Genomic DNA, 144,179 nt, shown 5'->3' with positions numbered 1-144,179 from the left:
GGCTGGAGTGCAGTGGTACGATCCTGCCTCACTATAGCCTCGACCTCCTTGGGCTCAGGTGATCTTACCACCTCACCATCCTGAGTAGCTGGTACTACAGGTTTATACCACCATGCCTGGATAATTTTTAAATTTTTCTGTAGAGATGGGTTTTACCATGTTGCCCAGCCTGGTCTCGAACTCCTGGGCTCAATCGATCCACCCCCACCTCCTGCCTCTCTAAGTGCTGAGATTACAGGTGTGAGCCACTAAGCCCAGCTGCAATTTATATTTTAAAAGGTCATCTGGTCCCTGAAGGGAGGTAAGGATAGAATTGGGAAGCTCAATGAGGGGGTCAGGGCAATGTGAAGAGTGATGATGTCTTGGGCTGACACCGCAAAAAGAAGTGAATGGAGTTAGGACATGTTCTGGAGGTTAAGACTGGCAGAACGTGGTGATAGAGTGGATATTGGAGGTGCTAGAGATGAGAGACCCAAAACAACTCCTAGATTTCCAACTTGAGCCCAGGGCATGTGATGATGCTGTTAATTAAAATGGGAAAGATGGGGAGAAGAGCAATTTGGGGAGAAAATAGCAAGAGTATGGGTTTAGGTGTGATATGGTTTGGCTGTGTCCCCACCCAAATCTCATCTTGAATTCCCATGCGTTGAGGCAAGGATCTGGTGGGAGGTAATTGAATCATGGGGACAGGTGTTTCCCATGGGAAATATCTTTCCCATGCTGTTCTTGTGATAGTAAGTCTCACGAGAGCTGATGGTTATCATAAGGGGGAGTTTTTCTGCACAAGCTCTCTCTCTCTGCCTGCTGCCATCCATGTAAGACGTGACTTGGTCTTCCTTGCCTTCTGCCACGATTGTGAGGCTTCCCCAGCCACGTGGAACTGTAAGTCCAATTAAACCTCTTTCTTTTGTAAATTGCCCAGTCTCAGGTAGGTCTTCATCAGCACTGTGAAAACGGACTAATACAAGGTGCATTAGGCCTCCAATGCTTGTGAGGTGTATAAGAGTGAGGAGGTCGAAAAAGTCCTAGATCTATAAATCTGGATGAAGCTCAGAAGATAGGTCAGAACAGGAGAGACACATTGGACAGTCGCCCACTATTACAGATAGTGCTTCTTTATTTTGGTTTTATGTACTTTTTCCTTATGGAAATAGTCAAACAAACACAAAAGTAAAATAATATAATGATTCTCCATACACCCATCATGGTACAAGCAATATTTTCCCATGAGAATGGTAAAGTCTCCTAAAGAGAAGGAGCCAACTCCCACTTACTATTCCAGCCTGAGTTTCCTCATCTGCAAAAGGAATATTCCCATCTACCTCGTGGAGTTCTGGTGAGGATGAAGTGAAATTAACCATGTCAATGATGTACAGTAACCAATGTTAGCCGGTAATATTTTGTTATTGTTGGGGGGGGCAATATTGATCCAATATGGGAGAAAGAAAATATATCAAGGTTTGTGGGTACAAACAAAATGAGTTAACTTTTTAAACTTGGAGGAAAGTATTCGAATCAGTGACTCTTAAAGATAGAACAACAAAACAGAAGCTGCTAACACAACTATGTCATGTCTTGGCATTCTCGCAAGGGAGAGGCAAGCCAAAGGACCCAGTAACAGAGACCAAGTAGAATTAAGGTTTCAGTGAAGTCTGAATTGTGCATACATGACTACTAGGTGCCCTGGCAACGAAGCCCCCGCTTCATGGTAATAACATTAGAGTAAGGGAAAATATCACATGAAAATGAAGTAAATGTCAAAGTGCCCTGGCAACAGAGCTCTCACTTTTTGGTGATAACATTATATTGTTCTTAAGAATTTCTGAGTTTTGGCCAGGCGCGGTGGCTCACGCCTGTAATCCCAGCACTTTGGGAGGCCAAGGTGGGGGTATCACGAGGTCAGGAGAGCGAGACCATCCTGGCTAACACAGTGAAACCCCGTCTCTACTAAAAACACAAAAAAATTTAGCCAGGCGTGGTGGTGGGCACCTGTAGTCCCAGCTACTCGGGAGGCTGAGGCAGGAGAATTGGGTGAACCTGGGAGGCAGAGCTTGCAGTGAGCCAAGATCGCGCCACTGCACTCCAGCCTCGGCAACAGAGCGAGACTGTTTCAAAAAAAATAAAAATAAAAACATTATATGGAGGGAAAATATCACATGAAAATAAAATAGGTATTAATAGTAAAGACAGTATTATGTGATCTGGTCTGGTGAGGAGTTGGGGGTTTTCACTGTGAAGAATGACTTTGAGAGGCTGGGTGCAGTGGCTCACGCATGTAATCCCAGCTCTTTGGGAGGCCAAGGCAGGCAGATCACCTGAGGTAAGGAGTTCAAGACCAGCCTGGCCAACATGGTAAAACCCTGTCTCTACTAAAAATACAAAAACTAGCCGGGCATGGTGGCGGGGGCCTGTAATCCCAGCTACTTAGGAGGCTGAGGCAGAACAATCGCTTGAACCTGGGAGGCGGAGGTTGCAGTGAGCTGAGATCGCACCACTGCACTCCAGTCTGGGTGACAGAGCGAGACTCCGTCTCAAAAAAAAAAACTTCGTAGGTAGACAAAAAATGGTTTATGAAAAAGGTTAAACTGAGCCTGCACCCTGGAGCAGAGCTTCGCAAACTTTAATGTGCACACGAATCACCCACGGATGTTGTGGAAATGCTCGTTCTGATTCAGGGGTCCAGGATAAGGCACGAGAGTCTGCGTTTCCAACAGGCTCTCAGGTGCGGCCTTTGGAGCTGCTGGGCTGCACATCAGGGGTCTCTGGGATCCTGCAGAGCTGCTGCATTTCCCACTGGCTTTGCAGAAAGTCTGTGTCACCAAGTCCTATATCACCCACACCTGCCAGCACCACTGCTAGAAAGACAATGGGGGACCCAGACGAGGCAGAAACTCATTCCCCCTGGTGGCCTGTGGGAAGGAGCTGGGCTCGAGGCAGGAGGTGGCTTAAGATTCCTCCTCTGTCCCTTGGACGGCCCTTGGATGGAAGGTTGGGGTGGAACAAGGAGTCAACTGCTCTCATAATTAATACTTTCACCAAGGCCAAGCCCTGAGGAATTCCCACATTTGGAGGTGGAGGAGAGAGAAAATGATGAGAGAGATGACAGATACGGAGAACAGAGAATGCGGCACCAACACACAGATAGTTACCGTTCCTGGCCAAGAGATGCAATCATGAAAGAGCTTTGGAAACAATTTTCCTAAGCTTAAGAAAGATCAGTATCTGCAGACTGAAGGAATTTACCACATTTCAGGAGAATCAGCTACCTACACGTACACACATTTGGCAACAATTTTATTTTTTCTTTTTTTATTTTTGAGCAGAGTCTTGCTCTGTGGCCCAGGCTGGAGTGCATTGGCGCCACCTCGGCTCCCTGCAACCTCCGCCTCCCGGGTTCAAGCAATTCTCCTGCCTCAGCCTCCCAAGTAGCTGGGACTACAGGCACGTGCCACCACGGCTGGCTCATTTTTATACTTTTAGTAAGAGACAGGGTTTCACCATATTGGCCAGTCTGGGTTCGTACTCCTGGCCTCAAGTGATCCTCCCACCTTGGCCTCCCAAAGTGCTGGGATTACAAGCATGAGCCACTGCTCCAGGCCCAACAATTTTTAACTACAAGGAAAAAAACTCCTACAGTCATTATGACAGGAGGAGACAGATCATCTTTTCTTGAGGACTTGCCTTGTGTCTGACACATACTTGGCGCTTTACACGAATTCTCTTATTTAAACCACACAGCATCCCAATAAAGTGGCGGCGCCAGCCTGGAAGTTGGCTGGATGCAGGAACTCAACCCATGTTGTCGGGGTGCCTCTGCACTCTCCAGCTGCTCAGCTCCGGTTGGTTCTTGTGGTAGCCTGAGCCTCTCCTACTGCAGACAGGCTTCCAGGTGAGGCCCAGGCAGCTCCAGGTTCATGTAATCCTAGCTCAGGAACCCCAGAAGGAAGAAAGAGTCTCCCTCCTGGTTTGCCCATAGAAGGACTCCTGTTGTCTTCAGGGTACATGCTCAACACTTAGATCCAGCACAGTGGCCAACAGAATTCAGTGAGATATTGGTAAGGGGGTGAAGCTGCTATGAATGCAAGTCCCACCTGAATCAAAAGGTTGGAGTGAAAAAAACCCAAACAACTCAAAGGGAGGAAGGATGGTTTGGCCAACAAATGCAAAAGGTCCACGAAAGGGAGGGTCTATGAGTTGCCCCACATTACAGGAGAGATCAACTTGTCCAAGGTCACACATCCAGTAAATGGGAGAGCCAGGACTCATACCAAGGCAGTCCAACCCCAGACTCTTAACCACCCTGCTCTAAGGAAACAAAGCCTCTTTGGTTTCAGAATTCTCTGCAACATTAGCTTTCAGAAGAAAATGGAGCAACAGCTGGACTTTCTGGAGAAATAGATTGTAACTGAAGATTCATACACTCTGCCAAATTGTCTTTCACAATTTCAGGATAGCTAAAAAGCATTTAAACACACACCATGTGACAGGCACTGTTCTAAGTGCTTTATTTATTTATTTATTTATTATTTTTGAGACGGAGTCTCGCTCTTTCGCCCAGGCCGGACTGCAGTGGCGCGATCTTGGCTCACTGCAAGCTCCGCCTCCCAGGTTCACGCCATTCTCCTGCCTCAGGCTCCTGAGTAGCTGGGACTACAGGCGCCCGCCACCGCGCCCTGCTAATTTATTTATTTTTTTATTTTTTGTATTTTTAGTAGAGACGGGGTTTCACCGTGTTAGCCAGGATGGTCTCGATCTCCTGACCTCGTGATCCGCCCGCCTCGGCCTCCCAAAGTGCTAGAATTACAGGCGTGAGCCACCGCGCCCGGCCTCTAAGTGCTTTATATGTATATTGAGCCATTCACTCCTTGAACAACTCTATAAGACAGGAATTATCCTCATTTTATAGATGAGAAAACCAAAACCCAGGGAAGGAGATAACTTAGCTAAGAGTCAGGATTGAGCCCAGGCAGTCTAATCTTCTGAGCCTTCCTGTGAATTGCTATGATGCTAGAATTTAAAAACATATAATCGGCCAGGGGCGGTGTCTCACGCCTGTAATCCCAGCACTTTGGGAGGTCGAAGTGGGCGCATCACGAGGTGAGGAGATCGAGACCATTCTGGCTAACACGGTGAAACCCCGTCTCTACTAAAAATACAAAAACAAAATTAGCCGGGTGTGGTGGCGGGCACCTGTAGTCCCGGCTACTCGGGAGGCTGAGGCAGGAGAATGGCGTGAACCCAGAAGGCGGAGCTTGCAGTGAGCCGAGATCGCGCCACTGCACTCCAGCCTGGGCGATAGAGCCAGACTCTGCCTCAAAAAAAAAAAAAAAAAAAAAAAAAAAAATATATATATATATATATATACACACACACACACACACATATATATATACACACATATATATACACACACGTATATATATGTATATATATACACGTGTATATATATACACGTGTATATATACACACGTATATATACACACGTATATATACACACGTATATATACACACGTATATATACACACGTATATATACACACGTATATATATACACGTATATATACACACGTATATATATATACACGTATATATATACACACACGTATATATATATAAAATCAATGCCCACTTCGTGAAAAAATCTAGTAAAAACATACACCACAATAACAAGAAATCAAGAAAACTAAGCCGGGTGTGGTGGCGTGCTCCTGTAATCCCAGCTACTCGAAGGGCTGTGGGCTGCAGAATCACTTGAGCCCAGCAGTTCGAGACCAGCCTGGGCAACATGGCAAGACCACGTCTCTACAAAAAATACAAAAATTAGCTGGGCGAAATTAGCTGGGCGTAGTGGTGCACGCCTATAGTCCTAGCTACTCTGGAGGCTGAGATGGCAGTCTGGGCAATAGAATGAGACCTTGTCTCAAGAAAAAAAAAAAAAAAGGAGAGAAACGTGCAAACTTCAAAGGCAAATTTAAAAGTCTAAAAATAATCTGTGTCTAAATCTAAGATTTTATTAACAAAGAATGAGGAAAGTAAAAAGTGAGCTCAACACAGCCAAATGAGAAGGAACTAAAAGGTTACCATTTCATTTTTTAAATTCTGACAATTTAAGAAATATAGGCCACAGAATGCTCTTTAAAAATTATTGTTGTTCTTGTGGAACTGGAGGTTATTATGTTAAGTGAAATAAGCCAGGCACAGAAAGACAAATGTTGCATGTTCTCACTCATATGTGGGAACTAAGAACGTGAATCTCATGGAGGTTGAGAGTAGAATGGTAGACACTAGAGGATGGGAGGGGTAGTTGTCGGGGGATGAAGAGAGGTTGGTTATTGGGCACAAACATACAATTAGATAGGAGGAATAAGTTCTACTGTTTGATAGCAGAGTAGGCTGACTATAGTTAAACAGTATATTGTATATTTCAAAATAGCTACAAGAGGGGACTTGAAATGTTCCCAACACACAGAATGATAAATACTTCAGGTGATGGATACCCCAAATACCCTGAGTTGATTATTACATATTCTATGCCTGTAACAAAAGATCACATCTACCCCATAAATATGTACAAATATGTCACAATAAAAATTATTGTTTTTCTGCTTGAATATTTTATTCAGCAGTTTTCCAAATAGAGTTAGTGACATAAACTTATCTAAAGGAAACAATATGTTGTTTTACAAAAGGTAAACAATAAGTGTTTCTTTTCTGGTAATATTATGAACTCACAGACTCACACTTACTTGATGTGATTCAATCGACTGCAATTATCTCTTTTTTTGTTTATTTATTTATTTTTTTTGAGCCAGAGTCTCACTCTGTTGCCCAGGCTGGAGTGCAATGGTGCAATCTTGGCTAACTGCAACCTCCACCTCCTGGGTTCAAGCGATCCTCCCGCCTCAGCCTCTGTAGTAGCTGGGACTACAGGCATGGCGCCACCAAGCCCAGCTAAATTTTGTATTTTTAGTAGAGACGGGGTTTCACCATGTTGGCCCGGCTGGTCTCAAACTCCTGACCTCAGGTGATCCGTCCTCCTTGGCCTCTCAAAGTGCTGGGATTACAGGTGTGAGCCACTGCGCCTGGCTCCCACTGCAATTATCTCTATTGATGCTCAAATTATCCCAAGTGTGGTTAGTGGGAACTTGTGTAAGTTGGCTCTTGAGTCATTTTGCCATGACCTAGTAGTCTTTGATAACTTTCTTGCTCTCAAAACGTCTCGTACGTGTTCTTCCCCAGACTCATAGAACACTTAAAATCACACTTATGGCTGGGCGCGGTGGCTCACGCCTGTAATCCCAGCACTTTGGGAGGCCGAGGCGAGTGGATCATGAGGTCGGGAGATCGAGACCATCCCGGCTAACATGGTGAAACCCCGTCTCTACTAAAAATACAAAAAAATTAGCCGGGCATGGTGGTGGGCACCTGTAGTCCCAGCTACTCGGGAGGCTGAGGCAGGAGAATGGCATGAACCTGGAAGGCGGAGTTTGCAGTGAGCCGAGATCGCACCACTGCACTCCAGCCTGGGCGACAGGGAGACTCTGTCTCAAAAAGAAAAAAAAAATCATTCTTACTAGTCCTAAAAGGAATATATATGTTCTCTGTAGTAATGAAGAAGATAAAAGCAACGAAAATACTCATAAGAGAAAAAAAGTATAAAACAAAAGAAATGGCAAAGAAGCATTAAAAATACTATTCAAAAGATGAAACATAATAAACTAAATGTAGTAGTTATAATGATAAATATAAATGGAACCTACTCCCGTATTTAAAAATAAACATTTCTAGATTGCATTTTTAAAAATCAATTATATGTTATTTAAAAGAATTGAACAGTGGCAAAAAAAGATCAATCTTAGAGAATAGGAAAAACGTTATATACAAAACAGATCCAAATTAAGAGAAACGAAAGACTAAAACACTTAAATTGGTACAATCTGAGATCAAAAAAACCCTGAATAAAATGGCATTGAAATTTATAAAGCCAAAATATGAAGGATAGAGACTCACTTAGCAGTAAGATTAAAAAGGCTTACTTAATAGCTTCCTGGACAGAAGCATGTACAGCAGACAATATAACCTTTTTTTGTCTAGTGCCCTTGCAACAATTATAAAAATAGACTATATAGCTGCACTAATAGTGGCACTTAAAAACAGGGTTCGATTGCTAAAGAAGACTCACAGGACCCGAAATGATAAAGCTTACAAGTCTACGCTTTGTTACAAGGAAAGGACCCACTATAGCAAGAGCATGAAAGTCAAGCTATACACCAAGCAGACGACTCCAAAAGGGGCCTGGAGAAGCCAGGTGCAGGCTCCCATTGTCCTCTCCATAGGGCCAGGCCAGATGTCTCCTGGATCCGGGGCCACTAATGTGTGCACAGAACATTTCAGAACCAGGGAGACTAAAATGATGTCTTTGCGGAGGTGGTTTGTATTTTGCAGGTCTGCCGTATAACCAACAGAACCCTGGGGAGGAGAAGGAGGTTGCGGGGGGAAGGTATCACATCAAGACCAGGTGCTACTCTTCCATCTCATTGTTATCAATAAACAATGCTGACAAGCTCGATCAAACTGCCCTGAAAACTCTTCGGGCTCATGGCTACATAGAGACAATATTAATATGTTTCGACCAGACATGGAAGCTCATGCCTGTAATTCCAGCACTTTGGGAGGCCGAGGAGGGTGGATCACAAGGTCAGGAGTTCAAGACCAGCCTGGCCAATATGGTGAAACCTCGTTTCTACTAAAAATACAAAAGTTAGCTGGGTATGGTGCCAGGCGCCTGTAGTCCCAACTACTTGGGAGGCTAAGGCAGGAGAATCACTTGAACTTGGGAGGCAGAGGTTGCAGTGAGCCGATATCACGCCACTGCACTCCAGCCTGGGCGACAGGCTGAAAAAAAAAAAATCAATATGTTTCATGCTTTGACCAGGAGTCAGTGTCAAGCAGGAGCTTTATCCAAATAGCTCACGCTAATTACAGACCTGCTGTGATTAACCCTTACAGCACAAGAGCAAGACACTAAGACTCTCAATAATTTCCAAAAAGCTCAAACTGTATAAACTCCATTTTTGGACTATAATTCAAAATTGAATGAGTATGACGAATAAAAAGTAATCAAAATTGCAAATTAAAACAAGGTACTTTTTTTAGAATCTAAGTCTGATTAAAATAAATGTTAATATCCAGTGTCAGCAAGGATCTAAGGGAAAATAGGCCCCTTTATTTACTGCTCTTGGAAACAAATTTGTAGACTTCTCAAGTACATCTCAGTAATCAGTATCAAAATCCTTAAAAAGGTACATTCTCTCTGCACAGAAATTACATATGTGGCATTTTATCCTGAGGAAATAATTGCAGATATAGGCTGACAAGGATGTTTATTGCAGCATAGTGGATAATAGCGAATGTTGGAAACAAAAATGTCCAGTTACATGGTTTAGCTGTCTCCCCATCCAAATCTCATCTTGAATTGTAGCTCCCATAATTCCCACGTGTTGTGGGAAGGACCAGGTGGGAGATAACTGAATCATGAGGGTGGTTTCCTTCATACTGTTCTCCTGGTAGTAAATAAGTCTTATGAGATATGACAGTTCTTTCGCTTGGTTCTCATTCTTTCTCGTCTGCCACCATGGAAGATGTGCCTTTCACCTTCCACTATGATTGTGCGGCCTCCCCAGCCACATGGAATTTGTGAGTCCATTAAACCTCTTTTTCTTTATAAATTACATAGTCTTCGAATGTCTTTAGCAGCAGCATGAGAACAGACTAATACAGTAAATTGGTACCAGTAGAGTGGGGCGCTGCCGTAAAGATACCTGTAAATGTGGAAGCGACTTTGGAACTGGGTAACAGGCAGAGGTTGGAGCAGTTTGAAGGGCTCAGAAGAACACAGGAAAATGTGGGAAAGTTTGGACCTTTCTAGAGACTTGTTGAATGGCTTTGACCAAAATGCTGACAATGAAATTCAGGCTGAAGTGGTCTCAGATGGAGATGAGAAACTTGTTGGGAACTGGAGTAAAGGTAAGTCTTGCTATGTTTTAGCAAAGAGAATGGCAGCATTTTGCCCCTGCCCTAGAGATCTGTGGAACTTTGAACTTGAGGGAGATGATTTAGTGTATCTGGCAGAGGAAATTTCTAAGCAGCAAAGCATTCAAGAGGTGACTTGGGTGGTGTTAAAAGCATTCAGTTTTAAAGGGAAACAAAGCATAAAAGTTTGAAAAATTTGCAGCCTGAAGATGCGATAGAAAAGAAAAACTCATTTTCTGAGGAGAAATTGAAGCTGGCTGCAGAAATGTGCATAATTAACAAGGAGCCAAAAAATCCCAAAAAAACGATGGGTAAAATGTCTCCAGGACATGTCAGAGACCTTTGTGGCAGCCCCTCCCGTCACAGGCCCAGAGGCTTAGGAGGAAAAAAATGGTTTCGTGAGACCAGGGTCCCCTGCTGTGTGCAGCCTAGGGACTTGGTGTCCTGCATCCTAGCTGCTCCAGCTCTGGCTAAAAGGGGCCAAGGTACAGCTCGGGCCATGACTTCAGGGTGCAAGCCCCAAGCCTTGGCAGCTTCCACGTAGTGTTGAGCCGGCAGGTGCACAGAAGTCAAGAACTGAGGTTTGGGAACCTCTGCCTAGACTTCAGAGGATGTATGGAAATGCCTGGCTGTTCAGGCAGAAGTTTGCTGCAGGGGCAGGGACCTCATGGAGAGCCTCTGCTAAGGCAGTGTGGAAGGAAAATGAGGGGTCGAAGCCCCCACACAGAGTCCCCAGTGGGGCACTGCCCAGTGGAGCTGTGAGAAGAGGGCCACCCTCCTCCAGACCCCAGAATGGCAGATCCACTGTCAGCTTGCACCATGCACCTGGAAAAGCCGCAGACACTCAACACCAGCCCATGAAGGCAGCCAGGAGGGGGGGCTGTACCCTGCAAAGTCACAGGGGCGGGAGCTGCCCAAGACCATGGGAACTTACCTCTTGCATCAGTGTGACTTGGATGTGAGACATGGAGTCAAAGGAGATCATTTTGGAGCTTTAAGATTTGACTGTAGGCCGGGAGCAGTGGCTCACGCCTGTAACCCCAGCACTTTGGGAGGCCGAGGCAGGTGGATCACAAGGTCAGGAGTTGGAGACCATCTTGGCCAACATGGCGAAACCCAGTCTCTACTAAAATACAAAAAATTAGCCGGGCGTGGTGGCATGTGCCTGTGATCCCAGCTACTTGGGAGGCTGAGGCAGGGGGAATTGCTTGAACCCGGCAGGCGAAGGTTGCGGTAAGCTGAGATCGCGCCACTGCACTCCAGCCTGGCGACAGAGCAAGACTCCGTCTCAAAAAAAAAAAAAAAAAAAAGATTTGACTGCTGTGCTAGATTTTGGACTTGTATGGAGCCCGTCGCCCCTTTGTTTTGGCCAATTTGTCCCATTTGGAATGGCTGTGTTTACCCAATGCCTGTACCCCCATTGTATCCAGGAAGTAATTAACTTGCTTTTGATTTTAAAGGCTCATAGGCGGGAGGGACTTGCCTTGTCTCAGATGAAACTTTGGAACTGTGGACTTTTGAGTTAATGCTGAAATGAGTTAAGACTTTGGGGGACTGTTGGAAAGGCATGATTGGTTTTGAAATGTGAGGACATGAGATTTGGGAGGGGCCAGGGGTGGAATTTTATGGTTTGACTATTTCCCCACTCAAATCTCATCTTGAATTGTAGCTCCCATAATTCCCACATGTTGTGGGAGGGACCTGGTGGGAGATAATTGAATCATGGGGGCAGTTTCCCTCATACTGTTCTCGTGGTAGTGAGTAAGTCTCACAAATCTGATAATTTGTTTGTTTGTTTTTGAGACGGAGTCTCGCTCTGTCGCCAGCCTGGAGTGCAGTGGTGCAATCTCGGCTCACTGCAACCTCCGCCTCTCAGGTTCAAGTGATTCTCCTGCTTCAGCCTCCTGTAGATCTGATGATTTTATAAGAGGTTTCCCCTTTCGCTTGGTTCTCATTCTCTCTCGTCTCGTAAGACACGCCTTTCGCCTTCCACCATGATTGTGCGGCCTCCCCAGCCATGTAGAACTGTGAGTCCATTAAACCTCTTTTTCTTTATAAATTACCCAGTCTTCGATGTGTCTCTATCAGCAGCATGAGAACAGACTAATACATCCAGCAATATGGGGACTGTTTTAGTAACTTATATCTGTATTCAATTATTCAAAAACATTTGGTAGAGGTCTGTCTTATGGCAGACTCTGTTCATTGCAGGTCTATTATCCTTTCCTCTTTTTTTTTTTTTTTTTTTTTGAGATGGAGTTCACTCTTGTTGCCCAGGCTAGAGTGCAATGGCACGATCTCAGCTCACCGCAACTTCTACCTCCCGGGTTCAAGAGCTTCTCCTGCCTCAGCCTCCCAAGTAGCTGGGATTACAGGCATGCACCACCATGCCTGGCTAATTTTGTATTTTTAGTAGAGACGGGGTTTCTCCATGTTGGTCAGGCTGGTCTCGAACTCCCGACCTCAGGTGATCTGCCTGCCTCAGCCTCCCAAAGTGCTGGGATTACAGGCGTGAGCCGCCGCACCCGGCCCCTTTCCTCTCTTCTTCTATGCTAATAGCACCCAGATATTGCTCAGGGCAGCAATGTTCACTGCTCCAGGCACAAAATTAGGACAATCCTGATCCCACTTTCCCAGCTTCTCTTACAGCTAGGAGTGGCCATGTGGTCCAGTTCTAGTTATTGAGATGTATAGAGAAGTCTACTGGGGGCTTTTGAGAAGGATTTTTACTTTCCTAATAAAAGGGACAGATGTTGTTGATGCCAGCAATCATCTACCGCACACTTTATGTTAAATGAGAAAAGTTAAGTATTTGTTAGGAAAGGGGGTCAGTCGTATTTTCTGTTGTTTGGAGCCAAAAGTGTCCCTAACCGTGGTGGATTCTGTGACGTGCTGCCCAGGTCTCCCTTCAAGGCTGCCAGACACTTGGAGTGCTGTGGGCTATTTTCTTCCGTGAGCTACCTCTAGGAATTGCACTCAGCTGTAGTCCGCTGCCTTGCCCAATGTAACCCCGAATCCCTTCCCGGGAGCATCCCAGCAGGAGTATAAAGGCCGGGCCTTCTTTCTTCAATTCCAGACAACTCTGCAGGGCCCTCCCAGCTCCAGAGCTGGAGACCTTGTGGCTACTGCACCGATTGTCTAACTTCCCCTCTGCCTAATCCTACTTTATTCCCTTCCCCGGTAGGTGTTGACCTCAAGAGCACACCCTAATAAATTTTGTGTACACAAATCTCTGTCTCAGAGTCTGTTTCCTGGGCAACCCCACCCACAACAGCAGTGACATGTTTATTAATGTAAAAAGATGTTCAAAATATATTGCTAAAGGACACAACAATAGGTTACAAAGTAGTATGCATGGTGTTTTCTTAGTATACAGATTGTATATCTGCACAGAAAAAATTTCTGAAAAAGAATGCACTAATACCTTAACAGCAGGACTTCTGTTTCCAACAAATTGTTGGACTAGATGTTCAGAGAAACTCCTTCTGGTTCAGAACATTAAATACCAAAAAAAAAAAATTTTCTGTTTTGTTTTGTTTTGTTTTGTTTTTGAGACAGAGTCTCACTCTGTTGCCTAGGCTGGAGCACAGTGGCACAATCTTGGCTCACTGCAACCTCCAGTTCTGGGGTTCAAGTGATTCTCCGGCCTTACCCTCCTGAGTAGCTGGGATTACAGGCACGCACCATCACACCTGGCTAATTTTTGTATTTTTAGTAGAGACGAGGTTTCACCATGTTGGCCAGGCTGGTCTCAAACTCCTGACCTCAAGTGATCCATCTGCTTCGGCCAACCAAAGTGCTGGGATTACAGGCATGAGCCACTGCGCCCAGACAGAAAAAGTTTTAATATTTTAATATGTAAGGTAGTGGCAAGAAACTATGGACATTCCTGGGAGGCCAGAAATGATAGGAAAGCACAAATCCATGAGAGATGCAGACCATATTTACTCGGGAGCTATCTGCTGATTCCTATGGTTCTAGCCCCAGGTTTTAATGAGTCATTCCTATGGGGGACAGGAGATAAAGCCTAGAGTCCAAGCACTGTACGAGGTCAGACTGGAGATCCTTGCAGGAAGGCAGGAGAGCCAAAGAGCAACACCCTCAAGAAGTTCAACTGGGGCCGGGCACGGTGGCTCACGCCTGTAATCCCAGCACTTTGGGAGGGCAAGGCGGGCGGATCACTTGAGATCTGGAGTCCAAGACCAGCCTGGCTAACGTGAGGAAATCCTGTCTCTACTAAAAATACAAAAATTAGGCCAGCTACTTGGCAGGCTGAGGCAAGAGAATGGCTTGAAGCTGGGAGGCGGAGGTTGCAGTCAGCCGAGCTCACGCCACTGCACTCCAGCCTGGGCGACAGATTGCGACTCTGCCTCAAAAAAAAAAAAAAAAAAAAAGAAGTTCAACTGGAAAGAGCCCATCCTGCTGATGGAAGTGGTGGAAATAAACTCCCCGAGAATAGCCAAGCACAAGCAAACTCACACCAGCATCGGACAGACCTCAACCTGAATTTCTGTGGCCCCAAATAAACACTATGCCAAACATAGGGTTCAAAGTGGTCCTTGGTAGAGAAAACCACCAGAAGAAAACAAACAAATTCTTTGGAGGAATGCACTTTACAGACTTAAAAGAACTGCTGTAAAGTTACAAATTCAGGATTAAAAAAAAATCACTAAACCCATGGGGAAACAAGCCATCATTAGTAAGAATAAGCCGAAATATCAATTTCAGAAAAAAGCACACACAAAAACCTATAGTGAGACTTTCAGATATAGAGTATAAAATAATATTTATAGTGTATAAAGAATTAAAGGGGCCAGGTGCAGTAACTCACGCCTGTAATCTCAGAACTTTGGGAGTCCAAGGTGGGTGGATCACAGGAGGCCAGGAGTTCGAGACCAGCTTGGCCAACATGGTAAAACCCTGTCTCTATTAAAAAGTCCAAAAATTTAGCTGGGCATGGTGGCACATGCCTGTAATCCCAGCTACTTAGGAGGCTGAGGCAGGAGAATCGCTTGAGCCTGGGAGACAGAGGTTGCAGTGAGACGAGAGTGCATCACTGCACTGCAGACTGGGTGACACAGCAAGACTCTGTCCCTAAAAAAAAAAATTTAAATTAGAAATTCAAAAGATGATATAAACAGCAGATAGAACTGAAGAGAAAATAAGAGAATTAGAAGATAGATGTAAATAAATTATCAATATAGGACAAAAAAGACAGAATTATTAAAAATATTAATTAGGGGTTAAGAGAAATGGAGCATAGTGTGAGAAGGTCCAATATATGTAACAACTAGAGTTCCAGAAGGAAGGAAGAAAGATAATAGAGGACAAGGTAATATTAAAAAGATAATGTTTCAGAAATTATGGGCCAGGCACGGTGGCTCACACCTGTAATCCCAGCACTTTGGGAGGCCAAGGCAGGAAGAGTCCAGGAGCTCAAGACCAGCTGGGCAACATGGCAAAACCCTGTCTCTACAAAAATAGAAAAATTAGCAGGGCATGGTGGCACCTGCCTGTAGTCCCAGCTACTCCAGAGGCTGAGGTGGGAGGATCACCTGAACCCAGGGAGGTTGAGGCTGCAGTGAGCTATGATTGTGCTACCGCACTCCAACCTGGGTGACAGACTGAGACCCTGTCTCAAAAAAAAAAACAGAAAAAAGAAATTGTGAAAGACACCCATTTTCAGATGCAGAAACCCAAGAAATTCCAAGCAGGATAATTAAAAATAAATTTACACTTAGACACATAGTAATAAAATGTCAGAATATCAAAGACAAGAAGACATTCCAATAATGGTAGCTGTAAGACAATGAAATAGGTCCTTTGAAGTGGCAAGAGAAATAACTGTCAACCTGGAATTTTACACCCAGCAAATAAACTTTTATGAATGAGGGTATAATAAAGATATTTTCAACCATAAACAGACATCATTAAAATAACTTTTAAAGAATATATCCAGGCCAGGCGTGGTGGCTCACGCCCGTAATCCCAAGACTTTGGGAGGCCAAGGCAGGCAGATCACCTGAGGTAAGGAGTTCAAGACCAGCCTGGCCAACATGGCAAAACCCCGTCTCTACTAAAAATACAAAAATTAGCCAGCTGTGTTGGTGGGTGCTTGTAATCCTAGCGACTCAGGAGGCTGAGGCAGGAGAATCACTTGAACCTGGGAGGCAGAGGTTGCAGTGAGCTGAGATCGCGCCACTGCACTCCAGCCTGGGTGACAGTGAGACTCCATCTCAAAAAAAAAAAAAAAAAAAACAAGTGATCAATATTCAACATTGTATTGGAAGTCCTAGCCAGTAAAATAGGCAAGAAAATGAAACAAAGGGCATACAAATCAGAAAAGAAGAAACAAAACCATTTCTATTAACAACCAGTCTATGTAGAAAAACCCAAAGAGTCTACAAAAAAAGCTACTCAAACCAGTAAGTGGGCTAATCAAGGTCACAGGATATAAAGCCAATATACAAATCAATTGTATTTTTGTATACTCACAATAAACAATTAGAAATTGAAATTTTAAAGCAGTGCCATTTACAGTAGCACCAGAAACATGAAATCTTTAGGCATAATTCCTATAAAATATGTGCAAGGTGTGTGCACGGAAAACTACAAAACATCAATGAAAAAATCAAAGAAGACCTAAATAAATGATATATTGTGCTCCTAAAGTGGAAGACTCACTGTTAAGATGTCTGCGGCAGGCAGCCTTTAAAATGGTCCCCAGTGATCCCTGCCTTCTGATATTCATGCCCTTGTGTAATCCTCTCCCCATAAGGGTGGGCTGGACCTAGTCATGCACTTGTAACGAACGGAATAGGCAAAAATGATGAAATGTCACTTCCTCGATTAGGTTGCAAAGAGTCTATGGCTTTTGCCTTGAGCACTCTTTCACTCTCTTGTTCTGAGGAAAGCTAGCTGCCATGTAGTGAGGTGCTTTACAGAGAGGCCCACAAGTCAAGGAACTGAGGGAGGCCTTCAGCCAATAGTCAGCAAGGAACTGAATCTTGCCAACAACCACACGAGTGAGTTTGGAAGCAGAACCTCCCCCAGTTGAGCCTTCATCTCAGCCCTGGCTGGCAACTTGATTGCTTGCAACCTTGTGAGAAACCTTGAGACAGAGGCACTGAGCTAAGCTGCACCCAGATTCCTGACGCACAGGATCTGTGAGATAATAAATATTTGATGTTGTAGGCTGCTAAATTTTGGGCTAATTGGTAATGCAGTGATAGATAATACAATGTTGATTCATCCCAAATTGATTAATAGATTCAATGCAACCCTAACCAAAATCCCAGAGAGATTTTTTTGTAGAACTTGTCAAGCTGGCTTTAAAATTTACATGATAAAGCAAAGGAACTAGAATAGTCAAAACAATTTTGAAAAAGAAGAGCAAAGTTAGAGAACTCACAGTACGTGATTTCAAGATGTACTATAAAACTAGAGTAATTAAGACAGTGTGGTACTGGCAAAAGGACAGACCCATAGATCTGGAACAGAGTCCAGACATAGACCCACACATATATGGTCAATTGATTTTTTGGCAAGAATGCAAAGGCAATTTTTTTTTTTTTTTTTGAGACGGAGTTTCTTGCTGCCCAGGCTGGAGTGCAGTGGCGCAATCTTGGCTCACCGCAACCTCTGCCTCCTGGGTTCAAGTGATTCTCCTGCCTCAGCTTCCCGAGTAGCTGGGATTACAGGCATGTGCTACCATGCTCGGCTAATTTTGTATTTTTAGTAGAGATGGGGTTTCTCTATGTTGGTCAGGCTGGTCTCGAACCCCCAACCTCAGGTGATCCGCCTGCCTCTGCCTCCCAAAGTGCTGGGATTACAGGCATGAGCCACCGTGCCAGGCCCAAGAAGCCAATTTTTAAAAAGATAATCTCTTCAACAAATGTTTCTGGAGCCACTGAACATCACAGGCAAGCCAAAGGACCTTCTTGCATACCTCACATTATGTACAAAACTGAACTAAAAATGGATTATGAACCTAAATATAAAATTTAAAACAATAAAACTTTTAGAAGAAGACACAGAAGAAAATCTTTTTGATCTGGTTAGACAAAGACTTCTTATTTCTGACACTGAAAGGACAATTTGTAAAAAACTGATAAGTTGGACTTCACCAAAACTAAGAACTGCTGCTTTTTGAAAGAACATTATTGAGAAAAGGAAGAAAAAAAAACACATTGGGAGAAAAATATTTGCAAAACGTATCTCTGATAAAGGAATTGTAAGCAGAATACATATAGAATTCTCAAAAGTCATTAATAACACAAACAACTCAGCCAAAAAAACGTGCAAAATATTTAAAGACACTTCACCAAATAAAATATACAAATGGGAAATAAGCGTATGAAAAGATGCTTATCATCCTTAGTCATTAAGGAAATGAATATTAAACCACACTGAGATACTACTTCATACCTACTAGAATGGCTAAAATATAAAAGATTGACAATATCAAGAGAAATGAAAGTCTACATCCACACAAAGACTGCTCATAAATGCTCAAAATAGTTTTATTTGCAATAGCCAAAAACTGGAAATAACCCAAATGTCCATTGACAGGTGAATGGATAAACAAATTGTGGTATATTGAAACAATGGAATGCAACCTAGATGAACTTTTGATACATGCAACGATATAGATGGGTCTCAGAATAATTATATTGAATGAAAGAAGCCAGGCCCCCCTGCCAAAAAAGCATATGCTAGTTGATTCCACTTATATAGAACTCTCGAAAATGCAAGCTATACTGACAGAAAGATGAGTGGTCACTTGGAGATGGGGGCTGGGAAAGACAGAAGGGAGGGACTAAAGAGGCATGAGAAAACGTATGGGGATCATCATCTTGACTGTGGTGATGGTTTCATATGTCAAAACTTATCAAATTGTCCTCATGCAATATGCATAATATACTGTATGTCAATTCTACCTTAACATAGCAGTTAACTTTGAAAAATTATTTTATAATTTTCACATTGCATTGAGAATATTTTTCCCTGGCCCAATTTTCCAAGGGAAGATGATATCCATAGTCGCGCTTGACTAGGCACTCACCATTTATCAATTATCAGAAACAGAAAAACAGGGATTAAAGGATTAAATTATTTTTTCCTCTTTGAAAATTATTATTCTTTTTACTTGCATAATTCAGCTTCTTCAATCAATACACTTCAACATTTGGCTGAAATGTGGAGTGTTTTAGTAAAGGCAGGAAGGAAATAAATGAAAGATAAGAAAACATTACATTTAAAATAACTACCATACTGCTTTGTTCATTATCATTGTTGATCTCTTACCTCAGTCTGACCAAAATACTATTAAATATTATTAATTTCGCTAGTGTGGAACTTCAAGTCTGGAGCCAAATGATAGAAAAAATGGAGTTCTGTCAGAAAAGAAATGTGACTCTGTAATTTAGCCCCTGATCCAGCTTTTTTTTTTTTTTTAAGACGGAGTCTTGCTCTGTTGCCCAGGCTGGAGTGCAGTGGTGTGATCTTGGCTCACTGCAACCTCTGCCCCTGTGTTCAAGCAATTCTTCTGCCTCAGCCTCCCGAGTAGCTGGGACTACAGGCGTGTGCCACCCATGCCCGCCTAATTTTTTGTAGTTTTAGTAGAGACAGGGTTTCACTGTGTTAGCCAGGATGGTCTTGATCTCCTGAACTCGTGATCTGCCCGCCTCGGCCTCCCAAAGTGCTGGGATTTCAGGCATGAGCCACTGCGCCTGGCCTTTTTTTTTTTTTTTTTTTTTTGAGACCAAGGCTCACTCTCTTGCCCTAGGCTGGAATGCAGTGGCACAATCTCGGCTCACTGCAACCTCTGCCTCCCGGGTTCAAGCGATTCTCCTGTTTCAGCCTCCAGAGTAGCTGGGATTACAGGCTCCTGCCATCACAGCCGGCTAATTTTTGTATTTTTAGTAGAGACGGGGTTTCATCATGTTGGCCAGGCTGGTCTCGAACTCCTGAGCTCAAGTGATCCGCCCACCTCGGCCTCCCAAAGTGCTGGGATTACAGGCGTGAGTCACCACGCCCCGCCCTGATCCAGCTATTTTTCATGTGTAAAGGCAAACATTTTCAGACATTTCAGGAGTCATGTCCCTTTCTAAAAAGATAATTGGAAGCAATAATATAATGCCATAAGAAATAATCAGAATGAAGCTCTAGATATGAGAAACATTGGCAAGCAATGAATCCAACAAAAGCAATAAATATACATACCATTTAATATGATTGTGATAAAAAGCAATTTTGGAAAAAAAGTAAGATATAAAAATTAAAACTCGCTGGGCACGGTGGCTCAAGCCTGGAATCCTAGGACTTTGGGAGGCCGAGGCGGGCGTATCACGAGGTCAGGAGATCGAGACCATCCTTGCTAACATGGTGAAACCCCGTCTCTACTAAAATATATGAAAAATTAGCTGGGCGTGGTGGCGGGCGCCTGTAGTCCCAGCTACTTGGGAGGCTGAGGCAGAATAATGGTGTGAACCTGGGAGGTGGAGCTTGCAGTGATCCAAGATCGCGCCACTGCACTCCAGCCTGGGCGAAAGAGCGAGACTCCGTCTCAAAAAAAAAAAAAAAAAAATTAAAACCCAGATATTTCAACAACATATTTGATATATGGGTAGGGTTAAAGTGTGTTAAATTTCTTATGGGCATTGGGGGGGTGGATGTAGATAATTTTTACTTCTCGTGATTAATTTAAATAGTAAATAGTTTCAAATATGGAATTAAAATTAGAAATTAAGGAAAATAACAGGAGAATACAAATAATATACAAGTCTTACAAATCCTAGAGGAAAAATAGAGATCAATGAAAACTGAATAATCCTAGCAAAAGTCAGAAAAGGAAAAAAGTGAAACACCAAGAACACATAGGGGCCAGGTGCAATGGCTCACGCCTGTAATCCCAGCACTTTGGGAGGCCGAGGCAGAAGGATAGCTTGAGCTCAGGAGTTCAAGACCAGCCTGGGCAACATAGCAAGACCTTGGCTTTACAAAATATCAAAAAAATTAGCTGGGCATGGTGGTGTTACTTTGGAGGCTGAGGTGGGAGGATCACTGGAGCCCGGGAGATCAGGGCTTCATTGAGCTGTGATTGCGCCACTGCACTCCAGCCTGGGCAACAGAACAAGACCCTGTCTCAAAAAACAACCCCCGCCCATCACCCACAAAAAAAAAAGAACACACAGGAAGCAGCAAGCACAAAATAATATAAATAAGACCAAAAGTAAGTTGTCACAGTAAGCATAATAGGTTAAATTTCTTCTTTAAAAGACAAAAGACTTTCATATTGAGGAAATAAAAACACAGCTATATGCTGTTTATCAAAGACACAAATGACAAGCACATGTTAAAAATAAAATTTGGGGCTGGGCACGGTGGCTCACGCCTGTAATCTCAGCACTTTGGAAGGCCAAGGCAGGTGGATCACCTGAGGTCAGGAGTTTGAGACCAGGCTGGCCAACATGGTGAAACTCCGTCTCTACTAAAAATACAAAAATTAGCCGGGCATCGTGGCAGGAGCCTGTAATCCTAGCTACTTGGGAGGCTGAGGCAGGAGAATCGCTTGAACCTGGGAGGCAGAGGTTGCAGTGAGCCGAGATCGCACCATTGCACTTCAGCCTGGGCGACGGAGCAAGACTCCGTCTAAAAATAAAAAAAATTGGGCAAAGTTATACCAAACAAATTCTGATGAAAAAGAAAGAGTTGTGCAAATTTTAATAATAGGCAAAGCAGAATTCATGGCAGCAAACATTTGATAAGACAAAGATGGATATTTTATAATTATGTAATACATAGTTGATGAACCTTTATGTACCCCCAATAGTGGCAAAATACAGACAGAAGAGCAGGTAGAAACACAAAGAACAGTAGAAAAGGCAGAAAAGGTTGTGCCCTGTGAGAGTATTTCCACCCCAATAGGAAGAACAAAATATTCTCCTTTAAGCTTCAAGAATACTGTTTTATAATGATGTGTAATTCACATTTTAACTCACACTAACGTGCTTACTGTCCTAGGACATTATATTTTAAAGAACACCATCTCTAATTTTGAGTTAAATATATTTTTCTCTAATTAGAGAGCTTTGCCCACGTTAGTGAGTTGGGGAAAGGCTCACTGGGCAAGAATACAGTTTGTCCTGTAAGTATACCTGCTTCAGTCTTTTTAGTGTGCCAAGTGAGGCGAGATCAAAAAGGATAGCAAAGTACGTGGGCCAGGCCTCTTTTCCTCCCCATCCCACTCCCATTCCTTTGCAGGAATGATAATGAGGCACTGTGATGTGGTGAAAAAAACCAGTAGACTAGAAGTAACTATTCTAGCCCCAGGCAGGCCTTAATAATTTTATCGCCCTTGGGCACCTCTTATCAGTCTATATACTTTTATCACCTGCAAAGTGACAGCAGCCAAGAATCTAAAACCAATACCTATCGTGCCTTTTCCCTCTCCTGTTATGATCACATAAACTCAGAATTTTTAAAAAATTTACTTTGAGGCCCGGTGCGGTGGCTCACGCCTGTAATCCTAGTACTTTGGGAGGCTGAGGCAGGCGGATTGCCTGAGCTCAGGAGTTTGAGACCAGCCTGGGCAACACGGTGAAACCCCATCTCTACTAAAATACAAAAAATTAGCCGGGCGTGGCGGCATGTCCCAGCTACTCAGGAGGCTGAGGCAGGAGAAGTGCTTGAACCTGGGAGGTGGAGGTTGCAGTGAGCCGAGATCGTGCCACTGCAGCCGAGATCGTGCCACTGCACTCCAGCCTGGGTGAAGCTCCGTCTCCAAAAAAAAAAAAAAAAAAAATTTACTTTGAAATAACTATAGACTTACAGGAAGTTGCAAAAATAGTCCAAAGTGCCCCATGTGCCCTTCCCGCAGTTTTCCCCAGTGGTGAGATCTTATATAGCCATAGTATATCAAAACCAGGAAACTGATATTGGTAAATTACTGTTAACTATACTATAGACATTCAGTCTTCACCATTCTTAACCTTCTCATAATACAAGTTGGGAAATATTCCCTCCTCTTCAATTTTCTGGAATAGTTTCTGTAAAATTGGTGCTAAAACTCATAGAATTTTAAAACTGAAAGACACCCTCGAAATCACCCAGTACTGACTGGAACCTGGATTTGACTATAAAGAGAACAGAGACCCCATTTTTTCTCTCCAGGTAGCCAAAATCAATGGTAGATTTCTATACGTTGGAGGATTAAAAAAGGAATAAAATGACTATTCTTAACACAGTGTACAAAGAAGACAGTCTGTTCAGAAATAGCTGAAAAGCCATTTCCTAACAAAGTTGACATTTTCTGTCTTCACTGCACTATAAAAACAAGAAACGACAAATGAATTCAAATGTTGAGGAAAGAATGAACCAGAAACAGGGTCTTCTGGTTCTCCCCAGAAGCCTATCCTGAGGCAAGCATTCCACTGTAAGTACAATAATTATTTAGAAGGTGCAAAACCAAAACAAACCAAAAAGAAACCGCCACAGTAGAATGGGGAAGTTACCGGGGAAGTAAGAAAGGCAAGGCAGCCAATAAAGGATGTATTACTAAGTCAGTTACCGCTGTGGGTTCCTGGAACTTACTGGTGCTGGGGACATTCTGAGAACCAGTACAAAACACACACATACACCTCGGTTATTCCACCCAGGGCAGAAAGAGCTGAGATATTTATACATCAACTTCTCTCAGGCACTGAGTGAGAGCAACCAGAGGGGCATTCATTCCCTGGCACTTCCGGCCTGCTTGCATAAGCACCAGTGGCAGTGGGCTCCAGCAACAGGAGAATGCCCTAAACAAAGAAGTCCATGAGCTGGTAAGTTAGAAGTCAAGCTGTGTGCTCGGAAGTGGTAAAGGTGAGAGGATAAAGGCAGCCCACTTACACACAGTATGTGTCACAGCAGGGTAGGAGAATTACGTTAACACATGAGAGAAATTATCTTCCGAAGGAGGATTTGTATGATTTTAGCAGGAAAATGTGAATGTTGTGATTTATTTCAAGATTACTTAAATTATAGAATATTTCTGGGGATGTGTTTCTCAAAAATATTCCTTTGAGGTTGTGCCTTCAGAAATAATCTGTGAAGACAAAAGGAGAGTGGCAAGGTACAGTCTTTGCATAGAGTATTTCTATCCACTTTAAATTCATGCAAACTTAAATATCGTCATTTTATTCTATTTATTTTAGCATGTTAAAAGAATTACATTAATTTATTTGTGCTAAATGAGAAGGTACCCTCAATGAGAAAAAAAGGTAATGGGTTGCATGCTGAGAATAACCTATGGATTAATATTTAAAGTTTCTCAAGAGATGATGTAATAATAAAATCCCTGGGACAGACAGTATAATGGCATTAGTCATAGATTTCCGGAAATGCTAATCCAACGTCTTTTAATACTGGAGGTTTTTTATTCATAGAAATCTGTAATAATTATTGATCCAAAATATGCCTAGGTTGTATTTGATTCTTTCTTAATAGCCTATGATGGAACTGTATAATTTTTGGTATTTATTTTTTTCACTCTGGTCCATAACCACCATATCTTGATATTTTTCCCTTTTAGAAGTTTCTCATAGCTCTGCAAATGTTGGAGAATTTTGAAGAATATAATTTGACAGGTTAATTTGAATGCTAAAGATTGTCATAATTTAATATTACCAGGGAGAAATGAATATTCACTTTTCCAAAAATATAGAAGGAAATGACTTACTCTTGGAGAACTTAAAAAATAATATGCATGAATATTTTAAACTTAATGTGATTTCTATGAATCATAGCCAATATAATACTGTAAATTTGTAGATCAGGGTTGAAAATTTTTGGACTTTGGATGATCTTCGCTCTTTCACATCTTCCTGGTCCAGAAATCTGAGCAACTCACCTTACTTACAAACAAAGATTTAATAGAGGTGTAGTAAGTTTTCATGTTTCTAAAACTTCATTAATTGTATAAATAGTATATACATTCACCAGTACATTATGAAAATAAGCTACAAAACAATTGTAACTTAAGCCACACTTAAAATACTTTAGCCAAATACTGTTTATGAAAAGGAAGCCTTGATGTTTGCTTTCAAGCAAATCAACATTTCTTCAAGTTGTCAATATTATTCTACAAATAATTAGCATTGGTTAGGGAGACTGTGTTATTGGTCCACCATAGGAAAAAGTGATAGAGAGTATCAGGTTATAGAATCTTATTATTCTGTGTCCTTTTCATTTTATTTTATTTTTATTTTTTTTTGAGAGAGTCTCACTCCTGTCACCCAGGCTGGAGTGCAGTGGCACTATCTTGGCTCACTGCAACTTCTGCTTCCTGGGTTCAACCAATTTTCCTGCCTCAGCCTCCCAAGTAGCTGGGATTACAAGCACCTGCCACCATGCCTGGCTAATTTTTTTTTTTTTTTGTATTTTTAGTAGAGACAAGGTTTCACCATGTTGGCGAGGCTGGTCTCGATCCGCTGACCTCAGGTGATCCATCCGCCTCGGCCTCCCAAAGTGTTGGGATTACAGGCTTGAGACACTGCACCCAGCCTTCTGTGTCCTTTTTAAACTTAAGGTTCTGATAATTTAGAAATACGTAGTAAAATTTATTCCTCTTCTTTTTAAAAATCCTTGATTGCTGAATTCCTGCAAATTGTTCTACAAAATTTGTAATCATTGTCAGTGGTGTTTGGTCAATGCACCATTGTTAAAACCAGCCTTGAAAAATAGACAACCTTTTGTATACAAGTGGTTATGCAGTTAATAATTTCTTCAGAAAGGCACTGCTACACTATTTCTGTGCTATTATGAGGAGTCTCTTTGTCAGTTAATATGTATTTCACCCACACATTTTTTGAGCTGTCTCCTGAGTTGAGGACCAAGCTAATGGCATAGAGTAAACCATAACAATTTGTCCCCCGAGAAGATCCTGTCAAGTTGCCTAAAATGATAAATGTCCTTAATAATTACTTCATATTTTTATCCTATTCAGGCATGTAGTAGATATTCAACATATATTTACTGAATTGGTATTTTTGTTGTTGTCACTGTTTTTAATAATAAAGAATTAGTCTCTTAAGGCCAGGCACGGTGGCTCACACCTATAATCCCAATACCTTGGGAGGCTAAGGTGGCCCGATCACTTGGGCTCAGGAGTTCAAGACCAGCCTGGGCAACATGGTGAAACCCTGCCTCTACAAAAAATACAAACATTAGCCGGGCATGGTGGCACAGCCTGTAGTTCCAGCTACTCGGGAGGCTGAGGTGGGAGGATTGCTTGAGCCTGAGAGGTGGAGGTTGCAGTGAGCCGAGATCATGCCACTGCACTCCAGCCTGGGCGACAGAGTGAGAACTTGTCTCAAAAAAAAAAAAAAAAGGAAGAAGAAGAAGAAAAAGAATGATTCTCTAGATCCAATTTACAGGAAATACAGAGGACAGAGTTACGTGTTAGCTACACCAAGGAATTCAATCAGCAAAGTCTAGATCATGGGAAATGTTACAGAATGAATGATCCAGTTTAATTAACAAATTGTAATGGGGGAGAAAAAAAGAGGTGGATAGGGAACCTACAGATTAAAAAGAAATAAAAACCATATAAAAAAAGAGGCAAAATTAAACTACATTGTGTATGGGTGCATGCTTAGGTGAGGAAACTATAAAAGAATGAGGTGATTACCATAAAAGCCAGGAGAATGGTTACTCTTAAGAGACGAGGTGCAGGGCCAGGTAGAGGGTTTCTGGGGTGGTCAGGTATGACTCTTTCTTCTGACGTGGATGGTAGTTACAAAGGTGTCTTGCCTTACAATAATGCATTCAACTGTAAAATCATTTTATATGATTTTCTATAGATGTGTTATACTTTTAAAAGTTTAATACACAACAAGAAATATATACATATATATGTTTTCAAATTACCAACATGACGTCACAACAGTTGGCAAGAGATGTCTAGTAGCACATCACTCTACAGCATTTCCACCATACAGATACAATAGATATAAATAGAATCGGCCGGGCACAGTGGCTCACACCTGTAATTCCAGCACTTTGGGAGGCCGAGGCAGGCAGATCACAAGGTCAGGAGTTCGAGGCCAGCCTGGCCGATATAGTGAAACTCCGTCTCTGCTAAAAATACAAAAATTAGCCGGGCGTGGTGGTGGGTGCCTGTAGTCCTAGCTTTTCAGGAGGCTGAGGCAGGAGAATCGCTTGAACCCGAGAAGGGGAGGTTGCAGTGAGCCGAGATCACGCCATTGCACTCCAGCCTGGGCAACAAGAGTGAAACTCCATCTCAAAAAAAAATAGAATCAAGAACTCATATCATAGAATGTAAAATGTAGAATCATTAGAATGATTCTCCTTAAATAATAATTAAAATACTTAGAAGCGATACTTTTTGAGAAGTTTTACCTGTGATTTTAATACAGGTTACCTAAGTAAACTATACAATTACAAGTTTATACAATTCATTTTTTTTTCTTTTTGAGACAGTGTCTGGCTCTGTCACTCAAGCTGGAGTGCAGTGGCACGATCTCAGCTTACTGCAGCCTCTGCCTCCCAGGCTCAAACGATCCTCCCACTTCAGCCTCCCAAGTAGCTGGGACTACAGGCATGTGCCACCATGCCCAGCTAATTTTTAAAAAAATTTTTGTAGAGATGGAGTTTTGCCATGTTGCCCAGGCTGGTCTCAAACTCCTGTGCTCAAGTGATCCACCTGTCTCGGCCTCCCAAAGCACTGGGATTACAGGCATGAGCCACTGTGCCTGACTACAATTTAATTTTTAATAATGGCTATACTTACCAACCAGCTCACAAAATTCCTGAAAATTTAACAATGAGTGTTAAAAATTTAACAACAGCAAGCTAAGTATGAGCCACTTTAGCACACTCTTGTATTCATCCTAACAATTCCCCAACTTTCTTGTGTTTTTTAAATTTAGTTTTTAAAATCAAATGCATACTTACAGTTTTAAAAATCAAATAGTTCTCCATTTTCTGATCCTCAGAGGCAACAGTTTCAAATATTTTATCTGATTCTTTTGGTATTGACCTCCATCTCTCAAAATTAGATACTTCTTGATTTTTCAGTTTTGGACATGGCTATAGACTGAATGATTGTGTTCCCACCCCCACCCCAATTCATATGTTGAAATTGTAACCTCCAGTGTGATGGTAGAGATGGGACCTTTGGGAGGTGATTTAGGTCACTAGGGTAGCGCTCTCATGAATGGGATTAGTGCCCTCATAAGAGACCCCAGAGAGCTCACTTGCCCTTTTCTGTCATGGGAAAAGACAGCCACCTATGAGCCAGGAAGCAAGCCCTCACCAGACTCTGAATCTGCCAGTGCCTTGATTTTGGACTTCTCAGCCTCCAGAACTGTGAGAAGTTTCTGTTGTTTATAAACTGCCCTGTTTATGGTAGTCTGTTATAGCAGCCTAAACAGACTAAGACAGACATCATTTACTGACTTTACATTATGAGACGTAAGGATTAAATTCCCTCTCATTCCCTACCCAGCTACACACATACACATTTCCTATCCCTCCAGGTTTCACATGTGGTTATATTCTAATTTTAGTTAGATCAGTAAAGGAAAATGCTATTTACTGTTCAAATGTGTAATATACTATGATTATTCTTCCTTTCCAACTTTTTGGTTTTTTCCTGAAGCTAATAACTGTTCTGGGTTTTTTTTTTTTTTCTCATTTTTTCCCATTTGTTTGGTTTCCTAAGTCCATATCCTCAGACTTTCTCTCACTTGGGTAAATCTTTCATATTCAAACATACTAGGTTTATGAGTTCATCTACCTAAAAAGTCTCTTCTGGAACCATCTGGTCTGCTCCACTCTGGATTTGTTTCTCTAAGTCTGCTCAATGGCTGCTGTTTGGAGACTTTCTCATCAGGGATTCCCTTTACCTCTCTTACGCTGCATCCCCTGTTTCTTGGATCCCATATTCACCTTCTTTCCTTGCTTATACTTTTGTATTGGTGAAATAACATCCTCTAAAGTTTCTTTTTTTTTTTTTTGAGATGGAGTCTTGCTCTGTTGCCCAGGCTGGAGTGCAGTGGCTCGATCTCGGCTCGCTGCATGCTCTGCCTCCCAGGCTCACGCCATTCTCCTGCCTCAGCCTCCGGAGTAGCTGGGACTACAGGCGCCCGCTACCACACCCAGAGAATTTTTTGTATATTTAGTGGAGACGGGGTTTCACCGTGTTAGCTAGGATGGTCTCAATCTCCTGACCTCGTGATCCACCCGCCTCGGCCTCCCAAAGTGCTGGGATTACAGGCGTGAGCCACCGCGCCCGGCCTTAAAGTTTCTTGAGAAATGCATATGGGAGGTAAAAATTCCTGTAATCTTGAATGTCTGAAAATGTCCTTATTCTGCCCTCAAACTCAGTTGAGAGTTTGCCTGGTTTTAGAATTCTGGGTAGGAAATTATTTTCCTCAGAATTATAAAGACATTGATTGCTTCAGTGTTGCTGTTGAGAAGTCTGATCTTGATTCTATATGTAAAATCAGTTTCTCCTCTCTGGAAATTTATGGGACCATTTATTTGTCTTTGTCCCCAGTATTTAAAAATATTACAATGAAACCTTGTGGTTTTGATTTACTCCTGGAAGAGTTTGTTAACTTTATTTTATATATTTTTTTGAGATAGGGTCTTGCTCTGTTGCCCAGGCTGGAGTGCAGTGGTGCAATCTCAGCTCACTGCAACCTCCGCCTCCTGAGCTTAAGCAATCCTCCCACCTCAGCCTCCTGAGTTGCTGGGACCACAGGTGTGTGCCACCACATCTGGCTAATTTTCATAATTAAAAATTAAATATAAAATTAAATTAAACACAGTTTTGCCATGTTGCCTAGGCTGGTCTCAAACCCGGGCTCAAGTGATCCACCTGCCTCGGCCTCCCAAAGTGCTGGGATGACAAGTATGAGCCACCGTGCCCAGCCTTGACTTCCTTAACTTTAAATTCAAACCTTTAAGGCTTTAAAATCCAAAACGATTAGAATCTTCATACTCACACATACACATAACCATGCTGTTCTTTTTTCTTTTCTTTTCTTTCCTTTTCTTTTCTTTTCTTTTCTTTTCTTTTCTTTTCTTTTCTTTTCTTTTCTTTTCTTTTCTTTTCTTTTCTTTTCTTTTCTTTTCTTTTCTTTTCTTTTCTTTTCTTTTCTTTTCTTTTCTTTTCTTTTCTTTTCTTTTCTTTTCTTTTCTTCTTTTCTTTTTTGAGATGGAGTTTTGCTGGTTGACCAGGCTGGAGTGCAATGGAGTGATCTCAGCTCACCGCAACCACCACCTCCCGGGTTCAAGTGATTCTCCTGCCTCAGCCTCCCGAGTAGCTGGGATTACAGGCATGCACCACCATGCCCAGCTAATTTTGTGTTTCTAGTAGAGACGGGGTTTCTCCATGTTCGTCAGGCTGGTCTCGAACTCCCAACCTCAGGTGATCCACCCGCCTTGGCCTCCCAAAGTGCTGGGATTACAAGTGTGAGCCACCGCGCCTGGCCAACCATGCTGTTCTTATTTCATGAATGCAGTATCTTTTCTTATATCTTATTAGTGGTCTGTGTTTTTTTTTTTTTTTGAGGTTTCTATATTTGGATCATTTATTTCCTTCAAGTTTTCTCCTCTGTTTGCTCCTCTGTCTTTCATGCTACAAGCTTTCTTCAGATGTCCAGTGATGGGTGGTTGTCTGTGCTTATTTATTTCTTATTATTTTATTTATTTTTTTGAGATGGAGTCTCACTCTGTCACCCAGGCTGGAGTGCAGTGGCATGATCTCAGCTCACTGCAACCTCCATCTCCCGGGTTCAAGTGATTCTTGTGCCTCAGCCTCCCAAGTAGCTGGGACTACAGGCACGTGCCACCACATCTGGCTAATTTTTTGAATTTTTAGTAGAGATGGGGTTTTACCATGTTGGCCAGGTTGGTCTTGAACTCCTGACCTCAGGTGATCCACCCACCTCGGCCTCCCAAAGTGCTGGGATTACTGGTGTGAGCCACCATGCCTGGCCATCTGTGCTTATTTATGAGTGGGGCGCCAAAAAAACAAGATTGGAGGCTCTATGTAGTTGGGTGGAACTAGGGGGCTATAAGCTTCCCTGCCTAGTTGGGCCATTAGTTGTAAGACTCCCTTCATACCAGTATTTTGAAGTCTTTTCCCTTGTTGGCCAGACTCTCCAGAGAAGTCTCTTCTAAATTTCATGGAGGGTGTAACCCTAACGGCCAGCATTTTGAGTGCCTGGTGGGAGAAGAAGGCAGGAGTCTCAACATTCAATATGTCAACTTTTGCTTAACCCCTGTTCTCAGGACAGTACCTTGGCCCCTAGCTGTCCCTTATGTTTTCCAGTTCAGAGAACTTTTGTTTTGCTCTCTCTAGACAAAAAAAAGTCTCCGGTTTTGGCCCGAGTGAAGGAGAAGCAGTTGCCTGACTGCAAGGTGGTTATATTAGTCTCCTAGGTATTTGCAGTAACAAAATACTCCAAAGTGGATGACTTAACACAATAGAAATTCATTGTCTCACAGTTCTGGAGGCTAGAAGTCCAAGATCAAGGTGTCTGCAGGGCCATGCTCCCCCTGAAACCTGCAAAGGAGACTCTTTCCCTGCCTCTGTGTAGTTTGTGGTGGTTTGCTGGCAATCTTTGACATCCCTTGGCTTGCAGCTGCATGACTTCAGTCTCTTCATCATTACATGGTGTTCTCCCTGTGGGTCTTTGTTTTTACATGGCTGTCTTCTTATAAGGACAACAGTCATATTGGATTAGGGGCCCAACGTATTCTAGTATGACTTCATCTTAATGAATTACATCTGCAACAACCCTATCTCCAAATAAGGTCACATTCTAAAGTACTGGGGGTTAGGACTTCAACAGATTTTTTCAGAAGAGGGTCGGAGGGATGAGAGGTGGCGGGGTAGTCACAATTCAACCCATAACAGTGGGGAAGGGATTTGGTGCTGTAACTGCTTCTTAAACAGATTTTCAACCAACTCCTTCTACTTCACCCCTCACTTCCAAAGGTTACCTGCTGTTGCCAATTCCTGAGTCTTCTAGGGGGTTCCCCCAGTGTAAACTGATTTGCTTCTTAGCTTTTTTTCAACACCAGTTTAAAACTCAGTTTTCTCAGATCTGCTATTCAACCAGCACTCATTTGTAAGCTTTCTAACTGACAAAATGTTGCTACTGTTTTCTCTGATTTCTCTTTATCATCAAGGTTTAGGCTCTTAAAAAAAATCTCCTTACTGTTATTGCAGTGGGGTTTGAAGGGGGAAAGAGACTTCGATGCTCAAGCCAGCATTTTTAGCCAGAAGTTCTCCTACATGTATCTTCCTTCTCTCCCTCTCAAATGGCACCTTCTTTCTTAATTCTCTCACATTTCAAACCACAACAAAACGTTTAAGGAAAAAATTTTCTCTAATCTCTATATATGTAAATAATGGAGGGGTTGAGGGAGAGATGACGATAGGGAGAAAGAGAACCAAATTTGGCAGATTCAAAGCCCATACTCTATCATAGCACTCTGCCTCCATGAAGTATAAACAAACATCAATATCATACCACTCAAAGAGCAAACGGCTGAAAAGCAATATGACAATGCATATAAACAGCTATAAAAATGTTTAAAGTCTCTGATGTAAGTAGTGCCACTCTCAAGATTTTAGCCTAAGGCTATAATTCAACATAATGAAGTGACAACATGGACTCTGGCTTATGAGAAATCAGTAGACCAAATATCCTGAAAAAAACTAACCCATTGTAAAAACCATAGAAATTCTAGATAAAATGCAAAAACATCTTTTAAAAGGCATAACTGAGCTTGTAAGAAGGAAAAATCCTCAGGAGTGAAAAATAAAGAGAAAGCTACACACTAGCATGGTAAATGACTGAAGCCCTGAGCATGTGTGTCAACACCAGGGACCTAAAGTTTCGGGTTTATTTTTTTTTTAATGCAGTTTCTCTCCTGTTGCCCAGGCTGTGCAATGGCACAATCTCGGCTCACTGCAAACTCTGCCTCCTGGGTTCAAGCGATTCTCCCGCCTCAGCCTCCTGAGTAGGTGGGATTACAGGTGCTCGCCACCACGCCTGGCTAATTTTTGTATTTTAGTAGAGGCGGGGTTTCACCATGTTGGTTAGGCTGGTCTCAAACTCCTGACCTCAGGTGATCCACCCGCCTCAGCCTCCCAAAGTGCTGGGATTACAGGCATGAGCCACCACTGCGCCCAGCCGAGTTTTGGATTTTAATGACCTCAGGTGTGTAGAAGACAAGCTCTTGTGCTCAGGGAAGGTAGGGGGTTGAAAATGAGACCTCTATGTAAAGTCAGACCCTCAAAGGACAGTAAGGTAAAAAGCAATGGAAATAGAGAAAGCACATGGGAGGGTAAATCTTCTTCACTATAACTGAGAAACACAAAATACAAAGAGAACATCTTCAAAGTTGTCAGAGAAAAAAAAGAGATCATTTAAAAGGAATAACAATTAGACTGGAGGCAGCAGCCAGAAGACAGTGGAACAAGACTTTGCGTTGCTAAGAGAAAACCATAGCCAATGTAGAATTTGATACCTACCTAAATTACATATTTAAGAATAGGGGCAAAATGAGGACATTTTCAGAAAATCAAAAACTGAAAGAGTAATTATTACCAAAAGATGCTCCTTAAAGGAGCTTTTAAGAATATACATCAGGATTAAGAAAAATGATCTCAGAAGGAAAGTCTGAGATTAACAATAATAATATCTAAGTTGGAAGTTAAAAACAAGATAGTGCTAAAATATTAGATATAGCAATAACCTGTAAGACAAAAGGATGGTGATTAGCATTCTTAGTTTGGGAGGAGAGTGGAGCTATTGATTAACTTTAGATTTTAAGTACGCGTGCCAAAATTTACACATAATCAGTAAGAATAAAAACAGAGTCGGCCAGGCGCGATGGCTCATGCCTGTAATCCTGGCACTTCGGGAGGTTGAGGCAGGAGGATCGCTTGAGGCCAGGAGATCGAGACCAGCCTGGCCAACATGGTGAAACCCTGCCTCCACTAAAAATATTTTTAAAAATTAGCTGTGCATGGTGGCACATGCCTGTGATCCCAGCTACTCCGGAGGCTAGGAAGGAGAATTGCTCGAACCTGGGAGGCGGAGGTTGCAGTGAGCTGAGATCGAGCCACTACACTCCAGCCTGGGTGACAAAGAGAGACTCCGTCTCAAAAACAACAACAACAAACCCAGAGTGTATAACTTCCAAAATAGTAGGGGGAAAAATGTAGAATTGAAATCTGAAAGAAAACAGGAATGAGAGGGGAAAGACAAAGAAAATGCAGGAGAGATAGCACAAAATAAAATGGTAAAAATAATTCCAAATATGTTAGCAATTAATTAAAATTGCAATAAAGTGTAAATGAATTAAACTCACCAGTTAAAGATGTCCTGGGATTGAATTAAAACAAAAACAATCTAGATATTTGCAGTATCCTAGAGAAAACCTAAAACACAAAGACAGTGTATTTGACATTATATCAGAATGATTAATGTTATCTGTTGTAGCAAATAACTCCTAGGATTATTGGGGCTTAACACACAAAGTTTATTTCTCGCTCACATTACAGTTCATCAAGTCAGGCTGCTGCTCTGGCTGTCTCTCCTTCAGTGACAGGAATCCGGAATCCTTCAATCCTGCTTCTACCACCATGGAGTTCTTTGCCTCCAGCCACAGGAACGAGAGGGAGGGGAGAGGGAGAATAGAAGACCACGTTTATTTTAGGGGCCAAGGCTAGAAGTGGTATACATCACTTCTGCTCACATTCCTCTAGCCAGAAGTCAGTTCACAGGGTCCCAACATAGCTGCAAAAAATGTTGGGAAATGTGTTCTCAGGAAGAGAAAATGAAGTCAGTGAGCATCTAGCCAGTCTCTGACACATGAAAAGGTTGAACATTTTAAAAGATGGAAAGGGATATGCCAGGCAGACACCAACCAGAAGAACGCTAGAGTAGCTCTGTTCACATGAGACAAAATAGTCTTCCAGCCGGGCGTGGTGGCTCACGCCTGTAATCCCAGCACTCTGGGAGGCTGAGGCAGGTGGATCACCTGAGGTCAGGAGTTCGAGACCAGCCTGGCCAAAATGGTGAAACCCTGCCTCTACTAAAAATATTTTGAAAAATTAGCTGGGTATGGTGGCACATGCCTGTGATCCCAGCTACTCAGGAGGCTAGCAAGGAGAATCGCTCGAACCCAGGAGGCGGAGGTTGCAGTGAGCTGAGATTGAGCCACTGCTCTCCAGCCTGGGTGACAGAGCAAGACTCCATCTCAAAAAAAAAAAAAAAAAAAAAAGTCTTCCAAGCAAAATGCATTATTAGGAATAAAGGGACCAGGAGTGGTGGCTCATGCCTATAATTCCAGCACTTTGGGAAGCTGAGGTGGGAGGATCACTTGAGCCACCTCGTCTAGCCGGATGCACATTTTTTCTTAAGAGTACAAGAAACATTTATGAAAATGGACAATGTACTTGGCTATAAAGCAAGTATCAACAAGTTTCCCAGAATCAGTATCATACAAATCATACTCTCCGATTATAGTGCAATTAGGCTAAAAATAAATAACAGAAAAATAACCAAAAGAAGACTATGTATGAAAATGTTCATTCTAATGTTAATTACCTATAGTAGTAAAAAATTAGAAACAACTGAAATATCCAATGATATGAGTATGGCTAGATAAATTATGCTTTATCAATTCAATGGGCTATTGTATACCCATTAAATTATTTTTAAGTGGATCATGTTTAAGATATAAGCGAAAAGTGACCAGGCATGGTGTCTCACACCTGTAATCCAAGCACTTTGGGAGGCCAAGGCGGGTGATCACCTGAGGTCGGGAGTTCGAGACCAGCCTGACCAACATGGAGAAACCCTGTCTCTACTAAAAATACAAAATTAGCCAGGCGGGTTGCGCATGCTTGTAATCCCAGCTGCTCAGGAGGCTGAGGCAGGAGAATCGCTTGAACTCAGTAGGCGGAGGTTGCAGTGAGCTGTGATCGCACCATTGCACTCCAGCCTGGGCAACAAGAGCATAGCTCCGTCTCAAAAAAAAAAAAAACAAAAAACATATGTGAAAAGTTTAAATCTATATGTTAGCTATTATTACAACTATGTGAAAAATATGTGTGCATTTAGACAGATTAGAAAGGTATAACCAAATGAAAACAGTTGTTATATTATGGTGATGGGATTATGTGTAATTTTACTTTTAAAAGGATTTTCGGTGATGTGGTTATATTATTTAATGTGAGTTAAAAGAATTGATAGAAGACATGATCTCTGGGAGCAGAAGCTAGTTGTGCCTTAATATCCACTACCATTTCTTTTATGACAACAGAATTTTAGTTGGGTACATAAATGCCCCAAACAAAAATACATTTCCCAGCCTCTCTTGGAGCTAGGTGTTACGATGAGACAAAGTTATAGCTAATGAAATATGAGAAATGGGAATCCTGAAACATAAAGAGTATGTCCTTCCTTTGTCTTTTCCCTCCATCTTGCTACCTAAAATCTTCCTTTGTTATTACACACACTATAGATAGAATCTGATATGCATTTGATCAGATGAGAGACTACATCCCAAATTAATGAATGAAAACATGTGTGACTCATGAGGACAAATAGCTGTTTTTCCATTCAACCAGTGTCCAGTACAAGCTCTGAAAACAAGGGGCTTATCATTCCATTTTTGAATATCAAATGACAATGCATTAATATCAAAGAGTGAACATTTATGTTAAATATATTCCAGTGAGAATCATACACATTTACTCCAATATTCTTCATCATGTAAGAGAATATTTTAGCAGAGAATGAGATCCTTTTGTAGGTTGCCGTGCCTGAATTAGATCAGCAATCAACCTACACGTTTTAAATGTTAAGTAAAATTAAAAATTGGATCTTTAAAGTTCAATAAATTATTGCAGTTTAATTATCATAGCCTCTGTGTAAAGTCTGATATAATCCAACAGCCTGGATCACAAAAGAAATCAATAATTTATACCATATTAGGAATGACAATTTATCAATTGAAAATGAAATTGATAAATATTACTCCAAATAGACTTCATACTTGAAAAATATCCAAAATAGATTAAAGCAGACGCAACATTCTGTCTCAGGTGCTTCCAATGCTCAATAGTGATTAGTTATGCCATGTCATGCCTCCTGTAGCAATAAATCCATTATTACTTTTATTATCATTCAGAATAGGTCATTCACAAGCTGTTCTGTAAAAATGAATTTCAACTTTAAAAAAGACACTAGAAGCTGACTCAAAAGGAGCCTTTCATTCTGTGAATTCTAATATTTATGCTAAGTATGGCCTGTTCAGATATTTGTTTAAATGAAGGAAAATCAAAATCGAATAAAAGTCCCAGGGACTAATCTCTTAAACAAAACTGTATACTGCTAGTTCAAGGGCATCTAACAGAAAAAATTTGTTTAGATTAAAATTCTGTCAGTAAAAGAATTTGTTCCTATGGCAATTCAAAAAGGCTTAAAATATGTCACACATTTAGTTAAGAGAGCATACTCAGGACTTATTCTATGTTATTTTCCTTTATTACACATACTCATTATTTATAGACAGACAAGCAGATTGTTAAACAACTTTGGTTTTCTGTCAATTAACTGTTCATTATCATGATGGAGAATCACCAGCTGCCAAGTTTTGATACCAGGAAAATGAGTCCTTTTTTCTTTTCCCAGCTGACACTCTGACATAGATTCCTTAGTTTTCACAATGTCAAAAGATGGAGTGGAGATGATAGTTATCCTTTGTACCTGATGGGCCCGTTTTTGGTTCCTAGGCAGAATTATCAATAAAAGTAGGAAGTGTTATATATTTGGTTTTTACTACTTTATATTTTAATGTTTGACTATATTTATCCTCATCTCAAAATATTTACAGCGATTTTTTAAATTACAAAGTAATAACATGAATACATGTCTGTTGTAAATTCCTATGATGTAAAAGTATACTGAGGCAGACTTTATAAAGCATAGTTCTTAATAAGTTTAGATAGAAATGACTTCCATTTTGAAAAAACCACCATCAGAGATGTGCTGAATCAACAGTGTCAACATACAGAGAAAATAATTTTTTTGCCAACTCATGCTGATATGGAGCCAAAACAGCTGGTTTTTATCAGAATTGCCACCAATATTAAGAATTTTTTTAAAAATGTTACCAAGATGAAATTCACTTTATACTATCTATGATAAATGTGTCAAATGTGTTTCAGCCTTGAACTTTAGATAAGGAAAATTTCATTTACGTAAGTACAGCTACTTTACAGACAGTTTGAATATTGTCCAAAACAATGAATTCAGTACAAGTTAAACTTACAGTCACCTCAGAAGTATTTTTTTCTTTAGCCAAATAAACTTTTCTCATTTTTTCAACTTTCATTTGAGCTTGCTTGGATCGACGACCCAGAAATTTAACTTGATTTTGCTGTTTGTAGGGCCGATATAGAGGTTGGACAGTTAAGTATGGACCCCTAGAAAATGTTTGTATTAAAAACAGAAAAATCACACAGAATAAAATATAAATGCAAAGCAAGTTCCAAATTTCATTAAAGCTTTCTCTAGCAAATATATCATAGACCTTAGCAACATTGGAGCAGCATTTCATGTAAGCTTTTAGGTTAAAGTTATCATTTCTGCTTGAGTTTACATAGCACAGTTCTTTATCTGGCACTTACGAAGGTGTACAGGTGATGATATTGACAGCAAAGATGATAAAAATTATAAAACCTGTTATCAATTTAAAATTAGCTTTCCTAGAAAATACTGTGTAGTAGCCATTTGAATCTTATTTTTTTACACCATATACTAACACAAAAAAGTATTACATTTCGTCCAGGCGCAGTGGCTCATGCCCGTAATCTCAGCACTTTGGGAGGCCGAGGCAAGCGGATCACCTGAGGTCAGGAGTTCCAGACCAGCCTGGCCAACATGGTGAAACCCTGTCTCTACTAAAAAAAAAATACAAAAATTAGCTGGGTGTGGTGGCGGGTGCCTGTAATCCCAGCTACTTGGGAGGCTGAGGCAGGAGAATTGCTTGAACCCAGGAGGCAGACTTTGCAGTGAGCCAAGATTGTGCCACTGCACTCCAGCCTGGGCGACAGAGCGAGACTCCAGCTCAAAAAAAAAAAAAATTACATTTCATAATGGTTGGAAAAACAAGCTGTTTTTAATCAGTGCTGGGATCAGATGCTATGTCCATAATCCCCTTGTCCTTACCATTATAAGGAACATAGACTCACTCAGTTTGAAAATTTTCTTTGAAAAGAAAAGCCTGCCAGCACGGTGGCTCACACCTGTAATCCCAGCACTTTGGGAGGCCAAGGCGGGTGGATCACCTGAGGTCCGGAGTTCGAGACCAGCCTGACCAGCATGGAGAAACCCTGTCTCTACTAAAAATACAAAATTAGCCAGGCGTGGTGGCACATGCCTGTAATCCCAGCTACTCAGGAAGGCTGAGGCAGGAGAATCGCTTGAACCAGGAAGGTGGAGGTTGTGGGGAGCCGAGATTGTGCCATTGTACTCCAGCCTGGGTGACAAGAGTGAAACTTGGTCTCAAAAAAAAAAAAAGAAAAGAAAAAAAAGAAAAGAAAAGCAAGCCCATGTGCAGGGGAGGTCAAAAGTGCCCGAGAATTAATATGTCCCTTCCTAAGCAACCCTTAACCAATGACTGATGGGTGTTGATGTATCAATACTGTAATTCCCCTGCCCCCTGTGGGATAATTCTGAGTTGCATGTTCTACATTGACTCTGACATTCCGGGGGGGGAGATTAAGCTCCAGTTACCCACAGTGGTAACTTGCTTGCTAACACACACTATTTTGGCTGCCTTCCACTTTTTTAACCTCTCCCTTCAGTTGTTCCTGGGATCACCTCCTAAATCTCTGTCTCAGGGTTTGCTTCTGGGAGATGCTAAACTACAACTGCATTCAAAGATGGCTTTATGAAAGTATTTTTTCTCTTGAATTGATTAATAATTTGGCTACTTATTTGGCTCTTAAATTACTTATTCTTGGATACTCAGTAGGATAAATCCAAATAGCAGGGAGATCAGGATTATATATGGTGGCAGAGAAAATTGCATCATTTATTTGACCTTGGTGGTAATAGGGTTAAATTCTATATTCAGTGCTCATATGGATGAGTTAGAGAAAATCTATTTCATGACAGACTGTGCCCTAAACCAGGCCATCTGTCTGGCAAATGTATAGCCTTGATCATAAAATATATGGGTTAAATTATGTTATTGGGTCAGAATCACTCATCTCTACTCCTGAAAAAAAATCCCCAGTATGTTTGCTTGACAGTGGGTCATCAGTGTCTTCTTCATGTACAAAGGGAGTATTTTTCATTTCAATTATAAGAGTGTGAAAATAGATTACCAGTAGGTCCTCTTACATATTATTATCTCTTTCTTCTTTTAAGAAAGCAGCTTAATTTGTAAATAAGATGGGCTAAGTGAGGCTTAGTAATGGAAAGAGAAAAGGAATATAATTGGAGTTGTTATATTCTGTCCATGTTGTTTCAGATCATAATAAATCTATTTTGCTACAACATCCATTTCTACAATGTGAACTGGCTCACATACTATTGGTAAAAAGGGGAATGACGTCACTCTAATTTATATGCAATTTATCTTAGGCAAGGGGAGCCAGAGTAGCAAGAATAGAATTATAACCTTCAGCAAAAAAGGAAAAAGCCCTCAGTTCTGTGCTGCATGGGCAAGGGGAGCCCTTTTGACTGTATTCATGAAAACAAAAATGAGCACCTGCATCAAGTGCTGTCTTCCCAGAGAGGCACACCCCACCCCCAACTCACCCTCGCTGCCCTCCACCCTACTCCTCCCCTACCCCCACTCCAGCCTTGGATGGCTCCTGGTTCTCAGCAGATCGCACTGCCTCTCATGTCCACTTAAAAGGCAACCATGCGGCCGGGCATGGTGGCTCACACTTGTAATCCCAGCACTTTGGGAGGCTGAGGTGGCCGGATCACAAGGTCAGGAGTTTGAGACCAGCCTGGCCAAAATGGTGAAACTCATTCTCTACTAAAAATACAAAAATTAGCCGGGCATGGTGGTGGGCACCTGTAATCCCAGCTACTCAGGAGGCTGAGGCAGGAGAATCGCTTGAACCCGGGAGGCGGAGGTTGCAGTGAGCCTAGATTGCGCCATTGCACTCCAGCCTGGGCAACAGAGTGAGACTCCGTCTCAAAAAAAAAAAAAGGCAACCACGCTGGCCTGGGGTCCCACTTCCATGTGCACTGTCTGCTCTAATGTCCATGCCCACTAACTGCTCTAATGAAAGAGTTGCCAGCATCTCCACTCTATGGTTGTTCATTTTTTTATATTTTCTGTGGCAGCCTCCAGCTACACTGAGCTGCCTGTCTGGTGGTACAAGTTAACTCCCCAAGTACCAATTGTCCTTTTTGTTAGTGCTCTGTTTACAAAATTGCATACATTTTGAGCAATCTGCCCCAACCCTATTTTCCCCATATATCCTATTATCTTTAGTGAGCTATCTGGCAGAATGTGAACATTTTCAGATATGCCCCTAGTATTGTAACCCCAGTGAAGAATCTGTTTTACCTAATTTCAGAAACAATCCGTAGCTGGTGCTTATGGATCTCTTGCGTTACTGGTCTCTGTAACAGAAACTTCATTTCATTTCGTAGACGGTTTGAGATCACTCCAGACTCTGAATAATGAACTATGTCATACATTAGCATTGTCCTGGGAATATTTTCAAGATTTAATTTGCGCCAGCTGTTATTTCTGCCGCCAGAAAATGCAGGGGCCTCATCGAAAAAACTGCGATACTGTAGGGAAAAAACAAGAATGATTAAGTTGGCCAGGTGCGGTGGCTCATACCTATAATCCCAGAACTTTGGGAGGCTGAGGCGGGTGGATCACCTGAGGTCAGGAGTTCATAGACCAGCCTGGCCAACGTGGTGAAAACCCATCTCTACTAAAAATACAAAAATTAGCCAGGCGTGGTGGCGTGTGCCTGTGGTTCCAGCTACTTGGGAGGCTCAGGCAGGAGAATTGCTTGAACTCGGGCGGCGGAGGTTGCGGTGAGCCAAGATCGCGCCACTGCACTCCAGCCTGGGTGACAGAGTGACTCCATCTCAAAAAAAAAAAAAAAAAAAAAAAAAAGAAAAGAAAAGAAAAGAAAAGAAAAAGAGAAAAAAAACAATTAAGACTGATTAGTTGGCCAGGTGCGGTGGCTCACACCTGTAAGCCCAGCACTTTGGGAGCCTGAGGCAGGTGGGTCACTTGAGGTCGGGAGTTCGAGACCAGCCTGGCCAACATGGTGAAACCTGATAGCATTAGGAGATATACCTAATGTAAATGACGAGTTAATGGGTGCAGCACACCAACACGGCACATGTATACATATGTAACAAACCTGCACGTTGTGCACATGTACCCTAGAACTTAAAGTATAATAATAAAAAAATACAAAAATTAGCTGGGCGTGGTGGCGCACACCTGTAGTCCCAGCTACTTGGGAGGCTGAGGCAGGAGGATCACCTGAGCCCAAGAGGCAGCAGTTGCAGTGAGCCAAGACTGCACCACTGCACTCCAGCTGGGGCGACAGAGTGGGACTCTGTCTCAAAAAAAAATTGATTGGTTGTGGGTGCTCTAAAATGTTTTTAGACACATTTCTCATGGTTCCACTCAAATGTCACTTCATCCAAAAGGCATTCTTTGATCCCATCTCTGAATTTTATTGGGATCTCTCTTCTATGACTCTTTTTACTGACTACTCAATGTTTTAGTTATCTGTGTATGACTTAGCTCCCTTATTGGAAGGCAGGAGCTATGCTACACATTATCATACACACAGTATCATACTCACTAAATATTTATTTAATGCATCAACATTTTTATGGCAAATATAACTCAGATAAGTTAAACTCAGATGGGCCTAAAAATTAATGATAATAGCTATGTGTTCTGCATACCTAGTAGAGCTTGTTCATGACATGCTTGGGTTGAGAGGACTTTTTTTTTTTTTGAGACAGGGTCTCATCCTGTCACCCAGGCTGGAGGGCAGTGACATGATCATGGCTAGCGGCTTCAACCTCCCGGGCTCCAGTGATCCTCCTTAGTAGCTGGGACTACAGGTACATGCCACCATGTCTGGCTATTTTTTTTTTTTTTTGGGGGGACAGAGTTTCACTCCTGTTGCCCAGGCTGCAGTTCAGTGACACGATCTCGGCTCACTGCAACCTCCGCCTCCTGGGTTCAAGTGATTCTCCTGCCTCAGCTTCCCGAGTAGCTGGGATTACAGGTGCATGCCACCATGCCTGGCTAATTTTTTTTGTATTTTTAGTAGAGATGAGGTTTCACCATGTTGGCCAAGCTGGTCTCGAACTCCTGACCTCAGGTAATCCACTTACCTCGGCCTCCCAAAGTGCTGAGATTACAGGCGTGAGCCATCACGCCTGGCCAATTTTTTAATTTTTGTAGAGATAGGGTCTCACTATGTTGCCCAGGCTGTTGAGAGGACTTTTGCACAAACCTTTTTAGAAATATGAGTTCATCTCTAGTATGAAGTGGAGATTTTCACTATTTTCCTTTGGAGTATTTGTAGAAATCCCACTTTTCTTTTTTTCCAATTTAAAATGACATCAAATTAGGAATTAAAAACACAAATATATATCATCACTTTAACATTATAGTCGTGCATTTAAGAGCCAGGGATAGGGCAGGAGGAGCTACAGTGCTAGGAAACAGAATAACAAGAAGGCCTTTAGGGTATATTACACAGTCACATTCATGCTTTCAAACACACACACACAGATGCACATACACATACACTCTCAACACACACCCTCACACTCACATATACACATACACACTCACACACATACACACACACAGGCAATCCTACCTTTGCACCATTTCATCTTTTTTTTTTTCCTTTTCTGGAGAATGGGGTCTCGCTATGTTGCCCAGGCAGGTCTCAAACTCCTGGGCTCAAGCAATCCTCCGGCCTCTGCCTCACCAAGTGTTAGGATTACAGACATGAGCCACTGCACCCGGCCTTTTCAAACTTTTTTTTTTGAGATGGAGTCTTGCTTTATCGCCCAGGCTGGAGTGCAGTGGCGCAATCTCGGCTCACTGCAACCTCCACCTCCTGGGTTCAAACGATTCTCCTGCCTCAGCCTCCCAAGTAGGTGGGATTATAGGCGTGTGCCACCAGGCCCGGCTAATTTTTGTATTTTTAGTAGAGACAGGGTTTCATCATGTTGGCCAGGCTGGTCTCGAACTCCTGACCTCAAGTGATCCACCCACCTCGGCCTCCCAAAGTGCTGGGATTACAGGCATGAGCCACCACGCCCGGCCTCCTGTTGCTAGCTCTTCAGCTCAAAGATCACAATATAAATGACAGATGATCATCATGATTAGTGACGAATCATGTCATACCTTCCAAAGTCAGTGACTGGTCACTGTGAATCTGTTATTCATTTCACACACAAACAGCAACGTATATAGTTGTGTTGCATTTTTGTCTCCCAATGATAAACCCATGTGACATTTTACAAAAATGGAAAATCAAAAGAGGGAATTCGCCGTCAAAGAAACAAAAAGTGGTACCCCTTGAAGTGAAATTGGAATCAATCATACATGGAGTTCTAGAAGAAATAGGTGACTGTGGGAATGCTAACACTGCCATCATTCAAGACGTTGCAGATCTACAGCTAGAGGAACTTGGTGAGGATGAACTTATCAACATAAATGAGGAAAGTGGCTATGATAAAAAGATGAAGCTTTCCCAGTGGAAGTGATGCTGGCCAAAAAAAACTTCATACTGAAGGAACTCTGAGATATTTTGCAACATTTAAAGTGCAAAGAATAAAATGTTGGCAGCTGATCCAAATTTTAAAAGGAATATGACAATACATCAAGACATAGAAAAGATGCTTATAAGTTATACTAGAAGAACAAGAAGGCAAGCACTGTTTAAAGTACTCTTGGTAAGTTATTTTTTCACAGCTTTATTGAGGTTCACATACCATACAATTCACCATTTAAAGTGTACAATTCAATAGTTTCCAGTATATTCACAGTTGGTAAGATATTTTATGAAGAAACAAAACACTTTGTCTATGTTTCTAATGTTTTAAATTATAGTGTACTAAAAGTGTTCTAAATGTGTTGGGTTTTTTTCTTTCATTTTCCTATGTATTTATAGCAGACAGCAAAAGAGTTTTTAATGTTTTGACAAAGAAGCTTGTTTTGTTTTGTTTTCAGAGATGGGGTCTCACTATGTTGCCTGGGCTACCCTCAAACTCCTGGGCTTAAGTGATCCTCTTGCTTCAGCCTCCCAAGTAGCTGGGACTACAGACAAAAAGTTTGAAAAGTCACAGGACAATCACAATTTTCCCCACAAATTATTAAGTTTGCTTTGCATGGTTTCAATTTGCTGTTCATTTTTATGGTCCTGCACTGCCATGCAAAGTAAGGCTGGGTATTTTTTTTCCTGAGTGAAGTAGTAAAATGGGTAAATATCATAGATCTGTCAATCATCTGCTCTGCCACTTATCAGATCTGTCTGTGACCTCAGGCAAGTTTTTTTGAGGCTTGTTAAACTTCATTTTTCTCATTTGTAAAAAAGGTCACATAATTTACAAACTTGAAGATGAAAGAAGATAACACACATGTAAAGTGCTAAAGACAGTGCCATACCCGTATAAGGACTCAAACGTCAACAATGATCTTATCTCTCTCTTCCAGTATGTCTATCTGGGGACTCCTCTCTATGACATTAATCCTTGACATGTTCACAATCTGAAAGTATGTGGTCTTTGTCCTTAGCAAAGATAGTTGGCATTTCCTGGTTCACTTCCCTAAACTCACAGTCTAAGACTCTAAAAGAAAGAAAACATAATTGGGAGTCTCTAAGGCACTGCATTAATTTCATGTTTCACACTGAAGCAAATGAGTGAATAGTTAAGGCTGTATACAGACATACCTCAGAGATATTGTGGGTCTAGTTGCAGACCACGGTAATAAAGTGGATATCACAAATAGAGTCATGCTAATTTTTGGTTTCCCAGTGCATATAAAAGTTATGTTTACATTATACTGTAGTTTGTTAAGTGTGCAACAGCATTATTTAAAAAAAAATGTACATACTTTAATTTAAAAATACTTTGTTATGGCTGGGCACAATGGCTCATGCCTGCAATGCCAGAACTTACGGAGGAAGAGCTGACAGGATCACTTGTGCCCAGAAGTTCGAGACCAGCCTGGGAAACATAGCAAGATCCCATCTCCACAAAAAGAAAAAAAATACTTTATTGCTAAAAAATGCTAATGATCATCTGAGCCTTCAGTGAGTCCTATTCTTTTTGCTGGTGGAGAGTCTTACCTTGATGTGGATGACTGCTGACTGATCAGGGTACTGGTTGCTGAAGGCTGGGGTGGCTGTGGCTTTTTTTTTTTTTTTTTTTGAGACAGGGTCTCACTCTGTTGCCCAGGCTGGAGTGCAATCATGGCTAAAGCAATCCTCCCACCTCAGTCTCCTGAGTAGCTGGGACCATAGGGGCATACCATCACACCTGGCTAATTTTGGGGCGGGGGTTAATTTTTGTAGAGACAGGGTCTCCCTATATTGCCCAGGCTGGTCTCAAACTCCATCTTCAAGAGATCCTCCAATCTCAGCCTCCCAAAGTACTGGGATTACAGCCATGAGCCACTGTGCCCAGCTCATGAATGTTCTCAATAGCATCTAGAATGGTGAATCGTTTCTGGATTTTTAAATTTTACTTTACCCAGATCCATCAGGGGAATCATTGTCTATGGCAGCTATAGCCTTATGAAACATATTTCTTTTTTTTTTTTTGAGACAGAGTCTTGCCCTGTCACCCAGGCTGGAGTGCAGTGGTGCAATCTCGGCTCACTGCAAGCTCCGCCTCCTGGGTTCACGCCATTCTCCTGGCTCAGCCTCCCAAGTAGCTGGGACTACAGGCGCCCACCACCACGCCCGGCTAATTTTTGTATTTTTTAGTAGAGACGGGGTTTCACGGTGTTAGCCAGGATGGTCTCGATCTCCTGACCTTGTGATCCACCCGCCTTGGTCTCCCAAAGTGCTGGGATTACAGGCCTGAGCCACTCCGCCCGGATAGATTTAGCATAATTTTTAAGGGCCCTAAAATTTTCAGAATGGTAAATGAGAACTGGCTTTAAGTTAAAGTTACCAGCTGCATTAGCCCCTAACAAGAGACTCAGCCTGTCCTTTGAAGCCAGGCATTGACTTCTCCTCTCTAGCTGTGAAAGCCCTAGAGGGCATCTTCTAACAGTATAAGGCCATTTTGTCTACATTGAAAATCTGTTGTTTAGTGCAGCCACCTTCAACAATTATCTTAGTGAGATCCTCTGGATAACTTGCTGCAGCTTCTCCATCAGCACTTGCTGCTTCACCTTGCACTTTTATGTTATAAAGACGGCTTCTTTCCCTAAACTTCACGAACCAACCTCTGCTAGCTTCCAAAGTTTTTTCTGCAGCTTTCTCACCTCTCTGATCCTTCATAGAAATGAAGAGAGTTAAGGCCTTGCTCTGGATTAGGCTTTGGTTTAAGGGAATATTGTGGCTGGTTTTTCTTTTTTTTTTCTTTTTCTTTTTTTTTTTTTTTTTTTGAGACAGAGTCTCACTCTATTGCCCAGACTGGAGTGCAGTGGCGCAATTTCGGCTCACTGCAAGCTCCGCCTCCTGGGTTCATGCCATTCTCCTGCCTCAGCCTCCCTAGTAGCTGGGACTATAGGTGCCTGCCACCATGCCCGGCTAATTTTTTGTATTTTTAGTAGAGACGGGGTTTCACCATGTTAGCCAGGATGGTCTCGATCTCCTGACCTCGTGATCCGCCCACCTCGGCCTCCCAAAGTGCTGGGATTACAGGCGTGAGTGGCTGGTTTAATTTTCTATCCAGACCACTAACACTTTCTCCATATCAGCAATGAGGCTATTTTGCTTTCTTATCATTTGTGTGTTCGCTGGAGTAGCACTTTTAATTTCCTTCATAAATTTTTCCTTTGCATTCACAACACGTTTAACTCTTTGGTGCAAAGGTCTAGCTTTTGGCCTATCTCAGCTTTTGACATGCCTTCCTCACTAAGCTTCGTCATTTCTAGCTTTTGATTTAAAGTGAGAGGCGCATGACTCTTTCACTCGAACACTTAGAGGCCACTGTAGGATTATTAATTGGCCTAATTTCAATATTGTTGTGTCTCAGAAAATAGAGAGACCAGAGGGGAAAGAGAGAGATAATGGAATGGCTGGTTGGTGGAGCAGTCAGAACACATACATTTATTGGTTAAGTTTGCCATCTTATATGGGCTCAGTTTGTGGTGCTCCAAAACAATTACAATAGTAACATCAAAGATTACTGATCACAGTTCACCATAACAGATATAATAATAATGAAAAGATTTGAAATATTGCAAGAATGACCAAAACGTGACAGAGACACAAAGCAAGCACATGCTATTGGAAAAATGGCACTGATAGATTTGCTTGATGCAGATTTGCCACAAACCTTCCATTTGTGAAAACACAACATCGGCCAGGCGTGGTGGCTCACGCTTGTAATCCCAGTACTTTGGGAGGCCGAGACGGGCAGATCACCTGAGGTCAGGAGTTTGAGACCAGCCTGGCCAATATGGTGAAACCCCGTCTCTACTAAAAATACAAAAAAATTAGCTGGGCGTGGTGGCACATGCCTGTAATCCCAGCTACTCGGGAGGCTGAGGCAGGAGAATCGCTTGAACCCAAGAGGCAGAGGTTGCAGTGAGCTGAGATTGCGCCATTGCACTCCAGCCTGGGCGACAAGAACGAAACTCTGTCTCAAAAAAAAAAAAGTATGTAACTCAATGGTTTTTAGTATATTTACAATGTTGTGCAACTATCACCACTGCCTATGAATATTTCAGAATATTTCCATCACCCCAAAAGAACCCCCAAATTCCTTAGCTCCCTACATATAAAAAGCCATATATCACATGATTTCCTTTATATGAAATATCCGGATTAGGCAAATCCATAGAGACAATGCAGACTGGTGGTTTATGGGGCTGGAATGATGCAGGAATGGAGAGTGACTGCTTACTGGATGCAGGGTTTCCTTGCGGGGTAATGAAAAGGTTCTGGAACTAGATGGTGGTGATGCTTGCACAACCCTGTGAATGTACTTAATGCCCCTGAATTGTACACTTTAAAATGGTCAATTTTATGATGAGAACACATGGACACATAGAGGGGAACAACACACACTGGGGCTTACCAGAGGGTGGAAGGTGGGAGGAGGGAGAGGATCAGGAAACAATAACTAATGGATACTAGGCCTAATACTTGGGTGACAAAATAATCTGAACAACAAACCCCCTTGACACGAGTTTACCTATATACAATAACAAACCTCCACATGTACCCCTGAACTTAAAATAAAAGTTAAATTAAAAAAAAATTTTAAAAGAAAGTTCTAGTGCTTGGGCATCCGAAAATAAGTTTCATTCTATAGAATATATTTGAAAAATAAAATAAAATATAATAAAATAGTAAATTTTATATTGTGTTATATTTTACCGTAATAAAAAAGTATGATTCTATCTTCTTGGATGACAGAGTTAGGAAGACTTGCTTGGTTTGTTTTTCTAAATCTAAATTCCTTACTTGTACATAATCTTGCATGGTGACAACATCCATTATATCAGTTACTTTGGACTTCGGGAAAATACGTTCATCTTCCATAATTATACGGTGAAATTTCCTTTCCCCCATTAGTTTGCAAGCATCAACCACTGCCTGTAAAGAGAATAGAAAACAGACTTTAAAAATAGTAGAATAGCATTAATGATCAGCACGCCCTTTACATATTTCTTCTGACAAATACATCAAATATTGTTCCTTTCTTCTAGCAGCTTGCTATTCAATAGAAAGGCTGCATTTGCAAAGAGATTATATAGGGATTATTAAACCACTTAAAATTGTTTCCATAGCTTTATCTACATAGTTTTTTTTTTTTTTTTGAAACGGAGTCTTGCTCTGTCACCTAGGCTGGAGAACAGTGGTGCCATCTCAGCTCACTGCAACCTCCACCTCCTGGGTTCAAGTGATTCTCCTGCCTCAGCCTCCTGAGTAGCTGGGACTACAGGCACATGCCACCACACCTGGCTAATTTTTTGTATTTTTAGTAGAGACCAGCTTTCGCCGTGTTAGCCAGGATGGTCTCGATCTCCTGACCTCGTGATCCGCTCACCTCGGCCTCCCAAAGTGCGGGATTATAGGCGTGAGCCACCGCGCCAGGCCATCTACATAGTTTTTAAATGCAGCTAGAGGAATTGCTGAGTCCAGAATCCTCAGAGAACATAGTTTTAAAACAACTGGTTTTTCCCCTTAAAAGACTTTTAATTCTTTTATTTTGAAAAGCAAAACAAACCTGTAATATCATTCGTGCGGTCAATGCAGAGAAAACTTATCTGGTGATTCAACGAGTTACCGTAGGAACTGCAATGAAAGGTGTCACTAGTACCACCTCTCTTTTATGTGTTAATACACTGCTGGTAAGTGGAAACATGTATATTTCAGACTGTTTAAGCCTCCCTCCCTTCAGACTTCATTCTCAGCAGCTAAAAAGTGGCAAATAGAGGGGTTTTCTTTTCTCTCCCAAATGTCAACATTTTATGCTCAAGGAAAGCACCTGAGAGGTCAGAGACAGAAGAATCACAGAATATATGGAAGCTCAAATCCTGATGGGCCCTACTTATACCATACCCTTCCACATATAAGTATCCTGTGCTAAGAGCTATACATAGACTGTGAGTAGAGACTTAAGTACTCTGCACCCCCGCCATAAGTATGTGCTGACTCTTCTAACACATATTTATATTACAGATCTGTACTTCTGGCCACAAAGGGTATGTTTATATGAAGGGAAGGATAGCACAAAAGAAAATTCAGGGCGGGCGTGGTGGCTCACTCCTGTAATTCCAGCACTTTGGGAGGCCGAGGCAGGTGGATCACCTGAGGTCAGGAGTTCGAGACCAGCCTGGTCAACATGGTGAAACCTCGTCTCTACTAAAAATACAAAAATTAGCCAGGCGTGGTGGCAGGTGCCTGTAATCTCAGCTGCTCGGGAGGCTGAGGCAGGAGAATCGCTTAAACCCGGGAGGCGGAGGTTGCAGTGAGCCGAGATCATGCCACTGTACTCCAGCCTAGGGGACACAGCAAGACTCTGTCTCAAAAAAAAAAAAAAGAAAAGAAAAGAAAAGAAAAGAAAAAAGAAAATTCAAACATCTTTTGATTCCAGATAAGTTTCTTTCTTCCTTTGTATGTCAGAATGCGGTATTTGTGAAAGTATGGGAACTCTGTGTTATAATGTTGATACAAGGCCTAAAAGAGTGGTTGAGGCCAGGCACGGTGGTTCACACCTGTAATCTCAGCACTTTGTAAGGCCGAGGCAGGTGGATCGCCTGAGGTCAGGAGTTCGAGATCAGCCTGGCAAACATGGCAAAACCCTTTTTCTACTAAAAATACAAAAATTAGCCTAGCATGGTGGCATGTGCCTGTAAACCCAGCTACTCGGGAGGCTGAGGCAGGAGAAACGCTTGAACCTGAGAGGTGGAGGTTGCAGTGAGCTGAGATCATGCCACTGCACTCCAGTCTGGGTGACAGAGTGAGATGCTGTCTCAAAAAAAAAAAAAAAAAAAGAGAAAAGAAAGAGTGGTTGAGACAGGATCAAAACTGAGAATCACTGTTCTTTTTTCTTAACACACAACAGCAAGCTATAATGCATTTTCTATTCCAATTCTCACTTTTGTTATTCAGACTATTCCTTTATTTTTTTAAATTCCAAAGCTTAGAATATCACAGACACATGTAGAAAATGAAAAAGGAAGAAAACATTCAAATGGTTGAATGGTTGAAGTTTTATTCCTAACGTATAGAACTGAAGAGACAAACAGTTTAGTGAAAATGTGATATGGAACTTTCCTTTAGGTAGATCATTTTTGCTTTATATTTCATTAATTTCTTCTTTTTTTTCCAGCATGCTATTTTATTGATGTAACAACATTTTCAATAAAGTTGGTAAATTATCACTATATTACTGTCTTATAGCAACATAGTAAGAGCTCTAGAGATTGTATAAGCATAAAATGTGAATTTAAAAAAACAATATGTAGGATTTTTATCAGGGCAAGCATTTCCATAACCATAAATATTTCCCTTTTTTTATTATTACACTTTAAGTTTTAGGGTACATGTGCATAATGTGCAGGTTACTTACATATGTATACATGTGTCATGTTGGTGTGCTGCACCCATCAACTCGTCATTTAACATTAGGTATATCTCCTAATGCTATCCCTCCCCCCTCCCTCATCCCCACAACAAATTTCTTTATACATTACACAACTAAAGAAAAGATAGGCCGGGTGTAGTAGCTCACACCTGTAATCCCAGCACTCTGGGAGGCCAAAGCAGGTGGATCACCTGAGGTCAGGGGTTCGATTCCAGCCTGGCCAACATGGTGAAACCCCGTCTCTACTAAAAAATACAAAAATTAGCTAGGCAGGGTGGTGAGCACCTGTAATCCCAGCTACTTGGGAGGCTGAGGCAGGAGAATCGCTTGAACCCAGGAGGTGGAGGTTGCACTGAGCCGAGATTGTGCCACTGCACTCCAGCCTGGGCGACAGAGTGAGACTCCACCTCATAAATAAATAAATAAATAAATAAATAAAATAAAGATAGTATTGGCAAATCTCTCCATTATGTTTTCTTGTAATTAATTTCCAACATTTTATGGTTCTAATTAACCAGCCCCACAGTGACACTAAAGGTAAAAACAAGTAATTGTACACTGAACAGGTATGAAGACCATATAATTTCTGCTTTAGGAATTTCTGTAGGCATAACTATAATTTACTTTAGCTGAAGTTACTAAAAAAGGGTTTTTAAAATTTTTATTATTATTTTTTGAGACGGAGTCTTGCTCTGTCACCCAGGCTGGAGTGCAGAGGTGCCATTTCGGCAGACGGCAACCTCCGCCTTCTGGGTTCGAGCGATTCTCCTGCCTCAGCCTCCTGAGTAGCTGGGACTACAGGCATGCACCACCATGCCCAGCTAATTTTTGTTTTCAATAGAGACGGGGTTTCACCATGTTGGCCAGGCTGGTCTCAAACTCCTGACCTCAGGTGATCTGCCTGCCTCGGCCTCCCAAAGTGCTGGGATTACAGGCGTGAGCAACAGTACAAAAGGTATTTATTTAGGGTTTTTTTTTTTTTTTCTGAGACAGAGTCTCCCTCTATCGCCCAGGCTGGAGTGCAGTGGTGCCATCTTGACTCACTGTAACCGCTGCCTCCCGGGTTCAAGCAATTCTCCTGCCTCAGCCTCCCGAGTAGCTGGGACTACAGGTGCGTGCCACCATGCCTGGCTAATTTTTTTTTTTTTGTATTTTTAGTAGAGACAGTTTCGCCATTTTGGCCACACTGGTCCTGAAATGACCTCAAGTGATCCGCCCACCTTAGCCTCCCCAAAAAGGTATTTATTGACAGGTCCTCCCTACACTGCCCCACTCAGCCACCACCACCAATCTCTCCAAGACCCAGTTTCCTTATGTGTGCAGTGCCTCAGTTGTGTGCCTCATCTGTGTCTGGCCCATTCTGGTCCCTCAGCCAAAGAAAAACATGCCTGGCAGCATAGGGCAAGCTCTCTGCCCACCTGTGAGAGGGGTTTGAGAAATGTTTGCTGTCCAATGGCCAAGATGTTCTTTCTCAGACATCTGCAGTGTATGGCCAAAGTCAAGAAAGTCCTTCTCCATAGGAAGCAATGGGAAAGAAGAGCCTAGAGCCAGGAGAAAAGCAAGGGCAAAAACTAGGCAAAGATTCCAGGATACCAGCCAATCAGGGTAGGATTCAAGAGGCAGGTTCTGTTCTTAGTGGGTGACTCAAAGCGTCAAAGCGGGCCATCTCTAAATCTGGCACTTATCCTGATACTCAGCATCTCTGTGGCCAGAAGCCCCCACAGCTCTGTGGCTATTTGCTGGCCTAGATCCACACTTGGGCTTGTAAAGCTACTCTAGTATCTCAAGACACTTTCCTGTTTCTACTGGGAACTGTCACTCATGGAAGAGGTAATAACTGGTATCCATGCATTGGAACAGTTTCTTGGTTTGGAACAGTCCAATTACATACAGGTTCAGAATAAACAAAACCACCATAACTGCATGGTTGTTTTAACCTCAAAATGTACATAGTACAGTGGAAACACAGAGAAGTGTTCAAGTCTCAGTTATGCTCCTGGCAAGTCTTTCCAACTTCTAGCTTCCTAATAGGGAAAATGGGAATAATGTGTCCCTAACCAGAGTTATTGCAGGGCCATCTAAGAGAATGTGTATGCTGCTGTTTAGCATAGTTCCTAACTCTCAGGAGTGGTTAAGAACTGGGACTTTGGAGGCAGGCTACTAGGTCTTGATCTCGGTTCCTTCATTTTCCAGGTGTGAGACCTTAGGCAAGTTAGTCTTTTTTGTTTGTTTGTTTTTGTTTTTGTTTTTTTGAGACAGACTCTCACTCTGTCACTCAGGCTGGAGTGCAGTGGTGCAATCTCGGCTCACTGCAACCTCCGCCTCCTGGGTTCAAGCGATCCTCCTGCCTTAGCCTCCCGAGTAGCTGGGATTACAGGCACGTGCCACCGCGCTTGGCTAATATTTGTATTTTTAGTAGAGATGGGTTTCACCATGTTGGCCAGGCTGGTCTCGAACTCCTGACCTCAAGTGATCCGTCTGCCTCGGCCTCCCAAAGTATTAGGATTACAAGCGTGAGCCACAGCACCCGGCCCTCAGTCTTTTTTAAAATGAGGATAATAACAGAAAATACACTGTAGTGTTTATGATAATTAAATAGAGTAATGTGCATAAAATGTTTAAGATCATATTTGATAGAAAGTGCTCAGTAGGCTCAGCACTTTGGGAGGCGGAAGTGGGCAGATCGCTTGAGGCCAGGAGTTCGAGATCAGCCTGGCCAACATAGCAAAACCTCCTTTCTACTAAAAAAAATGCAAAAATTAGCCAGGCATGGTGGCACATGTCTGTAATCCCAGCTACTCAGCTGGCTAAGACATGAGAATTGCTTGAGCCTGGGAGGGGGAGGTTGCAGTGAGCCAAGATTGCGAGATGGTGCCACTGCACTCCAGCTTTGGCAACAGATTAAGACCTTGTCTAAAAAACAACAACAACAACAACCACAAAAAACAAAAACACAAAAAACAAAAACAAACAAACAAAAAACACAAAGAGACAAAGAGCAACAGAGTTGAGTAAGCTTAGAGTGAGAAATATTCCATATTTACAAGTTTTCTATCAACCATGAATCCAAGTGTTACCAGAGTTTGAAGCTGAACTAAAGGGAAAAAGGAACCTTAAACTGTTCTCTTCAAGTTGGGTATGTTCTGATCATTTAAAACCCGTTATGATGTTTAGTGAAAAATTCAAGGTCAATAATATGACCACATTTTTATAATAAGAACAAAATTTAAAAATCTCTATGTGTGTATTTTCATGGGAAACATGAAGGATACACAGCAAACCATTAACAATGACTACCCCAGGAGAATGAAAGTTGTAGCACAGAAGATAAAGGCACGGAGGCATATTTTTCTATCTGCGGGCTAATTTAAACAAAAATTTAAGTTATTATACAGCATTATGATGGGTTTTAATGCATAAGCAGTGATTTCCAATCACTGCCTCTAAGGTTCTCATTTGCTCAAGCCTGTGTACAGCAAGGGGGTGGCAGGAGTAGACCCAGGAGGATTTCAGTTCTTGAAAAAGCCTCATTATATAATCCTAGGAAAGAAACAATTGATGATATTTTATAGGTGTAACTACAAGCTTATTCTATACATAAATGTGGCATAAATTTATCCTTCAAGTAGGATAAACATATACTTCCACATTTGAAGTCGATCTATATAAATATTAATGTTCTTGAAACACCATATTCCATAATGAAAACATGTAGCTCATTTTCTAGGTTTTTTTTTTTTTTTTTTTGGACGGAGTTTTGCTCTTGTTGCCCAGGCTGGAGTGCAATGGTGCGATCTCAGCTCACTGCAACCTCTGCCTCCTGGGTTCAAGCGATTCTCTTGCCTCAGCCTCCCAAGTAACTGGGATTACAGGCGCCCACCACCACACCTGGCTAATTTTGTATTTTAGGTAGAAACGGGGTTTCACCATGTTTGCCAGGCTGGTCTTGAACTCCTGACCTCAGGTTATCCTCCCGCCTCGGCCTCCCAAAGTGCTGGGATTACAGGCATGAGCCACCGAGCCTGGCCTCATTTGATAATTTTCTGAAATAAAGTTAAATTTTCTCTGATACTACCTGAGAACATGGAGAAAAGTGGTCCCTTTTCCTTTTCTAAAACTCTTCAGAGTCAATGCCGCACACGCAGGATCTGATCAGAAACTGCCAGGCTGTGTGGTCTTCTCTCCTGCATACATGCTAGAACTCATGATTTAAGATGGGCCACAGTTTTTGTGTACATTTCCAGAAGGGGGATCTTGCCAGGGTTACAGAAAAATAACCTTTGATATGTGGTTTATAAAAGGCAAAATATGAGAATGTCCATCTTTTTAAAACTTAAATATAGTCATGTATAAGGGTCCAAGGAGTAAAACCTGTACTGTAGAGCCTTGCTATTAAAAGTGTGGTTTACATCACAAGCCTATCCGGATTTGCCACCTGCTGACTGTAGAGCCCTTGGGCCTTGAGTAAATGGTAGCCAGGCAGTGGTCACTGTGGGCCTTGGGAGAGACCCAGTGCTATGCTTGCTTCAGGTCCGACCCAGTGCAGTCCCAGTGGTGGTGGTGGCCACAAGGGTGCTTGTTTTACCCGTCCCCCAGCTCCAGGCTGCTCAGTACAGAAAGAGAGAGATTCCATTTATTGGGGGAAAAGTAGGGAAAGAGAACAAAAGTCTCTGCCTGGTAATCCAGGGAATTCTTCCGGATCTTAGCCAAGAACAACAAGGCAGTACCTCTACAAGTCTGCAAGAGCCACAGTGTTACTGGGCTTGGGGTGCCCCCTAATGCAGATATGGCTGCAGTGACCAAAGATTTAGATCACGACACCTGAGTCCCTTTGAATACTTGGAAAGCCTTTTCACGAAGGACAGGTTACAAACAAGCGCAGACTGTAAAGACTACAATAAATACTACGATACCTAACTCTTCGATGCCCAGACATTGGCAAACATCCATAAGCATCAAGACCATTCAGGAAAACATGACCTCACCAAAGAAACTAAATAAGGCACCAGTGATCAATCCTAGAGAGACAGAGGTATGTAACCTTTCAGATAGAGAATTCAAAATAGCTGTTTTTGTGTTCATGTTCTGACGTAAAAAAACAAAAAACAAACAAAATAGCTGTTTTGAGAAAGCTCAACAAAATTCAAGATAACACAGAGAAGGAATTCAGAAACCTATCAGATAAATTTAACAAAGAGAATGAAATAATTAAAAATAATCGAGCAGAAAGAAATTCTGGAGCTGAAAAATGCAATGGACACACTGAAGAATGCATCAGAGTCTCCTAACAGAGGAACTGATCATGCAGAAGAATTAGTGAACTTGAAGATAGGCTATTTGAAAATACACAATTAGAGCAGACAAAAGAAAACAAATAAAAAAGAATGACTCACGCCTACAAGATCTAGAAAATAGCCTCAAAAGGGTGAATCTAAGAATTATTGGCCCTAAAAAGGAGGTAGAGAGATAGATCAGGGTAGAAAGTTTATTCAAAGGGATAACAGCAGAGAACTTCCCAAATTCAGAGAAAGATATCAATATCCAAGTAAAGAAGGTTACAGAACACCAAGCAGATTTAACCCAAAGACTACCTCAAGGCATTTAATAATCAAACTCCCAAAGGTCAAGGATAAAGAAAGAATCCTAAAATCAGCAAGAGAAAAGAAACAAACAACATACAAAGGAGTTCCAATACGTCTGGCAGCAGACTTCTCATTGGAAGCCTTACAGGCTGAGAGAGTGATGTAACATATTTAAAGTGCTGAAGGAAAAATAAAAACTTTTATCCTAGAATAGTATATGCAGTGGAAATATCCTTCAAACATGAAGGAGAAATAAAGACTTTCTCAGACAAAAGCTTAGGAATTCTGTCAATAACAGACTTGTCCTACAAGAAATGCTAAAGGGAATTCTTCAATCTGAAAGAAAAGGTCATTAATAAACAATAAGAAATCTGAAAGTACAAAATTCACTGGTAATAGTAAGTACACAGAAAAACAGTATTATAACATTGCAATTGTGGTGTGTAAACTACTCATATCTTGAATAGAAAGACTAGAAGATGAACTGATCAAAAATAATAACTACAATAACTTTTCAAGACATAGACAATACAATAAGATATTAATAGAAACAACAAAAAGTTAAAAAGTGGGGAGATGAAGTTAAAGTGCAGAGTTTTTATTTGGTTTCTCTTTGCTTGTTTGTTATTTTTTTGTTTGTTGAAGCAATCTGTGTTAATCTGTCACCAGTTTAAAATAATGGGTTATAAGATATTGTTTGCAAGCCTCATGGTAACCTCAAATCCCAAAACATACAACAGATGCACAAAAAATAAAAAGCAAGAAATTCAAACATACCACCAGAGAAAATCACCTTCACTAAAAGGAAGGCAGGAAGGAAGGAAAGAAGGAAGAGAAGACCACAAAACAACCAGAACAAATATGAAAATGGCAAAACTAAGTCTGTACTTCTCAGTAATAACATTCATGTAAATGGACTAAACTCTCCAATCAAAAGATATAGAGTGGCTGAATGAATTTTTTAAAAAGTGTGGTTTCGAGGTCAGGAGATTGAGACCATCCTGGCTAACACGGTGAAACTCCATCTCTACTAAAAATACAAAAAAAATTAGCCGGGCGTGGTGGCGGGAGCCTGTAGTCCCAGCTACTCGGGAGGTTGAGGCAGGAGAATGGCGTGAACCCGGGAGGCGGAGCTTGTAGTGAGCCAAGATCGTGCCACTGCACTCCAGCCTGGGCGACAGAGCGAGACTCCGTCTCAAAAACATAAAATAAAATAAAATAAAGTGTGGTTTATGGACCAGCAGCAGCGGCAGCATTTTAACAAGATTCCCAGGTGATTCCTATACTGTAGACACAATTTGTGGTGAATATTCATGAAACTTAAAAGTATGATGAGAGTGCCAGGCGTGGTGGCTCACGCCTGTAATCCCAGCACTTTGGGATGCCGAGGCGGGTAAATCACCTGAGGTCAGGAGTTCGAGACCAGCCTGGCCAACATGTTGAAACCCCGTCTCTACTAAAAATACAAAAATTGGCCAGGTGTGGTGGCGCATGCCTGTAATCCCAGCTACCTGGGAGGCTGAGGCAGGAGAATCACTTGAGCCTGGGAGGTGGAGGTTGTGGTGAGCTGAGATCGCACCATTGCACTCCAGCCTGGGCAACAAGAGTGAAACTCTGTCTCAAAATAAATAAAGAAATAAATAAGTATGATGAGAATTCATGTGAAAAAAGGATAAATATTTGGAAGTTCATTTTCTTTCTTTCTTTTTTTTTTTTTTTTTGAGATAGAGTCTCACTCTGTTGCCCAGGCTGGGGTGCAGTGGTGCGATCTCAGCTCCCCACAACCTCTGCCTCCAGGGTTCAAGCAATTCTCCTGCCTCAGCCTCCTGAGTATCTGGGATTACAGGCATGCACCACTACGCTTGGCTAATTTTTGTATTTTTAGTAGAGACGGGGTTTCACCATGTTGGCCAGGCTGGTCTTGAACTCCTGACCTCAGGTGATTTGCCCACCTTGGCCTCCCAAAGTGCTGGGATTACAGGCATGAGCCACCGTGCCTGGCTGAAAGTTCATTTTCAATAGCATAGTCCAGACCATTTTTTTTCTAAATGTGCTACCAGAATCAAAGAAATAATAACATTCCATTAAAACAAATAAAATGGCATTAAATTAAATGTTCTGCATAATTTAAGAGCCCTGACCAATTTTAGTCTTTTTTTTTTTTTTTGAGACAGAGTCTCACTGTGTCGCCCAGGCTGGAGTGCAGTGGTACGATCTTGGCTCACTGCAGCCTCCACCTCCTGGGTTCAAGTGATTCTCCTGCCTCAACCTCCCGAGTAGCTGGGATTACAGGCATGTGCCACCATACCTGGCTAATTTTTATATCTTTAGTAGAGATGGGGTTTCACCATGTTGGCCAGGCTGGTCTCAAACTCTTGACCTCAGGTGATCTGCCCGCCTCGGCCTCCCAAAGTGCTGGCATTACAGGCATGAGTCACTGCGCCTGGCCTAGTCTATTATTAACAAATCAAAATTTTAATACATAAAAATGGATAGATATTTTCTAGAGCCTTAATTAAGTAATTCACTCCAAATGTCTTTTTTTTTTTTTTTTTTTAGCTGGTAAGTGGAGACACTTTGAAACATGGTGCTTAAAAAAAAACACACTACCTACCTGGTGGGCTGTTTCATGGTGAAATAACTTATTCTGTATAATTTGAATGCAATTCAGATACTATGTAGATGTTAAGAAGCTAAGTTAACATAAAATGTACATCATGAAACGTCACCTTACTTGACGGCATTAATACATTTTTTCCGCTAAAATACTTGTAACCATGGCCATCAGTATGAAGAAAAATTTTAAACACGATGAAAGGTGGAAACGTTTCACCTCTAAATCTGAAATAAAGATAAAAATTTAGTTATTTGGCATCAGGTTTTGGGCTCAGTTGCTTTTCCCCCTTATACTTAAGATAATTCATACAGTTTCTTGTATACAGGGTAAAGGCTATGTCAGAGCATGTAAAGAATTGGTAATGAAATGGATCACATAGGATGTAAGACCCACACTTTGGTGTACTCACAACTATTCTCATACCTGTGTAAGACTGAATACAGAATGGGAGATGAGAGCTACTCTCATGGCAACTTTTAGCCACAGAGTCATGCCTCGGTTTCTTCACATAACAAATGTAAATAAGAATAACACATTTACTTTGTAATTAAGTTCTGAGAAGTTATGAGAAGTAAAAAAATCCATATCTAAGATTTCCTCATATTAACTAAGTACTTCTTGAAATAAATCAGCATAGATACATTACCTGAATCTAATTTTACACTGCATAGTAGGATCCTTAATAAGCTTAGCCTCTAAGGGGGCCACTTTCTTCAGTATTTCATGTGTTACATAGAATTCCTGAAATAAAGGACAGTGCTGTAAAAGGAAAGCAGTATCCCACCCAGACACAATTTATGGACTATAACAGAGGCAACGTGGTAAAGTGAACAGTATGCTGGACTTGGAGTTCTGAAGGGGTGGGTTTTTGTTTTGGCACCTCCACTTACCATCTGTGTAGCCTTGAGCCAGTTACTTAATCATTTTGGCCTCCAACTTTGGTTATCTGTCCCTTTTAGAGATCAAAGGCACTATTATTTCCCTATGACAGCACTTTTCACAATATATTATAATTACTTATCAACTTGTCTGTGCCTCCTACTAGACTGTAAGCTTCATGAAGGTAGGGATGGTGGCTTTTCTCTTTACCACTATATTCCTAGCATCTAATACAGTGCCTGGAACACAGCAGATGCTTAAGAAGTATTTGTTGAATGAATCACTGTAAGATGAGGATGATAATAGTAATAAGTTACTAGCTTTTAAGCACCTTTTATGTACCATATACTACTATGTTAGGTGCCTTATATACATTAGCTCATTTAATCCTTACATCAGCAACACTATGAGAATTTTTTGTTTGTTTTGAGACGGAGTCTCGCTCCGTCGCCCAGGCTGGAGTGCGGTGGCGTGATCTCGGCTCACTGCAACCTCCGCCTCCCAGGTTCAAGCGATTCTCCTGCCTCAGCCTCCCGAGTAGCTGGGACTACAGGCACCTGCCACCACGCCAGGCTAATTTTGTATTTTTTCAGTAGAGACGGGGTTTCACCATATTGGCCAGGCTGGCCTCGAACTCCTGACCTTGTGAGCCGCACACCTCAGCCTCCCAAAATGCTGGGATTACAGGTGTGAGCCACCACTCAGGCTGCAGTGCAATGGCATGATCTCAGCTCACCGCAACCTCCACCTCCCGGGTTCAAGTGATTCTCCTGCCTCAGCCTCCTGAGTAGCTGGAATTACAGGCATGCACCACCATGCCTGGCTAATTTTGTATTTTTAATAGAGATGGGGTTTCTTCATGTTGGTCAGGCTGGTCTCGAGCTCCCGACTTCAGGTGATCCGCCTGCCTCAGCCTCCCAAAGTGCTGGGATTACAGGCGTGAGCCACTGCACCTGGCCCATTATGAGAATATTATCACGCCTATTTTACAGATGAGAAGGCTGAGGCTCAGGGAATTTTTGTAATTTATAAAAAGGCATACAGGTAGTAAATGGGGAAGCCAGGATTCATTTAGTTCTGTTTGACTCTAAAGTCCCAACTCTTTCCCCCAAACAACCCCAACCAACCCCGTTATGCCTATGATAATCACATAAAAATGTACACTAAAGAGCTTTTAGGCTGGGCACTGCGGCTCACGCCTATAATCCTGGCACTTTGGGAGGCCAAAGCGGGAGGATCACCTGAGGTCAAGAGTTCGAGACCAACTTGGTCAACATGGTGAAACCCCATCTCTACTAAAAATACAAAAATTAGCCAGGCGTGATGGCGGGCGCCTGTAGTCCAAGCTATTTGGGAGGCTGAAGCAGGAGAATCGCTTGAACCCGGGAGGCAGAGGTTGCAGTGAGCCGAGATCGTGCCACTGCACTCCAGCCTGGGTGACAGAGCAAGACTCTGTCTCAAAATAAATAAATAAATAGCTTTTAAAAGGACAAAACATTATTAATTTAAGGTATTAAAGTATTACTATAACAGATAAAAAAGAATTTCCTTCTGTTACAAAAGTCTAAAAATACTATGAAACCAGCATTATAAAATTAAATACAAGTTCCATATTCAAAGACAATGAATAATAGACCTGAAATGCCAGGAGTTTACCTGGGTGGGTTTTCTCTGAAGTATTCAGACGGAGTCTTGCTCTGTCGCCCAGGCTGGAGTGCAGTGGCTCAAACTCGGCTCACTATAACCTCCACCTCCCCGGTTCAAGGTAGCTGGGATTACAGGCGCACACCACCACGCCCGGCTAATTTTTTTGTATTTTTAGTAGAGACGGGGTTTCACCATGTTGGCCAGACTGGTCTCGAACTCCTGACCTCAGGCAATCCACCCGCCTCGGCCTCCTAAAGATCCCAGCTCACGCTGGGATTACAGGCGTGAGCCACTGTGCCCAGCCGTATTCTGCTTTTACTGACATCAGAAATAGGTCTGTGGGTCAGATGGTGAACGGTGTATACGTTGCTCAGACTGTATTATTTTTTTCAGAGCTGCTAAAATTCCCTTAAGAGTATCACTAATTGGCCGGGTGTGGTGGCTCACGCCTGTAATCCCAGCACTTTGGGAGGCCAAGGAGGGTGGATCACCTGAGGTCAGGAGTTTGAGACCAGCCTGGCTAACATGGTGAAACCCTGTCTCTACTAAAACTACAAAAAAAAAAAAAAAAAAAAAAATTAGCTGGGCATGGCGGCACGCACCTGTAGTCCCAGCTACTAGGTAGGCGGAGGCAGGATAATCACTTGAACCTGGGTGGTGGAGGTTGCAGTGAGCCAAGATCATGCCACTGCACTCCAGCCTGGGCAACAGAGTGAGACTTCATCTCAAAAAAGAAAAGAAAAAAAAGAGTATCACTAATAATAGACTACTGGATTTATAGGTTGTTTTATTAGAATATTTGGTACTATGCCAAGGAAGGCTCTGCTAGGGTTGCCAGAGTTGCTTTCTGGAGGAGGGGGGATATGCACCTTTTTTTTTTGGTTTTGTTTTTCACTCAAGTAGGATCATGCTCTTCATACTGTCTGGTGCTTGCTTTTTTAACTGATGAGCTATCTTCATTTTCTTTCTATTGCAGAATCATGTTAAAGCTGCAAAGTTTAACACTATAAAAGCAGCAACACTTATTTAACCAGCATCATATCAATAGATATTATACAGTTTACTCCCTTTGCTGTTACAAACAACGGTGCAATCAAATTGTATATGTATTGTAGAATAGATTCTTAGAAGTAAAATTGCTGGATAAAAGGTAAGGGAACTTTTAATTCAGAGCTTTTTGAAGGGGGACAGAGTCTCACTCTGTCGCCCAGGCTGGAATGTAGTGGCGCAATCTCCGCTCACCATAACCTCCACCTCCTGGGTTCAAGCAATTCTCCTGCCTCAGCCTCCCAAGTAGCTGTGACTACAGGCGCATGCCACCACGCCTGGCTATTTTTTTGTATTTTAGTAGAGACAGGGTTTCTCAATGTTGGCCAAACTGGTCTCGAACTCCTGGCCCTCCTTGCCTTGGCCTCCCAAAGTGCTGGGATTACAGGCGTGAGATGCTGCACCTTGCAGATTCGGAGCTTTTTATTGTTGGAAGAGAACTGTCTCACATTTTCAAATAAGGAATCAAATTTAAAAACAAAACAAAACAAGCAGTATATTAATTTCAGAAAAAAGTAATAGTCATCCACATTTTAAAAAATCCAGAAATACTCATCTAGGGCTAACAGAAGAAACAATTCCAGAACTCCACGTGATATTATTATATCCAAATAGAAGAGATAAAGAAAGGGCCGGGCGTGGTGGCTCACGCCTGTAATCCCAGCACTTTGGGAGGCCAAGGCAGGCAGATCATGAGGTCAGGAGATCGAGATCATCCTGGCTAACATGGTGAAACCCCATCGCTACTAAAAATACAAAACATTAGCCAGGCATGGTGACAGGTGCCTGTAGTCCCAGCTACTTGGGAGGCTGAAGCAGAAGAATCGCTTGAACCTGGGAGGCAGAGGTTGCAGTGAGCCGAGATTGTGCCACTGCACTCCAGCCTGGATGAAAGAGCCAGACTCCCTCTCAAAAAAAAAAAAAAAAAAAAAGAGGAGATAAAGAAGGTTATCTATTCGATCTTTAATTAATAGATCTTTTAGCTTGATAATTAAATCCCTCAGAGAAAAAAATAAGCAAAATACATACCGCTGCACAAATTGCGTGTTTTAGGAGTCGAAATATCATTTTGTTTGTATGAGATAACCAAGCCCTCTGTATTATTTGAGCTGAAATGTCTTTAAGCATTCTGAGAGAAAAAAAGAGGTTAATATTTATAAAGTAGTTTTCATTTTCCTAAAACCTTAGAGAACTATCAATTTATGCTTCCTCCTCCTGTACCTCCCCATCCCCCACTCTAAGACTGACCTAATGAGGAACATTTGGATGTGGTAATTGGAAGTGGTCATTTGCAGAATCTACTCAGAATGAGGATATGAAATACTTGAGGAGATTTCCCTTGAGATTAAAAAAAAAGTCCTGGCCAAAACTTTGTCATCAAAAGGCATATAAAATATAAATATATCATTAAGAGGCATGTATATTATAAATAAAAAGTACGAGGAGACAAGCTTACTTCCCAAAAACATTCACGACCTAAAATGAAACGTCCAACTAGTTCAAGTGCTATGAAAATGGAATGGGGAATAGTCAAAGTTACAGGAGGCCCAGTTCTCTTCTGGGGGTGGATGACTATGCCCTAGAAAAAGAAACTTCCTTCTCTGATCTTTGCTTGAACCAGGCTCATCCAGGTCAAGTCGGAATTATTCTACTTTTGATCATATCCCAGCACTGGCAGATTGTAGGGGTCTCCTCCTTCATACCTTCTCACCCCATCATTACCCCTTACAGCGCTATGTACAAAGACAGGTACTCCTGCATAATGCTACCCATTGGCTGGCAAAATGCAGGCTACAAGATATAAAGAAGAAAAGGCTAGGCCAGACACAGTGACTCACGCCTGTAATTCCAGCAGTTTGGGAGGCCGAGGCGGGTGGGATCACCTGAGGCCAGGAGATCGAGACCAGCCTGGCCAATATGGTGAAACCCCGTCTCTACTGAAAATATAAAAATTAGCCAGGCGTGGTGGTGCATGCCTGTAATCCCAGCTACTCGGAAGTCTGAGGCAGGAGAATCGCTTGAACCCAGGAGACAGAGGTTGCAGTGAGCCGAGATCGCACCACTGCACTCCAGCCTGTGTGGCAGAGTGAGACTCTGTCTGGAAAAAAAAAAAAAAAAAAAAAAAGGAAAAAGCCTGAAGTGTGGAAACAAACCTTTGAACCTATCTGATGCCATTTATTAGCTGATAACTTTCTGCAAGCCACTTACCTTCTCCCGGTTGCTACTACTTCATTTATAAAATGTAAAAATTGTTTCACAAGGTTGTATCAGGATCAAGTAGATGTGTGTTAATATGCTTTGTAAATTAGAAAATGCAATTATAATTATTCAATTTGAAAGTAATTTTAAAACACAAAATCTTTGATTTATAAAACAAGAAGTATTTGAAGTTATCTGAATAAGTACTGTTTGGAAACTGTACAGTTGTGGAAGATAACACAAGGCAAAACACAGGTACTTACGATAGTAATGATCTTGCATTTCGTGCATCTGCGAAATGTACTCCGCGAACTTTTTGTAAGGATCTTGTACCTGATTTCAGAATACCTTTACGTGGTACATTTGAGGAACGATTCATTTTCCTTCCAATGAAGTAATCTGAAAGTACATAAATTAACCCTTTGAGGTCATAATTTATACTATTACACTGTTTGGACAAGACTCAAGTGCCATATGATTGTTGTACTAATTCTGAATCCTTTAAAAAGGAAGGCATTGTGGATCTCTTAAAGTTGCTTACAGTTTACATTCTTTGTGTACTAAAAATATTATATGGTATATGGAAAAGACAAGTAAATCTATCCATAGCCTTCTAACTGGTCTGTCTCCAGTCTTTTTCTCCTTATTCATCTTCCACACTACACCTGGAGTTAACTTTTTAACTCAATAATTCAATCTCCTCACTCTCCAGCTGTCTACCAACAAGCTCACTGAGGGCAGGAGGCATCTTGTTAACTACGGAGTCCTCAGTGCCTAGCACAGTGGAGAGTTTTTACATGTTTGTCTAAAAACGTTTTGTCCCAGTTTTATCATCAAATAACAGTGAGACTTTGGGCAAGTCACTTAACCTCTCAGTGGTTCAGTTCCCTCCTTGGTAAAGTGAGAGGGTATACACTAAATTTCTGATTCCACCTCCAACTTTCTATTCTTTAAAGCAACGAATTTGGATGCACTAACGCTCCAATTTGGATGCAGCTCCCAAATTCTTACTCACTGCTTGGTCTCTGTTACTAAACCAGGGGCTCTTTATCATTTCTTTTGGTGCCATGGACCCCTATGGACAGATCTCTTCTAAGAATTGGTTTTAAAACGCATAACATAAAATACATAGGATTACAAAGTGCTCCAATTATATTGAAATCATCAAAATATTTTTTAAAACAAAATTATAGTTAATGTGTCTTCTTAATGCATTAAATGAGCTCTAATAACTACTGTATTTTTGAAGTAGTAACGAGCATAAATATTTCAAGATCCCTGACATGACTGCAATGTAACATGAAAATATCTGTGCTTTCCATTGATGACAAAGTCATCAATGTTAATACTACTGTGGCTTGTTATCTACACTATAATTGAAAGAAACAAAGTTCAGTTAGAGGTTAGTGAAAATGAAGTTGTCATTTTTTCCCCCATACAAGTTCACATACCCCCTGAATTAAGAACTTCTGCCCTAATTTATCAATATGTTTCACATTTTTATGTACGTGTGACGTTACATTGCTGATGCAGAGAGCCTTCTGAGTCTATTCAGTATTTCTCCTTGGGGATGCCTTGGAATATACAATCCTCTTAAGAAAGAGAAAAGCAGCCCTTAACATCTGGGAGCTGGCTGGCAGTCACAGCTGGGCCTTGGTGTTACCACTGCTTCCTAACAACACCCGATCCAGAGCAAAGCTCCTGCTTCCTTGAACTCGCCCCAAAATCACCGAACCAAAGCCCAAATCCTATAATAAATCTAACTCTTTTACTGAAATATGTCACTGTGTTCCTAGGTGTGCGTTCTCCTTGCAGCAATGAGAAACCCAATTTCTTCAACTACAGGTGTGCCCCTAGTGGTCTTTGGCTGGAGGGCAGTGGCACGTCACTGTACAAATTCTAAATTTTTCCAGATGCTCGCCTGGATGGGGCTTACACTTTTTATAGGATTAGGGCAGAAATACAGAATGAAATAGGAAATACATCCTCATTATGAGACAGTGCAACAATTGTTTTGGCTAGAACACAGGTTTCAAAGGCAGACTAATGGGTTTGGATCCTAGCTTCCCACTTCCTGTGTGGTCTTGTACAAATTACTTCTACGTGCCTCAGTTTCTTCATCTATGTATTGGGAATAATAATCATGCCCACCTACTTCCGTTGTTGGAAAGATTAGATGAATGTGAATAAAGAACTTAGATCAGGGCTGCGCATATCAAAGTGCTGTATCAGTGCTTGTTTACTCTTGTTAATAAGATAATTATTGCCATTATCAGTTACTTCTACAAGTATTAAGGGACAAACATTTGATTTCCAGAGAGGAGGCTTACCGCTTGTTTCTTAACGGGAAAAAATAAGGTCAGAGCCTTTTCCGATTAAAGGACACAGCATATTAGTTTAAATTTAAAACCGGAGAAACCTCCAGTCCTTGGTTAAAACCTTTCGTAAGGTAAATCCAGGCCGCCAACCGGCGGCTTCCGGCTGCGAGGCTTTCGAAGCCGCCGGTGGCCCTCCAAGCGCCCCCTCCCGGCAGCCTCTGCTCACAGAAATCCCAGTACACGCCGCTGGGCGCCCAGTCGCCGCTGCAAAGACAGTTTCCCAGCGCCGCGCAACGCCAGGCGCCTCCCTCCTCGCGCCTCCGCGTACCGTCCACACAGAGCCGGCGCTTTCTTGCCGCCTAGCAACCGCCGGCGCAGGGGCGGAGCCTCCTGGAGGGCGGGGTTTGCGTTCACCCGCTGCCCGGGCGCGACGCGCTGCGGCTCAGCGACGCGGCTTCTAGAACCGGGTGATTGAACTAAACCTTCGCCGCACCGAGTTTGCAGTACGGCCGTCACCCGCACTGCTGCCTGCTTGCGGTTGGAGAAATCAAGGCCCTACCGGGCCTCCGTAGTCACCTCTCTATAGTGGGCGTGGCCGAGGCCGGGGTGACCCTGCCGGAGCCACCGCTGCCAGCGACATGTTCAAGGTGAGAGCGTGGAGTCGAGTCACAGCTGTCACCGCCCCCTCCCGGCCGCCCGAGCCCTCCCCGCGCTCTCTTGGGGCCTCTCTGCAGCCAGGCCTGGCTCACCCCGAGGCTTTTCCCGCCACTGGGCCGGCTGCGTCCCGGCCCCGCGGTTCATTCACTGGTCTACCGGGGATGAGCGGCTGTCGGGCGGAGGCGGGAGACCCCCGGGTGGGTGGGGGCGGCCCTTTGGGTTGGGCTTTCGTGAATTAAACACTTTGAAAATTTAAAGTGCCTTCCCCCAAAGTACCCATCCCCTCGGCTAGTACCCTCTTGGGATCGTGGGTAGGGTGAGGCCAGCTCAGGGCACTGTGGGGTTCGCGGCTTTAGTTGCCTGGCAGGGTCAGGTTTCAGAACCTGATGTGTGGATGGGGGAGGGTCATTTTAGGAGAAGCTGTGCAGGGTATGGGGGAGGCTGGGGTGGGATGGCTGGGTGACGAGGGAAGCTGGAGCTTTGCTCCACTCCTCAGGGAACATTATTTAATACGGGCCAGTGGACCCCCTTCCCTGCGTTTTGTGAACTCGTGTCCTTTGGAAAAAAATCGACTTTTACGATGAAGACTTAATTTCGAAAATCTGCACTTTAGCATAAAGCCATTATTCTACTTTTTAAAAAGTAAATTATATGTATTTTGTCATAAAAAATCACAGGCTACCAGAAATTAATCTACAAAATTGAGTCTTCAAGAAGCATAGTACCCATAAAATAGTGCTAATGAAATCTCAGAATTGTACTATTCATTTAAAAGTTTTATTGAGCTCTGCAATGTGCTTTGGGTACGTTAATAAAGGCTGTAAAATCAGAACATGCATTCTGCCTTCTAGTCCTGGCATTGCCACTTTCTAGCTGTGTGACCTTGGGCAAGTCACTGTGCCTATCTTTGGTGAAATTGGGGTAATAACGTCTACCTCATAGGGTTGTTATAAGGAGTAAGTTGGTATGTGTAAAGCACTTGGAAAAGGCCTAGTATTTGCTCTTACTCTGTTTTCAGGCAGCTCACAGTTTAGTCAGGAAGACAGATCCTATAATCAACATTCATTTGATAAATTTGTGTGTTAAACACCTGTTATGTGCTAGGAGCTCAGCTCCATTTCAGGGTTACAACAAGGAAAGATATGCTGTGGCCAGTTTAACTATATGTGTACCAACAGTGTAGTAAAGTAGTAAAAAGGAGAGCAGGATCCACTTGGCTTAACCAGGGGTTCCTAACCTGGGGCCCTCAGCTCCTCAAAGGATCTGCACATAGATTTCAGAGGATCCCTAAACTTTGATGGGGAAAAAACATAACTATTTTTAGCAATCTCCAATTGGAATTGAGCACTTCCTTTAGTTACGCATATGGGTAATGTCTCAGTTATCTATTGTTGGGTAACAAATCACTGCAAACCAGTGCCTTAAAACAAGAATTGTTTCTCAAAATCTGGGTTGGCTGGGCAGTTCTGCTGGTGACTTGACTGAAAGTTGGCTTCACTCCCATGTCTGGGGGCTTGGTGCCCCTCCATGTGCCTAGGTTGGACTTCCTCACTTGGTTACTGACTTCCAAGAGGGCAAGTCCCAAGGCACAAACACAGCATCATGTTTGCTGATGTCAAAACAAGTCACGTAGCCAAGTCCAGAGTTGATACGGTGGGGAACCACACAAGGTCATAGATATGAGTTGGTGCACTTCGCTGGGGGCCATTCATTTTACAAGTTCCTACTGTAACAAATCACAGTAGTATTAGCAGTACCTGTTACCAGTAGAAGTCACAGTACCAGCACAAGTCACAGACATTTTCATATTACATTACAGTTGTTGCAGATGTCAAAATATCACTTATGCTCAATACTACTTCAGAACTATGGTAGTTATAAGACTCACTGCTAGATCTTTTTGTTTAGTGGGCTAGTAAAGAAGCACATACTGCTTATATCAGATATTTGAGTTTAAAAAATAAGATTATTTCAATATAGTTGGGACTTTTTTGTACGCAATTAGAAGCATTATTTTGAGAAGGAGTCTATAGGACTCACTGACGGCCAAAGAGGTCCACGGCAGAAAAAAAGGTAAAGAACCCCTGGGGACTTCAGAGAAGGCTTCACAGACGGGACACTTAAATTTAGTTTTGAGACAGGTAGGAGTTCTTCAGGTAAAAGGGGTGGGGAACATCAGTGGTATTCCATTGGGGGAAGTGCTGGAAGCTCAGTTTTGATGTGTCAAGGGAAAGACATAGTGAGCTGAGATTATTATTATTATTATTATTATTATTCTTGTTATCATTATTATTTTTTTCAGGCAGAGTCTGGCCCTGTTGCCCGGGCTGGAGTGCAGTGGTGCGATCTTGGCTCACTGCAGCCTCCGCCTCCTGGGTTCAAGTGATTCTCCTGCCTCAGCCTCTGAGTAGCTAGGATTACAGGCGCCCGCCACCACGCCTGGCTAATTTTTTTGTATTTTTAATAGAGACGGAGTTTCACCATGTGTTGGCCAGGCTGGTCTCGAACTCCTGACCTCGTGATTCGCCCGCCTTGGCCTCCCAAATTGCTGGGATTACAGGTGTGACCCACCGCGCCCGACTGAACTGAGATTATTTCAGGTGAACATGTACTTTGGGTAGAAAAGATCACAACAAACCTTGGAGGACACCAAAATGGAGGAGTAGGCAGAGGAAAGGGGGAGGCCAGACTTGAGAAGCAGAAGTAGGAGCAGAAAAGAGTGATGTTTAGAAAATCGAGGGAGAAAAGTTTCAAGGAGAAATGGCTATGTTAGGATGCTTTCAGCTGGGAAAACCCAATTGCTTAAATAGTAAGGAAAATTCTCTCACAAAGTCCAGAGGAAGAATGGATTCCAGGCTCTGATTCAGTTGGTCAACAGTGTCAGGCCAGGCACGGTGGCTCACGCCTGTAATCCCAGCACTTCGGGAGGCCGAGGCGGGCGGATCACGAGGTCAGGAGATCGAGACCATCCTGGCTAACATGGTGAAACCCTGTCTCTACTAAAAATACAAAAAATTAGCCGGGTGTGGTGGCGGGCGCCTGTAGTCTCAGCTACTCGGGAGGCTGAGGCAGGAGAATGGCAAGAACCCGGGAGGCGGAGGTTGCAGTGAGCTGAGATCACACCACTGAACTCCAGCCTGGGAGACAGCGAGACTTCGTCCCAAAAAAAAAAAAAAAAACCAGTGTCATCAAGGACCCATCTCTTCTTGGGTTTCCACAGTCAGGTTGGTTTCCTTTAGGGTTGCAAGATGACTACTAGTAACATACACACTTTCTCATTCTCTAGAGCAAGAGGAGGAGGAGAGAGAAAAAACTCCCACACTTGGTCCTTCAGTCTGATTGGACCAACTTAGGTCAGTTGTCTGACCCTGTAACAGTCGTCAGAGGAATGCCATGATCTGATTGGCTTAGACTAAACAGGATCAACCCAGGGTGGCGTCACTTAATCACAGGGGAGAGGAATGCATTCATGAACACAATGGAGTTCTTTTAGGAAGGAAGAGGGAGAATAGAGACTGGATATGCAACCAACAATGTCCATGACGGAGATATAAGCTAGATGAGAAATGAGTTAGTTACATATCATGAGTCGTGTTCACTGATTTGGGCACTTTGGAAAGCTTTCATGATCCTTATACTTTAGGTTTACTGATGGAAGTGAAGGGTAGATTAACCTGGGTTGGTGACTGAGGGCCAAGTAAATGGACACTATGATGGTTGATAAGCTTGACTATCAAGGGAAGGAGAGAGAATTTGGTAACTAGAAGGATATGTTCAGTCAAGATTCTAGAGAGAATACCTCAGCTGTGCAAGGGAGAGATATTCCCACCCGAGAGATGGAAGGAAAAGAAAGGTGCGAGAGATTGTAGACCAGTGGTTCTCCATAGAATGGTACGACTCGACAGAATGGTATGTTTTGGAAACTTGTGGGGTTGTTCTTTTTTTCTTTTTTCTTTTTTAACTTTGCAAAAATTATAACTGAAAATGGGGTTGTTCTTTATGTCTTTAGTTGTGTTGAACATTTACATACTGAAATATAATTCACATAAATCTTTCCTTTTTATTCACCTTTATGCTACCATCAGAGTATACTGATTTACTTTTTGGACTTATGCATGTAACTTAGTGATGAATTTTATTTCAGGATACCAGAAGAGTGTCACAAAATATTTGTCATAAAATGGTGATGTTAGGTCTAGTAGTTGAGAACCAGTGCTTGTCAAACTTTAATGGGCATGTGACTCTTGTTAAAATGGATTCCAATTCAGTAGGTCTGGGATGCGGCCTCGTATGCTCCATTTTTTTTTTTTTTTCTAGATGGAGTCTCGCTCTATCACGCAGGCTTGAGTACAGTGGCGCAGTTTCTGCTCACTGCAACCTCCGCCTCCCGGGTTCAAGCAATTCCCCTGCCTCAGCCTCCTGAGTAGCTGGGATTGACAGGTGCGCGCCACCATGCCCAGCTAATTTTTTGTATCTTTAGTAGAGATGGGGCTTCACCATGCTGGCCAGGCTGGTCTCAAACTCCTGACCTTGTGATCCGCCCGCCTCAGCCTCCCAAAGTGCTGGGATTACAGACGTGAGCCGCCGCACCCGGCCAGATTCTCCATTTTTTAACTAGTTCTATAGTTTTCGTTGGTCCCCTTTGACTAGCAAGAATCGAAGCCAATCGGTGGATGAATGGTTCTTGTGTTTTCGAGATGGATGGTCTTATGAACGTGGTGGGATTTGGGAGAGGCACTGACCAAGGAACAAAAAGATAGGCCAGACCCTTTGAGGGCTCTGCTGAGAGAACTCCTGTATGTTTGTGCAGAGTGGGGATGGAGTGAACGGTAGGATTGATCGGGGTTTGGGAGTTAACAGCTTGGGTTAACTAGAACTGGAGGGCAAAGGAGTTAATAGTATAGGTGTTGGTAGTAAAAGTACAATGGTAGTAAAAGTGCAGTGTGTCTGACTAGTTATGTGCATATTAAGTACACATTGTACTTAAAATATATACTGCGATGTTTTGATATAGTTATTCATCTTCAGGTCACTAGGGGGCATTGGTGGATTAAAAAACACATTTGAAAAGCTGCCCAGTATTTGCATTCCATTGTAGGAAGCAGCTTTTCCTTGTGCTGCTGCAGGAAGTTTGAATATTGGATACATATACCCAGATTCACGTTATTAGATTTCCTTCATTACACAGATTTTATCCTAGTCCAACTATGGGCTGGGCATCATGCTGGACCCTGGTGGGTACAAGTGAAAAGACCCAGTTCTTATCTAGGAGAGAGGTCCCAAATCTGGCCACAAATCAGAATTATTCAAGGAGACAGTTTCCAAGCCCCTGCCCATGGTTCTGACTGACTTTTTAGTTGGCGTCCGGGAACCGCTAGTTTTGAAAAAGCCCCCCAAGGTGATTATGAAACTTTCATTTCAGAAGCTCACAATGCAGTTACCAGCACAGACATTAAAGGGCCGTTAACGATGCAGTGGGTCTCAACCTTGACTGCATGTTAGAGCCACCTGGGGAGCTTTTAAAAGTCCCGATGCCCAGTCTAGAACCTATACCAATGACATCAAGAATCTCTAGGGATAGGATTAGGCATCTAGTTTTTGGAGCAAGCAGCCAGCCTTGAGATCTACTGACTTAGAGGGAAGAGCAACAGCAGGGGGCATCAGAAGGCTTTGTAGAGAAGAACATGCCTATGCTGACCTTTGGAGCTAGGCAGACAAGGTTGAAAGGGCCTTCCAAACAGAGAAGAAAAGCACATGCAAGGACACAGAAGTGTGAGAGTGTTCAGAACAGTGTTAAGACCTTGGGCTTCACTGTGTTCCTTGTGAGAGATACTAAAGTTTTCTGTAGCTGCTTCCTCATTTGTAAAACAAGGATGAGATGCTTACCAACCTCAAATTATTGTGTGGATTAAATTCATTCCTACGCAAAGCTTAGAACAGTGCTTGGCCCAAAGTAAGGGCTGAAGAAATGTGAGCTGTTACTTTTAGTTGGCATCTTGTAAGATGGCATCTTGTAACTACCTGTGTTACGGTGGTGCACGGTCTTGGGGCTCTCCAAAAGTATTTTTTATTTCAAAACTTGGTAGTCAGTTGGATGTGGTAGATGAGGGAGAAGGATAAATTAAGGATTCTGCCCAGGCTTTTGACTTTTGACTGTGGGAACTATTCATTGAGGTGGGAACTATTCATTGAGGTGGGAAAGTGGAAGAAGGTTGAATTTGGTTTGAGGGGGAGGTGATGGTTTGGTTTTGAACAGGTTGGGCTTGCTGAAATATCTGGGCATTGGGAGGGGGAAATCAGTTGATGTAGAACCCCAGGATATGGACTTTTCCTGCCACAGAAGTGGGCTGGAAATTGGGAAATCATCAGCTGCTAACTGAAGCCTCCAGGGCAAGAAGGTGGCCTAGTGAAAACTGGTCTGTGTCACTTCCTTCCTCAAGGGCAAATAACATGACCTGTACTCAGAGCTCACCACACCAAGGAGCCTGAGTGAACATGTCCATGACTATGAGGTGTTATTACCTCACACATTCTTTGTGGCTTAGTGTAATACTTACATTGCCTGTCTTCCTGAAATTAATTTTCTTACCATGTTACTAGTATGTTACTAGAACTGCGCGGAGAATTACAATGCTAAGTGGAAAAGGAAAATCATCTGTAAATTGGAAGAGTAATGTAACTTTTATACTTGAGCATTATTTTAAAAGCCACATATTTGGAAAGATAATGAAGGTTTTTTTTCCCTAACAGTTTAAGCATCTTCAAGGGAATTCTTCTTGAGGAATTATAGTAACTACATTTTTACTCACATAAATACATTTTTTATGTGCAGAATCAATTGGTTGTTTCTTTTTCCTTTCTTACCTTTCAAAGAAGTTAGACAGTGGATCACAGAGACGAAGAAAAAACTGCTCTGTAGCTCTGGATGCAATCTTTTCAGCCTCAGGTTCTAGTTGTGTTTCTGGCTGAGCGACGTTGTTGAGATTTCTTTCTTTTTTTTTTTTTTTTTTGAGCTGGAGTCTTGCCCTGTCACCCAGGCTGGAGTGCACTGGCGCAGTCTTGGCTCTCCGCACCCTCCGCCTCCTGGGTTCAAGCCGGTCTCCTCCCTTAGCCTCCCAAGTAGCTGGGACTACAGGCATGCACCAGCACGCCTGGCCTAGTTTTTGTATTTTTATTAGAGATGGGGTTTCACCATGTTGGCCAGACTGGTCTTGAGCTCCTGACCTTAAGTGATCTGCCCTCCTCGGCCTCCCAAAGTGCTGGGATTACAGGCATGAGCCACCATGCCGGGCCAGTTGAGATTTCTTAATCTCTCAGCGTCCTCTGATCATGATCCTGTGGGGATAGTAGTATGTCCCTCTGTATCTCACAGGATTGTTGGGAGATTCAATTGAGATAATATGCGGAAAGAACCGTGAACTACAAAGCACTATATCAATGTAAGGTGTTTTCTGTTCCTCTTGTATCACATTTGTCCACTGAAGTAATCTATGCTTGCAGGTTAGCACTCTGGACTTAACAACTGTAAAACGTGAATTAACTTGGGTTATTTCACTTCTCATTTGGAAATGAATTCTGCTCAGGACATTGTAGCATTCTTCTATCTACTTCTGAAATGCGGATAGCCTCACAGTTGTAACTAACACTGGAAGAGGAGAAAGAAGAAGTAAAACGATACATTAAAAGAATGGAGAGATTAGAGACACAGTGGAGGAGAAAAGTAGATGATGTACCAGACATTTATGGTAAATGAATTGATTACCCCATGAGGCCTGTTGATATTTGTAGACTTTTATGACGTAAAGGTTTAATTTATAATCTATACGTATATGTGTTCCACACCCATGTCCTTTCTAGGCTAGACTGGAACTTCTTAGAGGCTAGGAAATGAACTTGCATATTTGTTTGTATTGTACATTTAAAATTAGATATATAAATGCATGTTATTAGGTGTGTAATAAATCTCAATAGCAAAGATATCTGTTTCAAAAAGTTTAGACTTGACTTATTTTTAATATGACAAGAAAGTACTAAGAGATCTTTAAAATAAAGGAATTGAAAGAGTGTATCAGTTGATTTTCCCCAATAATGCTTAAGTGGAATTTTACAGTTAGTTCATACGGCATGAAACTTTATGTATTTTCAGGGACAAAAAAATCCTAGTCTAAAGTTATATTTTAGAATTTGGAAGTTATTTATTTTTCACTTTTGCTGAGTTTTTCCTAATTTTTGCATAGCCTCATGCCAGTTTTGTTAGAAAATTTAATCAGTGCCAATTTCTTAATGTGGTAGGTTTTTAAACTTATTTTCAGTGTTCACTAAAACTTGGAGAAGCAGGAATGTAGGGCAAGGGTCGTAGAGTTTTCAGTATGCTGAAAGCCTATGACTTTGATTGTTAAGCTGTATTTTCCTGATACAGCTTTATGCATTATGGATAGTATAGTTGAATTTTAAGTGAATATTGTTTTAAAGGCACTTTAAGTACAGTTATCCTTTGTCTTCCTATTTCTGGCTGTTTGAAGCAATGCAGCGTGTTTTATTCAAAGCCCACACTGGCTCCCGCTTAAGGACTTCTTTGTTTGGTTCCATGAGGATGAGGAGCCCCCTCTGTGGGAGCTAGAGATAGATCCACAAGTGCATGTTCATTGCCTTAGTGAGGAGGAATTCCCAGTAGTTTCTTTTTTCAGATATTCCTGAAAAGAAGTCTATTCCTTCTTCTGAACAGTCTTTTAAAATGGAATATATGAAACTAACTAATAAAGGTTCTTTTTTTCTTTTCCCCCATTCCACAAACTTCAGTCCTTGTGAACTAGCCTGTTTTTGTTTGTGCTTGCTGAAAATGAGTCTCCTCTCCTATTAGAGATGCTGATTCATGTGACATGGGTTAGACTGGTGAGTGAGTAAGTAAGCAAAAAGTGATTATGAGGGCTCCAAGAAGTTTCCTACATTGTCTGTTGATGGTTTACCTCACTTGGCAGATAGAACTGAGCCTGTTTGTGGAGTCACACCATTTGGGAGTCCTGTTAAAGTTGCTGGGTATAGTCCAAACATTTACTTTCCTTGTTTTTGTTCCTTATTTTTGCACAGATTTTCATTATGAGGTCAGATGGTTATCAACCGAATTGAGTCTTCTACATGATTTTTTTTTTTCAAAAAAGGCTTACAGTTTTCCTTAAAGAAGAAAAACGCACATGAATAACTGAGATGAAGTCAAAGGCAGTTTTCATTAGTGAGTTTAGAGTTCTCTGTGCACATGGTGGTCTGTTAAGATATGAAACCCGGGTCTAGGCCCGACGTGGTGGCTCACACCTGTAATCCCAGCACTTTGGGAGGCTGAGGCAGGAGAATTCCTTGAGTCCAGGAGTTTGAGACCAGTCTGGGCAACATGGCGAAATCCCGCCCGTCTCTACAAAAAATGCAAAAATTAGCCAGGTATGGTGGCGCCTGCCTGTAGTCCCAGCTACTTGAGAGGCTGAGATGGGAGGATCACTTGAGCCCAGGAGGTTGAGGCTGCATTGAGCTGTGATTGTGCCACTGCATTCCAGCCTGAGTGACAGAATGAGACCCTATGTCAAAAACAACAACAAAAAAAAAAGAGATAAGAAACCCGTGTCTAGGTAGATTTTTTTTTTTTTTGAGACAGAGCCATGTGTCTAGATAGAAACCTGTGTCTAGATAGATTTTTTTTTTTTTTTTTTGAGACAGAATCATGCTCTGTCTCCCAGGCTGCAGTGCAGTGGCACAATCTTAGCTCACTGCAACCTCCACCTCCCAGGCTCAAGCGATCCTCCTGCCTCACCCTCCTGGATAGCTGGGACTATGGGCACGTGCCACCATTCCCAGATAATTTTTTGTATTTTTTGTAGAGAGGGGGTTTCACCTTTAGCCTGTTGCCCAGGCTGGTCTTGAACTCCTGGGCTCAAAGGATCCGCCCACCTCGGCCTCCCAAAGTGCTGGGATTACAGGCATGAGCCAGCATGCCCTGCCCAGATAGATTTTACCTTGACAGACTAGCTCTCCTATTAAATGATGTACATTTTATTAGTTGCTTGGAAACACAGATGCATTTGAAAAGCTAAACTTGAAGTAAATGTTCCCCAACGATTTTTTCCTCCCTATATTTCCTTAATTCAGAAAAGATTGAGTGGGTCCCAGGATGCCATTCTAATAGAGAAAAAAACACATATATATAGGAGTCTTAAGTAGCAGTAAATTTCTGTCTGGATGAGGAAGTTCAAAATAAATTCTGGACTTGATAAATTACATATTATCTGTGTTCCAAGTCTTTAAAACCAGTATAGCCCAACTGGATGACTCAAAACCTGCCTAAATGAACAGTTATCTCACTCTTTGGCCCTGAGGTTTTCTTCCTGTTTATCACACAAGTTTATTATTTTTCTACATGAATTTTATAAAATCCAATCGCTATTTTTAAAGAATAGAAAATGAAACAATTGCAGATGAGACATTTTGTTTGCTTTGCTGACCTAATTTTGTGGTGAATTCTACCCTCCAAAGATGAAACAGAACTTGGTTTTCTGTGAGAAAAAGATAATATTAGTCTTGAAAACAGCCTCATTTTTTTCTCTGCTTATCTCTTTAGATTGTAGTCTGTTTACAGTGGATGAGAAAGAGCTAGGAAATACCAATTACTGTAGTACAGAACTAAAGAATTAAAAATTTCTCATAAAATAGTTCTGTGTTTGTTGTATTAGGAAGAGTTTTTTTAATGTTGTTTGAAGTCTAAACTTTACTGGGCATGGTGGTTCACACCTGTAATCCCAGCGCTTTGGGAGGCCAAGGCAGGAGGATTGCTTGAGACCAGGAGTTTGAGACCAGCCTGGGAAACATAGTGAGACTCCATCTCTACCAAAAAAAAAAAAAAAATAGCTGAGTGTGCTCCGTCACACCCATAGTCCTAGGTGCTTGGGAGGCTGAAGCAGAAGGATTAGGTGAGCCCAGGAGTTCAAGGCCACAGTGAGCTATGATTGTACCACTGCACTCCAGCCTGAGTGACAAAGGGAGATAAATTCTTGGCTTTATATCCTCCTTTGCTGTGAAACAGATCGAAATGATTGTGGGTTTTATTGTTATTGTTAAAGTATGAGTGCTCCCAAATTTTACATTCAAATGAATGCATCAAAACAGTCGTTTTGAGAGGATAGATTTAATTATACTGTCATTATATTTATTCCAAAAATTCTATCACTGATCAAAACATTTTTACTCTTCCTCATTTGGAATTATCTTCAAACTTTGTGGCAAACCTTTATAATATCCTCAGGAGCTAGCCATTTTTGTTCTTTGCATGTTACAAAACAAATCAATGGTTTTTTTGTAAAAACTTCAGGAAATAGAGATAAGAATTACCTTTAATATCACCACCTATAGACAACCACTGTTAACATCATATTTTTTTTTTTTTGAGACGGAGTCTTACTCTGTTGCCCAGGCTGGAGTGCAGTGGCGCCATCTTGGTTCACCGCAACCTCCATCTCCCGGGTTCAAGCAATTCTCCTGCCTCAGCCTCCTGAGTAGCTGGGATTACGGGCGTGCACCACCACGTCCGGCTAATTTTTGTGTTTTTAGTAGAGACAGGGTTTCACCGTGTTGGTCATGCTGGTCTCGAACCACTGACCTCGTGGTCTGCCCACCTCAGCCTCCCAAAGTGCTGGGATTACAGGCATGAGCCACTGCGCCCGGCCCTAATATCTTTTTAGACTCCGTTCTGGACATATTCAAATATACCCTTGGTATGACATTTTCAAAAAACTCGGTGGAATCATACTACAAGTCCCCTTCCTCTTTTTAAAAAAAAAAAAAATGCCATTTTCTTTTCTTCTTCTTTTTTTTTTTTTTTTTAGTAGAATGAGATAATCTTATTATTGACCAAGTTTACATAAAGCTTGATTCTTTACCGCCACCACCACCACAACAGAAAGAAAAGTTTATGTTGGACACTACGTTTAATTAGGAGATGTAGAAAAGGTTCCAGTAGAGATTGTTTTAATGAAGACTAATATTGTAATTTTTTTTTCTATTTTACTCTAAGTCCTGGGATACATGTGCGGAACATGAAGGTTTGTTACATAGGTACACATGCCATGTTGGTTTGCTGCACCTATCAACCTGTCATCTAGGTTTTAAGCCCCGCATGCATTAGGTGTTTGTCCTAATGGTCTCCCTCCCCTTGCCCTCCATCCCCTGATAGGCCCCAGTGTGTGATGTTCCCTTCCATGTGTTATCATTGTTCAATCCCACTTATGAGTGAGAACATGTGATGTTTGGTTTTCTATTCCTGTGTTAGTTTGCTGAGAATGATAGTTTCCAGCTTCATCCATGTCCCTGTAAAGAACTCATTCTATTTTATGGCTGCATAGCATTCCATGGTGTATATGTGCCACATTTTCTTTATCCAGTCTATCACTGATGGGCATTTGGGTTGCTTCCAAGTCTTTGCTATTGTAAATAGTGCTGCAATAAACATAGGTGTACAGATGCCATTTTCTCATCTTTGTGTGTGTGTATGTGGAGATAATGAATCTTTTTTTTTTTTTGAGGCGGAGTCTCACTCTGTCACCCAGGCTGGAATGCAGTGGTGCGATCTCGGCCCACTGCAGCCTTTTGCCTCCTGGGTTCAAGCGATTCTCCTGCCTCAGCCTCCTGAGTAGCTGGGGCTACAGGTGCCCACCAGCTAATTATTGTATTTTTAGTAGAGACAGGGTTTCACACTATGTTGGCCAGGCTTGTCTCGAACTCCTGACCTCAAGTGATCTGCCCGCCTCAGCCTCCCAAAGTGCTGGGATTACAGGCTCGAGCCACCGAATCCGGCCCATTTTCTATTCTTTACCACTCTTATTTAAAATATATCGAGACTGATTTTCTTTACTTTTTTTTTTTTAAGCGGAGTTTCACTCTTGTTGCCTAAGCTGGAGTGCAGTGGTATGATCTCGGCTCACTGCAACCTCCGCCTCCAGGGTTCAAGCAATTCTCTTGCCTCAGCTTCCTGAGTAGCTGGGATTACAGGCGCACGCCACCATGCCTGGCTAATTTTTTCTATTTTTAGTAGAAACAGAGTTTCACCATGTTAGCCAGGCTGCTCTCGAACTCCTGACCTCAGGTGATCTAACCAACTTGGCTTTCCAAAGTGTTGGATTACAGGCGTGAGCCACGGCGCCTGGCCGAGACTGATTTTCTTTTAGGCTTAAAATGTGATCTGAAGGCATTTAGAAATGGAAGCCATATGATTACATATTAAAAGTAAATTTTGGTTGGGTGCGGTGGCTCATGTCTGTAATCCCAGCACTTTGGGAGGCCTGAGGTCAGGAGTTTGAGACCAGCCTGGCCAACGTGGCAAAACCCCGTCTCTACTAAAAATACAAAAATTAGCCAGGCGTGGTGGTGTGGGCCTGTAATCCCGGCTACTTGGGAGGCTGAGGTAGGAGAATCGCTTAAACCCGGGAGGCGGAGGTTCCAGTGAGCCGAGATCACACCACTGCACTCCAGCCTGGGTGACAGGGTGAGACTCTGTCTCAAAAAAAAATAATAATAAAATAAATTTTAAAAAATAAATTTCACTTATGAAATTTATATAAATAGTTGTAGTAAATTCCGACTCCATATATGATTTATCAAGGTAACTGCTTTGAAAAGAAAACATCTATTTAAAAAAAAATGTTGTAAGTAATACTGAAATACTTTTCCTTGTAAAAAGTCAAAATAGTACAGTTGGTCAGGTTGCTATTGTCCACCTCCCCCCAGCCCCCTTCCCAGAGAAAGCCTCTGTTCTGTTTGGTGTGTGGCCCTACATGTTAGAAAGGATTGCTGGCCGGGCATGGTGGCTCATGCCTATAATCCCAGCACTTTGGAAGGCCGAGGCAGGCAGATCACCTGAGATCAGGAGTTCGAGACCAGCCTGGCCAACATGGAGAAACCCCATCTCTACTGAAAATACAAAAAAAAATTAGCTGGGCCTGGTGGCAGGCACCTATTATTCCAGCTACTCAGGAGGCTGAGGCTGGAGAATCACTTGAACCCAGGAGACGGAGATTGCAGTGAGCTGAGATTGTGGCACTGCACTCCAGCCTGGGTGGCAAGAGTGAAACTCTGTCTCAAAAAATAAAAAATATAAAAATAAAAGATTGCTGTATAAAATGTAGATACTGTCCTGAATGCTCCTTATGGAGGAGAGTATTCTGTATTCTTTTGACATTTCAAGAATTGTGGACTCATTTTATTTCTCTTGATTTTTATTTTTATTTATTTATTTATTTATTTTTCAGACGGAGTCTTGCCCTGTCGCCCAGACTGGAGTGCAGTGGCGTGATGTCGGCTCACTGCAAGCTCCGCCTCCCAGGTTTTCTCCTGCCTCAGCCTCCCAAGTAGCTGGGACTACAGGTTCCCGCCACCACGCCTGGCTAATGTTTTTTTTTTTTTTTTTTTTTTTGTATTTTTAGTAGAGATGGGGTTTCACCATGTTAGCCAAGATGGTCTCGATCTCCTGACCTCGTGATCTGCCCTCCTCGGCCTCCCAAAGTGCTGGGATTACAGGCGTGAGCCACCGCGCCCGGCCTTTCTCTTGATTTTTCATTCAATTTACAACACGTTACTGAGGACAACAGTGTAGCCTGATTTTGACAAAATTTTTTTATTGTCTTCATCATTTTGTTGTATTCTAAGTTCTTTCACATAGTTCTTTTTTTTGTGTTAGTTACTTAGAATAAGAATAATCTCAAAAGTATTGTCAGTGTTCATAGTTTTTTTTTTTTTGTAAAAAACCCATTTCAGATTTTTACCTCCTAAAAAATTAGAATCAGATTAAAATAGTTTTGTTTCGAGTGAAAAATGCTGTCAGAATGGAAATTATCGCAGAAAAGGTTGACTGAGGCCAGGCGCGGTGGCTCACGCTTGTAATCCCAGCACTTTTTTTTTGTGTGTGTGTGACGGAGTCCCGCTCTGTCGCCCAGGTTGGAGTGCAGTGGCGCGATCTCGGCTCACTGCAAGCTCCATCTCCCAGGTTCACGCCATTCTCCTGCCTCTGCCTCCTGAGTAGCTGGGACTATAGGCGCCCGCCACCATGCCCTGCTAATTTTTTGTATTTTTAGTAGAGATGGGGTTTCACTGTGTTTCTAGGATGGTCTCGATTTCCTGACCTCGTGAACTGCCCACCTTGGCCAATCCCAGCACTATGAGAGGCCAAGGCAGGTGGATCACCTGAGGTAAGGAGTTTGAGACCACCAGCCTAGCCAACATGGTGAAACCCTGTCTCTACTAAAATTCCAAAAAGTAGCTGGGCATGGTAGCGGGCGCCTGTAATGCCAGCTACTTGGGAGGCTGAGGCAGGAGAATCGCTTGAATCCGAGAGACGGAGGTTGCAGTGAGTGGAGATCGTGCCACTGCACTCCAGGCTGGGCGACAGTGCGAGACTCCGTCTCAAAAAAAAAAAAAAATAATTAGCTGGGTGTGGTGGTGGCTGCCTGTAATCCCAGCTACTCGAGAGGCTGAGGCAGGAGAATCGTTTGAACCCCAGGGGCACGAAGGTTGTCTTGAGCCGAGATTGCGCCACTTCACTCCAGCCTGGGTGAAAGAGCAAAACTCTGTCTCAAAAAAAAAAAAATTTATTTTCATTCTTTATCATTAAAGAGTTGCTTTTATGTTTTCCTTTGTGTGGCTTGTAGGATCATTAAATAAGGTAGAGAATCTCATAAAAACAGGTTTTGGAGAAAGATAGTTGAAAGCATAATGTCATACATTTTAAATATATAAATGTAAACTATATATAGAAATACATAAAGTATTATATATACTTAAACTATATAAACTATATTTTTAAGTATATATAGTATGTATAAGTCTATAAGTATATATAGACATATAGTTTATATACGTATATATAAACTTGGTAGAAGGGTAAGATACTGTAAGTGTATATATACTTACATAGAGAGAGTTTAAATTATTTACATGGAAAATAGAAATAATATATTCCATCACTTCAAAAAAAAGGTCACCTTTGGATATAGCCTGTTTGAAGTAGCAGTTGAAAAGCCTGGTAACATGTCCCTCAGGGAGTTAGAAACACAGGAAACACACAAGCCTGAGGCTTAGGGAGAGGCCCAGGCTAGGGATACTGATTTGAGCATCAGTAGCATATGAGTGGGAGTTAAAGACTTAGATTTTGGCCAGGTGTGGTGGCTCACGCCTATAATCCCAGCACTTTGGGAGGCTGAGGCAGGTGGATCCCTTGAGCCCAGGAGTTTGAGACCAGCCTGGCCAACATGGCGAAACCCTGTCTCTACTAAAAACACAAAAATTAGCTGAGCGTGGTGGCGGGCGCCTGTAATCCCAGCTACTTGGGAGGCTAAAGCATGAGAATCCCTTGAACCCAGGAGGCGGAGATTGTAGTGAGCCGAGATCAGGCCACTGGACTCCAGTCTGGGTGACAGAGCGAGACTCTGTCTGAAAGAAAAAAAAAAGAAAGAATTAGATTTTAATGAAATTGCCCTGGAGTGAGAAGAGGAGAGAGTTAAAGACTACTCCATGACTCATCAACCTTGAAGAGCTATGCAGAGGAAGAGAAGGCCCAAAAGGGGAGGAGAGAGTACCTAGAAAGCCTCTAGAATGGGGATAGGGTAGAATCCTGTAAGCCAAAGAAAGGGGTTGAAGATGTAGAGTAGTCACCAGTTTCAGGGTGCAACCAAGATGCCAGATGTCCAGTGGGGTTTAGCAACTGGGAGGCTATTGGTGGTCTTGGGAAGAAAGGTTTTAGGTGCATTTAGTAGTAAAGGGAGGAGGAGATAAAATTGAGAAAGCAAACAGAATCTGCCTTTTTGACTTTGTGCTTAAATGCGGATGCTCCTCAGCTTGTGGTGGGGTTGCATTCTGATAAACCTATCATAAGTTGAAAATATCATTAAGTCAAAAATTAACACACCTAACCTACCAAACATCATAATTTAGCCTACCCTCCCTTAAATGTACTCAGAACACTTCCAGTAGCCCACAGTTGGGCAGAATCATCTAACACAAAGCCTATTTTATAATAAACTATTGAATGTTTCATGTACATTATTGAATACCGTACTGAAAGTGAAAAGCAGAATGGTTATATGGGTACTCAAAGTGCGGTTTCTACAGAATGCGTATCGCTTCTGCACCATGTAAGGTTGAACCATTTGTAAGTCTGAGACCATTTGTATAACATACATATAGGAAAGTAAACGGGGCATAAGTGAATTTTTACAAACTAAACATACTAGCACTCTAGAAGCTCTTCTCGTGGCCCTTCTAGTCACTACCCAGCTTGCTAAGGGTATCCACTATTCTGCCTTCTAACCATAGTCGACTTTTAAAATAAATTTGTCAATGGAAGTTGGTAGAAGGGTAAGGTAGTTGTTAGGGAATTAGGGGTGGAGGGTATTTGTTGTATTTTGTTTAAGATGGGAGAGATTTTCTTGAATGTAAATAAATGTCATAATTTCTCTAGTGGGTGGCCAGTCACTCTGTTTCTTTTTATGTTTAGGACAGTTTTCATTTTATACTTTCAAATGTTTTTAAAAGTATGTTTGAGTGCTTATACAAACTTAAGTTGAATAACTGTTCTCTAAGCATATGTTTGTGGAATGGTGGTTTTCAAAACTTTGCTTATCTTGGGAATAGATTCTTGGGCCCCTCTTAGATTCAGAGTCAGACACTCTGGGGGAAGCTGTTAGAATCTATGCTTTTAAAAAACTCCCCAGGTGGGCCAGGCGCGGTGGCTGACGCCTGTAATCCCAGCACTTTGGGAGGCCGAGGTGGGCGGATCACGAGGTCAGAAGATTGAGACCATCCTGGCTAACACAGTGAAACCCTGTCTCTACTAAAAATACAAAAAATTAGCCAGGCGTGGTGGCCGGTGCCTGTAGTCCCAGCTACCAGGAGGCTGAGGCAGGAGAATGGCGTGAACCCAGGAGGCGGAGCTTGCAGTGAGCCAAGATCGCACCACTGCACTCCAGCCTGGGCGACAGAGCGAGGCTCCGTCTTAAAAAAAAAAAAAAAAAAAAAAAACTCCCCAGGTGATTCTGAAACCTCTTGTGTACACAGGCCTGCAAAAGCCTTCTATCATGAAGCTGGCATATATTATAAATGGAAGTCTAATAAGATAATAGTTCTGTAATTGTGGGAGAAAAGAGTCACCCTTTTTTTAAATGGGAGAGAGTATTCACTAGATTCTCTATAAAGTTGAAAAAGAAAGCAAGTTGTTAGGTATTTGAGCCCCACCATTCATGAGAGTCTGAATAATTCTGAGGGTGACTTATTTAGCTTAAGGTTTTTATTTGTCTTTAAGGCAGTTTTACTGGAACATAATCACAACATGATCCCAGAGCTATGGAATTCTGGGCAGTCAGTGTACTTTTATTTGCAAAGCAGGAACAGTTTAGCTTTCTGGACACCCATTATGATTTGTTTGTTTACGACCTTACCAGATTCATGTCTTGGTAAACCGTGTCTAAGAATCTACCTTTAAAGCTGAGGGAGCTGACTGATAAACTCAATCTTTTTATTTTATTTTATTTTTTGAGGCAGAGTCTTGCTCAGTCACTCAGGCTGGAATGCAGTGACGCGATTATAGCTCACTGCATCCTTGACCTCCTGGGCTCAAGTAATCCTCCCACCTCAGCCTCCCAAGTAGCTGAGACCATAGGCATGCCCCAAACACCTGACTAATTTTTTTTTTTTTTTTTTGTAGAGATGGAGTCTTGTTATGTTGCCCAGGCTGGTCTTAAACTTCTGGCCTCAAGTGATCCTCCCACTTCAGCCTCCTAATAAACTCAATCTTATGCCTGAATCTTTTTTTTTTTTTTTTTTTTGAGATGAAGTCTCACTCTGTTGCCCAAGCTGGAGTGCAGTGGTATAATTTTGGCTCGCTGCAACCTCCACCTTCCAGGTTCAAACGATTCTCTTGCCTCAGCCTCCCGAGTAGCTGGGACTACAGGCACGTGCCACCATGCCTGGCTAATTTTTGTATTTTAGTAGAGATGGAGTTTCACTGTGTTGGCCAGGCTGGTCTTGAACTCCTGACCTTGTGATCCACCTGCCTCGGCCTCCCAAAGTGGTGGGATTACAGGCGTGAGCCACTGTGCTGGGCCCTGAATCTTTTTTTGAATGTTAATTTATTTTTTAAATTGTGGCCTGAGTCTTTGATTAAATTCATAAGCTTCCTGGAAGCTCTATAAGAGCAGGGACCATGTCTGCTTATGTGTTTTATCTGTTTAGTACCATGTCTGACATGATGTGGGTGTGCAGTAAATATTTGTTTTTGAAATAAAACCCTGGTTGACCTCTTCTAATTGTTATATATAACCTTGCTTGCCTGACCAGATTTGTTTTGCCAACATCAGTCCTTCGCAAGCTTCAGTGGAGACAGAGTAAGAACCAAATGTCTTTAAGATGATGACAGCCTACCCCTTTACACTTCTTGTTAGGGCCTCATCTAACCCAACACCAATACTGGTTGCTCTGTTTCCATTGACAAGCCCCTTGCGGGCTGTGCGAAACAAAAGTTTTGAGACATAGAGAGTCCAAGGTCCAAGATAGAGTGTACCTTGATACTTTGCTGGGGAGTAGGATCAGACCAGAAAGAAAGAAGAGTTAGCCACAAGAGTGAGAAAACTCAATGACACTCCCTCTGAGGTTTGCAAAGCTAAGGGCCACCAGTTTACCTTTAAGCCAAATTTTCATTTTCTCTGTGACTATGGGTCTTACAGCTGTATTCAAAACCTCAGAGAAGCCAACACATTAGAGTCCTTACTTTGAGACCCCCAACTAGCTGAATGCCAAGAAAGGCATTTAGTAACTGAAGGGTATACTCCCGAGGGGCTGGATCTAAAGAAATGCCACCTTTGATCTAGCCTGTAACTTAGCACTAATTGGAGATTCAGCCCTTAACAGAGCTTGCTTGACTTTGATTGAGCAAGCCTAACTCATATAATGCAAAGTAGACCATATCTAATCAGTTCTTGGCAGGTGCATATGTACTCATTTTCTGAGCCAACTCATCTGCCCTGACCAGGGAGTGTACCTGGCAACAAGGCTTCTCAAGGACTATCACTTGGGAAAGGGAGTGCTCAGGGCATGGGTACATGCAGTCTAGAGATTACAGCCCTGCATCAGAAAAAGTTTGGGGGAGGCCGGGCACAGTGGCTCATGCCTGTAATCCCAGCACTTTAGGAGGCTGAGGCGGACGGATCACAAGGTGAAGAGATCAAGACCATCCTGGCCAACATGGTGAAACCCCGTCTCTGCTAAAAATACAAAAATTAGCCGCATGTGGTGGCGCACACCTGTAGTCCCAGCTACTTGGGAGGCTGAGGCAGGAGAATGGCTTGAACCCAGGAGGCGGAGGTTGCAGTGAGCCAAGATCATGCCACTGCACTCCAGCCTGGCGACAGAGGGAGACTCTGTCGCAAAAAAAAAAAAAAAAAAAAAGGAAAAAGAAAAAGTATGGGGGAGATTTCACTTCTTGGGAGGTATATTCAGTCCGATTATATCATAATGGGTCAGGACTCCTCATGGAGAGAGAATACCTTTGTGTTCATGTCTCACAAAGCAACCCATCCAGACTGCGAACAGGAGGAAAGTTGATAAGGCTAGAGATTTTTTTTTATTATGTCCCAGACCCTGAAAGTTGATTGTGTTTCTTCAAAGAACTGGATTGTTCTTCCTTGGGGAGACAAAAGATTGAAGAAGGTTCATCTCCTCTTTGTGCCCTTACACTGTCCTGGGGTGATTCTCCCCATCTTAGCCTTTCCCTTCTTAAATCCTGGTTTTGAATAGGTTGGCCTGAATACTCAATATGAGCCCTAACAAATTATGATAACCACCTGGCAGGCACACAGTGTCGAAGATGGCCATTTATGATGACATCTGGTCTGGCCAGCTTCCTTTTTACTGTTAAGAGGGAAAGGTGGTGAGCATGCTGAGGCAGGGTGGGGTCATCTCACACCAGGAGGAGCCCCCTTTGAAGCTAAAAAGGAAGATGAATCAGCCAAGATGTTGAGTGCATCAGCTTCAGCCATGTCTGCCTGGGGACCTTTTACCAAGGCTCCTCCCATGGGTTTCCATCACACAGATCTATACCAGTTCCTTACCATGGTCAGGTGTGTGGCTGGCTCCTTAGGAATGAGCTTGGCATGGATTAGGTATGCTAGAGCTGATGGATTTTTTAAAAAGTCTAATTTACATAGAGTGAAATACATAGATTTTTAAGTTGTACAGTCTTAGTTGTACAATTTGAGCTTTGACAAATGTATATACCTTGAATAACCCATACCCCAATCAAGATTGTTTCACCCCAGAAAGTTCACTTGTGCCACTTCTCAGTAAGTCCACTTCCTTCCAACTCCCACCTCCCTGGCCTAGTAGTGATTGTTCTGGTTTCTTTCACTATGTTTGAGGCCATGGGTTTTAAAACATACAGATTTTCTTCAAGTCTGGATGGTGAGAGATGTCAGAAAGTAATACTTACTCAAGTAGATCAGAGGTTCTCAGTGGGAGAGTTGCTCCCCAGGAGACATTTGGCAGTGTCTGGAGATGTTTTTGACTGTCGTGACTGGGAGGAGGTGCTACTGGCATCTAGTGGGTAGAGGCTAGGGATGCTGCCAAACTTCCTACAGTGCACAGGACAGCCCCACAAAGAAGGACCCAACCCAAATGTCAGTAGTGCTGAGTTTGAGAAATCCTCAAGTAAATCATGTGTTCTCTGCAAACTAAGAATTATGGTCCTGGGGAGTGTTCATTTGTAGGTCTCCCAGGTCTCCTGGGGTGAGGTTTGCTTTTTCTTTGTTTTGTTTGCTTGTCTGTTGAGAGCCTGCTGGAAGCTGAAAAGGCCACTGCAGGAGCCAGCTTTCTTTGGTGCTACCACCCTTGTGGCCACAGTTCTTGCTGTGGAATGGGTATCAGGGTAGGCTTAGGGAGGAAAACTAATAGGAGAAGAGGAAGAAGAAGAAAACAGTTTAGGCAGTAAAGGGAGGCAGGCCTAGAATAATATTAAAACTAGAAAAACAAGTAAGATAAGAGGGAAAGGTAAAGTAGAAATTAATAACTAAGAATCCAATAAAATGTTAAAGGAAATGAGGTGAGATTTAAAATCAAAGATAGGCTGAGTGTGTTGGCTCACACCTGTAATCCCAGCACTTTGGGAGGCCAAGGCGGGAGGATTGCTTGAGCTCAGGAGTTCGAGACCAGCTTGAGTAACATGATGAGACCCTGTCTCTGCTATATATATATAGTTATGTATAGATATAGTTATATATTTATATATATATAATATATATATTTGCCCAGGCTGGAGTGCAGTGGCACGATCTCGGCTCACTGCAACCCCTGCCTCCCAGTTTCAAGCCATTCTCCTGCCTCAGCCTCCCGAGTAGCTGGGATTACAGGCGTCTGCCACCACGCCTGGCTAATTTTTGTGTTTTTTGTAGAGACTGGATTTCATCATGTTGGCCAGGCTGGTGTCGAACTCCCGACCTCAGGTGATCCACCCACCTTGGCCTCCCAAAGTGCTGGGATTACAGACGTGAGCCACCGCACCCGGCCTTACTGTGCTTTATGAGAAATAAATACACCCCTGAAGTGCTGAGGAAGTCCAGACCCAAAAAACATGTTCTTATGGACTTAAAATTTCAGGTCAACTTTTTCTTAATTTCCAAAAGACAACAGTTTCTAAGTTTGCCTACTTTAGCTTTTCAAGTAAAATAAAAGATACGTAGATAGATGACTAGACCTCTAGCTGTCTGTCGGTCTCTGGAACATGTCCAAAACCAACTCATCATTTTTCCCTCAGACTTGCCCCTCTTTTTCTACTTCCTCTCTCAGGAATGCTGTGTCACCACCCAACTAGAAAAACCCATCGGAAACCCCAAGGTCACTTAAAATCTACTCTTTTCCTGATTTTCGAAAATACAATACATTGTTGTTAACTCTAGTCATTATGTTGTACAACAGATCTCTTGAACTACTCCTCCTAACTGAAACTTTGTACTTTTGACCAATATCTCCCCAACTCCCCCCAGCCCTTGCCCTGGTAGCCACCATTGTGCTCTCTACTTCCATTAGTTCAACCTTTTTAGATTCCACAAAAATTAATTTGTGAGGTAGTGCATATGTTAATTAGCTCAATTTAGCCATTCCACAATGTACACATATTTCAAAACAGCATGTTGTACACAATAAATATATACGATTCTTGTCAGTTTAAAAATTAAAATAAATGAAAATAAAAATTAAACCAAGGTCATCGTCACTCCTCCTTTCCCTTTGGTCACTAAGTCCTGCTAATTCTGCCTATTAAACTATCTCAATTCTACTTTCTCCTCTCCTGTGCAATCTTTCCTTGGGCCCTTATTTCTTTCCTTCATTGTTTTAGCAGCACCATAACTGGTCAGCTGGCCCTTTAATGACTTAAAGCGCCACACTGAGAAATAATGGTCTTTCTAAATGGCAAACTCGATTCTATATTCCATCCTTATTTGAGATCTTTTGGTATTTATTACCTAGGACTTTTATGTGAGCCACACGAGTCCCATTATGATCTGGCTACAACCAACTTCTCTGACTCATCTCTCTGTCACTCTGCTCCCTCCCACAAAACTCGAACTCCCTACACTTCTCCCATGCTGTTTCCCAGCTTCGTGGCTTCACACATGCTGATTCCTCTAATGTCCTATACTTGTTTTGTCTTTCTGTAGAACTGCCTAAGAGCCGGGAGAATTCATGCTTTTGAAACAAGGGGAATTTCCCTTGTCCCTCTTACAGGGCATATGATGGGGGTGTGGCCCACTTCTTAGGTGCCCCACTGCTCAAAACCCCTAGGGAAAGCAGGCAGATGGGCAGGTCGTGGGGAGTGTGGGCTCCAACCCCATGGCAGCGTCTAGGGGTGGATGTTTACAGCTTCTGCAGCCCCAGTGGGCGTGTGTTATGTGTGCTCTTTTAGTTTTGCTGTCAGTAGGCAGCTTGTGTTCATCAGCTCAGTTAGACCCTCTGCCTTATCGCAAGGACAGAGGGCTTTCTGTATCCTAGGGTTCTTGCCTGAGTATACCAGAAAAACCGGATCACACGTGGGGTTGGAGAATGAGTGCAAGGTTTTACTGAATGGTGGAAGTAGCACTCAGCAGATGGAAACGGAGCCAGAAGGGGTATGGAGTGGGAAGGTGGTTTTCCCCTGGAGTCAGGCCGCTTAGCAGCCAGGCTCTCCTCTGACCGCCCTCAGCCAAACTCCGCGTTGTCCTGCCGTTCTGCTGTTGGTGGCCTGCCGGAGTCTGTCACTGTGTTCTTCTGCTGGTATGTTGTTCCTCACCTCTGCTTGTCTTGACGTCCAGCCGCTTGTGTGCCTGCCCACTAGGGTCTCGGGGTTTTTATAGGCACAAGATGGGAGTGTGGTGGGCCAGGGTGGTCTTGGGAAATACGATATTTGGGCACAAAAACAGAAATGCCTGTCCTCACCTAGGTTGGTGGGCACAGGCCCAGGGGTGGAGCCCTAGCCAGGGACCACGCCCTTCTCTACCCAGCATTTCCCTGCCTGCCCCTCCCGTATCACTTTTCTTTTATTTATTTACTTTTTGAGACAGGGTCTCGCTCTGTTGCCCAGGCTGGAGTGCAGTGGCAGTATCTTGGCTCACTGCAATCTCCACCTCCTGGGTTCAAGCGATTCTTGTGCCTCAGCCTCCCTTATTTTATTTTTTAATCTGTCCCAGGCCAAGTGCAGTGGTTCACGCCTATAATCCCAGCACTTTGGGAGGCCGAGGTCGGTGGATCGTTTGAATCCAGGAGTTTGAGACCAGCCTGGGCAACATGGCAAAACCCTGTCTCTACAAAAATTACAAAAATGAGCTGGACATGGTGGTGCATGCCTGTAGTCCCAGCTATTTGGGAGACAAGACAGGAGGAGTGCTTGAACCTGGGATGGGAAGGTTGCAGTGCAGCAGAAATCCTGCTGCTGCACTCCAACCTAGGCAACAGTGTGAGACCCTGTGTAAAAAAAAAAAAAAAAAAGTTTGTCCATTTATTTACATCTATCAAGTTCTTCCTACCAGAGTGGAAGCCCTTTCAGGGTGAGGATATGTCTTACTCCATATTCCTATTTCTATGGCTGTGCCTAACACACAAGGCATGCTCAATAATTGTTTATTTCCTGCTCAAATGAGACAAAAGGAAATGGATGGAGGAGAGGTGGAAAATAAATGAGTGATTGATTTCTCTCTAACTATTTAGGCATGATTTAGCATCTTGGAAATCATATTACTGAGATTTGCAGTGCCTGTAACGTGAAAGATGAGGCTATTCTGTAATACAAAACGTAATGCCAGCTAAAATATAACAAAAATGTCTGTTGAAACGTATGGCTGCAAATTCCCATATTTCAGACCAAATGAAGAGCTGAAAGCCATTAAGAAAAAAAAGAGTGGTTGTTACTTTAACTGGTTTAAAAACAATTGATACATCTTGAAGTATTAAGTGTGCATCTTGAGGTCTTAATTTCAATGCAGTTTTGCTACAGATTTCTTTTGCTTCCACGATACAGATTAGCCAGCTAGTACTGACATTAGTTCATGTGGTTTGTGCCCATCACAATTATTAGGCAGAACCAGCAGCACCAGGATACAACCTAAGGAGATCAACGTCCCTCCTAGAAAACTGCCACGGCCTTCGCAGGAGGGGTCTGAATTTTTTTTTTTTTTTTTTTTTTTTTTGAGGTGGAGTCTAGCACTGTCACCCAGGCTGGAGTGCGGTGGCACAATCTTGGTTCACTGCAACCTCCACCTCCCAGGTGCAGGTGATTCTCCTGCTTCAGCCTTCTGTGTAGCTGGGATTACAGGTGCCCGCCACCACGCCCAGCTAATTTTTTTTTTTTTTTTTTTGTATTTTTAGTAGAGACGGGATTTCACTATGTTGGCCAGGCTGGTCTCGAATGCCTGACCTGGTGATCCACCCACCCGCCTCTGCCTTCCAAAGTGCTGGGATTACAGGCGTGAGCCACCGCGTCCAGCACATTTTTTATATTCACAATTAAATTAATAAACCCATAACTCTCCTCCTCTCAGCCCATCTTTTTTTTTTTTTTTTTTTTTTTTAGTGGAGCGATTATTTTGTGTGTGTGAAACAGAGTCTCACTCTATTGCCCAGGCTGGAGTGTAGTGGCATGATCATGGCTCACTGAAGCCTCAAACTCAAGAGTTCTCCCACCTCAGTCTCCTGAGTAGCTGGGACTACAGGCACACACCACCATGCCTGGCTGATTTTTTTAAAAAATATATTTTGTAGGCCAGGCGCACTGGCTCACACCTGTAATCCCAGCACTTTGGGAGGCCGAGGCGGGCGAATTACCTGAAGTCGGGAGTTCGAGACCAGCCTGGCCAACATGGCAAATCCCCATCTCTACTAAAAATACAAAAATTACCCAGGTGTGGTGGCAGACATCTGTAATCCCAGCTACTTGGGAGGCTGAGGTAGAAGAATCGCTTGAACCTGGGCGTTGGAGGTTGCAGTGAGCTGAGATCACGCCACTACACTTCAGCCTGGGTAACAGAGCAAGACTCCATCTTGAAAACATAAAAATAAATAAAAATAAAAGAAAGCACAGTAAGCCTTTCAGGGTGGGGAGTGGCTGAGGTTATGAATATGCTCATGTTCTGCACATTCGGTCTGTAACATAGAGAGGTTTAAGATTGCTTCTGCATTTCAGGTAATTCAGAGATCCATGGGGCCAGCCAGCCTGAGCTTGCTCACCTTCAAAGTCTATGCAGCACCAAAAAAGGACTCACCTCCCAAAAATTCCGTGAAGGTTGATGAGGTAACATGTTGTTCATGTTGCGATATATTTTGAGTGTCTGATTTAGTTACTGTAGGATAATTTTTTACAAATTGTATATCAGGAAGATGTGACTGTTTAAAATACATTTATTTATTTTTTTATTTTGAGACGGAGTTTTGCTCTTGTTGCCCAGGCTGGAGTGCAATGGTGCGATCTCGGCTCATTGCAACCTCCTCCTCCTGGTTCAAGCCATTCTCCTGCCTCAGCCTCCCAAGTAGCTGGGATTATAGGCATGTGCCACCACGCCTGGCTAATTTTGTATTTTTAGTAGAGACAAGGTTTCACCATGTTGGCCAGGCTAGTCTCGAACTCCCGACCTCAGGTGATCCACCTGCCTCGGCCTCCCAAAGTGCTGGGATTACAAGCGTGAGCCACCACGCCCAGCCAGAAGACATTTAAACAGAGAAAATATATTTCCTTATAGTTTGTTTAATTTGTGGGAAATATTAAACTATGGCTTTTTCAACAGATAAACTTTAATGATACTTAGGTAAGGGCACAATTAAGGAATACTTTATAAATGTTTACTGGGGAATCCACTGTGTCCCAACAGGTTATAAGCACAACTCACTTTTCTAAGTGGTCTGCCTGATTCTTGGCTTATCTTGATTCTTATCGAGCCAAGAATATATTCACATTTTTTCCTCTCTAAGAAATTAGAGATCTGGATCCTTTCTGTTTCTTGGCTAGAGGAGCTGCTCATAAGTATATACTTAATAAATACTAAATTAAAAAAAAAAAACAAGAAATCTTCTCTCTACTGTTTACGTTCCTTTTTGGTCTGTACTTCCCACTAATTATTTTGGATATTCAGTTTCTGTTGCCTTTGAATAAAGTGAGGTAAGGATCTACCTTCAGTCCTGGGTAGGGTTACTAGATTGGTGTTTACATAAAGCTAATTAGCTTATCTTTTGCCCTTTACTCTCTTCTCAGGCCTTGGCACAGTGGCATTTTTGAGGGTAAAGAAGGCAGCCAGCAGTGGCTGTAAGAAGTTCTCTGGATGGAGAATAAACCTGCTGTCCTGCTTTGATTAACATCAGACCAATCATTTGAACTGAATGACATGCCCTTTGGTTACTCTCAAGCTTTTTTAACCCCTTCACCCACCCTTTAGAGTAATAAAATCTTTTTTCCAAGCTCAATCTAAGGTGGAATACCAAATACCAGTATATAAAATGCATAAAGAGGAGCTGCTTTGTTTGTAGTCAGTGGGTGGGGAGAAGGTAGGACACCTCATAGCCCTGCCCTTTTGGCCTTGGCCTCGTTGATTATGGAAATAAGGTGCAGAGATAGTTTGAGATAAAGTTCAGGTTGCTTGTAACCCTTAGAGTCACTGGAATTCATGAAGTATTATTATTATTATTATTTTTGAGATGGAGTCTCACTCTTGCCTAGGCTTGAGTGCACTGGCACAATCTTGGCTTACTGCTACCTCCACCTCCCAGGTTCAAGAGATTCTCCCGCTTCAGCCTCCCAAGTAGCTGGGATTACAGGCGCCCACCGCGACACCTGGCTAAGTTTTGTATTTTTAGTAGAGACTGGGTTTCGCCACGTTGGCTAGGCTGGTCTCGAACTCCTGACCTTAAGTGATCCGCCTGCCCTGGCTTCTCAAAGTGCTGGGATTACAAGCGTGAACCACCACACCCGACCACAGAGTCACTGTAATTCATGAATTACTAGAAATATTATATTAAATACTTACAAATTTGATAAATGTATCCTGTAGACAGTACATCTTTTAAATCTTTGTTTTGTTTTAATGTGCGCAGCTTTCACTCTACTCAGTTCCTGAGGGTCAATCGAAGTATGTGGAGGAGGCAAGGAGCCAGCTCGAAGAAAGCATCTCACAGCTCCGACACTATTGCGAGCCATACACAACCTGGTGTCAGGTACAACTGTTCTGAAAACGGAGTGAACGCATTTCTGTTTAGAGTCCATAGAGGAAAGTCTGTATTGGCTGCATGTTTTTGGAAAAAGGCATGATAAAGGGCCCCGAGATGGTTGACAGAGGCTGGGAAGGGTAGTGGGGGTCTGGGGGGAAGGTGGGGATGGCTAATGGGTGCAAAAAAAAAAAATAGCAAGAATGAATAAAACCTATTTGATAGCACAACAGGATGACTGTAGTCAACAATAATTTAATTGTACATTTTAAAATAACTTAAAGAGTGTAATTGGATTGTTTTTAACACTAAGGATAAATGCTTGAGCGGATAGATTCCGCATTCTCCATATTGTGCTTATTTCACATTGCATGCCTGTGTCAACACATCTCATGTGCCCCATAAATGTATATACCTACTACGTACCCACAAAAAATGTTTAAATACAAGGCCCCAAGTTAAAAGTGCCTGACTTACAGATGTTCTTCAGTGCCATCTGAGGAGGGGTTGCAGAGATGCCCTAGCTTCCTGGTGACAGCTGTTGTCACAGCTACAGAGAGAATTTCCCTCTCCCTGGGCAGTGCATAACGCCTTAACTAGAGAGCAGAGGGGCTAGGAACTACCTTGTTGCTTGCAGTTATGAAAACATTGTTGTCTACCAGGGGAGGCTTGTGGGCTGGAACTCTAAACAAAGAAAAAAGATGCAACGTAAACACTTACATAAAAATTGCGAAGTTTTTCTCCCCCCACTATACAAATCAGTGCCACTTAAACCAGGAGGGGATATGGCATTTTGAATGCTATACTAAAATAGGGTAGATACTAAAATAGGGTAGAATTCCATACTGGATTACTGAACTATTTGTTCTAGTGACCAAAGAACTACATATACAGATTGGTTTCTGTCCTTGCCTGGGTTTTAGGTCAGGCATTTGTCATTACGTAAATGAAAAGTATTTCTGTGATTTTTAACATCAGTAACCAACGTTTACAATCTATAGAATGCTTTTGTAGGCTTTGATACATATGTTTGCTCTACTTGATCTTGATTTTGAAAATTGAAATTAATAAAAACTAATAGATGTAGATATGTGGGAAATTGTCTAGATTTACCTTGCTTGAGATTTATATATTTAGTCTTTTTGGTTTTTTTTTTTGAGAGGGAGTCTTGCTCTGTCGCCCAGGCTGGAGTGCAGTAGCGTGCTCTCAGCTCACTGCAACCTCCACCTCCCGGGTTCAAGCAGTTCTCCCGCCTCAGCCTCCCAAGTAGCTGGGATTACAGGCACAAGCTACCATGCCTGGCTCATTTTTGTATTTATCGTAGAGGCAGAGTTTCGCCATGTTGGCCAGGCTGATGTCGAACTCCTGACCTCAAGTGATCTGTCCGCCTTGGCCTCCCAAAGTGCTGGGATTACAGGCGTGAGCCACCATGCCTGGCCTAAATTCAATTTTGATCCAGAGCTTGTTTAAAAATTTTTAATTTCCATTGGCTATGCTGCTGTTGAACTTTTGTTCACCAATTTAGAAAGAAAATAGTAAAGCATGGACTCTATCAACAATAAGAATTAGGCCATTATATTTAAGTATCATAACCATATTATTGAGTTAAGTAATACCTAAAGACTTTAAACATAACATGTTGTAAAATGATTAGACTTTATTCTCTTGTTGTAGAAGATTTTTAAACTTCTGGTAGTTAAGATAAAGTCAGCAAATTTGTGTGGATATTTTTGTATCATGTAGGCATGACTACGGTTACTTGTAGTCTGTCTGTTTTTTGTTTTGTTTTGTTTTGTTTTTTTGGCAATAAAAGTACTTTGTACCTTTTAGCCTAAGGTTGCTTTTTGTTTTTTACCTTTTCTTCCATGCGTGATACTCAGTGCAGCAAAATACCTCTCTGGATGATGGATTAGTTATCTATATGTTTATTTCCACTACTACTAAATATAAAAACTTGCTTGTAATTATAATAGTTTTTGTAATTATAATGGTTTTGTTTTCCTGGGTAGAACAAAGCCTTTATGAGTAGAAATATTTCTAATTCCTGGTTCCTTTTTCAGACCAGCAATTTCTAGCCCTTTTCTTGAAGAACCAATTTAATTTTGTTTTTTTGTTTTTTGTTTTTCTTTTTTTGAGACAGAGTCTCGCTCTGTTGCCAGGCTGGAGTGCAGTGGTGCAGTCTCAGCTCACTGCAACCTCCGCCTCCCGGGTTCAAGTGATTCTCCTGCCTCAGCTTCCTGAGTGGCTGGGACTACAGGTGTGTGCTACCAAGCCCAGATAATTTTTGTATTTTTAGTAGAGACGGGGTTTCACCATGTTGGCCAGGATGGTCTTGATCTCTTGACCTTGTGATCCGTCCACCTCGGCCTCCCAAGGTGCTGGGATTACAGGCATGACCCACTGTGCCCGGCCTTAATTTTTTTTAGTAGTAAAAATATTAAGCTAGCAAAAGAAGTGGGCAATCATTCTAGATATTGATCTGAAGTTTTCTTTTCTTTTCTTTTTTTTTTTTTTTTTTTTTTTTTTTTTTTGGTAGAGACAAGGTTTCACCATGTTGCCCAGGCTGATCTCAAACTCCTGGGCTCAAGAGCTCTGCCCACCTCAGCCTCCCAAGTAGCTCGGACATCATACACATACCACCATGCCCAACTAATATTTTTATTTTTATTTTTTTTTATTTTTTTGAGACAGGGTCTCGCTCTGTCCCCCAGGCTGGAGTACAGTGGCGCGATCTCGGCTCACCGCAAGCACCGCCTCTTGGGTTCACGCCATTCTCCTGCCTCAGCCTCCCGAGTAGCTGGGACTACAGGTGCCTGCCACCACGCCCGGCTAATTTTTTTGTATTTCTAGTAGAGACCAGGTTTCACTGTGTTAGCCAGGATGGTCTCGATCTCCTGACTTCGTGATCCACCTGCCTTGGCCTCCCAAAGTGCTGGGATTACAGCCGTGAGCCACCGTGCCCAGCCTAATATTTTTATTTTTTTGTAGAGATGGGGTCTCTGCTGTGTTGCCCAAGCTGGTTCTCAAATTCCTGACCTCACGAGATACTCCTGTCTTAGCCTTCCAAAGTGTTGGGATTACAGGCGTGAAATAATGGATTTTAATGAAGTGATACTCAGTTCTTTAGATCTTCTGGCTAATTTGGCATTTATTATTTCAGGTCATTTAAAAGAATGAGGATAACTTGTTCTGACTTGAACTGAATTACACAAAACAAATCCTTTTCCAGGCCGGGCGCAGTAGCTCACGCCTGTAATCCCAGCAGTTTGGGAGGCCAAGGCAGGTGGATCACCTGAGGTCAGGAGTTTGAGACCAGCCTGGCCAACATAGCGAAACCCTGTCCCTACCAAAAATACAAAAATTAGTTGGGCATGGTGGTGGGCACCTGTAATCCCAGCTACTCGGGAGGCTGAGGCAGGAGTAATCACTTGAATCCAGGAGGCGGAGGTTGCAGTGAGCCGAGGTCGCGCCACTGCACTCCAGCCTGGGTGACAAAAGCGAAACTCTATCTCAAAAAAAAAAATTAATTAATTAAAATAAAAATAAAAAAACAAATCCTTTCCCAAATGGCAACTAGTTTTGATACCTTCTGATACCCATGTATCTCTTCTTGTCTTCACTGTAGACTTCTTGAAGGTGGGTACCTTCTAGCGGGTCCCTCGTTTCCTTTAGGATCATGTGATATTCATGTACAAAGCCTTTTTTTTTTTTTTTGAGACACACCCAGGCTGGAGTGCAGTGGCGCCATCTCGGCTCACTGCAACCTCCGCCTCCTGGATTGAAGTGATTCTCCTGCCTCAGCCTCCCGAGTAGCTGGGACTACAGGCGCATGCCACCACGCCCGGCTAATTTTTGTATTTTTAGTAGAGACAGGGTTTCACCATGTTGGTCAGGCTGGTCTCCAACTCCTGACCTCAGGTGATCTGCCCCACTCGGCCTCCCAAAGTGCTGGGATTACAGGAGTGAGCCATCATGCCTGGCCACAAAGCCTTTTTATTGTTTTTAAGAGAATGTTGACACCTCATTTGCTTTGGGCTATAGCCTTTGTCTCATTAAAGCTGGTCATTCTTGCTTCAAATGGGCAGTTCCCAGATGTAGGCTCTAATTAATGGCAGATCAGGAAGTAGTTAATATGAAAGACAGATTTAATCTCATGGAGAAAAGCTTGCCACTTAAATATCAAGGGGATTGATTTTTAGTCTATTTTTTCCATTTTAATGGAAGAGTGAAATGGCTGGATTGTTGAAACCACTCTGTTTGGAATCTGCTTCCTGTGGCAGTAGTAAGCCATTCTGCTGAGTAATTTGCAGGGAAGGGAAGATTATAATAGGAAAAACAAACAAAAAGACCCAGACAGACAGTGTATCCCTTTGTTCAAAAAGCGTTAATAACATGATAATTTATTCAGTAAAAACAAGTATATTTATTCTGTTAACTTTCTAATCAGCAGATCCTGTGAATAGTTTCATTCAGTTTCTTTTTACCTTTTTAGGAAACGTACTCCCAAACTAAGCCCAAGATGCAAAGTTTGGTTCAATGGGGGTTAGGTAAGTTGATTTTAAATTAGGCATAATCAGCTACTTCATTAACATTGAACTCTTTAATCGGAGTTCCATGAATGAGCTCCAAGAAATCTGTGTATTCCTTAAAATTATATGCAGAATTTTAGAGCTATGTGGATTTTTCTGGGAAGAGGAGCTGTTGTTTTCATCAGATTTCAGGCAACTAGTGTCCCCAAATAGTCAGGTAAGTCTCTTCAAGATTGTTAGGATTCTTGGGCTAGCAAGTACAGATATACTGCTTTAAAAAAAAAAAAAAACTCATTTCTAGGTGCAGCGTAATACACCATACTAATTCATCAATAGATTTTCTGAATCGGAATAGCTCATTTGCATTGCAATTAATAGATGCTCTAGAAGTTTTGAAGCAGGAAGGAGCTGAGTTGGTACTCCTATAAAAGGTCTTACTGCATAATTGATAGTGTTCTTACATTTTTTTTCATTTGGTTTTATTTTCCTTGATTATTTTTCAGTTGTGGGCCACTTATCACATACACTCACAAACTGGATTCACAGTCCATGTTCTGACTAATCTTAATCAGAAACTGGTAAATTAATAAAGATACCGATCATATTTCATTCCCCTTATTGGACATCTCGGAAACAAAATCTTGTTTTTACAAGGGTTTGTTTCCATGATAGAACAAAATAAACATGAGTACAGTTTCTTTGCTAAGATCATCATGGTGTATTGATGTCCTGATATTTCTGAGACTGTCAGATAAATTTATCGTTTGAAGACAAACATAACAATAGCTGCCTACTGGTTTTTTGTTTTTTTTTTTTTTTGAGACAAAATATCACTCTGTCACCCAGGCTAGAGTGCAGTGGCATAGTCTCAGCTCACTGATACCTTTGTCTCTCAGGTTCAAGCGATTCTCCCACCTTAGCTTCCCGAGTAGCTAGGATTACAAGCGTGTGCCACCACATCCAGCTAGTTTTTGTATTTTTAGTAGAGACAGGGTTTCACCTTGTTAGCCGGGCTGGTCTCAAACTCCTGACCTCAAGTGATCTGCCCGCCTCGGCCCAAAATATTGGGATTACAGGCGTGAGCCACCATACCTGGCCCCCTACTGGTTCTTTAAATTATTAAGGCATGTTAATAAGTAACATCTTAATTTTATTAATTTCATTAACACTTATTTAAGACTTATATGTCAGGTACTATTCTAAGTGCTTTACAAATACCAATTTATTGGGGGTGGAGTGAGGATGGTTAATGAGTACAAAAATATAGTTACAATGAATAAGACCTAGTATTTGATAGCACAGTAGGGTGACTGCAGTCAATAATACTTTATTGTACATTTTATTTTTTATTATTTTATTTATTTTTTATTTTTTTGAGACAGATTCTCACTCTGTTGCCCAGGCTGGAGTGCAGTGGTGCTATCTTGGCTCACTGCAACCTCCGCCTCCCAGGTTCAAGCAATTCTCCTGTCTCAGCCTCCCGAGTAGCTGGGACTGCAGGCACACGCCACCACACCCAGCCTATTTTTTGTATTTTTAGTAGAGACGGGTTTCACCATATTGGTCAGGCTGGTGTCGAACTCCTGACCTCAGGCGATCCACCCACCTCAGCCCCCCAAAGTGCTGGGATTACAGGTGTGAGCCGCCGCGCCTAGCTTATTGTACATTTTAAATAACTAAAAAAGCTATACTCTTTTAGGTATTGTAAATAAACTGAAAGAGTATAATTGGGATGCTTGTAACACAAAGAAAAATGATAAATGCTTGAGGTAAAGGATACTTCATTTACCCTGATGTGATTATTATGCATTGTATGCCTGAACCAAAATACCTCATTTACCCCGTAAATATATACACCTACTATGTACCCACAAAAATTTGGTATATATATATATATATATATATATATATATATATATATATATATAAATTCTCATAACAAGCTGACAGATACCTTATTATCTTCATTTTTATCCGAGGAAACTAGAGAACTCCTGATACAGTCTTTTATGTGTCCATGTGTGGCTGAGAGGTCTCTTGTTTAAATTTTTCTGAGACAGGATCTTTCTCTGTCATCCGGGCTGGAATCCAGTGGCGTGATCATAGCTCACTGCAGCCTCGACCTCCTGGGCTCAAGCAATCCTTCCAGCTCAGCCTCCCGAGTAGCTAGGATTACAGGCATGTGCCATCACATTTTTTCCACTTTTTGTAGAGGCAGGGTCTCACTTTTTTGCCCAGACTCCGTACAGTCTTAAAACATATCTTCTTTCCCCTTTCTTTGTGATTTACCCACTTTGGCCCAGCTCACCAGAGCCATCTGGGTGTCCCTCTGTCAACTGCTCTGTGTACACATCTAGAATTGAGCAACACTGGGCTAGTAGGCAAAAATAAAGGGAAGTAAAAAATTGCCTCAAATGACCCAGACTAGAGGATGGAAAGTAAAAACTAGGCTAAAGGCAAAATAAGTAACAGGCCAGACAGTAATTAATGCAAACATAATACAAGTCCTATAGTAGTATTTAAAATGATCACATTTCCCAAAGAACCCAGGAAAAGGAAAACTGGCATGTATCTAGTATTACTTAGGGGACAGAATTGCTGAGTTTTCCAGTTTATTAGTTCAGTTCTGTATATATTTTTTAAGTCACCATTCTGCCAGGCCTCGAAAATTGAGATTGGTTAAGACAGTGGTCACAACCACTGAGATGCATGTAATATATTATTCAGTACTAATGCAAATACAGAGATAATCACAGACCATTATTGAAGGTACAGAGGAAGGAGATTAGTTTAATTGAAATCGAGGAGGTGGGAGCAGTCAGGGAAGGACTTCTGAAGTGAATCTTGAAGGAGTAGTGTTAGCCACTCCAAAATGTGGGGGTGGGACTGCTGGAAGCAGGCATTGCACACTGGGCCCAGCATGATCAGGCTTAGAGGTGTGACTTGGTATTGGATGTTTGAGGAACCCTAAGTAGATAGGGAGTGCTGAAGATGAGATTGAGGAGACATGAGGGCTTTGTGTAAGTCATGACCTAGCTAAAATTCATTTGTTAATTCATCCAGTATTTTTTTTTTTTTTTTGAGACGGAGTCTTACTCTGTCGCACAGGCTGGAGTGCAGTGGCGCGGTCTCGGCTCACTGCAAGCTCCGCCTCCTGGGTTTACGCCATTCTCCTGCCTCAGCCTCCCGAGTAGCTGGGACTACAGGCGCCTGCCACCACACCTGGCTAATTTTTTTTTTTTTTTTTTTTGGTATTTTTAGTAGAGATGGGGTTTCACCATGTTAGCCAGGATGGAATACATCCAGTATTTATCAACTCCTGGCAGTGTGATTTTTGTTTTTTTGTTTTTTGAGACAGAGTCTCGCTCTGTTGCCCAGGCTGGAGTGCAATGGTGTGATCTCGGCTCACTGCAACCTCTGCCTCCCAGGTTCAAGCGATTCTCCTGCCTCAGCCTCCTGAGTAGCTGGGATTACAGGCACACGCCACCACGCCTGGCTAATTTTTGTATTTTTGGTAGAGACGGGGTTTCACCATGTTGGTCAAGCTGGTCTCGAACTCCTGACCTTGTGATCTGCCTGCATCGGCCTCCCAAAGTGCTGGGATTACAGGCGTGAGCCACTGCGCCTGGCCTGTTTTTGTTTTTGTTTGGAGACAGGGTCTCACTCAGTCACCTAGGCTGGAGTGTGGTGGCGTGATCATAGCTCATTGCAGTCTTGACTTCCTGGACTCAAGCAATCCTCCCACCTCAGCCTCCCAAGTAGCTGGGACCACAGACATGCATCACCACACCTGGCTAATTTTTTTTTAAATTTTTTGTAGAGACAGGGTTTCGCCATGTTGCCCAGGCTGTTCTTGAACTCCTGGACTCAAGCAATCCTCCCACCTTGGCCTCCCAAAGTGCTGGGATTACAGGCGTGAACCACCACACCCAGCCATCATTCTTAATAAATATCTATTGAATGAACATCCATTATTACCACTGAGGGAAGATAACACAGAAGTGTAAGCAATCTATCATTAAGGAGCTTACATTCTCCTTGGGGAGACACCAGATACACACCTGAATAATTAAACACAGGGTACTATAGGATTAGGTACCAAGTGATGGTACAGAGAATAAATATGATGGGACTTTAGAGGAGGGAGAGAGGTATGAACTGATGAGCTTAGGAAAGGCTTTTGTGTGGAAGTAGGACTCAACTTGGCTTTTATGAGGTGGGATTGGCTCAGTGGAGAGGAGACGAGGCATTATGTGAATGAAGTCAGAAGGCATGTTCAGGCATGATGAATAGGTCACATGTTGTATTTATTTTTATTCTATCACCATCAACAGCGATCAACAGTGGCTATTTTCTGAGTGAAATTACAAGTTTCCTTTATTATCCAAATTTATTCTGTTCTTCGGTTCGAATAATGAGTTCAGATGGCAAAGGATGCTTATTTTTCTGAGTCTAATGTATTTGATTTCTTTCTTTTTTTTTTTTTGAGAAGGAGTCTCGCTCTGTCACCCATGCTGGAGTGCAGTGGCGCGATCTTGGCTCACTGCAACCTCCACCTCTCGGGTTCAAATGATTCTCCTGCCTCAGCCTCCTGAGTAGCTGGGATTACAGGAGCGTGCCACCATGCCCAGCTAATTTTTTTGTATTTTTAGTAGAGATGGGGTTTTACCATGTTGGTCAGGCTGGTCTTGAACTCCTGACCTCGTGATCCGCCCTCCTCGGCCTCCCAAAGTGCTGGGATTACAGGAGTGAGCCACCGCACCTGGCCTTCCTTTTTTTTTTTTTTTTTTTTTTTTTTTTAAGAGGCTGTGTCTTGCTCTGTGGCTCAGGCTGTCAGGCTGGAGTGCAGTGGCTCAATCCTAGCTCACCGCAGCCTTGAACTCCTGAGCTCAAATGATTCTTCTGCCGTAGCCTTGGAAAGTGCTGAGTTTATAGGAATGAGCCACCACTCACAGCTTGTTTTTGATTCCTGAGTTTCAGAGAGCAAGCAGCAAAGCTTCAGATAGCAATAGATCTATCCAAAGATTTATCCAAATCTATTCTGTTTTTGTGTTTCCATAACAAGAGTTTGAATAGCAAAGGATCCCTGTATTTGTATTCCTCCCTGTGCAAATTGCTGATTCAGATCTGTTGCTTTCAGGAATATGAAAGTAATTTAACATTTACTTCATTGTCAGTAGGTTGTTGGACCAAAGGTACTTGAAAATTGGACACTTGCAGCCGGGCGCAGTGGCTCACACCTGTAATCCCAGCACTTTGGGAGGCTGAGGCGGGTAGATCACCTGAGGTCAGGAGTTCGAGACCAGCCTGGCCAACATGGTGAAACCCCATCTCTACTAAAAATACAAAAGTTAGCTGGGCGTGGTGGCGGGCGCTTGTAATCCCAGCTACTTGGGAGGCTGAGGCAGGAGAATTGCTTGAACCTGGGAGGCAGAGGTTGCAGTGAGCCGAGATCACGCCATTGCACACCAGCCTGGGCGACAAGAGCAAAACTTCATCTCAAAAAAAAAAAAAAAAGAAAGAAAAGAAAATTGGACACTTGCTATGTGAATAGTAAATCTTGTTTATATGTCACATAAAAAGAGTATGTTGAAGAGAAGTATAGTAGCAGGATGCAGAGAATATGTGGTTTGAAAAGCACTTGATACTATATATACATATTATATACTGTATAAGACTTTGGTTTTGTTTTTTAATGAGAAATTTATGGAACTGCTTCCTGGTCTAATTCTATTGTAGACAGCTATGACTATCTCCAAAATGCACCTCCTGGATTTTTTCCGAGACTTGGTGTTATTGGTTTTGCTGGCCTTATTGGACTCCTTTTGGCTAGAGGTAGGTGCAATTTTATGGGTTTAACAGTCAGCTCATAAAGCAGAGATAGAATATATGTTTCATTCTTTCCCTTCATTTACCAGGTTTCAGAATAATGAGTTGGTTCCTAAATACGGCTTTCTTAATGTATAATTGATATGGTTATCATATTTGATTTTAAACATAAATAGAAATTGTATACTCTTGGTAAAAAAAAGAAGTTATACTTTATAGGCACATTTACTTGATCAAATCTCTGTTGTTCTTTGGTACAGAAAGAGCGAAATTTTAAAGTCTTTCACACCTGAGAAATCAACTGTTTCTAAACGTTTCACTATTAAGATCAAGCTATATTAATCACAGTAGATAGAGCAGTGATTTAATAGAGATTTTATTACCTTCTTGATTTGTCATGCCTTCAGTCAGTGATGACAAAAACTTTAAAAATGCTTTAAATGCTAACAAATGCCAACTTAAAAATATTACTATACTGCTAGATTATAAAATATCTATAGGAAATAAAGGCTAATAAAATACTTTGCTATGATGAGATGAATTTGTTATCAACTACTTGAAGTTTTACTAGTTGGAAACTAAATGTTTATGATATAAAATTCTGACATTACCATCATTCCTAATGAAGAAAGTTTATGAATCCTGTAATCAGACCCCCGTAAAAGAGAACCATAGAGACTACTCTGGTCCCTGTATTAGTTTGTTTTGCATTGCTATAAAGGAATATCTGAGGCTGGGTAATTATAAAGAAAAGAGATGCCAGGCGCAGTGGCTCACGCCTGTAATCCCAGCACTTTGGGAGGCCGAGGCAGGTAGATCACAAGGTCAGGAGATCGAGACCATCCTGGCTAACACGGTGAAACCCCGTCTCTACTAAAAATGCAAAAAATTAGCCGGGCGTGGTGGCAGGTGTCTGTAGTCCCAGCTACTCGGGAGGCTGAGGCAGGAGAACGGTGTGAACCTGGGAGACGGGGCTTGCAGTGAGCTGAGTTCGAGCCACTGCACTTCAGCCTGGGCGACAGTGCGAGACTCCGTCTCAAAAGAAAAAAAAAAGAGGTTTATTTGGCTTATGGTTCTGCAAGCTGTACAAGAAGCGTGGCATCAGCATCTATTTCTGTTGAGGGTTTCAGAAAGCTTCCAATCGTGGTGGAAGGCAAAGGGGGAGCAGGCGCATCATATGGTGAGAGAGGGAGCTAGAGAGATGCCAGGCTCTTTTAAACAACCAGCCCTCATGTTAACTAATAGAGTGAGAAATTACTCATTACCACAGGGAGGGCACCAAGCCATTCATGAGGGATCCACCCCCATGACCCAAACACCTCCCAGCGTGGGGGTTCACATTTCAACATGAGATTTAAAGGGGACAATCATTCAAACTGTATCAGTCCTATTCCTCCAATTTAAAAAATCTTCCCTCTACATGCAATAGCTGTTACTTTAGTTTAGTTTCGTTTCGTTTCGTTTAGCTTAATTTGAGATAGAGTCTCACTCTGTCGCCCAGGCTGGAGTGCAGTGGCACAATCTCGGCTCACTGCACCCTCCGCCTCCTGGGTTCAAGTGATTCTCCTGCCTCAGCCTCCCAAATAGCTGGGATTATAGATGTGCACCACCACGCCCAACTAATTTTTGTATTTTTAGTAGAGATGGGGTTTCGCCATGTTGGCCAGGCTGGTCTCAAACTCCCGAGCTCAAGCAGTCTTCCTTCTTCAGCCTCCCAAAGCGCTAGGATTACAGGCATGAGCCACTGCGCCCAGCCTATCTTGTGTATCTTTGAAAATTTACTCTCATTCTTTTTCCTTCCTCAACTCATTAATTAGCAATTGAGTTATTTAAAAGGACCCTATGTGTCTCTTATATTTTCTTGATTATTTTATTTTGTTCCTTTTGAATTTTTTTTGCTTTGGTCATTTCCAAGAGCTCCTTCCTGTTCTTTGAATGTTCTTTTTTTCATAGAATTATTTTTTTCTTTTAATGTAGTGGCTTTTAAAATTTATTTGATGATACTTAGTAATAGGTTTAGTTTTGTTTTGAAGTTCTTCTGTTTCCTTTGTGCTTGTCTTGGTCTTTTTTTTTCTTTGTGCTTGTCTTGGTCTTTCTCCTTTATGTTTCAGGCTTTCCACAAATGACTGGTGATTCTTGGTTATCCAGTCATGTTTCAAAGTGAGGCAGCTGAAATGCTAATAAGAACTCTTTCACCTGTAATCCCAGCACTTTGTGAGGCTGAGGCAGGCGGATCACCTGAGGTCAGGAGTTCAAGACCAGCCTGGCCAACATGGGAAAACCCCATCTCTACTAAAAATACAAAAAATAGCCGGGTGTGGTGGAGGGTGTCTGTAATCCCAGCTACTCAGGAGGCTGAGGCTAGAGAATCACTTGAACCCAGGAGGCAGAGGTTGCAGTGAGCTGAGATCACGCCACTGCACTCCAACCTGAGCAACAGAGCAAGACTCCGTCTCGGAAAAAAAAAAAAAAAAAAAAAAGAACTCCCTGTCTGTACGTGGGGCCCACTGACGGGCAGTTTCTACCTCAGAGGAGCTGGGCAGTAAGTGACCATATACAAGGGTGCACCCAGGGCCAGTGTGAGGAGGGCTTTTCTCTCAGGCACTGACATACTCACCCCTTCCAGCTCTCTTGGTTCTCAGCAGGAAATCCATGGTGTTTCTTTAGTGATACCCTGCCCCCACTGTTTTAACTCTTTTTTTTTTTTTTTTTTTTTTTTTTTGAGACAGGATCTTGCTTTATCACCCAGTGTGTTAGGCCATTCTTGCATTGCTATAACCTAACACTGGGTAATTTATAAAGAAAAGAGGTTTAGTTGGCTCACAGTTCTGCAGGCTGTACAGGAAGCATGGCACCAGCATCTCCTCGGCTTCTGGTGAGGCCTTGGGCTGCTTGCAATCATGGTGGAAGGCAAAGGGGGAGCTGGTGTCTCACATGGCAAGAGTGCGAGCAAGAGAAAGAGGTGGGGGAGGTGTCACACATTTTTAAACAACCAGATCTCAAGAGAACTCACTGTTGCACAAGGACAGCACCAAGGGAATGGTGTTAAACCATCTGTGAGAAATCCACCTTCATGATCCGGTCACGTCCCACCAGGCCCCACCTCCAACATTGGGGATTACAATTTAACATGAGATTCAGAGAGAACAACATCCAAATTATCACCCAGGCTGGAGTGCAGTGGCATAGACACAGCTCACAGTAGCCTTGAACTCCTGGGCTCAAGCAATCCTCCAGCCTCAGCCTCCTGAGTAGCTAGGACCACAGGCACACGCCACCACACCTTACTAATTTTTTAATTTTTTGTAGAGAAGTGGTCTCCCTAAGTTGCCCAGGCTGGTCTCAAACTCCTAGGCTCAATCAGTCCTCCCACCTCAGCCTCCCAAAGTGCTGGGATTACAGGTGTGAGCCACTGCATCAGGCTCACTTTTTTTTTTGTTTTTTGTTTTAAAGGAATAGAGATGGGGGGCTGGGTGTACTGGCTAATGCCTGTAATCCCAGCACTTTGGGAGGCTGAGGCAGGTGGATTGCTTGAGCTCAGGAGTTCAAGACCAATCTGGGCAACATGAGGAAACCCCGTGTCTACAAAAACTACAAAAAAAAAAAAAAAAAATTAGCCAGGCATGATGGCTTGCACCTCTTGTCCCACCTACTTGAGGGGCTGAGGCAGGAAGATAGTTTGAACCTGGGAGGTCGAGGCTGCAGTGAGCCATGATTGTGCCACTGCACTCCAGCCTGGGAGACCGAGTGAGGCCCTCTCTCAACAGAAAAAAAAGAAATGGAGATGGAGTCTCGCTATGTTACTCCAGCTGGTCTCAATTCCTGGCCTCAAGCAATCCTTATGCCTCGACCTCCCCAAGTGCTAGGATTACAGGTGTGAGCCACCACACCCAGTAACCCTGGTTTACTGGGTTTTTTAACATTTTGAACTGGTGTGACTTCCTGGCCAGGGGTAGTTTTGTACTGGGATGGCATAGGGGAAGGAAAGGCCATGCTGGTCCATGCATCGGACTTGCGTTTGTCCTGTGCCCTTGTCTTGCTCCCTGGTTGCCATCTCCACTCCCCACGGTACCTGCCATCTCTGGATCTGGAATCTCCCTGGGGCTGCCTGGGACAGATCTGCTCCCTCTGAGGCTGCACTCCTCCTCAAGATTTCAAGATTTCAAGGCAGTGTGTCCTCTTATTTCCGTTCACTCTCCATTTTCTGAAAATTGATTGACACTTCCTGTCTGCCCGTGGCCCTTCCACACATTTTCTCTTCATTGTGGGTTTATTAATGTTTTTTCTTACTGTTTTTTTAACAGGGTTGCAGAAAGGGGAGAAGAAGAACGCTTGTGTTTAGTATTTATATAGGAAGCCAGATTGCTATAAAAGAACATAAACCCTAGAAACCAAAATACTCTTGTTTATTTTTAAAGTAATCTTTTTTTCTGCTCTGTTAGGGAAAAAAAGGTGTTCTCTTGAAAACACTTGGTCCTGAGTGAAAGAAGCCAGTCACAAAGGACCATATATTTACTGCATGATTCCATTTATATGAAATATCCAGAGGGCCGGGCGCAGCGGCTTACACCTGTAATCCCAGCACTTTGGGAGGCCGTGGCGGGTGGATCACCTGAGGTCAGGAGTTCGAGACCAGCCTGGCCAGCATGGCGAAACCCCATGCCTACTAAAAATACAAAATTAGCCGGGCATGGTGGCGTGTGCCTGTAACCCCAGCTACTCGAGAGGCTGAGGCAGGAGAATTGCCTGAACCTGAGAGGCAGAGGTTGCAGTGAGCCAAGATTGCGCCATTGCACTCCAGCCAGGGTGACAAGAGCAAAACTCTGTCTCAAAAAAAAAAAAAAAGAAATATCCGGAGTAGGCAAACACATAGAGATAGAAAGTAGATCAATGGTTGCCTAGGGCTGGACGGTACGGGGGAGTTGAGGAATGACTGCTAATGGGTTTCTTTTAGTGATTATGAAAAAGCTCTAAAGTTAATTGTAATGATGGTTACACACCTCTGTCAATATACTAAAAGCCATTGAACGGTACTTTAAATGGGTGAATATGAATTTTATCTCAATAAAGCAGTGCAAAAGCGTTTTGGTGCACATGACTTTATTTGGCACATTCTTTCAGTTTAGGACCAAAGAAATCTTATTCAGTGGTGGGGTTATTTTGGTTTTGTTGTTTGGGTTTCTTAAGAGACACGGTCTTGCTTTGTCACCCAGGCTGGAGTTTAGAGGTGTGATCATAGCTCATTGTAACCTCGAACTCCTGGGATCAAGGAATCCTCCCACCTCAGCCTCCCAAGTAGCTAGGACTATAGGCACACACTACCACGCCTGGCTAATTTTTTTATTTTAATCTTTGTAGAGACAGGATCTGACTATGTTGGTGTCAAACATACCAGCCTGAGGCCCAGGCTGGTGTCAAACTCCTGGCCTCAAGTGATCCTCCCGCCTCGGCCTCCCAGAGCTTTTGGATTACAGGCGTGAGCCACTGTGCCTGGCCTTGTTCCGTATTAAATGGATAAGGTAAATTGTGATGGTGAGGATAATGAATCATCTGATGGCGTGTACAACCTTTTATTTATTAGGTTCAAAAATAAAGAAGCTAGTGTATCCGCCTGGTTTCATGGGATTAGCTGCCTCCCTCTATTATCCACAACAAGCCATCGTGTTTGCCCAGGTAAGAGAAACTCTGTAATCCATGATGTCCCTCATTCTTGTTTGTGTGTGTATGAATCTGATGCTTAATTTTATTTTATTTTGCAGTTCTTATAACACCAGACTAAAATTTGTTTGTACATATAGATGAATACAGCAAATTTAAATGATTTTCTCCACTATATGCCTCAGTTCTGGCCCTTCTTCCAGTAATGCCAGTGTTCACAGAATTTGAACACGAATTTGCATGATTGTTTGAATATTCATCAGCAAAAATTTAATATACATTTTTTGTATACTTACATGGAAGTCTAGAGACTCAAATTCCAAAGCTGATAATTATGGGTCACTCAGTTTATGCATGTCCGGTCACAACCTGCTCTCATTGGTATTGTAGACCCAGACTACTCTGACTTCCACTCCTCCCTAGTACTGGTGCCCTTGCTTTCCTTGCTGGGGACTTTGGGGACTGTAATCCCCTCTGCTTGGAGTGCCTTTTTCGGGGCTTTCAGTTGGCTGCTCCTTTCTTATCCTTGAAGCCTCAGTCTTATGGTACCCTGGCAAGCAGATCTATCACGGTGGCAGGCAACATGGATAAAGCTGTACCACCGATTCTTAAAATGTGTTACCAGACCAGAAGCAGCAGCATCACCTGAGAACTTGTTAGAAATGCAAACTCTCAGGCCCCACCCCAGACTGACTGAATCAGAAGCTCTGGGAGTAAGGGCCAGCAGTCTGTGTTTTAGCAAGCCCTCCGGTGGTTTGTTATTAATGCCTATGGTGTTTGAGAACCACTGATGGAGACCAGTACGTAGCCTGAAAAGGGTGATATCTGGAGTGACTGGGACTCTAGAGATGGTGTCCCTCAGGAACTGGCAAGAACAAGACAGGCTCTAGGTTTTGAGGTCCTGGGCAGATTGTGGACACAGGGACTTTAGCTGCTGGAACTACCACATCACATGGAAACTCAGTTCCAGGAGCAGACAGCAGTGCAGTCACCCAAATTGGACTCTGAGCCAGACTGACCTGAGACTGAGCTTCCTTGGTTGTTCATGACAGTATTGAATCCAGATTCCTCGATTGGGCTACAGTTGTATGTGAGAGTCCAGTGGCCCCAGCTTGGGGAGCTTGATGGCTTTGATGACAAATACCAGTACTTTCCAGCATTTGCTCAACATTGTTTGTAACAGTCCTGGAGGCAGATAGTTAATGCTTCTGTCCCTGCTCCAGCCCCAGGTCAGGAACAGTGAGTAACATCTTCCAGCCCTAGATATAAAAATAATTAAACATTATTTCAGCCTGTTATGGTTTAAGCAGTAAATAGCTAGAGTGGAGAGGGTGAACTTGGTTGCTCGTTGAGAAGCATATGTGGCTGTCCCCAGAGTAGGAGTCTTTTTTTTTTTTTTAATTTCTTTCTTTTTTAACTTTTAGCTTTAGGGGTACATGTGCAGGTTTGTTATTGTAAATCGTGTGTCATGAGGGTTTGGTGTACAGATTATTTTGTTACCCGGGTAATAAGCCTAGTACCTGATGGGTAGTTTTTTGATCCTCGCCCTCTTCTCACCCTCCACCCTCAAGTAGGCCTCGGTCTCTGTTCCCTTCTTTGTGTCCATGTGTTGTCAAGGTTTAGTTCCCAATTACAAGTAAGAACATGTGGTATTTGGTTTTCTGTTCCTATGTTAGTTCACTTAAGATAATGGCCCCCAGCTCCATCCCTGTCCCTGCAAAGGACATGAGCTCATTCTTTTTGGCTGCATAGTATTCTGTGGTGTAAGTACCACATTTTCTTTATCAAGTCTACCATTGGCTGGGCGTGTTGGTCCACGCCTGTAATCCCAGCACTTTGGAAGGCCGAGGTAGGTGGATCACCTGAGGCCAGGAGTTCGAGACCAGCCTGACCAACGTGGTGAAACCCTGTCTCTACTAAATACAAAAAATTAGCTGGGTGTGGTGGCACATGCCTGTAATCCCAGCTACTTGGGAGGCTGAGGCAAGAAAATTGCTTGAACCCAGGAGGCAGAGGTTGCAGTGAGCCAAGATTGCGCCATTCCACTCCAGCCTGGGCAACAAGAGCGAAAACTCCATCTCAAAAAAAAAAAAAAAAAATCTACCATTGATGGGCATTTAGGTTGATTCCATGTTTTGCTATTATGCATAGTGCTATGATGAACATATGCATGCATATATCTTTATAGTAAAATGATTTATATTCCATTATTATTCCCAATAATAGGGATTGCTGGGTCAGATGGTAAGATCTTTTCTATTTTGTTTTAAGGTCAGTGGGGAGAGATTATATGACTGGGGTTTACGAGGATATATAGTCATAGAAGATTTGTGGAAGGAGAACTTTCAAAAGGTGAGGAGCATCTTTTTCATTATCTTCCTTTTGGTTTAAATATGTGGTTTCTCTAGGGTTTTGTAAAATATTTGATAACCCTGTTGATTTATTGCTTTTTCTGTTTGCTTCTAGTTCTGTCTCCAGCTCAGATTTTTCAGGTGACCCTTCTTGGTAGAGCAGTAGAACTTCTGAGTATTTGGTTATTATCAGCAGGGCCAAATAAGTGGTGACCATAAAATGCAATGCATTCCACCGTAGTCTTAGACCATATTTTCCATTATATTGTATTCCTAGTTTCCTCTAAGTGTAGCGTATTATTTAAAAGTCTTATTGAAACTGAATTCAAAGGGAATGTACTATGCTCCCAGGAAAAAGACATAATTGAGAGCCTCTTCCTCTTGGTTTTTCACTTATCATAAGTTCTGTTCTTTCCTTAGCACTGCCGTTTCTGTTTATCCCCCAGGCTTCTCAGCTCAGCTGAGGGTGTGAGCCATCGTATGTTGGGGACTAGCTACCAGCTAAAGGCCACGTTCTCTGTGCTGTCTAGTACATGAGCAACAGAGGGAAGAAGTTGTGTAATTGTAAGAACTTGTCACCTTTCATCTCTTTTAGTGGCCACATAGCCGATTAAATGTTGCCTATGTTCGCTTGGAACATTCCCTTCCTCCCACTGATAAGGAAGAATGAGTAGAGAAATAAGGTATCATGTCTCTACTAAGCACTCAGAGGCACAGCCAGCTAAGGAAGAATTAGACTTCTTATATTAATATACCTTCTACATCACAGATTGAAGGAAGTTCATTTTTCAATGAAAATACTTTTTAAAAAAAATAACTGAGCTTCAAATCATTGACAAGTTAAAAAAAATACATATAAATAACTATCTCAGAATTAAAATCCAGAATTTTGAACTGGGATTTGGAAGTAACAGAATAAATTATAAGCCCTCTTTATTATTTACATAAATAATCTTCTAGTGAAATCTTAAGACTCATTTTTTGGCCAGGTGCAGTGACTCACGCCCAGCACATTGGGAGTCCAAGGTGGGAGGATCACTTGAGCTCAGGAGTTTGAGACCAGCCTAGGCAACATAGTGAGACCCTATCTCTCCAAAAAATAAAAAAATTAGCTGGGCATGGTGGCACACTTTGGGAGGCTGAGGTGGGAGGATTGCTTGAGCCCAGAAGGTAAGGGCTAAATAGAGTGAGCCATGATTGCGCCACTGCACTCCAGCTTGAGCAACACAGTGAGGCCCTGTCTCAAAAAAAAAAAAAAAAGAAAAAGAAAAAGAAAAAAACCCACTAATTTTTATACTGGTGGTTTCTAAAGGAATTAGTCCTTCTCGAGCCTATTTAAACTAGCTCTTGAATAGGAAATTCTATACCAATATCAGGAGTCTTTTGGCAATCCCTTTTAAAGAGGAAACATTCATAGGTGTTTTTTTGATTGTTTTTTGTTTTATTTCTCTGATATTTTCTATGGAAGCTTCCTTTCCTTTTTAAAAAATTCCTTAACAAATGCGGCCAGGTGCGGTGGCTCATGCCTGTAATCCCAGCACTTTGGGAGGCCGAGGCGGGTGGAGCACCTGAGGTCGGGAGTTCCAGACCAGCCTGGCCAACATGATGAAACCCTGTCTCTACTAAAAAAATACAAAAATTAGCTGGGCATGGTGATGCACGTCTGTAATCCCGGCTACTCAGGAGGCTGAGGCAGGAGAATTGCTTGAACCCAGGAGGCAGAGGTTGCAGTCAGCCAAGATTGCGCCACTGCACTCTAGCCTGGGCAACAGAGCGAGACTTCATCTCAAAAAAACAAAAACAAACAAGCAAAAAAACAAATGCACACTAAATTTTATATGGGAAAGGAAGTAAAATATCAAGAAATCTCTAAACAGCCCTAGACAGAAATGTGGAAAGTGAGACTAAAAGCCTCAACTGCGAGCCTTCATTGTGGTGTGACTGCAGACTGAAGCACACCAAAGCCAGAGGGAGTCCCCCAGCCTCCCCGGAGTGCTCACTGTGGTGTCTGTGCAGACACACACGCACACCAAAGCTAAAGTGAGGGCTGCGGGAGCCTCTGGCTTGGAAACAGCATTCTCTGACTGCGCTAAGAATTCAGCCCAGTGCAGAAGCAGCTGGACTGTGGTTAGGATACCAGTTAAGCAGGCCAACATTTTCTGGTCATTTGAAAACATTAGATATTAAAGCTACCCAAATTTATATGCAGATCTTTTTAGAGTGAGGTGGTAAAGATTTTTAATTAGCTCATGACTGGTTTGCATTTCTCTCTGTCTTTATACCCTTGCCTTCTTCAGAGTCATTGAGAACTTAAGGCTTTCTCCTGTTTGTTACTCTCCAAGGATAATTTTATTGACAGCTGTCTGTTCTCAATAGAAGGTAATAAAATCAGGGCCAGGCACAGTGGCTCATGCCTGAAATCCCAGCACTTTGGGAGGCTGAGGCAGGCAAATCGCTTTGAGCCTAGGTGTTCGAGACCAGCTTGGGCAATGTGGCAAAACCCTGTCTCTACAAAAACTACCAAAAAAAAAAATAATAATAACCAGGTGTGGTGGCATGCACCTGTAGTCCCATCTACTTGGGAGGCTGAGGCAGGAGAATCTCATGAGCCCAGGAGGTAGAGTTTGTGGCGAGCCATGTTCACCCCACTGCACTCCAGCCTGGTGAATGGGAGTGAAACCCTGTATCAAAAACAAACAAACAAACAAACAAACAAAAAAAACGGTCGGGCTCGGTGGCTCATGCCTGTAATCCTAGAATTTTGGGAGGCCGAGGTGGGCAGATCACGAGGTCAGGAGATCGAGACCATCCTGGCTAACACGGTGAAACCTCATCTCTACTAAAAATACAAAAAATTAATGTTGACTGCATTAAATATTTATTACAAGTTTTAAAGGAAAAATAGCAGAAGGCCCTATTAATTCAAAATTCAATATTCTTAGATTTCAGGAATTACTTGATATAATGAAGTGGCATTGTTTTTTGTTGATCTTGCTTCACCCCCCCACTTTAGATTTCATGGGCTTCAGGGGGATTTTTGTTTTTTATTTTTTTGTTTATTTATTTATTTTTGAGATGGAATCTTGCTCTGTTGCCCAGGCTGGAGTGCAGTGGCACGATCTCGGCTTACTGCAACCTCCACCTCCCGGGTTCAAGCCATTCTCCTGTCTCAACCTCCTGAGTAGCTGGGACTACAGGCGCACACCACAACACCCAGCTAATTTTTGTATTTTTAGTAGAGACGGGTTTTCACCATGTTGGTCAGGCTGGCCTCGAACTCCTGAACTCAGGTGCTCCACCCATCTCGGCCTCCCAAAGTGCTGGGATTACAGGCGTGAGCCACCACGCCCGGCCTTGTTTTTGTTTTTTTAATGAGAGCTAAGATTTAAGCTACCCTGGAAAATGAATCTTTCTGGGGCCCTGGAGCTGAGTATATTCTCTTCATAGACTATCAAATAATTCAAAATCTAGTAAAGGAGATAAGGAAAGCATATGACCAAAATACAAGATAAAATGTGATAAATGCCAGAAGAAAGGCACACACAAAAATGTATGATTTTTGGATGAAGATATCTTGTCTTCATTGAAGGGAATTAAGGGACACTTCATGAAGGGGACTTTTTTGTTTCTTAGCTTGTTAGGAAGTTGGTTTTCAAGTCCAGCTTTAATTACCAGTCTCAATTAAGTATCATCTAATTCATTTTTTTTTTTTTTTGAGACAGAGTCTCGCTCTGTGGCCCAGGCTGGAGTGCAGTGGCACGATCTCGGCTCACTGCAACCTCCGCCTCCCGGGTTCAAGCGATTCTCCTGCCTCAGCCTCACGAGTAGCTGGGATTACAGGTACATAGCACCACGCCTGGCTAATTTTTAATAGAGATGGGGTTTAGTATTTTCAGTAGAGATGGGGTTTCACCATGTTGTGCAGGGTGGTCTTGATCTCCTGACCTCGTGATCTGCCCGCCTCGGCCTCCCAAAGTGCTGGGATTACAGGCGTGAGCCACCGTGCCCGGACAATTGTTTGTATTCTAATCATGTAACAGATGTACTGGCTTTTGGTTGTACATAGTCAGAGAAACTGTGGACACTATGTTTAAAACAGGGTGCTGGCCAGGTGTGGTGGCTCACGCCTGTAATCCCAGCACTTTGGGATGTGGAGACGGGTGGATCACTTGAGCCCAGAAGTTTGAGACCAGCCTGGACAACATGGCGCAACCCCGTCTCTACTGAAAACACAAAAATTAGCCAGGCATGGTGGCACACACCTGTAATCCCACCTACTTGGGAGGCGGAGGCACAAGAATCACTTGAACCTGGGAGGCGGAGGTTACAGTGAGCCGAGATCGTGCCACTGCACTCCAGCCTGGGCGAAAGAGCGAGACTCGGTCTCTAAATACATACATACATACATAAAACAGGGCACTGAAAATTTTTAAATTAGGAACGATGGCACAATCCTTAACGGTATTATTTCCCATGGGGGTATATTACTCTGAAATATCCCAAACAGGTCTGTGGCATTTTGCTGCTCTGCCACATCCCTTTTCCCTCTTACGAAATGATTCTAAATGTTTGTGCTGAGTCTTCTACCAATAAAGTAGTGTTTCAGTCTGTCATCATTGGTTACTTAAGAGGAATTTATCTGCTTCAGTTAAAATGAACTTTTTGTCAGAATTGTGAAGCAAAGATAGGTGTATCCAGAAATATTGTCATCTTGGTACAGTCTAGGGCTTTCTTTTAAGTTACAAGAATATATAACATATGTATAGTTTAAAATCCAACACTATAATGACCATGTACATACCAACCAATTATCTACCTTTAAAACTAGGAAATTACCACCGGGCGCGGTGGCTCACGCCTGTAATCCCAGCACTGTGGGAGGCCGAGGCAGGTGGATGACGAGGTCAGGAGTTCAAGACCAGCCTGGCCAAGATGGTGAAAACCCGTCTCTACTAAAAATACCAAAAAATTAGCCAGGCATGGTGGCAGGTGCCTGTAATCCCAGCTACTCGGGAGGCTGAGGCAGAGAATTGCTTGAACTTGGGAGGTGGAGGTTACAGTGAGCCAAGATCGCGCCACTGCACTCCAGCCTGCGCGACAGAACAAGACTCCATCTCAAAAAAAAAAAAGGAAATTACCGATGCCTTTCAAGTCTTCCATAGGTCCCCTCACCCCCAAGTCTCCCCAGAGGGAACCATTATCTGGAATTTTATTTCATTCCCTTGTTTTTCTTTAAACTTTTCTTCCAGTTTAACCATATATGTATGTATTCTGAAATACTATAGTTGAGCCTGCCTGTTTTTGCCTTTATAAAAATATACCAAATTTAAGTCTAAATATACATATTATATATATATAAGTTTATCTAGATGAGTCTTACTACATATTATTTTGCAACTTGTTTTGTTCCCTTAACATTTTGTTTATGGGTTATGTATGGCAGTAGTGCACTCATCTTCACTGCTGTAGACTATTTTCTTTGTGTTGTTGTTGTTGTTTTAATAGATGGAGTCTCACTCTGTTGCTCAGGCTGGAGTGTAGTGGTGCAATCATGACTCACTGCAACTTCCGCCTGCTGGGTTCAAGCAATTCTCCTGCCTCAGCCTCCGGAGTAGCTAGGACTACAGGCATGCGCCACCATCCCTGGCTAATTTTTGTATTTTTAGTAGAGACAGGGTTTCACCATGTTGGTCAGGCTGGTCTCAAACTCCTGACCTCAGGTGATCCGCCCTCCTCAGCCTCCCAAAGTGTTGGGATTACAGGCATGAGCCACCGCGCCTGGTCATATTTTCTTTATGGGAAAATACCCATGTTGGTGGCTCCTTGGGTGGGTTTCAGTATATTACTATTACAACACAGCATGGCTTCATAATTTGTGAAGAATTTTTCTAGACCAGGGTTCCTGATTCATAGGGTCTGCATATCTTCAGTTTTACTAGATGATGCCAAGTAATTGTTTCCATTTTTGCCAGTGTGATGGCTTTAAAAGAGTTTTTCATTGTGGAGTATATGTGTATGTGGCTTTACTTTATTTCCCAATTTTCATTTTGAGAAAATTTCAAAACTACAGATCAGGTGCAGGACTAGTACAATGAATATACCCTTCACTTAGATTCACTAACATATGCTGCATTTGCATAATCTATCTTTTCACCTATGCATGGTGTTCATACACATGAGTATATTTTATTTTCCTGAACCATTTGAGAGTTAATTGTAGATATCATTGCATTTTCCATCTGTATCTAATTCAGCATGTATTTCCAAAGAACGTGGACATTCATTTATATAATCACAATACCGTTATTGTACTCAGGAAAGTTGGCATTTCATTATTTACACAAATGTTATCTAATATATAGCCCATGTTCAAATTTCCCTAGTTGCCCCAATAATGTACTTGCCTTAAACAACTTTTGATTTTTTTTTTTTTTTCGAGATGGAGTGTCACTCTGTCGCCCAGGCTGGAGTGCAGTGGCGTGATGTTGGCTCACTGCAACCTCTGCCTCCTGGGTTCAAGCAATTTTCCTGCCTCAGCCTCGCGAGTAGCTGGGACTGCAGGCGCACGCCACCGCCCCCGCCTAATTTTTGTATTTTTAGTAGAGATGGGGTTTCACCATATTGGACAAGCTGGTCTCAAACTCCTGACCTCAGGCAATCCACCCGCCTCGGCCTCCCAAAGTGCTGAGATTACAGGTGTGAGCCACCATGCCCGACCTTTTTTTTTTTTTTTTTTAAGTCTCTCTTAATCTACAGGCTCCCCTTCCATCTTTTGGAGTTGACTTCCTTACAGTTTATCTGTTAAAACAGTCTGGCACATTTCACCTATAGAGTTTCCAACGGTTTGGGTTTTGCTGATTACACATTTATGCTATAGTTTAATGTGTTCTCTGTACTCCCTGCACATTGGCAGCTGGATGCACAGGCTACTTGAACCAGATCCTGTTTGATCCTTTTGGCAATGCTCTAGATCCACGTAGGCACATAAGTCTGGTTTTTGCTTTGTTTTTATTGGTTTTAGCAGCTGTAGATGCTCAGTGCCTAGACCCGTTGAATCTTTGGGGGATAGAAATGGTGATATTGGCCGGGCGCAGTGGCTCACACCTGTAATCCCAACACTTTGGGAGGCCGAGGAGGGTAGATCACTTGAGATCAGGAGTTCGAGACCTGCCTGGCCAACATGGTGAAACCCCAGCTCTACTAAAAATACAAAAAAATTAGCCGCACATGGTCAGGAGATCGAGACCATCCTGGCTAAGACGGTGAAACCCTGTCTCTACTAAAAATACAAAAAAATTAGCCAGGCGTGGTGGCAGGCGCCTGTAGTCCCAGCTACTCAGGAGGCTGAGGCAGGAGAATGGCATGAACCCAGGAGGCGGAGCTTGCAGTGAGCTGAGATCCTACCACTGCACTCCAGCCTGGGCGACAGAGTGAGACTCCATCTCAAAAAAAAAAAAAAATCAGCCGCGCATGGTGGCACGTGCCTGTAGTCCCAGCTACTCAGGAGACTCAGTCAGGAGAATTGCTTGAAGCTGCAAGGCAGAGGTTGCAGTGAGCCAAGATCATGCCACCTCACTCCAGCCTGGTTGACAGAACAAGACTCTGTCTCAAAAAAAAAAAAAAGAAAAGAAAATGGTGATATTTTACTTCTGTTGTTTCATTTTCTCAAATTAGCTGAAATAATTTGATAAAGAACCCCTTCTCTTATCTACTAGTTACCCAGTTATAGTTTATATAGGAAAAGCAAGATAATTACTTGATTTTTTTCTCTTATTTATCCAGTTTCAAAATAATGAATTCATTCCCTTTCCTCAGAAGATCACCTGTTAGTTTTTCTTTAAAAATAACGGCCAGGCACGGTGGCTCACGCCTGTAATCCCAGCACTTTGGCAGGCCGAGGCAGGTGGATCACCTGAGGTCAGGAGTTCGAGACCAGCCTGGCCAACAGGGTGAAACCCCGTCTCTACTAAAAATAAAAAATTAGCCAGGTGTGGTGGCACGCGCCTGTAGTCCCAGCTACTCAGGAGGCTGAGACTGGAGAATCACCTGAACCTGGGAGGTAGAGGTTGCAGTGAGCCATGATCGCGTCACTGCACTCCAGCCTGGGCGACAGAGTGAGATTTTGTCTCAAAAAAATAGGGCCAGACGCGGTGGCTCATGCCTGTAATCTCAGCACTTTGGGGGGCTGAGGTGGGCGGATCACGAGGTCAGGAGATCGAGACCATCCTAGCTAACACGGTGAAACCCCATCTCTACTAAAAATACAAAAAAATTGGGCGTGGTGGCACATGCCTGTAGTTCCAGCTACTCGGGAAGCTGAGGCAGGAGAATCGCTTGAACCCAGGAGGCGGAGGTTGCAGTGAGCCAAGATCCCGCCGTTGTACTCCAGCCTGGGCAACAAGAGTGAAACTCCATCTCAAAAAAATAATATAAATAAATAAATATATATATATTTATATAGAGATGGATGTGTGTGTGTGTGTGTGTGTGTGTATATATATATATATAATTATAGGCTGGGCACAATGGCTCACACCTGTAATCCCAGCACTTTGGGAGGCTGAGACAGGAGGATCACTTGAGTCTAGGAGTTTGAGGCTGCAGTGAGCGCTGTGTTCGTACCACTCCACTCCAGCCTGGGTGACAGAGCGAGACCCTGTTTCTTTTCTTTTCTTTTTTTTTTTTTTTTTTTTTGAGATGGAGTCTCGCACTGTCGCCCAGGCTGGAGTGCAGTGGCATGATCTCGGCTCACTGCTAGCTCTGCCTCCCGGGTTCACACCATTCTCCTGCCTCAGCCTCCCGAGTAGCTGGGACTACAGGCACGCGTCACCACGCCCAGCTAATTTTTTGTATTTTTAGTAGAGACGGGGTTTCACCGTGTTAGCCAGGATGATCTCGATCTCCTGACCTCGTGATCCGCCCGCCTCGGCCTCCCAAAGTGCTGGGATTACAGGTGTGAGCCGCTGCGCCTGGCCGAGACCCTGTTTCTTAAAATAATAAATAAATTAAAAATCATTACGGGTTTATAGATTTAAACATATTTGATAGTTTTGAATGCTTTGTAATTCTTGGTCTTATTAAAGTTCAAACTGTCCCATTTTGCTAGTGGAAGTTGGCTCTGAGTCCTCTTGACATGACCCAAGTAGTCTGTGATAGTTACCTCACTATCTAGCATGTGAAGATGTTCCCAGAATTTCCCATCGTGGTTTTCATTTACATTGCCCTGATTGAGCATCTTTTCACAGGTTTATTGGCTTCTTCTTGAAATGCCTGTTCATGTCTTTTGGCCACTTTTTATATGGGTCATTTGTCCCTTATTGATTTATAAGGGTTCTTTATTTTTTTCCTAGATATTAATAGTTTTGGCCAGATGTTTGCAGATGTCTTTTCTCAATATGGCTTGTCTTTTCAGTTTTGGTGTCTTGATGATCAGAAGAAGTTCTTCATGTAGTTGATTTATTGACCTTTTCCATTATGGTTTTCACTCTTTGACTCTAGGAGCTTAATAAAAGCATGAAATATTTATTGATTGTCCATTGCTAATCCGAAACCCTTTCAGAATAGTCCTAACCCAAGGTCTCAGTATCAGAGATGAAGGCCAGTTGTGGGTGTCAGGAGGTCAGTTGTGGGTGTCAGTCCTCAGGGTCACAGATGGCTCTTTTAGAGTTGTCTTTTTTTTTTTTTTTTTGAGATGGAGTCTTGCTCTGTAGCCCAGGCTGGAGTGCAGTGGTGCAGTGGTGCGATCGCGTTCACTGCAACCTCCACCTCCTGGGTTCAAGCAATTCTCCTACCTCAGGCTCCTGAGTAGCTGGGATTACAGGCGTGCGCCACCACGCCTGGCTAATTTTTGTATTTTTAGTAGAGACAGGGTTTCACCATCTTGGCCAGGCTGGTCCTGAACTCCTGACCTCAAGTGACCCACCCGCCTCAGCCTCCCAAAGTGCTGGGACTACAGGCGTGAGCCACTGCACCCGACTAGAGTTGTCTTTTTTTTTTTTTTTTTTTGAGATGGAGTCTTGCTCTGTCGCCCAGGCTGGAGTGTAATGGTGCCATCTTGGTTCACTACAACCTCCGCCTTCTGGGTTCAAGCGATTCTTCCGCCTCAGCCTCCCAAGTAGCTGGGATTACAGTCTTTCACTACTATGCCTGGCTAATTTTTTTTTTGTATTTTTAGTAGAGACGGGGTTTCGCCATGTTGGCCAGGCTGGTCTCGAACTCCTGGCCTCAGGTGATCCCCCTGCCTCGGCCTCCCAAAGTGCTGGGATTACAGGCGTGAGCCACCGCACCCAGCTTAGAGTTGTCTTATAATTAGCTAAACACAGCAGTATGTCTCAGTAAATATCATATTTTAGTTTTTCACTAGCTTTTTTTTAATGCAACAAATTACTATCACAGAATTGTACAATGACTGCTGAAGGCCAACACTAATTATTTAAAAGGCAGGAAATTAATAAAGAAGCATAAACCTGTTACCAACGTGAAAACTGAGCAGAACTTCTAAAGCTGAGCTGTTAATAGTTTTATTCAGGCCCTTGCTGGCTCAGCAGGAAAATGAAAGGGAAGCAGCAGCCACCACCCTGAGTAAACATGCCCTGCTTTTTCTTCCTCCATTAGAAATTCCTCGGCTCTCTAAACATGGCAAAGTTTGGCTGAAAGTAAGTCATGTAGTTTTAAAATGTTCATCTTTGAAGTAAGCTAATCACAGAAGGACAATTACTGCATGATTCTACTTGTATGAGGTATTTAAAATAGTCAAACTCATAGAGGCAGAGAATAGAATGGCGATTGCCAGGGATTGGGGGAGTGAGAGATAGGGAGTTGGTAATCAACAAAGTTTTAGTCAAGCAAAGAGAATAAGTTCTAGAGACCCCTTGCACAACACTGTGCCTATAGATAACAGTACCGTATTGTACGCTTAAAAATCTGCCAAGAGGGCAGATGTCATGTTAAGTATTCTTACCACTGTATTTTTTTTAAATGACAGCTTGATGGGTTTTCCATAAAGTTATGAATTTGTGCTTTGTAATTTTTTGCTGTCTAAAATTCTAAGAACTACAGGTATTAGGAAATGATTTTGAAATGATTTTTTCTTTCTTTTTAAAAACACCATTATTTACCAAAATGAAAAGTTAGAAATCCTGAATAATGTCATCTCCTCTTTAGAAAGGAATACACTCTTGGTATCAGTGGGCAGGATACAGCGTTGTCCAGTGGACTAAGAGGAGCGGGAGCACCAGACTCCTACCCCACCTCTGCCTCTTACTAGCCCTGAAACCTTGGGAAGTTACTCCAGCACTGTGGGAACTGGCATAGTACCTCCTGGAGCTGTTTTGAGGATTAAATAAGGTTATCTCATGTGAGGAACATATGAAATGGCTGGACTCTAGCCACATGATAGTCATCAACCACCACTCATGTGATACTGCACATTTTCACTTCTGCCTGAGAAGATAATGTCCACTGATAGAAAATGGAACCATACCCTGTAGTCAGGAATCCTTATGTCATTGTTTTAGTTTTCCATTGCTGCCAAAATAAATGACTGCAAATTTACAGGTTGAAAGTAGTGCAAATGATTATCTTAGTTCTGTGGGTCAGAAGTCCAATTCTAAATCAAGGTGTCAGCAGGGTTGTGTTCCTTTCTAGAGGCCCTAGGGGAGAATTTCTTTCCTGCTCATTTAGATTGTTGACAGAACTCAGTTCCTCGAGGCTGTAGGACCAAGGTCTGTTTTGCTGGCTGAGGGCTGTTTCCAGCTTCCTTCCTCTATTGTCGAAGCCTGCAGCAAGTCGTTTGCAGATCCCCCTTCTGACCTCTTCTTCTGCCTCCCTCTTAGACTGCAGGCACTCTTATGCTTGAATCAAGCCCACCCTGATAATCCAAGAGCATCTCCCTATTTTAAGGGCAACTGATTAGTAAACTTAATTCCAATGCAACCTTAATTTCCCTTTGCCGTGTGAGGTAACAGTCACAGGTTCCAGAAATAGAAGACATCTTTGAGGGGCCATTATTCTGCCTACCTCATCAAGTGAACTAGAATTGTGTTGGGGTCTTTAACAGGTCATTTATCCTTACCTTTTATTTTCTTCATCCAAAAAATAAAGTGGCCTGCCATATAGGATAGATAATGTTTATTGAGCACTTACTTGCTGTGAGCTTGGCCCTTGGCGCTAAGCTCTTTGCTCAGGAAGAGTCTTTGAGGTGGGTTCTATTATTATCCCCATTTATAAGTGAGGAAACTGCATTTTGGAGAAGTTAAGTAATTGTTGAAAATAATTCAACTGGTGAGGGAGTCACACATTTCAGTAGGCTGCTGTACCTCAAAGGTTTGGCTGGCTGGCAGTCAGCCTTCACATGGCAGGCATACTAATTAGAAATCAGTGTCTTGATTTTCTTAAAAAGTTTTGGTTTTGCTAGCAGAAATTGTCATTTGTGCCCAGGCACGGTGGCTCATGCTTGTAATCCCAGCACTTTGTAGGCCGAGGCAGGCAAATCACCTGTGGTCGGGAGCTTGAGACCAGCCTGGCCAACATGGTGAAACCCTGTCTTCACTAAAAATACAATAATTAGCTGGGTGTAGTAGTGGGCGCCTGTAATCCCAGCTACTCAGGAGGCTGAGGCAGGAGAATTGTTTGAACCCGGGAGGCAGAGGTTACGTGAGCTGAGATTGCGCCACTGCACTCCAGCCTGGGTGACAGAGGGAAACTCCGTCTCAAAAAAAAAAAAAAAAAAGAAATTGTCATTTGTGTTCATGGACGTGGTAAGAAAATAAAAACTGAAATCAGATATGTATTAAAATGATTGAGTTACAAAATATTCTAGATAAAACTTTCTCTGTCTGAAAATGCAAAAAAAAAAAAAGATTTCTGGCTTGTGCTAAATCACGAACTGTTTTTTGAAGTCAGAATGTTGTTTTGTCTGAGATCCTGGAGTTCTCTGCCAAGAGAGATCTGATTTGTGACAGGGTGGTGGATGGGCTCAATATTTTTTTAATGAGATATTGGACTGTGCTGTTTTGTTATACTATAAGTGATATGTAACCAAACAAGAAAATTTTCCTAGCAACAAAGTTGTTTTCCTGAATCAGAAGAATGCTTTTGTGTGCTCATTTTCTTATTGTCCAAAAGATAAAAAAGCTTGTGAATTTAGCATCTTATTTTTTTGAGATTGAGGTACTGGCGAGTATAGATAGTAGTATATATAAGAATATCATTGGAAGTATTTGGCAAGCAGTATGTTAATTCAGACCTAAACTGTATTTAAGTAGAGAACTAACTTGTTTTTTTGTTTGTTTGTTTTTGTTTGTTTTTGAGATGGAGTTTCACTCTTGTTGCCCAGGCTGGAGTGCAATGGCGCGATCTTGGCTCACTGCAACCTCCGCCTCCTGGGTTCAAGCGATTCTCCTGCTTCAGCCTCCCGAGCAGCTGGGATTACAGGCATGCGCCACCATGCCCTGCTAATTTTGTATTTTTAGTAGAGACGGGGTTTCTCCCTGTTGTTCAGGCTGGTCTCGAACTCCTGACCTCAGGTGATCCACCCACCTTGGCCTCCCAAAGTGCTGGGATTACAGGCGTGAGCCACCACACCCTGCCGAGAACCACCTTGTTTTTATGCCAGACCCGATTGTTGGACATGATTATCTCACTGGCCCTTATAAGCCTTTTTTTCTCTCTTCTTGTTCTTCATTAGTCTGGTGAGGGACCCAGACATTTCAGTAGGCTGCTATACCTCAAAGGTTTGGCTGGCAATCAGCCTTCACATGGCAGTCATACTAATTAGAAATCAATGTTTTGATTTTTTTTTAAGTTTTAATTTTGCTAACAGAAATTGTTATTCGTGTTCATGGATGTGTTAAGAAAATAGAAACCCAAGCTTTTTTACATTCATCAGATCTCTAAGTTCTACCCCATTCCATTTGTTTGTTTGTTTTGAGACAGGGTCTCACTCTGTTGCCCAAACTGTAGTGCAGTTGTGCAGTCACAGCTTACTGCAGCCTCAACCTCCCTGGCTTAAGTGATCCTCCCACCTCAGCCTCCTGAGTAGGTGGGACCACAGGCATGTGTCATCCCACCTGGCTAATTTTTGTATTTTTTTTAGAGACAGGATTTCAGCATGTTGCCCAGGCTGATCTTGAACTCCTGGGCTCAAGTGATCCACCTGCCTCGGCCTCCTGAAGTGCTGGGATTACAGGTGTGAGCCACTGCCCCTGGCTTTCCATTTGTTTATGCAACAAATATATGAATAGTGTGTGCTAGGAGGCCCTAGGGATATTGTGCCCTCATGAAGCTTACAGGTTAATGAAAGACTCAAACATGAAAGAAATAATTACACAATCAGGAAGTACATGAGTGGTATGAAAGGGAATAGAAGGTTCTGCTAAATTGAAGGACAGGGTACAAAGAAAGCCTTGATGTAAAGGATGAATAACATTTAGCTAGGCAAAAATTGGGATTGTCTGGTCCCGGTCAGTGGGGTATATTTTGCAAAGGTCTTGTCCCAGTAGGGAGTTTGTCAATTTCGAGCAACAGCAAAAAGGCCTCTGGGTTGTAGGTGGGTGTGTGTTCACATATGGGTATGTGTGTTCGCTTGTGTGCATGCATGTGAGGAGGCGGGGTGGGGAGTGGCTCTGGAGGAGGAAAAGGGCACAGATTCTCAGTCCTGTAGCACTCTTGTTCAGAGCATCAAGTAGACCTGAGAATTGTATGTTGATCATTGGTCCGCCAAGCAGTTCGTATGGCCTTGTTTCCCAGAACTCCATCATCAAGTGGATGTGGTGACCATATACTTTATCATCAAAACCAGGATACTCTTTTTTTTTTTTTTTTAACTTCTTTTTCTATGTTGCCCAAGCTGGTCTTGAATTCCTAGGCTCAATGGATCCTCCCGCCTCGGCCTCCCAAAGTGCTGGGATTACAGGCGTGAGCCAACATGCCCGGCAAACCAGGATACTCTTGAGAGTGAAAGGGGACACTATTAATTATGTTGGGACAACGGGTATAAAACAGTACTTATAGACCAGTTCTCAGCCACTCCAGGGAGCCCCAAAGTTGCCTAGAAACCATGCTCTGAAATGACAGGGTTAGTCACGTGCTCCTGCTTTCTCACCTTTTCCTCTTCCTTCACCCATGAATAACTCTGAAAGAGGGGCACCAGGAGAAACTGCTCCAAGTCTATACAACAGAATCTTAGCCCCCATGGCCCGCCCAGCTGCAGCCTCCTGTTTTTCATACTGCCATCTGATCTCTGACTATTAATGTGTTTTCAGAATTAAAGTCTAAAAAACGTATAGAAAAGAAAGTAAGGCCTTAAAAGTTTAGCACGTGAACTTTTCCCACTAGAAGCTTTTCCTACACTGCTTCTTATGGATTACATGACCTAATTATATGTTCCCGGAGGGCCACTGGGCAGAATGGGTGTGGTCTAACTTCTTTCAGAGTAAACATGTTTTGTGGATTGGCCCCTATGGTGGATAATGGTGAATAATGCATGGAGTAAATACCTACAGGAAGCCTTCCCATAGGTGTAAAACCTTTATTTCAGGAAATAAAAGAGGAAGATATATTGATTTTTTAAATAGAATCAACTGTTTGGCTGAATCTGCATAATGAGGATTAATGGAGCTTTATTTCCTGCTCTCTCTGCCCAAGTCACTCTACAGTAGGGCCCTCAGAGAGCCCTAGTAACTTCTTCAATTTACTGACAGATGGATCACTTTGCAGTAAAATAATATTTAATGGTCGGCAACTGCGAGAATGTGGGATCTCATTGTCCTCCTCAGCCTTTCTTCAACAACCCCCCAAGTCCTCAATAAAATGGTTTGACCCTGTCCCCCATAATAATTTTTAATGTTCATGTTCAGCCAAATACTCAGGACACTAAGGAGTTGCACTATTTCTTTTCAAACTGCATTCAAGCTCTTTCTTTTGTTTTAAAAGCCAGGAAATGTGAAGAATTCACCTGGAACTAAGTAGAAAACTCCATGCTCTGCCATCTTAATCAGGTAAAGAACAAGAAATTTCTGTGATTATTTTCAGCATTGTAGTGCCAGCTGAAATGACTTGTTTTTAATTAATTTAATTTAATTAATTATAACAGTTTCAATTTGATGTGAAAATATTTTATTCCATCTTTTAGTTTCTGGGCTTAAATGCTGTGACTTATTTATTTGTGTTTGTTCCACTAATGTTACCTGGGTTTTTTAGACAAGCTAGAACCAGACAGTTGGGATTTGTCTACAAATGTATTTCAAACAATTGAAAAGTGTCATTATTCCTTAGGTTTTTTTCAAACAACACTTTATTATAGTAAGTACACTTGTATTTATCTAATACTCAGTGAACACTGGAATGCATGACTGTTACAGAGAGGCTCAAAACACTAGTTATATTGTTTGTGTATATATGAAAAATTGTATAATAGCACTTGTGATTTCCTGGTAATTAGAAGACTGTAATTGAATTTGGAAGCAACCTAGATATTCAACTACAGGAAAATGGCTTAATTATGGTATATCTATAAAGAAGAATATTATTATTCGTTTCTACAGTATTTAATTGCATGGGAACGTGTGCACAATTATTGTTAAATGAAAAAAAGGTAGTGTGATATGTTTATAGAGGGGATGAAGCCAGGAGATACGACAGAAAGTGTGTATCTTTCAGTGGCATGATGATTTTTATATTTTTTCTTCTTTATGACTTTCTGTATTTTAAAAATTTTCTGCAATGAATATGCATTTTATAATCAGAAAATTTTTTGAAAATTGGTGTTACATTTATTGTAAATCGTGGCCCCTACTTAAAATTTATGAAAACCCTGAGTTTGAAGGGTCTTTTTTCCTCAAGCTTTCTTTATATTTTTGGAGACCCAAAGAGTCACATAAACTGAGAATTTGAGAGTGGTTATCTGGCCCAACCCCTAGCCTCAAGCAGACTCCCCTGAAACCCTGTATGTTCCTTCTTTTACACCAGCACTGATGGGAAACTCACCCTATGGGGCAGCCATCCTGGGACAATTCTGAGTTTTTGGAAGCTGTTTCCTCTGCTAAGCAAAAATATGTCTCCTTAGTGGTCACAGAAAACAAATCCAGTTCCTCTTTCACAGCATAGCCGTTCATACAGTAACCCAACATCAGTATGTTCTCAGATACAAACTATTACCCGGGGAGCTTGGTAAAAGGCAAAGGGCACCCCAGAATCAGTATCTCTGGTGAATGGGGCCAGATATGCATGGGATGTGCCATTAGAAGGATGACTGGAGGGTGAGCAGCCACAGAGTGACACATGTCCTCTAGAGACTTGACTTTTAATATGGTTATATTTCTCTCTTTTTTTAAATCCCTGTCAGCCAGAATGGTTATATTTCTGTACAGGGACAATGAAAAAGACATAGAATAAAGGGAAATTAGGTAAATATCCATTTCAATTTTCAAAGATACTCTGCACCAGAGTTCAGCTTGCTGAAATACACAACCTTGATTTCATTCTTTATTGTTTTTAGATCTTTATTGGAGGAGGTGTAGCTTTTAATTATAAAAGTGATTCGTGTTGGTTGTAAAAAATGTTTTTAGCTAACTGTTTTAAAAGCTTGTCTTGGCCGGGTGTGGTGGCTCACGCCTGTAATCCCAGCACTTTGGGAGGCCAAGGTGGGCAGATCACGAGGTCGAGAGATCGAGACCACCCTGGCCAACATGGTGAAACCCCGTCTCTACTAAAAATACAAAAAAAAAAGCCGGGCATGGTGGTAGTTGCCTGTAATCCCAGCTACTTGGGAGGCTGAGGCAGGAGAATCGCTTGAACCCGGGAGGCGGAGGTTGCAGTGAGCCGAGATCATGCCATTGCACTCCAGCCTGGGCAAAAAGAGTGAAACTCTGTCTCAAAAACAAAAACAAAAAAGCTTGTCTCATCCTTTATTCTTTTCTTTTTCTTTCTTTCTTTTTTCTTTTTTTTTTTTTTTTTTTGAGATAGAGTTTCACTCTTGTTGCCCAGGCTGGAGTGCAGTGGAGCAATCTTGCTCACTGCAGCCTCTGAGGCCTCCCGGGTTCAAGTCATTCTCCTGCCTCAGCCTCCCAAGTAGCTGGTATTACAGGCATGCACCACCATGCCCAGCTAATTTTGTATTTTTTAGTAGAGACAGGGTTTTACCATATTGGTCAGGCTGGTCTCGAACTCCTGACCTCAGGTGATCCACCTGCCTCAGCCTCCCAAAGTACTGGGATTACAGGTGTGAGCCACCACATCTGGCCCCTTTATTCTTTTTTCCAGAGGTAATTTTTGTTAATAGTTTGGTATATCATTCCAGACTTTTAAATATAGATAGATAGATAGATAGATAGATAGATAGATAGATAGGCCGGGTGCAGTGGCTCACACCTGTACTCCTAGCACTTTGGGAGGCTGAGGTAGGTGGATTATATGAGTCTGGCAGTTCGAGAACAGCCTGGGCAATATGGCGAAAACCTGTCTCTACAAAAAATTTAAAAAATTAGCTGAGTGTGATGACGAACACCTGTAGTCCCAGTTACTTGGAGGCTGAGGTGGGAGGATCTCCTGAGCCTGGGAGAAAGAGGTTGCAGTGAGCCATGATCACTCCACTGCACTCCAGCCTGGGCAACAGAGTGATACCCTGTCTCAAAAACAAATATATATATTTATTTATATTTAAAATTTATTTATAAATTAAATAAATTTATTTATACATTTATAATATATTCATGCATACATGCATGTTTTTGGTTTTTTGACAAAATGGGATCATATTCCACATATTGTTTTACAAGTTCACAGAAAACTTTCTTTTTACTGTTATTTATCTGGGGGGATGGGATCTTGCTGTGTTACCCAGGCTGGACTTCAACTCCTGGGTTTAGGTGATCCTCCCACTTCACCCTTCTGAGTAGCTGCACAGAAAACTTACTGAAGGCATATAATTGTAATTATATTATCATACATAAAGAAATTAGGCTGGGGCTGGGCGTGGTGGCTCACGCCTGTGGTCCTAGCACTTTGGGAAGCTGAGGTGGGCGGATCATGAGGTTAGGAGTTTGAGACTAGCCTGGCCAATATGGTGAAACCCTGTCTCTACTAAAAATACAAAAATTAGCCAGACATGGTGGCATGCGCCTGTAGTCCCAGCTACTCGGGAGGCCGAGGCAGGGGAATCGCTTGAACCCGGAAGGCGGAGGTTGCAGTGAGCCGAGATCATGCCACTGCATTCCAGCCTGGGTGACAGAGTGAGACTCTGTCTCAAAAAAAAAAGAAAAAAGAAAAAAAGGAAATTAAGGCCGGGCACGGTGGCCCATGCCTGTAGTTCAAACTACTCAGGAGGCTGAGGCAGGAGAATTGCTTGAACCCGGGAGGTAGAGGTTGCAGTGAGCCAAGATCGTGCCACTGCACACTCCCAGCCTGGGCAACAGAGAGAGACTCCGTCTCAAAGAAAGAAAGAAATTGCACTAATTCCTTAACATCATCTAATATCCAGTTCAATGTACACATTTTCCTGGTTGTTTCATGAATAACTTTTTACAGTTGGTTCATTTGAACCAGGATCCAAACAAGATCTGCCTGTTGTGTTTGACTGATAGGTCTCTTAGAACTGTAATAGTTTCCGCTCCCTCATTGTCCCTTGCTATTTATCTGTTGAAAAACCTGGCTTATTTGTCCTTTAGAATTCCTGTTTTCTACAAGGATTGAGCTGGGAGGGGAAAAAAAGAATTTCTCATGTTCTGGCTGTGGCCGAATGTATCCATTTAGTATCATTCTGTTTATCTCTTGGTTTCTTTCTTCTCTATATTTCCCATAAACTTATAGTTGGATCCGAAGGCTTAATTAGACTTAGGTTCATTTTTTTTTTTTTGCTAAGAATGCCATAGACAGTACTATATTAATCTATGCTGATGAATGAATGAACTTGTTTTACATAACATATTGTGTAAGTATTTCCCTGTCAGTACTTAATAGAGCTACGCATTCCTTCTCTAGTTGCTTAATGATTTCCTAGTATGGACTACCATGATCTACTTAATCCTTACCAACATAGGTTGTTTCCAGTTTTTAGTTTTTAACAATGCAATAAATCTATCAAATTCCTGGGGAAGACAAAAGCAGATTAATAAACTGAGATAGAAAAAATAAGCTAGTAGTTTACATGTTTAAGAATTTTTGGTTGTATATTAAAAGATCAAGTGAATAGTCACTGGCCTCTGAAATATTTAGAAATCTCCAATTGTGCCGGGCACGGTGGCTCATACCTGTAATCCCAGCACTTTGGGAAGCTGAGGCGGGTGAATCACCTCAGGTCAGGAGTTCGAGACCAGCCTGCCCAACATGGTGAAACCACATCTCTACTAAAAATACAAAAAATTAGCCGGACGTGGTGGCGCCTGCCTGTAATCCCAGCTACTCAGGAGGCTGAGACAGGAGAATTGCTTGAACCCGGGAGATGGAGGTTGCGGTGAACCAAGAGGGCGCCACTGTACTCCAGGCTGGGCAACAAGAGTGAAACTCCGTCTCAAAAAAAAAAAAAAAAAATCTCTAATTGCTGAGTATATTCATTACAAATTATGAAAAAAAGCCAGGCGTGGTGGCTCACGGCTGTAATCCCAGCACTTTGGGAAGCTGAGGCAAGCAGATCACTTGAGGTCAGGAGTTCGAGACCAGCCTGGCCAACATGGTGAAACCCTGTCTCTACCAAAAATATAAAAAATTAGCTGGGTGTGGTGGCGGGCACCTGTAATCCCAGCTACTTGGGAGGCTGAGGCAGGAGAATTGCTTGAACCTGGGAGGCAGAGGTTACAGTGAGCCGAGACCACGCCACTGCACTCCAGCTTGGGTGACAGAGCAAGACTCCATCTCAAAAAAAAAAAAAAATTATGAAAAAAGCAATCTGGAGAAGACTCAGTTTGTCTTTGACATGTCTTTGACTATATGTGTATTTTATTCCAGAAAAGTATGATGGGGGTGATGCGAGGAAAATTACACATCAAACTGAGGGTGATGTAATCATGCTTTCCAGCAGATAGATGGAAATGTAGTTGTTTAATCTTCAGATGTGATGTGTACTGTGCCATTTAGACATTTGTTTTTTATTTATTCATCCATCTAGTTGGTTAATTACACTCAGATACACAGCCAATTGAGGATCTGAATGTAGTGTATATGTAATGTTGATGGAACACAAAATCTTTTTTTTTTTTTTTTTTTTTGAGACAGAGTTTTGCTCTGTTGCCCAGGCTGGAGTGCAGTGGCTCAGTCTTGGTTCGCTGCGTCCTCTGCCTCCCGGGTTCAAGCAATTCTCCTGCCTCAGCCTCCCGATTAGCTGGGATTACAGGCGCCCGCCACCATGCCCGGCTAATTTTTTGTATTTTTAGTAGAGATGGGATTTCACCATGTTAGCCAGGCTGGTCTCGAACTCCTGACCACAGATGATCCACCTGCCTCGGCCTCCTAAAGTGCTGGGATTACAGGCATGAGCCACCACACTCGACCTTTCTGATTCTTAGTTTAACTGTCTTTAAAATGGGAATAATTACAGTTTTCTCTGGCTCATGTTTCTTATGGTCATATAATGGTGATGTAAATATTTTCTATGGTTTCTCTATTTATTTATTTATTTTGAGATGGAGTTTCATTCTTGTCGCCCAGGCTGGAGTGCAACGGCATGATCTCAGCTCACTGTAGCTTCTGTCTTCTAGGTTCAAGTGATTCTCCTGCCTCAGCCTCCTGCGTAGCTGGGATTACAGGCACTTGCCACCATGCCCAGCCAATCTTTTTGTATTTTTAGTAGAGACGGGATTTCACCATGTTGGGCAGGCTGGTCTCGAACTTCTGACCTCAGGTGATCCACCCGCCTCGGCTTCCCAAAGTGCTGGGATTACAGGCATGGGCCACCGCGCCCGGCCTGGTTTCTCTATTTAAATCTGAAGAATTTTCATAATGCAAAATTTTTTCTGGCACAGTTACTTATGTTTTTCTTTTCTTTCTTTTAGTTATAGGTAAACATTGGAAACTCCAGAGAATAAATCAGTATTTCTACAGAAAAATGGCATAGAAGTCAGTATTGAATGTATTAAATTGGCTTTCTTCTTCAGGAAAAACTAGACCAGACCTCTGTTATCTTCTGTGAAATCATCCTACAAGCAAACTAACCTGGAATCCCTTCACCTAGAGATAATGTACAAGCCTTAGAACTCCTCATTCTCATGTTGCTATTTATGTACCTAATTAAAACCCAAGTTAAAAAAAAAATCCGATATCATTGAGTGATGGTCTAAGTGTGTATGGTGTGTGTGTATGCATGGTTTGTGTGTGTGGTGCATGTTTGTGTGTGTGTGTGTGGTATGGATGGTGTATGTGAGTTAAAGACAACAGGTAACTCTTAGGGAAGTATCAGCTCACAGCCTGCTGAGTCTGGGCCCCACAACACATAGTATAGAAGAGTAGCTCTGGAGTCCGAGAGATGCTTCAATAACTAGCACAAGGAACAAAACTTGTAAGTAATACAGTTTCCCTGACGATGATTAGAAGACATATAAAAGGAAACAGTAACAGTGACCCCTTGTTGTGACTGTCACCTCCTAGTTTGTACAGAACTTGCAATTCTTGAATGCCAGTGGGAGATTCAGAATGAAGAAGTCTCTGTCCTCTGCCAGTGGATGAATGGGGATGTGGTGTGTGTTTGGGTTCTCTGTATGTGTATGGCTTGTATTCTCCTCCTCTGTGGCCCTGAATGCACAGCTCATTGAACTCTGTATTCCCACTGCAGGAGCCTCTTTTGACTTGTCAGCCAGCCAGCCAGTGAGGATGACAGGGGAACAGAATGTCAAAGAGAATTTAGAATTTCCAGATTTCAATTAGATTTGGGAACTCTAAGTCTTCCTTGTATACTTGTATCATCATTGAATTCCTAATCATTGACCTTCCAGAACTGATAGCAGTCAGTAAGATAGCAATACACAGATGGATATGCACATATTCATGTTATATATATTTAAGAGAGCCAAAATGGCAGGAACAGAGGGAGCATTGTTACCAGATTAATGAGCTGAAGCAAATTTGTCCCTAGAGTGTTCTCCATAGTCACCCAGAAGTCTTTTATTTCCTTTCATGCCAAAGTACTTTTGTGTTACTATGCCAATCACTCAAATATATGAAAGCCATGCCTATATCTCATTATAAATATGCTATTATTTCAGGCTTTCTCCATTTGGCTTGGCCTCCCATGTCACCTCTGGAAAGTAGCGATTCCATGAGTTTCTTCCTTGCAATTGCCTGATCTAGAGAAGATTAAGAAGAAATGGCCTACACGTCAGCATGCTCAGGTCATTAATCAATAATTTGAGTGCCTCCTATCTAAGATATTACCTCCCATTTTTAGTTTTTTACTCAGTATTGAAACATTGCTTTAAAACATTTTAGGCCAGGTGCGGTGGCTCACGCCTGTAATCTTAACACTTTGGGAGGCCGAGGCGGGTGAATCACTTAAGGCCAGGAGTTTGAGACCAGCCTGGACAACATGGTGAAACCCTGTCTCTACTAAAAATACAAAAATTAGCCAGGCGTGGTGGTGCACACCTGTAGTCCCAGCTACTCGGGTGTCTGTGGCACAAAAATTGCCTGAACCCAGGAGGCAGAGTTTGCAGTGAGCCAAGATCAATCCACTGCACTCCAGCCTAGGCAACAGAGTGAGACTTTGTCTCGAAAAAAAAAACAAAAAGAGAAAGAAGGCCAGGCATAGTGGCTCATGCCTGTAACTTTGGGAGGCCAAGACGGGCAGATCGCTTGAAGTCAGGAGTTCAAGGCCAGCCTGGCCAACATAGTGACTGTTGTCTCTACTAAAAATACAAAAATTTGCTGGGCATGATAGCGGGTGCCTGTAATCCCAGCTACTCGGGAGGCTGAGGCAGGAGAATAGCTTGAACCCAGGAGGAGGAGGTTGCATTGAGCCAAGATCACACTGCTGCACTCCAGCCTGGGCGAAAGAGCAAGACCCTGTCTAAAAAAAAAAAGGAAAAAGAAAAAGTTCAAAATGTAGGCAAAATGCCTGTGTTCACATATACAGATGGAAAAATGTGACTTGCTCGAGGTTAAATAGCAAATCAATGACAGGTAAAATTAGGCCATGCAGTGAATATTACTTATTTTTCTTAGTCTAAAGATATAATTCAGAATCCTTGAGTTCAGAAAAAGTAATAGATAGGGGTTATATTTTCCTCATCTTATCTCTTTCTTTTTTTTTTTTTTTCCCCACCCGGGCTGGAGTGCAGTGGCATGCACGGTCACAGCTGCTGCAACCTTGACCTCCTAGGCTCAAGCAGTTCTCCTGCCTCAGTCTGCCGAGTAGCTGGGACTACAGGCATGCACCCCCACACCCAGCTAATTTTTTATTTTTTTGTAGAGACGAGGTTTTGCTATGTTGTCCAGGCTGGTCCCGAACTCCCCAGCTCAAGTGATCCACCCACCTTGGCCTCCCAAAGTGCTGGGATTACGGACGTGAGCCACCGCGCCCGTCGGCCTTGTCTTTTTTTTTTTTTTGAGACGGAGTTTCGCTCTGTTGCCCAGGCTGGAGTGCAGTGGCACGATCTCAGCTCACTGCAACCTCCGCCTCCTGGGTTCAAGCAGTTCTCCTGCCTCAGCCTCCCAAGTAGCTGGGATTACAGGTGCCTGCTACCACACCTGGCTAATTTTTGTATTTTTTAGTAGAGACGAGGTTTCACCACGTTGGCCAGGCTGGTCCCAAACTCCTGCCTCGGCCTCCCAAAGTGCTGGGATTACAGGCGTGAGCCACCGCACCCGGCCTCCACCTTGTCTTATCTTAATGAATGCACTTTGCACTCATCATTTTGGCAGTCTTTTGTTTTGTTTTGTTTTTTCTTTGAGGCAAGGTCTTACTCTCTTGCCCAGGCTGGAGTGCAGTGGCGCGATCACAGCTCACTGCAGCCTTGACCTCCCTGGGTTCAGGTGCTCCTCCCACCTTAGTCTCCTGCATAGCTGGGACCACAGGCACATGCCACCATGCCCCGCTAGTTTTTGTGTTTTTTGTAGAGATAAGGTTTGCCATGTTGCCCAGGCTGGTCTCAAATTCCTGAGCTCAGGTGATCCACCCATCTCAGCCTCCCAAAGTTCTGGGATTACAGGCGTGAGCTACCATGCTCAGCCCAAGTTTTCACTTTTTAATTCAATGTACCAACCCAGTCTAATGCAGAAACCACTGTCAGGGGACCAGTAGTACATTTGTGGGACTAAACTCTCCTTATGGCTTGATTTTCATTTAAAGTAAGTATTTGAAATCATGGTTTCATTCACCAGAGGTTGAAAGAAACTTGCTTCAGGTTTTGGTTTTCATCCGGTAAACCTTCTCTTGTCTGATGTTTTGTTTCCCTTCTGATATGTTCAACTTTCAAGTCAGTACAGGTTGAGTATCCCTTATCCAAAATGCTTAGGACCAGAAATATTTTGGATTTTGGAATTTTTTTAGATTTCGGAATATTTGCATATACATAATGAGATATCTTGGGGATGGGACCCAAGTCTAAAAACATGAAATTCATTTGTTTCACTTGCACTTTATACACTTAGGGTGAAGGTAGTTTTATAAAATATTTTTAATACTTTTGTGCATTAAATTTTGAGTGTGTGTGTGTGTGTGTGTGTGTATAGAGAGAGAGTTTTTGTTTTGTTTTTGAGACAGTCTCACTCTGTTGCCCAGGCTGGAGTAAAGTGGCATGCTCTCTGCTCACTGCAACCTCCACCTCCTGGGTTCAAGCAATTCTTGCGTCTCAGCCTCCCTAGTAGCTGGGATTAAAGGCATGTGCCACCACACCCAGCTAATTTTTTGTATTTTTAGTAGAGACGAAGTTTCAGTATATTCACCAGGCTGATCCCAAACTCCTGGCCTCAAGTGATGGCCCGCCTCGGCCACCCAAAGTGCTGGGATTACAGGCGTGAGCTACCGCTCCTGGCCAGTTTTCACTATATATATATATATATATATATATTTTTTTTTTTTTTTTTTTTTTTTTTTTGAGACAGAGTATCACTCTGTCACCCAGACTGGAGTGCAGTGGCGTGATCTCGGCTCACTGCAAGCTCCGCCTCCCGGATTCATGCCATTCTCCTGCTTCAGCCTTCCGAGTAGCTGGGACTGCAGGCGCCCGCCACCACGCCCGGCTAATTTTTTGTATTTTTAGTAGAGACTGGGTTTCACTGTGTTAGGATGGTCTCGAGCTCCTGACCTCGTGGTCCGCCCATCTCAGCCTCCCAAAGTGCTGGGATTACATGCGTGAGCCTGCGCCTGGCCAGTTTTCACTATATTTTGACTGTAACCTGTCACACAAGGTAAAATACGGAATTTTCCACTTGTGGCATCATGTCTGTGTTCAAAAAATTTTGGATTTTGGAGTGTTTTGGATTTCAGATTTTTGTACTAGGGTTGCTCAACCTGTAATTAACCAGCACATAACACTAAGGGTATACAGTTAGGTCAAACTCTAGATGTGACCAAAGTTCAGGCTTATTTGTGTTTATGAAATGATAGCCAAGGAAATGCCCGGGTGGAAGAAAAGTTTGTTTTTATAAGCAAGTGTTTCACATTTCATTCACTTAGCAGTGCAGAATAAGTCATCTGTATTTCACATGTAGGGGCCTTTATCTTAACTGACTAGAGAGTTTTGTCGCTGGTCTTTAGCTGTGACTCTGGAAGACAGAAGGACAGCCAAGGAAGTAACTCTTTTTCCTGCCCACCTACAACCTGTGAAATAATCTTAAGACAGGCCAGGCGCAGTGGCTCACGCCTGTAATCCCAGCACTTAGGGAGGCTGAAGCAAGCGGGTCATGAGGTCAAGAGTTCCAGACCAGCCTGGCCAATATGGTGAAACCCCATCTCTACTAAAAATACAAAAATTAGCCAGGCGTGGTGGTGCGCGCCTGTAGTCCCAGCTACTCAGGAGGCTGAGGCAGAAGAATCGCTTTAACCTGGGAGGCGGAGGTTGCAGTGAGCCGAGATCGCGCCACTGCACTCCAGCATGGGCGACAGAGTGAGACTCCATCTCAAAAAAAAAAAAAAAAAAGTCTTAAGACTCAGTATCCCTATAGTCAGTCTCTAAATTCTCTCCTCTCAGGTATGCCTGGTGAGGCTCACTGTTCAATGCTGATTTGTTGATAGGTGTAGAGAACACATAGAAGAACAAGGGAAAGGCAAAGAAGGAGAAAAATAGAGGATTCAAAGACTGCTCTCCACACTCAAAGTCATAGTGAGCCCTTCGAATGCTTAGATGACATAACACTGGGATTTTGTTAGGAGGAACCCCAAATTTGTGTATGGTCAGAGGGTGATTTTAAATGTGTTGTTTACTACAGAAAAAGCATCAGCTTTTTAATATCAGCTGTTTAATTTATCTCCTATATCCCTTCTAAATTATGAGAGAATGGCTTCCAGGTAATGGTATGTGTGAATACATACATAACTGTAACTCCTGAAACCCCAGGAAGACAGGAAGAAAGAGATTTTTATGTAGCATTAGCACGTAAGAAAAGGATGGCGGAGGAGTTTGAGACCAGCCTGGGCAACGTAGCGGGAGACTCTATCACTAAAAGAAAGCAAAAGAAAAAAGGATGGAGAGAGGGAGACAATGGGACTTGTTTTTCACAACAGACTCAGCGGAATTGTTTGAAACTCTGTACCCATGTAACATTGACATGAATAAAAATAATGAAAATATTTAGAAGCGAATTCTACAAAAGGCAAGGAAGTTAG

The 144,179-nt window shown here is 42.5% G+C and overlaps 2 protein-coding genes across 15 annotated transcripts; one reads left to right on the top strand and one right to left on the bottom strand.

Moving 5' to 3' along the window:
- Positions 1-23,551: 23,551 nt before the first annotated feature.
- On the top strand, positions 23,552-138,673 carry APOO (apolipoprotein O). 8 transcript variants are annotated; one of them, XM_063804082.1, is made up of 9 exons: positions 23,552-23,854; positions 96,056-96,163; positions 97,954-98,073; positions 102,557-102,611; positions 108,333-108,428; positions 114,004-114,095; positions 116,352-116,432; positions 132,365-132,429; positions 138,415-138,673. In XM_063804082.1, exons 2-8 carry the CDS (start codon positions 96,071-96,073, stop codon positions 132,398-132,400), a joined length of 573 nt encoding a protein of 190 aa, XP_063660152.1. In that variant the 5' UTR covers positions 23,552-23,854; positions 96,056-96,070; the 3' UTR covers positions 132,401-132,429; positions 138,415-138,673. The 8 variants fall into 8 exon arrangements, with proteins under 8 accessions (XP_063660152.1, XP_063660153.1, XP_520977.3 ...); XM_063804083.1 differs by having other exon boundaries at positions 23,684-23,854; positions 138,517-138,673; XM_520977.7 differs by lacking the exon at positions 23,552-23,854 and adding an exon at positions 69,059-69,323.
- On the bottom strand, positions 36,965-69,216 carry CXHXorf58 (chromosome X CXorf58 homolog). 7 transcript variants are annotated; one of them, XM_016943907.3, is made up of 9 exons: positions 68,689-69,047; positions 66,622-66,757; positions 65,189-65,288; positions 61,233-61,327; positions 60,699-60,810; positions 49,759-49,890; positions 41,667-41,896; positions 38,403-38,556; positions 36,965-37,859 (listed from the first exon to the last, which is right to left on the bottom strand). In XM_016943907.3, exons 2-9 carry the CDS (start codon positions 66,735-66,737, stop codon positions 37,800-37,802), a joined length of 999 nt encoding a protein of 332 aa, XP_016799396.1. In that variant the 5' UTR covers positions 66,738-66,757; positions 68,689-69,047; the 3' UTR covers positions 36,965-37,799. The 7 variants fall into 7 exon arrangements, with proteins under 7 accessions (XP_016799396.1, XP_063660150.1, XP_054533032.1 ...); XM_063804080.1 differs by having other exon boundaries at positions 37,594-37,859; positions 38,409-38,556; positions 68,689-69,050; XM_054677057.2 differs by having other exon boundaries at positions 37,611-37,859; positions 49,672-49,890; positions 69,005-69,216.
- Positions 138,674-144,179: the final 5,506 nt, after the last annotated feature.

Source organism: Pan troglodytes, chromosome X (genome assembly GCF_028858775.2).
Source record: "Pan troglodytes isolate AG18354 chromosome X, NHGRI_mPanTro3-v2.0_pri, whole genome shotgun sequence".
Lineage (NCBI taxonomy): Eukaryota > Metazoa > Chordata > Mammalia > Primates > Hominidae > Pan > Pan troglodytes.
The sequence above is the reverse complement of the archived record's forward strand: the minus strand, read 5'-3'. Positions and strand labels throughout refer to the sequence as shown.

Excerpts from the sequence above, each read along its gene's own strand:
- CXHXorf58 (XM_054677057.2), bottom strand. The coding sequence starts at position 66,737 with ATGAATCGTTCCTCAAATGTACCACGTAAAGGTATTCTGAAATCAGGT. Across the intron at positions 65,289-66,621 it reads AATGCAAGATCATTACTATC|AATGCTTAAAGACATTTCAG; the intron begins GTAAGTACCTGT and ends TTTTTCTCTCAG. Across the intron at positions 38,557-41,666 it reads CGGATTGTTTCTGAAATTAG|GGGTCCATACTTAACTGTCC; the intron begins GTAAAACAGATT and ends AACATTTTCTAG.
- APOO (XM_009438865.5), top strand. The coding sequence starts at position 73,222 with ATGGTACGACTCGACAGAATG. Across the intron at positions 96,164-97,953 it reads ATTCCGTGAAGGTTGATGAG|CTTTCACTCTACTCAGTTCC; the intron begins GTAACATGTTGT and ends TAATGTGCGCAG. Across the intron at positions 108,429-114,003 it reads TGGACTCCTTTTGGCTAGAG|GTTCAAAAATAAAGAAGCTA; the intron begins GTAGGTGCAATT and ends TTTATTTATTAG.